At 38.5% G+C, this 144179-nt stretch overlaps 2 protein-coding genes across 16 annotated transcripts; both read right to left on the reverse strand.

Annotated features, from left to right (window-relative positions):
• Positions 1-24058: 24058 nt before the first annotated feature.
• Positions 24059-50189, reverse strand: FMR1NB (FMR1 neighbor). 6 transcript variants are annotated; one of them, XM_051968472.1, is made up of 5 exons: positions 49480-50189; positions 33122-33232; positions 31087-31230; positions 28428-28540; positions 24059-24228 (listed from the first exon to the last, which is right to left on the reverse strand). In XM_051968472.1, exons 1-5 carry the CDS (start codon positions 49544-49546, stop codon positions 24169-24171), a joined length of 495 nt encoding a protein of 164 aa, XP_051824432.1. In that variant the 5' UTR covers positions 49547-50189; the 3' UTR covers positions 24059-24168. The 6 variants fall into 6 exon arrangements, with proteins under 6 accessions (XP_051824432.1, XP_051824431.1, XP_051824436.1 ...); XM_051968471.1 differs by lacking the exon at positions 49480-50189 and adding an exon at positions 46841-47077; XM_051968476.1 differs by lacking the exon at positions 49480-50189 and adding an exon at positions 44329-44660.
• Positions 50190-59502: 9313 nt separating this feature from the next.
• FMR1 (fragile X messenger ribonucleoprotein 1) lies at positions 59503-119496 on the reverse strand. 10 transcript variants are annotated; one of them, XM_051969283.1, is made up of 17 exons: positions 119015-119496; positions 98790-98842; positions 94101-94194; positions 90635-90706; positions 90184-90332; positions 86769-86862; positions 86566-86682; positions 84613-84783; positions 84441-84519; positions 80315-80424; positions 79555-79689; positions 78919-78981; positions 71747-71833; positions 67590-67785; positions 65238-65417; positions 63334-63416; positions 59503-61476 (listed from the first exon to the last, which is right to left on the reverse strand). In XM_051969283.1, exons 1-17 carry the CDS (start codon positions 119063-119065, stop codon positions 61315-61317), a joined length of 1896 nt encoding a protein of 631 aa, XP_051825243.1. In that variant the 5' UTR covers positions 119066-119496; the 3' UTR covers positions 59503-61314. The 10 variants fall into 10 exon arrangements, with proteins under 10 accessions (XP_051825243.1, XP_051825242.1, XP_051825235.1 ...); XM_051969282.1 differs by having other exon boundaries at positions 59503-61425; positions 65238-65381; positions 119015-119487; XM_051969275.1 differs by having other exon boundaries at positions 59503-61425; positions 119015-119486.
• Positions 119497-144179: the final 24683 nt, after the last annotated feature.

The following is a 144179-nucleotide window of genomic DNA, read 5'->3' on the forward strand; positions in this document are numbered from 1 at the left end:
TAGGCGGGGATGACCTCTGTGGCTAGAGATGACTCTCCCATAAGCTAAATGCTCTGGCTTAATTATAAAGCAGTAAACCGGCAGAGAAATTAAAACCAAAGACAGAGGGTACTCTCTAAACAACACCAGAACCTAACAAGATCTGGTTATAACCACCCAAAACCAGAAGTGACTCAGCACAGATTGTAACAAAGCCGTGCAGCCACATCCTGCGGTTCAGGACTTTTGTGGGGGACAGGTACAAATCTGCATGGCAGGGGGGCACAGCCTGGGGCAGCCTCTAATCTGCACAGTGGGGGCTTGGCCTGGGGCAATAGAACTTTTGCAGCACCATCCTTCCCTAGGCAGGGACACTTCCAGTCTGCTCAGGACTATTCACTCCTCAGCATCTAATACCCAGAGCCCCAGGGCAGGCTTTGGCTTGGGGTAGTGACACTCTCACTTCCCAGCTGGTAACCTCCGGGCCCTGAAGGCAGACCTTACAGGCTTTAACAAAATGAGTAAAAAAAATCAAAAGGAAAATTGATAGCTTCTATACAGAAAGGGAGCAGGTTTTCAACCCCAAAAAGACTAATAGCAGACAGTCTCCAGATGATTGTTGGGCCCCAACACAAAAGGCTCTCCTAGAAGAGACTATTAAAAACCTCAAAAGAGAACTAGAAGAAAAATGGGGAAAGGAAAGAGAAGCTATGCAAGAGAGCAACAACTGAAATGTGAATTGGAAAAGGTAAAAAACTCCCAAGAAGTGCAGGGACACAGAATTTATGAATTGGAAAAGGTAAAGAATTCCCAAGAAAGTAGGATTTGTGAATTGGAAAAATTTGTTTGTTTGCTTTTTCTTCTTTCTTGTTGTTTTTCCCTTTTGATCTGATTTTTCTTGGGAAGCATGACAAATATGGAAATATGTTTAGAAGAATTACACATATTTAACCTATATTGGATTGCTTGTTGTCTTAAAGATGGAGAGGAAGGGAGAGAAGGAGAAAAATTCGGAATACAAGGTTTTGCAAAGGTCAGTGTTGAAGACTATCTTTGAATGTACTGGAAAAATAAAATACTATTAAAAATAAATAAACATGATCACATAATAACTGGTAGCTTCCACTAAAAATGAGAGGAGACCTTAGAATAGGATTCCAATCAGAGCTTATAAATTAGAATAACTTACCTTTCAAAACTGAATATACTCCTGCAAGGGAAAAAAATATCTTCAATGGAGTAGAGGACTTTCAAGCATTTCTGATGAAAAGTTCAGAGACTAGTATGGACTTTAAAAAATGAACAGAAGAGTCTAGAAATACCTAGGAAATTAAATGTATTTGTTCAATTGGAAGAAGCTGTAGGATAAGGGAGAAAACAAGGATCCCTTCAGAATATTAATGTCTTCAAAAGGTATTTAGGAGCAGCTAGGTGGTGCAGTGTTTAGAGCACCAGCCTTTAAGTCAGGAAGGTCTGAGTTCAAATCTGGTCTCAGACACTTAACACTTCTATCTGTGTGATTTTGGGTGAGTCACTTAACCCCAATTGCCTTTGCAAAAAAAAAAATGATATTTAGAGTTAAATAGAAAGACAGAGAATCTGAGAGTAGATTGGTTCCATTCTTTGAAAAAAAATGCTGGAAAAAGAGAATGGAGAAAGTAAAGGAAGGAATACATTAGTGTAGAAAGAAGAGGTGAAATTTGCTATTTTTCATAATTGGCTTACATGATAACATAAAAACATGGAAAAAGGCATGCAGATAGGGGACATCAATTGAACTTCTTATCTGAAATTTACAAAGGGAAATAGAATATGGATGTAATCTGGAAAAAGCAGTGATAGACAGTTAAGAGGGAGAATAATATCAAGAAGGGAAGTCTCAAACAAAATAAACCTCCTGATCCTGAAGAGAAATTGTAAAGTTCTTGGTTCGGTTTTCTTGGGGTCTCTGGGCAGCCTTCTTTTCAGTTCAGTAATCACCACAAGAGTAGCCAGGGGTTAAAGTCCAAATCCATTATTATCTCTTTCAAAGTCTTGTCTCTTTTCCTGGGGCCTGGTTAGCTTTCTTAAAGGCCTTCCAGGGTTTTGGTTTCAGTGGAGAAAATGCAGGAGGACGGGCCTGCCACCACAGGGTGTGAGATGGGATGAATGAATCTGCATCCAAGGGCTTGTGCTTCAGCCTCCAGCCTTCTGTCCGCTTGTCTTCCCTAGCTCTGAATCTAGCTGAGGCTCCCAGCTTATATGCTCTACACTGAGTATAAACCAGTCATTATATCACTAGGAAACCAGTATTTGTTGTCAGATTAAATGAGTCATACTGAACTTAGAGAACTATTAATCACTATGCTAAACTAGATAATCATTGTCTCATCAATTCCACTGAGTTAGCACCTTGTAAGAATCCTTGTTTCAAGTTCAGAGTTCTGGCCCATAACAGGAAATTAAATATGGAAGTGCAGAACAGAACTATAAATATATGGGAATGCCTCAAATTGCCTCATAGACAACTGGGGAATGAGTGAATAATCTGTTGTATATGAATGCGCGCTGTAACAAAAAACAAAAAACCAAAAGAATTATTTTGGAGAATTCTGAGTGGTATGTCTTGATGCAGAGTGAAGTGAGCAAAACCAGAGCAACTTACATAAGAGAAGTAACGTTGCAAAGAAAAGCAATGTTTAAAAAAAATAAAAAACAAAAAAACTTAGGCACATACAACTACTAAGTCTGCATCCCAAAGAGATCAAAGAAAAAGGGTTGCTAGGCACAAAAATATTTAGATGCAGCTCTTTTGTGGTGGCAAAGAATTGAAAACTATGAGGATGCTTACCAATTGGGGAATGGCTGAACAAGTTATCCCATGTGACTGATAGAATACTTTTGTGCTATAAGAAATGAAGAACAGAATGGTTTCAGAAGTAACTAGGAATACTTATCAAGTATTGCAAAGTGAAGTGAGCAGAAACAGAAGAACATTGTACCCAATAACAGCAACATTTTATGATGATCAAATGTGATTGACTTGGCTATTCTGAGCAATACAGTAAACCACAATTCTAAAGGAACTGTAATGAAAATCATTATCTCTAGAGAAAGTACTGATGGTGTCTGAATGCCAAGCAAGGCATATTGTCTGTCTGTCTGTAAGTTTCTCTCTCTCTCTGTGCGTATGTCTTTCCTTTATATTTCCGTGAATGTTTTACAACATGGTTAATATAAAAATGCATGTTGCATGACCATATATACAATGTACATAAGATTTTTTGCCTTCTCAACTGGGAGTTGGGGCAAAGAAGAGAGGAGAATAATTTGGAACTCTAAAATTTTAAAAAGGTATTTTTTCATGAAATTGAAAAAATAAAATTTAAAACATTTTAAAGAAAAACCTAAGTCACTCTGATCAATTCAATGACTGACAATTTCTCCAGAGGACCAATGATGAAACATGTTACTCAATTTCTGATAGAGATGATGAACACAAGGTGTAGAAAGAGACATGCATTTTTGAATATATCTCCTGTGTGTGGATTCATTTTACGTGACTATACCTATTTGTTAAAAAGATGGAAAGAGAAAAAAAGAGTACAGACAACAGTATATTTTCTTTTTCTTTATTTTTTTCTCCTTCTTTTACAAGGCTAATAGAGACATGTTTTCCTTCACTACACATTTGTAACAGGATTCTTTTCTTGCCTTTTCAATGGGTGAAAGAACAGGAACTGGGAGGGAGACAATTTAGAATTGAAAATAAAATTTAATTTTTTTTTAGAAAAACAAAGTATATATAAGTGGAGTGATCCTTATATGTGTGTTTAATGAGCTCTCCCAATACATCTGATCTTCCCGTGAAGGTTTGTAAACATGTGGCCCCAGTATCTGTCTGAGGCTCCATAAAGAACTTCTTTGGTTGGTCATCTGTGACTGCTTCTGGACCAAAAGTCTCTAAGACTTACAAAGGAAATCTTTTTCCTTTTTTTCTTCCTAAAGAGTAGAAAGTGGCAGAAAAAAGGAAAAGCACCTGACTAATTCTTTGCATTTGCCCAGGTGGCTCCAAATTATTGGAACTTAGGTTCTCAAATGTCTTTTCTGAGTTTGTGGTTCCTTCTGAGCACCTTTCAAAGTTCCCAAAATGTACTTCCCGTGAAAGCTTGGGGATTCTCAAATCGTAGGAGCAGATCGAAGATTAAAGGAGAGTACCGTTCAGTAGTTGTAAGGTTTTTTTTTTTTTTTTTACCTTCTGGGAAGGGGGAGGAGAGCATGGTGTGATGAGCTGTTTAATGCTTAATATTTCTGGATTTGATCATGGATTTCCATAAGTACTTCACATCTTATGCATTTTCTGTATTTTTTGTGGAAGGTACAAAAACAGCTGTTCTATACCTGAAAAAAAAGCAAATGGTATTAATTGGATATTCATGTTTTCATATAGAATGCTATTTTTGTATTCTCTTAAGCATATAGACATGCTTTTTTGGGGGTGTTTTAAGTTCAGAATAATTTTTTAAATATAAAGAATGTAAGATCCTTAAGGTCAGAGACTGTCTTGCTTTTTATATTTAAATTTGTATCCCCAATGGTTAGCAGAGTGCCTAGAATATAGTAAGCATTTAATAAATGCTTTTTCATTCATTCAAATTGAATGTACAATCAATATTCATAGCCCTATCATATGCACAGTTAAACTTGGATTATTTGGCTCATGATCTCCTGGGAGCAAAATGCATCAAACAGTGTAAGTAACATGAATGTCCTTCAGGAGCTATTACAATTATTGTACATTTCAGGTGGCCTTTCAAAGTAATTACAAAAGGGCCCTAAGTCTGCAGCCCTCTACTCTGTCTGTGATGACAATAACAGAAGAAAAAGTAGTAGGGGGTCCTACGAAGCATTATTTTTAGAGCATGTGGCAAAATGAATTTAACTACTGATACTCTAAATATGAGATTCTTATCCAGTGACCAATGAATGGACACATTGCTGGATGGCATAAATCATGAATGTTGACATTCTCACTAAAAAATGGAACCAGAGGAAAAATGAAGTTTCAGCTAAATAGGATAACTCACATGTTCTCCTTGGAGAGGAAAATAAAGGAGTTAGTGTTTTATTGTGAAGCCAAAGGCAAAGAGAAACATCATTTCATGTAGCAATTGGTCATCACCTATTGCAATCCCCAAGATCAACATTGGCAAAAAGATTATCATTAAAATAATTGCAGCTTATGAACTAACATCTCCTGCAGAAGATAAGGAGGTAGAAAAAAATCTATGGAGAATTCATTAAGATTCTAAACTGTTAGTACAAAGTGATTTCAAATACGGGCACACAGAGGAATTCAGCAAAAAAATATTGTACAAGATAAGGTCAAGATTAAGAAACACAATAGGTCCCAAATCTGTAGACTACACAAAAGTCTTACACATTTATATCCCAAATACCTCCTTCCAAGAAGACTACTGAAAAATGCTAAACATGATGAGCACTGAATAACATCCAAAAAATAAAGCTGACTCTCTGAATAGATAGGAAGTCCAACACGATCTTTTTAAACAAGCTGTTAATACAGGAAAATTGGAAATAAATAAAATAACAAGTGACATTGACTATTTCCTCAGATATTTTATTGGGTCACCACAATGGAGAGGCCAAAAGAACCTAGAAATTGCCTCTGCCAACAAATACTTGATCTCCTTGCCGAGTGGAGATATGGGGCAGCCAAGAGAAACAACAGTTTAGAATTCAAATTCATTTGTAAAATTGTATGAAAGAGGATGGTGGACAGTAAGAAGCAAGATTGAGTCATAAAACATTAAGAAGTGGTAGAGGACAAAACATGTTTCAAAAAGTTAAATATAAATTCACTATAGCCATATTCCCTCATGAACATTAAAGATGGAAGTACAGTTACAAGAAATTAAAACAATGAAAAGATCTGTCAAAATTTCTAAAATATATTTCCTCCTTTACTAGTTGTGGATTTGCCACATTTAGATTAATATAATAGTACCCCAGAAGCAGAAATGCTCTTAAACAAAGAGAGAAAGAACAGCTGTACCAGGATAATTATGTACAGATAACTTATGCTGAGGGCAACATCATTTTGAGACCTTTGAAGGAACAATTCGATAATTCAATTTACATACACACACACGTAAAATTAAGCATCTACTTTGTGTCAGGTACTGAAAATAAAAAGAAAAAAAGTGAGATCATCTCTCAAGGAGCCTATATTTTAATGGATCAATTCCCAATAAATCTGAAAGGAAAATATTAAACACTTAAGAAAAAATTATGAACATCAATTCTCCCAAAACTACAATTGAGACCACATTAGTAATTGCTGATCCATATGCCTACTTACCCCTCCTTTTAAAATCTTTATAAGAAAAATCTACATAAATATCAAAGGCATTATTAGTTAAATATGGGAGAAAGAACAGACTTTTGAAAATTACCTCTTACAGTAGATTATCTCTTTAGTCATACAATTGAAAGAAAGAATATAAGATCTCACTGTGTTTACTGTTTGTTGATAATAAAAAGAAATTGATGGAGTTTAGAAAACCTCACTTGTAAGGATTGTACTCGAGTAAGAAGTTTCCAATGCCTGCTACAAATAATATACAAAATTCTTTAAAAGATGAAGAACTATGGTACAGTAGAAAGAGAACTGGAATCAGAAAACCTGAATTCAAATTCTACCCGAGATGCTAACTACCTGTTTGACCCTCTGCAAGTCATTTAGCCTCCACGATCTTCAATTTCTTCTTCAGTTTTAAAAAATATGAAATTGGACTAAATGGCCTCTAGATCTATGATCCTGCATAAACAAGAGAAATAACTTTTGGGAATAATCCTTTGATCTTTAACATCGAGAGCCATAAAAGACAACTTAGCTTCTTAAACTGTAGTTCTCTCAATCCCATATGGTCCTGCATAACTGAAAGTGTGTGTGTGGGGGTGTGAAATTGTTATTTATCATCAATAAATGTTTGATTTGGATACCGATTTTTATATACCTATATATCCAGAATCATGTAAACATTTTTAGATGAAAAATTGTCTCTAGTGGGAAAAGTTTAAGAAGCCCTGAAATAGAAGATGATTGCTGACCAAGGGTGTCTGCCATCATCCTATAGGATGTCTAGTATCGATTCCAAATGGAAGAAGTGAGACGCTCCTGTTTGCAAGGTGACTCAAGTCAATGAAGAATATCCAGCTTCTTCAGTGAGATCCATGATTATACCATGATTACATTAAGATTAGCTTGGTTATCCACAAGAAAAAAAAATAAAACTGATGGTGGAAAGGGATAGCATTTGAAAAAGCACAGGATACAGAGCTATAGCAATTGAGTTCAAATCCTCATTTTGCCACTTACTACTTATGTGAACCTTCACCCAAATTATCGTCCTCATCACCTGCAAAGTGAAGGTTGGATCAGGTGCAAATTCCAGCCACAAATATACGATTCTAAGGCTAAAATGGTTATTATATGGACTAGATCTAGTAATAACAATATTGTATGATGACCAACTGTGAATGACTTAACTATTCTCAGCAAGATAATGATCCAAGACAATTTTGAGGCTTATGATGAAAAATGCTATCCACTTTCAGAGAAAGAACTGATTGCATCTGAATGCAAATTGAAACAGACTTTTTAAGGTTACTATTTTTGAGTATTTGGGGTTCATATCTTCTTTTGCAACATGGCTAATGTGGAAATGTTTTGTGGGACTACATATATACATACTATATCAATTTACTTGCTTTCTCAATGAGGGGGGAAGGGAAAGAGGGAAGGGAAAAGTTAGAGTTCAACATTTTTAAAAGCATGGACACTAACATTTTTGTTTACGTGTAATGGAGAAAAACAAAAATAAACAACATATGTTTATATGTATATACCATTTTCAAAAAGTACCAAATATATAAAATGGCATGTGCTTGAAGCAGCATTGTATTTCAGGATCCAGAAATCAAACAAAGAAATCCAGAAAGCAGAAGGGAAAGGATCAAGGGAGAGAGGAACATGAATCATATTAGTGTAGGAGTATACTACAAACAACTTGGACAGAATGCAGCATGGAAGAAAGAAGGGAAGGCACCCGGACAAGCAAAAGAAATGAGACTTGGGGGATGGAGTGAATAAGGTGGAGTAAATGGATACATAGAGACTTGTGTTATCCTTAGGTATCTTTACAATGAGGGAGACTGTCCAGAGACTGGTATTGTTCTGTGATGTCCCGGGGAGGGGTAGGGTTTGAAAATGAATAAGAAAAGAAGCTATGGCAAGGGGACTCACTACTACCTATCCCTTATCCTGCCAATTTGGATGTGGGAGCTAGCTCAACTTGTTTAACTTTTGCCAGCCCTGAAAACAAGCCTTGTATCCATGAAGAAACCTTGCCACAATCAACAGAAAACCATGAAAAAATCTGAGCTCTAACCATGGAAGACAATGGACAACCAACAAAAAACCATGACAAATCTGGGCTCAAATCATGGAAGACAATGAATAATAGCCTAGATTACATATGAGCTGCAAACATGGGAGAAGGAGGCTATGACATCAGAAAAAAAGGGGGATGTGATAAGAAGCCAAGCTATGAACATGAGAAAAGCAAGGCTTCAGGTGCAGAAGAATCCATTTTGTGAGCATGGAATGGATTACTTTCAGGGAATGGAGAAATGTCAGAGCTGCAGCCACAAAATAAATTGAGCTTCAGGCATGGAAGACGCTAGATTTTAGGAAGAGGTTAGCCTGTGGACACCTGAATTTGAATAAAGAGAAAATCTAAGAATTTCTATCACTGGCATTGACCTCCTTGGGAGTTGCTTTCAAAGGCAGAGAGAAGTGATCCTGAGATAGGAAGAAACAGGGAGGGCTGTAAAATAATGCTCCCTTTTCTTTAAGGGAAGGGAGAAGAAGATTGAGCTATCTTTGTGCTAGTGTAAATATGGAATTTTAACATTAGATCATGATTATAAAGCCCTAACATATTTACCTTCAGCCCTCAATTCTTCCTGCTTCTCCTGAAAACATGGGGAATATTAAAAAGCAATAATAATGTTTTCATCTCTGTAGAACTTTAAAATTTGCAAAGTGATTTCTTCACAACCACTTTGGACTTTTATTTTATTTCCCATTTTAAAGGAGAGAAAACTGAACCAAATAGGAGTAAAGTTACTTGCCTGTTCTCATAAAATTATGTCTTCAAGGTAAGATTCATTCCCGGCTATTCATGATTCCACATAGGTCTAGAATGCTTTTCACTACGCCATGATGCCTGTAAATGAAAAGTCCTAAATCTATGTCCAAAAAAATTCTCAGTGGCACAAATAAGAAATGGAGAATACATGAGTTGATAAAAGTTTTTGTGAGATGGATGTGGGAGCAATAACAAAAACCAGGAGCAAATCAAAGAAAGCAATCCCACTTAAAGCAACTGCAAAATGGATGAGGTCAACCTATCAAGACACATTCATGACATATAAGCACAATTACAAAGCATTCTAGAAAAATAAAGGAAGATTTAAGTAACTGAATGGATATTCATTGCTCATGATTGGTACCAATAAAATATACATAATGATACTTCCTAAATTAAAATTTTAATATATCCCTACCAAATTCCCAAGGACTATTTAGGATTAAAAACAAATAACAAAATGCATTTTGTAGAAACAAAAGGTCAAGAATCTCAAGGGAAATAATGAAAAACATAAGAAGCAAGATAAAGTAGTTCTTTTAGACTTCCAACTACATTATGAAGCAATATTCATCAAAACTAATACTAGTTTTAAAAAAATACGAACTTGGAATCTTAGTGGATTGAGTGCTGAACACGGAGCAAATAAGACCTGAATTCAAATTCCGTTTCTGACAGCTATCTGCTTCTGGCAAGGTACCTAACTCTCCTAGACCTCAGTTTGCATATATGAAAAATGAAGAAGTTGAGCCTCAATTTCCTTATCTGTAGAAGTGGGTACAATAATACCTATAGTATCTACCTCACAAGGTTATCATCAGGCTTAATATAAAGAAATTTGCCAAATTTCAAGCACTAGGTAACTGTCGAATAAAATGATTATTCCTAATGTATCATGTTGCTCTTTTAATAAATTTCGCCATCTATAAAATGAGAGTATTGGCTAAGACAGATAAAAACAAAAAGAAAAGTTTCTCACTTTTCTGTATCATTCTAAGCATAGTGAAGTACCTCAGATTCATGATCTCTGCCTTATCTCACAACAAGCCTGGAGACTATGGACTCTTTTTACAGCTGAGGAAACTGAATCTTGAATAGAAGTGACTTGTTTATGATCGCAAATGTCAAGGTGGGATTTTGGAATGCAACTGGGTCTTCTGGATTCCAGGTACAGGCCTCATCCGTGTTCCCTGGCTCCTAAGATCCCTTCTAGCCCTGATATTGATATGATTTAATTCTATGATTTTAAGAGCATGAGCTATCAGAATCATTGGGCTAGAAGGGACCTTATGGTTCATCTAATCCTCCTCCTTCACTTTTGATATGAGCAAACCGAGGCAGAGATGTTTGATGGAAACAACAGATTTGGTACTTGAACCCAGGAGTCCTCTGCCACTGAAATCTCGCATTCTCTCAACTAGACTACCACAATGCTTCTATGACTAATTAGGCCTGCTTTCTGAAGATTCCTTAAAGTACTCATGTTAAACTTTTAACAGGTAGACTTGAGCCAAGAGGCCAGTGTTTGGTGCGGCAGTACTTTAAAAGTAGATGGTCAAGGGGCCAGCCTAGCAGGAAATGAGACAGAAAAGTGGTTGAAAATAAGCAGGCCCCATCTGCCTGGGTCCCTGAGAGGTACCCCAGTTGGCCCTTTGACTTTGGAAGGAAGTTCCTCCCACCCTCTCCTTCCTTGCCCATGTGAGGCAAGCATATAAAATGGAGAATTTCCAAAGTCTTCCCCCCGCTGCTATTTGGCTGCTGCATTCCTGCAGTGCCAGCAGATGAAGTTGAGAGGCTCTCTCTCTTTCCCAGCAGTTAATCATGGTTTTTTCAGGGGGTAGTGAGGAAGGGCACAAGGCAGCAAATGTTGAGTATCAGTGGATGTCGAGGTTGTCTGGCATCACAAACATGGGTGAAGCCATCACATGGGCTAAAGCCATTTGAGCAAATTGCCTCTACCCTGGTAACATCTGAAACTAGGAGCAAGTTGTTTTTGAGGAGAACAGGGATAGATCGTTTGGAACTTCCAGCTGTTTAATCAGTGTAGATGACTCTGTGTATATGTATGTGTGCATTTGTGGGGGAGAATGGGGGTTCAAGTGAGCAATCTAACTTCCATGATTAATATTGGTAGATGAACCCGATGCATGTAAAGTAGAAAATTATCTAGTCTATGGCTGGAGGGAGGAAGGAGAGGCCTGAAAAGCACAGAATCCTCCTCTCTGATGCTTATCTGGAGCGATGGCCAAGGAACCATGCTGGATTTGGGAGGGAAGAAGCTGGATTGCACTCTGAGTACCGACTGCAAAATATTCCAAAACGAGGAAGGGCTGGACAAAGACAAAATAACCCTGAAAAGCAGGCTATTGGCAAATTGTGGTGTTTTTTTTCCCCTCCCTTCCTCAGCTGGATTGACTCCAAATGCAGCCATTCCTCCACGTGTGACCTGCAAATAGCTTCCCTTTCCTGGGATTCAATTTTCTTCTCTGTAAAAGGAAAGAGGTCTAAATATCCTTAATGAGAGGCAAGATTCCCTCCATCTCTAAGGCCTGAAGTTCATTAGGAAGACAGGGGGTTTGGAGTTCAAGGATCGGGGCCCCCAGCCCTTCCCACCTCCTAGTTGAATGATCATAGGCAAGCCCTTCCCCTCCTTGGATCCCAGTTTCTTCTTCTGTAGAACGAAGGGCTAAATGACCCCTAAGTCTAGGACTCTCTGAGTCCTCCAGCTGCCCAGACCATTGCTGGGAAACAGTGGCTGTCTTTGTATTCAGCCGGGAGAATAGAAATGTCCTTTTTATTTTAATCCTTTTTTCCAGAAAGCTAAGTTAAAACTTGGTTAATTCCCCTTCCACTCTGCCAAGTGAATGTGGCCTGCACTTTGAGTTCATCAAGGCTGTGAGGTTGTAAGCGCAGGGGAGAAATCGAGTCAGGCAAGACCTTATTTCAGGAAAGGAAAAAAAAATCCTTTTCTAGCTAGGCCCTTTCCTTCATTCTACTTTGCCTAGAGCCCCCTCTTGTGATGAGACATGACAATTGCACCCACATTGACAAGTGGGATCATCAAACTTATCTGCAGCAGATAGGATAGGATGAAATAGTCCTGACACAGTTGGGTTTATTGTTCCAAGTCAGTCAGCACTGATTAAGCTCCTATTATGTGCTAGGCATTGGCCTAAGCTGCAAGGTCCCAGACCTGCTGTCTTGGTTTACTTTTTCGAACGCCAGCTCCCAATGATAACCAGATATATGTTGTACCTCCATTCATCACTCAGTTTAATGCAACAAGCATCTATTGTGTGCCTTCTATGAATAAGGCCCAATACTAGGTATTAAGTACGCACTGACAAAAATTAATCCATACTTGCCCTAAAGGGATTTATCTTTCATTGTGATAAAAAGTAGACAAATAAATACAAAATACAGACAAAATGTGAAATATATAGGGGGATAGGCTAGAGAGCAATAACAGTGGAGAAAATCAGGGAAGGACTCTTGTAGGAGGTGGCATGGGAAGTGCGCCATATAAGGGAGCAAAAGACAGAGGGCAGAAAAGGAAGCCAAGGAAACACCGGCTAGGATACACCTAAGCATAGGAGAGGACACACAGATGAGGATCTAGCAAAGGAAGCTGAGAAGTACTGGTCAGGCAGGTAGGAGGGGAACCAAGAGGTTAGACTAAATGGTCTCGAAGGTCCCCTCCAATTCTAGATCTACGATATTAAGATTTCAACTGTCTCGTGGGCTGATTAAATTAGGTAGGCAGAATCAGAACAACAATATAAATGGTGACTACAACAATTTAACCCAAAATAACAAGACAAAGTTGAACCCTCAGTAATCATAACAACCAAGCTTGGCCCCCAAAGAGATGAATAAATGCAGTTGTCCTACAAGGCAATGGTGGGAAATGATGGGCACGGATTTTTGCTCGTATTGATGAGATCAATGATAAATCCACCAGTAAGCATTTATTAAACACCTACTATGTGCCAGGCATTGTGCTGAGGATTGGATATATTGGTTAGGTAGTTTGGCGAAACTTTTTTCCTTTTGTAGTATAGACTTTGTTTCAACTGATAGCTTACTGAGTAGGGAAAGGGAAGAGACATTTGAAATGATGTGATATAAAAACAAAAGGCAGAAATAAAAATATGATTTTCCTAAAAAGAAAAGTCCTATACTTCACACACACCCAACTTGGTTGCAATGTCTTGTTGATTCTAAATCTACAACATTGCTTTATTTGACCCCTTCTCTTTACTCACACTGCCCCATCCCAGTTCAAGGCCTCATCATCACTCATCAGGATTACTAAAATGCTCTCTTAATTTGTCTTTCTGCCTCATCTCTTTCTCTCTCTAATCCATTCTTACAATACGCGTCAGACCTTATTGTTCTCATGCTCGGGATGTGTCACTATCTCCCTACTGCCTCTAGTATAAAACAGAAATTCTGCTGTTTGACATTTTAAATCCTTCATAATCTGGTTCCCATTTATCTTTCTAAACTGACTTCATCTTACTCATATACTCTATATTCCCGACAAAGGGGCCTATTTGTTATTTCCCACACATGATAGTTCATCTCCCACCCATGTGCCTTTGTATTTGCTGTCCTCCTGGTGCCTGGATTGTACCTCCTCACCTCCATTTCTTTGAATCCCTAGTTAGCCTTAAAACTCAGCTCAACTGCTACCTCCTTCCTCCAGGATTTTTCCAGATTCTCCTGGTTAGTGCTTGTTTCCAGCCCCCATCTCCATAGTGCCTCCTGAAAAAATACTTGGATAGACAGACAGACAGATATAGATATGAACATCGATATAATATTTACTTATGTGTAGATGTAGAATAAAAATCCTCACAGGGAGATGATTCGGGCCAGTTCCAATGGTCTTGTGATGGAGAGAGCCATCTACATGCAGAGAGAGAACTGTGGAAACTGGGTGTGGACCACAATATAGCATTTTCACTCTTTTAGTTGTTTGCTTGCATTTTGTTTTCTTTCTCATTTTTTTCCTTTTGATTTGATTTTTCTGGAGCAACATGATAATTGTAAAAATACAGAGAGAGGAATTGCACATGTTCAACATATATTGGATCACTTGCCGACTGGGGGAGCAGGCAGGGGAAGGAAGGGAAAAATTAAAACAGGGTTTTGTAAAGGTGAATGTCAAAAATTATCCACGTATATATTTTGAAAATAAAAAGCTTTAATTAAAAAAATAAAAATAAACAAAAGGTACTTAATGTTGTTTGAAAAAGAAAAGAAAAAGTTTTAATTTAAAAAAAAAGTTTTCACGGGAAGAAAGAAGCTCCTCTTTTTTTGCTTGAATTATGGTGAACTCATGACTGAATTTTCAAGTCATGTGCAGGAGCTGAATCATTTCAAAAGCACAGGGCAAGTAATGGGTTTCTTCAAGAAACAGGTATGTAACTGCCATATATCAATCATTTTAAGGTTTGGAAAATTCTTCACATTCATTATTTCCTTTGAACCTCTAAATAATCTTATGAGGTTGGTACTTCAGGTAGTATATATTCACTTTTTTACAGCTGAGGAAATTGAGACATAGTCCAAGGTCACAGGGTGCCTTAGTGTTAGTCACAGGATTCAAACTCATGTCTATCCTGATTTTTATGGGAAGCAACATGGTACACTGTTCAAAATACTTTGATTTGAATTCCAGCTCCATTATTTAGAGGATATATAGTGGATAGAGCACCAGGCCTGGAGTCAGGAAGACCTGAGTTCAAATCAGGTCTCAAACACTTGGAGACAAATCACTTCACCTCTGTTTTCCTCAGTTTCCCCAACTGTAAAATAGAGATAATAGCAGCACCTACTCTCCAGGGCTGTTGTGATGATCAAATGAGTCGATATTTGTAACAAGCGCTTAGCTCAGTGCCTGGCATACAGCAGGGATTTCAAATTGTTTATTTCCTGCAACATTCAGTTACTATTTCTCTGGCCATGTTTACAAATACAGGTGACTGGACTTAGGAGATTCCTTTAGCAATTCTAGACCTAGGATCTTATGTATCAACCTCTCTATCAACCAACAAGCATTTATTAAGTGATCACAATGTGCCATAGACTATGCTAGGTGTTGAGATAAGAATCCAGATGCAAAAAAATGAACTAGTCCCTGCCCTCATAAGGGAGTTTACATTCTGATAGAAGATAACATATATATAACTATATATAACTATATATATATATATATATATATATATATATATATATATATATATATATATATAACACTATATATATATATATGTATATGTGACTATATAACTATATATATATGACTATATAACTATATATATGTATATAAAACTTCTCTTCCGATAGAAGAGGAGGTAACATGTTCATACAGAAGTATAAATACAGAATAAATAAGGTATTTAAATGCAAGACAGGGAGAGAAGAGAAAGAGAAGGTGGAGAGGAAGGAAGGAAGTCATTCCAGGCATAAGGGACAGCCAATAAAAAGGCAAGAAGACAGAAGATGGAGTTCCATGAGTGAAGAACAGAGAAAAAGTTAGTTTGGTTGACTTGCAGAAATCCTGAAGGGGATTAATATACAATGAGGCAGAGAGATAAGACTGGGGACTGGTAGTGAAGGTCTTCACAAGTCAAGCAGCTGATTTTATATTTGATCCTAGAGTCACCGAGGTTATTGAGTAGGGCATGACACGGCCAGATGTGTACTTAAAGAAAATCACTCTGGCACCTGTGTGGAGAGATTAGAGGGGGGAGAGATTAGAAGATTAGTGTGAGATCATCACTAAAGTGATGAAGAGAAAAGGTTGGATGAGAGACCTTGACAATGAGCCTGACACACACGTTACCAGAGCTAGCTCAGTGTTTGGGAGGCTGCCAGAGGGGAGGTATTAGATTACTTAGCAAACTGAAGATCCACAGAGCTGTTGTGCTGACCTCATTGTTGTATGCTTGGACGGTGTATCAGCACCATGCTGGGAAATGCAATCACTTCCATTTGAATTGTCTTGGGAAGATTCTGAAGATCACCTGGCAGGATAAGGCACCAGACACTGAGATGCCTTCTTGAGCTGAAGTGCTAAGCATTCAAATCTTTCTTCAGGGAGTGCAGCTCCGTTGGGCTGGCCACACTGTTCAGATGCCAAATGTATGCTTGCCAAAAACATCATTTCATGGAGAACTCACACAGAGCAAGCGCTCACAAGGCTATCAGAAAGAGTGATACAAGGACTCTCTCAAGGTCTCTCTTAAGCACTTTAGAATCAATTGTATGACATGGGAAATGCCAGCACAGGACCGCCCAGCATGGCATGCCCTCATCAGAGAAGGTGCTGTGCTCTATGAGTAAAGCAGAATTGAAGTAGCACATGAGATATGCAAAGTTAGAGAATCCACCCTGAATGTTCACAGGCACTATTTGTGTCTGACCCGTGCAGAGTGACCTCGGCTCGAATTGGTCTGATCAGCCACAGACACACTTACTCAACTCTAAATCAGCCATGTCATGTAGATCTTCTGGAGACCTCCTCAAAGAAGTATCAAAGAGAAAAGGTCAGCTGAGAGACCTTTAACAGAGGTAGAAATGCTGAGATTTGGCAATTGACTGCTTATATGAGTGAAGTAAAGCTGAGGATATCAACGTTATGAACGTTATTGTCCTTAACATTGGAAGAGGACCAAAATGGCATCACTACATCGGATGGACGTATGTATGGACCAGTACATCACGTTAGGTGGGGTTCTTCCTAGCTTAGGAGCTGATTCCCTCACCCACCCCCTTGCCAGCCTGTGTTGCCTGTAACATACGGGATGGAAGTAAGAGATAAACATGTCACAAACCATTTCCCTACAGTGCCACCTTGTGGCTTTCCCTTAGAAGACATATAAAGTATTCTGGAATGGAAGATTTTGACAGACCCATAAATGAATCAGGAGGCTGCTGGTTCGAAGGAGTGTTTTTCAGTTTAAATTACCACCGAAGGTCGGGTAATGAAGAAAAAGAACCTTTGAAAATATGTTGTACATTCCTGTCATCTCCCACTGCGGGGACAATTCTGAGTGGACTTTGCCGGTTTAGTGATGTCTGTGCAAATATTCTCAGATCTCAGATCTCTGATGTCTCTCCTGAGCTAGTCTCCTCTCATCAAATGACTTTTGGACACCTCAAATTCAAGGTCTAAAACAGAGTTCGTTAAAATATTTCCCCCAAACCCTTTTTTCTCCCCTCCCAGTTGCCCACATGTGTCACGTTGGGGTTATTCTTGACTTCTCATTCTCATTCACCCCATACATGCAATCCATTGGCAAATACTGTCATTGCCATATTTACAACACTCAGATATGTCCTACTGCCTTACCTTATACAGTCATGACACTCCATCAGGCCTTCGGTACCTCTAGCCTAGGCTGTTGCCTTTCACATGGTGGTCCTGTCTCAAGTCTCTCTCTACTCTAATTTATCCTCCACATAGATGCAAAAGTGATTTTTCTATTTTTTGAATACTTATATTAGACATCTCTGCTCACTAAGTCCCAGTGGTTCCTTATTTTCTCCAGAATCAAGTCCAAACTCCTCTGGCATTTGGAACCTTTAGAAACTAGCCCCTTCCTTCTTTTCCAGTCTTTCTCACAGGTGCTTGATGATCCAATCCCACTGGCCTACTTGCTGCACTTCAGCTCCCGTCTCCATGCTGTCTTCCATACCTGTGATAGTCTGTCTCATCGCCTCTGGCAACATCTGGCAACATAGATGTAGTTTGAATCTCAGAGGCCTGTTCTGATCTTTTCCCCTATCCCTCCCTACCACTGTGTTCGCCACTGAGATTACTTTCCATCTATTTTGCATATATTTCCTATGTACCTTTACTGATGGACATCTTGTTTTCTCTATTAAAAGTGTAAGTTTTTTGAAGGAATTATTTTTATTTTCTTTGTTTGTTTGTTTGTTTTTGCCACCCTTTGTATCCCTAATGCTTAGCACAGTGCCTGGTCCATAGTAACCGTTTGGTTGTTGATTGAATGGCCTACTTAACAGCAAACAGAAGTGATAGCTGCAATAATTCTTTCAGAGCTCTATTCTAAGGCAGTAATTGTTTTACAATGTGTGGGAAGCCACAAGTGCTTATAATGTCCTAAAATAGGTACTCCATGACCCATTTCAAAAGAAGATGTACGGATGAGTACCAAAAATACATAGGTAACATGGAGACAACATTCACATTCAACTGGGCCGTGAAAAATGCATCCACAAAGATGGCTTAGGAGCCAAAGAGAATGAGAAGAGAAAGCCCCCTACAGCTCCCAACCAAATGAACTGAAGGCCTGTTGTAGGAGGAGGAACACTGCTAGCAAAGCCCTGTCTTGCATTTGGGATCTTGCTTCACATGAAACTGGAGGGTGTCACTGCCATGGTTTTGGCCATGGCTGAAGCTAAGGGACAGCCTGTCCCCACAACCTAAGGAGAAATGAGGAGGCTACATTCAGCTTGTCATAGCTACCCATTTGTTTGAATTCTACTTTGTTTATCACAGAGAGCTGAGAAACTGAAATCTGCAATGAATTTCTGGAGGATTTTTCTCTGCCCCAAAGAAGAGCACATTTTTGTCATCTTGAAATGATGACTTCCTAATGGACATGAGAAAAGGAGGCATCAAGATAATGGCTCAAGGGCTAACCTGGAAAACTGCGAAAGGAAATTAGGAAAAAGAATTGGTTATGTACTGGCAGGCTAGCTTTGACAAATGTATTGTGGGAGATTATTTACAGGGTGCTGGTCCACAGTAAGGCTTTGGAGAAAAATAACGAGAGTGTTAGTGCTGGAAGGGAACTTAGACAAAGCACAGCTACTGAAAAGCATGCTGGACTGGATTCTAACCTTACTTCTGCTATTTGGCCCTGCTTAAGTCCCTTCAATTCCCAGAACCTTTGTTTCCTTATTTGAAAAACGGGCCTACTAAACACAGATGATTCACAAAAGGACTTGCCAAACTTAAAGAGATCTGCGCACATGAGCTGTTATTAGATAGGAAAGAACACGCAATCTGGAGTCAAATGCAAGTGGGGAGGGGAGATTTAGGACCTGTCTTTACCACTGTGGTTTCTTAGCTGAATTAAATCTCTTTTTTGGGTCTAAGTTTCCTTCTCTAGCTTAGATGACCACTAAGATCCCTTTCTTTTCAAGATCTGTATCTTTGAGAAATCTAGCTCTCACTCCCTTGTTTTAGAAATGGGGAACATGAGGTCCAAAAAGATAGCTATTGAGTAGTGGAACTAAAACAAGAATCTCAGGTGATAGTCGATCTTCTGATTTCTAGTCCAGTGTCCATCAAAATTAGGACAAAATTTATCTTCCAGTCAGGAAACCTGAGCCTGAGGTCCTTTCGGGTCTCTTGAGTTTGGACAAGGCCGGTCCTAGGAGAAAGGCAACTTAAAAACAAGTATTTAATAAATTGGGCTCCAGGAGCTTTAAACTTCCGTTGGGAAAGGGAACAGAGTGGGAGAAGAGAGAGAGAACATGAGACTCAGGAGAAATGCCCACTTAAGAAAACATGCAACAAAGATTTGTCTCTTGAGGGCATTTTCCTTGAGGTATGTTATGGAAAGTTTCCACCACCTCCACGCCCTCAGTAAGCCTTGCTCCCTCCCTATTCACAATGCTCTGGACAAAGATTATACAATAGGAGCTTCAAATGTAGCTACTTCCAACTCACATCTATTGTTCCAAGACTTTCCAAATGACTCCCCTGAACCACTTAGAACACAGGGATTCCTGTTCCCCACAGGACTGATGGAAAACCATGACTCTGAGTGAACAGAAGCCCTGATCCCAGGGGTAGTTCTGAAATAAAAGGTTCAACACAAAGCAGGACCTACTCACCTGCGTTGTTTTCGAGTAGATGTGAAGGCAGCCGCGGGTGGCCACCATTACTGTCACCACTGCAGTTGTAAAAATGGAGCAATCAATGGGCTGGGGCTTTCTTCCTAGATATCTGTCTTCAGTTAAGTTGTGCTGTCACCAGGGAACAGAAAGTTCACCTTGGAATGACTGTTGATTCTGGACAGCCTGACTGCAGCCATAGGTGAATGGAACATCTATGGAGTACTGGCCTCTGATCTCACTGTAGGTTTGAGGCAATGGATTGGACAGGAGACAAGGGAGAACTTGGGGGATGGGGAAAGAGGTTCAAGTCTTCCTTCTGCTTACAGGCAAGATATGTAAGCTCTCAATATCCCAGGAGGGAGAGAAAGAAAATGAGAGAAAGTGAGAGGAAAGAAGGAAGGAAGGAAGGAAGGAAGGAAGGAAGGAAGGAAGGAAGGAAGGAAGGAAGGAAGGAAGAAGGAAGGAAGGAAGGAAGGAAGGAAGGGAGGGAGGAGGGAGGGAGAGAGGAAGGAGGGAAGGAAGGAAAGAAGGAAGAAAGAGGAGGGAGGGAAGGAAGGAAGGAAGGATGGATGGAAGGAAGGAAGAAAGGGAAGGAGGGAGGGAAGGAAGGAAGGAAGAAGGAAGAAAAAGGAAGGAAAGAATATAAGGGAAGAAGGCAGGGAAGGAGGAAAGAAGGAAAAAAGGAAAGGATACAAGGGAAGGAGGGAGGAAAAGAGGAAAGGAAGGAAGGAAGGATAAACAGGGAAGGAAAAATTTTAAAATGGAAAGAAAAATTGACAAGATTCATTGATTTCTTGTCTGCATAGTCTGGTGAAAGCACTTCTCACATTAATTAAAAATGAACAGAGAGAACCTCCAAGTCATTTTCACCCACAGATTTCTCAGTGGACCCCCTGGTGAATAGGAAAGATGGCCTCCTGATGAGTATCAAAGGTGGCCCTGGGTTAAAATGGGGGAAAGTCCCATTATTCCAAAAATGGGATAAATGGGATAGAGACTAATATCTGCACAGTATAATACAATGATCCTGACTTCTCTCTTTATATATATATAATATATATATATATATATATATATATTATATATATATATATATTACTATTATTGCCATTTTAATATATCAGAAAAAAGGAAGCATAAATTAAGTGGTCTTATCAAGGTGACACAGCTAGGAAATGTCTTAAGACTGGATCTAAACTAATGCCTTCCCAACTTCAAGCCCAACATGCTAACTATTGCACCACTTAGTTGTGAAAGGATTAGAAAGGAAACCAAAGTTATCACAATATAAAAACAAAAAAAAATGACCAAGAGCCCATGTTAAGTAGCTCTGCTCTAGAAGGGGGAGAGTGCTTGGAAGCACTGAGCATCTGCATCAAAGGAAGAGAGAGGGGGAAGAAAAGGGGAAGGTCATCCCTAAAGATGTGTTTCTGAGAAATTGCATGTGAAATGCTTGCAAATTATACCTGGAGAATCTGATGGTGAATTGTTTTGTACAGGTAATACTTGCCTCTTAACCTGCCTTGCACAATCTCCTGCCCAATTCCCCACCAGTTCCTGCCAAGCAATGGGGTTGCTGCCAATGATAAATCACAACATCAAAGACGCAGAGCTGAAAATGACCTTAAAAGTCATTTAGTTCTAGTTTCTCACTTTACAGAGAAGTCAACCAAGTTCCAGAGAGGCCATGTAATTTGCCCCACATAGATATAAAGTGGCACCGTCAGAATCTGAACTCAGCTCCCGTGGATCCTAGTTCAGTTCTATCTGCTGCAATATGAAGCATTCCAGGTGAACTCACTACTTCACAAGGCAATCCATTTCCTTCCTGCACCACTAGGTTATTCAGACTTGCTCCTTCTTTTTGGTCTGAAACCTGCCTTCTGAGAATGAGCTAGAATTTCTTTTTGCAAGAGCACAGGTTAGCTATGATAGGTATCAGGCACAACCTGGACAATTTAACGTTGACTGGAAAGTTGAAGGCTAGCGTTTTTCCAACTGGATTTGTGTACGTGGAAACACAGCAGAACTTTCCATTTACTTTTCATGCCATCCCCATATAACAATGTACAACACGATATCCTGTTTAAAACTTAGTTCTCCCAGACAAGTAAGCTAATCTATAAAACAACTGTGAATACTAAGAAAACAGATTTATCACACACACAATGAAGGAACGATGAATCCAATAAAACCCTCATTTTTCTAGTTACTGGTTGCCCTCCAGGGCCAAAAAACCAATTCACTCTGTAGCTTTCAATTCTCAAAAAGCAAATATATTGGATGCAACACTCCAAAATAAACCAATCTAGTCTCATAGTCTCCTTGAGAGCTGACCGGCAAGTAATGGTTCACAAAGTACATTTAGAGCTAAAAGGTATCTTAGAGGTCACTGACTCTAATAGTCTTTAACAGACAAGAAAATCAAAAAACATGGAGCCCAAGTATCTGAGGCAGGATTTGACACCAAACCTATCTACCACACCATGCTTTTCTTATTTAAGAGTCAAGCCACAATTTCTAGCAAAACGCCTCTAAAAATAGTATTCAACGCAAGATTTTGCAAAGGTGAATACTCTCTTTGCATGTATTTTGGGAAAAAAAGCTATTACTAAAAAAAATAAACTACAAAAAATAAAGTATGAAAAAATAAAATGTTCAATTCCAAAGCAATATTGCCCTGGATCACAGATTGAGGGCCTAGTGATATCAGGTTTCTCTGATCTCTGTGGTCTGTGGTTAGGGCCCATGCTGTCCTCAAGGTCTTATACTCCCATCTAAGACTGGAACAGCATCTCTAGGCATTTCAATGAATTATCAATGGTAATAGCTGATTGCCCGAATCCCTGTCCAATGATTTGTGGCCAGTGTGGCAAACCCCGTGTAAAAGATGTAGGAAATGTGACCAAAGATGAACTAGAGACCATTACTGATCACAAAATAGAAAATTTTGATTACATCAAATTAAAGATATAGGAAAAATACTGAGTGGGAAAAACTGTCAACTAATCTCCATTCTCCTTTGGGGAAACAATAGATTGTTTTCTCTAGCAAGCTCTCTTCTCCCTTTTGCTCCTAGAGTTCCTAAGACACTTTCTAATCAACCCAATCAGAGGATGTGTCTTGTAAGGGCAATTTAAAACAAAAAAAGAAGCTACCAGAAAAGATAGAATTTCCTACATAGGTTTAGAAAAAGATTACAATGAAATGTGGTTGCTCATTTGGAGAGGAGGAGCCACAGCAAGGATTCTATTTCCTCTAGCCCTAAGTAGGGAAAAGGGTCACGTTCATAAAATCGAGATTAATCATTTGTTCTTGGACCCTTATTCTGTTCCAATCAGAATTAATCAACTGGAGAAAATTTGATCAAAGTTCGGTATCTGAGGCCCCAGACTTGGAAACTGTAGATTCCAAGTTCATTTGCTCAACTATAGGATGTTAGGTCTTCCACCTTTGTTTTGCCTTGTGATGGTAAACAAGCCCAGCATGACAGAGATCACAGCTACATGGAAAGTCCTCCAAAATATGTTTGTACCTCTGGACCAATGCTTTCTCAAAGAGAAAAACGTGACCATTTTATGACTACTGAACAGCTGATGAGCACTTATTTAGGTTACTGATTATGATAGTCTCATCCAACTTGTGCTGGGATTCTTATTTTAGCCTATGTATTATATATTAGCCGATGAAATTGCCATTCTATGTTTAAGTTGAGTGTAACCCTATGAAAATATAGCGCTAAAGGCAACTCAGATCATTTGGAAGATCTGAGGTTCACTTCCTTAGAAGGGACTATGGACCATTTAAGAAAGTACCATTGGCTTAGAGCTCTACCTTGGTCTCTTTTATTGTAGGTGGGATCCTTTTCATTCCCACCTAACCCAAACAAAACGTAGTCCCAATTTGCCTACCACATTGTCTTCTTGAAATGGAGCTGTATGTTTTAGATTCATTCAGCTAGACAATGAAGGAATGACAAATTATTTATATGAAGCAAAAGCCACATAGTTTTATTGAACATGCAATCATGGATGTGGTAAAGGAAAGAACAAAGTTTTTTCTTCTACGATGTTCGACCACATTTAAGTGATTATGGCGTGATCCTCTTGTCTGGGTAGGTCAAATACCAGAAGCCTCTTATAGTATGTGCCTGCCTATAAAAAAAAAAAGAAAGGACGCGTTTCAAATGTCAGTTTAGCAAAAGGGCCGCACTAAGACTAGAAATAAACAGGTGCTGTTGATGAAAACTCTGGACCAGCTCAGTCTCAGGAATTACTAAAACAAACCCATCCCATTCCCATTAATCATATCATCGGGTCAGTTCTCCCAGACTATTCCGTTCCCACAGAATGATATATGTGAAGCTGGAGTCAATGGCTAATCCATCCAAACTGTCTCCAACCACTGAGACAACCTTGATGGAAATTTGGTTTTCTTAGTCTCATTACACATCTTGTCACTCCCTAGTTCCTGCTCCTCCTCCCCTGAGAACTTAAAAGTTGTGTAACCCCGAAAGCAAGTTGTTCATTCGGTATTTACTCAACAAAATGCCATTCCTCCAAATCAAAATGACCTCCAAGGCCATCTCATTCAACCCTCTCTCTTTCCAAAGAAAGAAACTGAGGTGCAGAGAGCTAACAGGCCTTGCTGGAGATCATGCAGCTCATAAGGGGCAGGACTGGGCTGATAAGCAGGCTCCCTGATCTCCAATTCAGGGTTGCGCTTTGCCAAGGGATCACTCATTTTCTCTCCAAACGCCATTACTGAGATGGCATGGACAAAGGAGGAGTGCCAAGAAACAGAACTTGGGGCAAAAATGTCATGGGAGCATATCTGGAACAAAATGTGGGGAAGGCCTGGTCAAACAAAATGGTTTTTACCTCTGGACTCTTTATGTTGCAGGGCAATTAAATGCACTTTACAAGGACGTGTCCGGATGCTTTTTCAATGCTGGGATTTGGAAGGTGGCACGCTGGTCGCTGCTAGCGTTCCCGTGCTTCCTGTATTACCCAAAGGGCTGCGGTCGTGCACATGGATGAAGAGCTCTCTGCACGCCAATATTCGGGGACAGAACTCTTATGTCAGTGTGTGAGGGCAGTGATAAATGGAGCTGGATTCCTTCGTTAGCAGTTTCACTGGAGGCTGACGAGATTTTTCTAGTGCCTCACACAACACTTCCTATTTATCATTTCATCTGATCCTCACAACTGTGCAAGGTACTTACCACAGTGATGAATATTCCCATTTGAGGAAAATGAAACTCAGATGAACAAAGTGACATATCCAGAGTGATACAGCTAGTATTAGAATCGGGATTTGAACTCAGCTCTTCGTGCCTCTCAGTCCCGGCCTCATCGCCTAGGCCATGCTGCTGCCTCTTTATGTGACTGGCCTTGCCATTAATTTAGTTCCAAAGTTTATAGAAAAGACAATAGAGGACGTGTCATTTTTACACATTTTTTTATACAGTATATTCAGTGGAGAGATGCCTAATGGAGGTGCTTTACTATAAGAATAAGAATCCTAGTGAGTAACTGCCAAGTGTTTTAACTTACAAAGTGCTCTGATGAAAGGTCAAAGTGATTTGACTATTCAGGCCCAGTGCCCAGTGACAGAGAAGCAGTCGAGGCAGAGTTGGGGATGCCTTGCCCTTGGAAAATGGCTGGGCCGAGCATGTACCCTGCGGGGCTAGGCTAACGTTTTGGTCCAACTCTCTGCCGATCGAGGCATTCCAGCTGGGCCTCCTCCAAGAGGAGGATGGTGAATTACTTTCTAAGAAGGCACAATCCCCCCAGTCTCTGGCATTCAGAATCCCTCATCAATTGCCCTGTTGTCAGGGCTCTATAGTCAGCTGCGAGAGCAGGAATGACTGCGCAGGGCGCAGAGGCAGCAAGGACCAGGTTCCCACTCATCATATGTAAATATTGCAGACAACGCTATAGGCTTTAAGCCAGGCAGCTGGAAGAAGACATTGGATCAAGAAACAAGTGGCCCTATCAACACACGCCAGCCCCACCGAGCTCACACCAGCAGAGGGCAATGAGATCACCACCTGCAGATTCACAGAAAGAGCCAGATCATTGAAACCATGGGAGAGGAGAAGTCTGCTAAAGGAGAAAGCTGGAGAGAAAAGGCTGGGCTGAGGCCAGAGCCTGAAGGGACACCCACACTTTGGGAACAGGTGAAGGAAGAAAAGCGGGCAAAAGAACCAGAAAAGGAGCAGCCACAAGAGTGCACTATCATGGAAGCCAAGGTATTGAGAGAGGATAAATAAGGGATTGAAAAGCCAAACAACATGGTGACCATTAGACTCAATAATTAGGGGGTCCTAAGGGAGCCTAAAAAAGAACCTATTTAGCATGAAGAGGGTGAGGGAAACCAGAATAGGAGAGGTCGAGGAGGACACACAGAAGAGTAATAACAACAAAAACAACAGTGATGATAATTATCATGTATACAGTGCTTTAAGGTTTGCAAAGCACTTTATAAATATGATCTCTTCAGAGACTCACAACAGTCTTTGGGAGGTAGGTGCTGTTATCATCTCCGTTTTACAGTTGAGGAAACTGAGGCAGGCAGAGGTGAAATGACTTGTTCAGAGTCATACAGATACTGGATTTCTGAGGTAATAGTCAAGCTCAGTTCCTCCTGACTCCAAATCACTTTTTTTCTGGCCATATTTTAGTACTTTAACTATTTGATCCTTAGAACAAAGTTGTGAAGCTTAAACATGATTTTTCTGTCTAGAGATGAACTGAGGTTCAGACCATGAAGTATTTTGTCCAAAGTCACAGAGCTAACGAGTATTAAAAGAAGATTTGAAGCCAGATCCTCGCCAGTGCTAGAACCTGGATTTGGACCCAGGACTTCTGACTGTGGACTTGGGGTTCTCTCTAATCAGAGCTAATTGTATACGCTCTACCACGCTCAAACAGCCTCATGATGGAACCATCTCACAGGGGAAACTGACCTTTACTTCAGTAATTGAAGTGCCTCAGATGGGGCGAGAATTCCCACTCTAACAAGTGTAGTGTTAGCGCAGGCTCCAGTGTACTCAGATTGTGATCAAAACGTTCTTTTACAATATTTCTCTAAAACTAGCACTGTGTTGAGAATTGGGAGGATTTTCTTTTCTTTTCCTGAAAGCTAGATTTAGAAAAACAGAGAGGCCTGGAAACTGGAAACCTTTCAGCAGGTAGCTAATGACCAGATCCAGGATTTCCAAAGAACATCTCCGGTCAGATTATAGAGTTCAGCAAAACACGCAAACCCGAAGAACATCGCGTCCTATCCCCAAATACAAAGGATGATGATTTTGAAGGCCATTTTCAGGATTCCTACCAGTGTTGTTTAAACACCCTCTCGGCATTCCCAGAAGACAGGCCCTCTGCGAGCAAGGCAATCTATGGGCTAGAATCTCCAAATCCCTCATGCTGTGTTATCCAACTTTCCTAAGTTATCACTAGGCAAGTACCATTACTGTCCAGCTTTGGTGGGGCAGTCCTGCTCTGTCTGCTAATTTCTTCCAAGTCTGACAAATCATGTGCAAACTGGACTCATACTGCTTAAAAGGAAAATGACACATTTGTCATCTCTAGACTGTTAGTACCGATCTGTCTATTTAGTAGGAATTTAGTCATTTGATCTCCGAGGAAGAAGGCAAAATTCTGGAAAGGCATTTAAGTATATCCAGCCCAAAATCTGACCATTTCCATTTAATAAGCACCTCACTCAAGTAGCCACAAGTAGTATTTTATCAGTGTAAACATGCCGGAGCCCCTTTGGTGAGGAGTTGACCCCCAACATAATCAATGGGGCCACTTCCTCCTCCTCCCCATGATCTTTCTCTACTTTCAGACTGCTGGGAGTTAGAGAGCTGGGCTGCACTGGGCTAGCTAGCTTTGCGAATACTTCTGACCCCAATTAGTGACCAAAGAAGAGACTCGGGCTCAATTTGAAAATGTGTTATTAAGCCAGATATATGATTAAGATAATGGCATTAAATTTACACAAGCTCCATTTGTTTACATTTGCAAATAGTCCATACTGGCACAATTTCCCCGAGAAAAGAGTACAGAGTATGACCACAAGGCAGAGGTGAAATAACAGATTCCCTTCTGCAGCGTAGCTACAAACAAGGCAATATAGTAGAATAGCTTTTAAAAATGAGCACACTTATGCAAGCGTCACAGAAATACTCACGAGGATTTCAAAAATGCCTCCGAATTGCCTTCCCCATCGACAGAAAAGGATCTGAGACACAATCCCCATGCTTTGGAACCCACAAGTGACTGTCTGACAGAAAGCAAACCTCCAGTAGTAGAAAAAGAAGAAATAAATGGAAGATACTTGCATGTTCGCGTACCTATGCTGACAAAGGATGCAGCAACAAATGGGAAGACATCCGAGCAGAATCAAGCATACAATTCCGATGACAAAAAAGCGAAGGGTCAGTTGGACATCTGTTGGGCAAAGGACAGGATTTATTAACCCTTGGTGACTCGAGTGAGCCAAAGACGAGCAATCTTTCACCAAATCTTTGGTGAAGATTATTAATTAAGCTCATCCAGCTAGAGGAAAGATCCTTGGTTCATGACAAGAGATAATTTATGTGCGGCAAATGGTGCAAAGGGGCTTCTGATATGCAGCTCGAGGCTGCCTGTAAAAACGTGGCTCACTAAAAAATAAGGCTATTTTTTGTCAACAGATTGTGATCCATCATAGGCATTCCCTCCTAGGGCTACACGTCTGCTTGCTTTGTGGACATATGCTATACATCACAGGGAACTCGAACAGCTAATTCATCTCCAGTTAACTTGGTAAAGTAATGGCCTCTTAAATGTTGAGTTCAAACTACACCCCATTAAATTAATTGCAGAACAAGTAGCTGCAGCAGAATATTTCAACTTTCATTTTTTTAGAAGCACATCCTAAAAGAGCTGGGGAGTTGTCATTTTCAGCACAACTCTTTTTTCTTTTCATGTAAACTATAAGAAACCATATTGACAAATAAATGGCAAATAAGATGTGATGGTGTTAAACTCGCAGGACTACATGTTCAGTCAGGAATTGGGACTTGTGGAGTAATCGAGTTAACTTTTTAAAGAAATGATGTCTCACAGGACTTTGTAGCATTAAATCCCCAAGCACTGGGAAATGGCCATGTATTCTCAGAAGCTTGGCCAACACTCGCATGGTGTGATGGAGAGAACAGTGGCCTGGATCAAAGAGAACCTGGGTTTGAGTCACATATTGGTTGTGTGACCCCTGGTAAATTGCTTCCCCTCTCAGAGGTGAGTCTCCTCATCTATAAAATGTGGACAATGACATCTCACGGGGTGACTATGGGATTTATCAAGAAATGTATTTTGCAAACCTTAAAGCACTACATAAAAGTTATTGCTATGATTGAAAAATATGCAATTTTAAATTGCTTTTTTAAAGACTTCTCCTCATTTTATGGGTGGGGGCGCCCCACTCCCCACTGCCAGAACAGCTCTCTCTAATTAAGAAGACGGCCTTTGAGAAGTGCCGTGCTAACAAATTCATCACCCAAGATGACTCTGGCATTGAGCTTCTTTGCACCCAGTCAGCCGTGAGCTGCAGTCTGATACTAGGCTCAAGATAATAACAACAAGAACAACCAATATTTAGATAGTGCTTTCAGGTTGGCAAAGTGCACAATGGGAGGAGCACTCAGTTTAGCCTCACAACAACTTTGGGAGAGAGATACTTTTATTATCTTCCTTTTACAAAGAGGAAGTAAGGATCAGAGAATAGTCCAGAGTAGACTAGTAGATCAGAGAGTAGATTAAGTGAGTAGACCAGCATCACCCAGTTACCAAGTGTGCCAGGCAGGATCGGCATCCAGATCTCTCCTGACTCCAAATCCAACACTATCCACGATAGTGGAAATTTTCTCAGAACAGAGCTAATGACGGATGTTCTTGAAGCTGCTCTCTCTGGATTGTCAGGGTCTTGCTCCCCTGGCCTCTCAGAGAACTTTAGTGGGAAAAAATTATATAACCAAAAAACAACTCCTTTCTCTCCTCCAAAAAACCCACAAGAACCCCTATGGAAATATCTAAGTCAACTCTTCCAGATAATGGTGATACTCAGAGATACAAAACAAAGCAATGTTAATGTATGCAAAAAATGGTAACTCCTATAAGGCAAAAATGGTTCTATTCCTAAAAGCCTAAAATTCTGACACAAAATTATGGGAAAATCCAAAGCAAGAAAAAGGGACTGCTATTAGTATCCATCAGCCACAGAGTCAAGAATGGTGTCTTTCTAGTCTGGAAAAAGCATCCGCTTACTCTCAGATATGTGCTGAGGACATTTTAGGGGACAAAACATATAAAACTAGAAGAAGCCTTGGATTGTACCAAGTCCAACCTCCCTAATTTTATAGAGGAACTAAGGCTCTAAGAAGAAAAGTGGCTTGGCCATCGTCACTTGGGCAGTAAAGATTTCGATCCAATGTGTCCTGACTCATTTAAACATCATTCTTGACCTTCTGCCATATCCTGCTTCAGAGGATCCAATGGAGAAGAGACATCTAGCACAAGAACAAATTGTCTCAAGCTAGGAGACTGCACGCACTCCTTACTCAGGTTTCCTCACAAGATAAAGTATCATCCCAAGTGTCAGGGAGACGAGAGTGAGAGAAGGAAGAAAGGGATGGAGATTGAGAATGAGAGCCAGAGAGCCAGAGAGATTTGTGATTTCTTTCCAAATCAGAGGAACTTGTTTTATGAACTCATTGCATTAGAAAAATCTCACACACTATTCCTATTGTTGCCATTTAATTGACCCAAAATACTGCTTTTGGAGCAATTCCCAGTTTGCATATTAAGAAGGGATTAATAAAAATGGAATGTGCCTGGGACTTGAGGGGAGACTGCAAAATTCTGCATGGGGCCCCAGAATTTAAACTTTTGCCATGTAAATGGTCTCTGCATTTTTTCCCACTAGATCCATACCAACCATTAGAAGATAAGCTTACTATCTACTACGGGAGTATAGCATGATGTTGTTTCGTCGTTGTCTTTTGAAGAAAAGCAGCAGTTAGATTTCAAACACATGGTCTTATTAAGGTCTTGATTTCCTTGACATGGTTCCACTTGTTCTCCCTCGTTGACTCTACAGGCTTTTAGAGGCAGAAATTCAAGAGAGATTTTTAGCAATGGTTCCATCAATTCCCCATTAATCCCTCATCCCATTCCTTTACCCCATTAGAGCAACTACTATGACCCAAATATCTCCCAGAGCCACAAACAAAGGAAAGTTCACCTCGTCCACTGAAAGAAAACAGAAAAATGATTGCTGAAATGATAGACTAAAAATCAAAAGCAGGCCATCTCAGGTCAGGTTTCTGCTACTAGATGAACTTACAGAAGATGCATGAGTTGTCAACAGATTAAGAAAAAACATCTCCCAAAGAATGTCCTGAAAGGTATCTCAGTTTGCAGATTCTGATTTGGCTTCACCAGTAGGAAGAACACCCAGACTCAGAGCAGGCAATTTACAAACACAGCATGTCAAATGGGAGCTAAAGACAGACCATAAGACCACAGCCCTTCCAAACTGAAGAGATCGATGTCTGCCCAAAGGGAAGAAGGTGGTTTTTCCCAGACTGTCTTTTGGGTCAAGGATGCAATACCTCAACTCTATCATGTTTTAACTCACAAGAGATTGTGCAGCAGCAGAATGACAGACTATTAAAAGGAAAGCAGCAGCAGTAGCAGCAGCAGCTGGCAGAAAAGTGTGCATGGTTTATTCTAACTCCACACTTTGACACCACTTAAAGCTTTGTAAAATGTCTTTACGCATATTGTCAATTGTGGAGGGAGGGATAATAATACATTTATATAGAGCTTTAAAATATGAATGGCATCATATGTGCGTTTTCTCATTTAATCCTTAAGACACACTTGATCGACTTAGGACAAAGGTATTTTAACCTGTCCGATCGTCAAAATTTTCTTAAGATTTGACTTGTACCAGACTCTCTGCTTTCCTTGAGATGGAACAGCTAGATTTTATTCTGTCAATGTTGGGCCAGAGAACCAAGTTTAGGGTTCTGGTTGACAGTGGCTGTTTCTGCACACTTCAGAAACAAATATCTTGCGAAAATACCATGATCAGAGCTATTTTCGATGTAGACAGGGCAGAGCCATGTTTCATCCAGAGGACAATTTACCTGGCCCAGGTGATAGCCACGGAAATATAAAATAGCTGCTTCTAAGAACCCATAAGACTAAATCATTGTATGACCCCAGTTATTACTATCTCTAGCATTGGTGTTACTACAGGAAAAAAAATGAGTTTGCTTTTGGCATATGCTGCAACCGTCCTCCAACTAGGTAACTATTGTAGATATTTTATACACTAAGAAACAAGGACACAGATAACATGAAATCTATTAGGCCAAGGTCACAGATTGGGGCAGCGTTTAAATCTGGAGTAGAAACAAAGCAATTGATGGAATGCTCTGTTAACATACTAATAGCTTCCAATTATTTCTGGCATATCTTTGCATAATTTTAAATAACTGATTTATCTTTGTAATTCTTGTGGCAGCATGTATGGCGCTTCTCCTTGAAGGGACACCAAATGTGTTCCGATAGGGGAAACGTCTCATTGTGGTTAATCATTCTCACGGGGCAACTACAGGTCTGAGAAACACATTAAGTACAGTATTACAGAGTGATGCTGGGAGATGGAATCTGACCTTAAAAAAAAAAATCAGCAAGACAGATGGAAAAAACATCTGGTCTAGTCCATAACATGAGGGCTTCCCAACACCTGGCTAAATGCCACAGAAGGCTCATATTTTGCAAAACCTGGGACAATTGACTGAATTTCAGGCTTTGCTCCAAAGGTTAATCATTGGGGAATGACTTAAAGATACTGCCAGACAGCTACAGAAGGGCAAATTTAATTCACTTCAATTCAACAATCTAATAAACATTTTTAACTGCCTGCTATGTGCTAGGCAAAGGCGGGATAAGAGAGTCCAAATGTTTAAGGACACTTACTTTTCGGATAGAAGAAATGACCTGTATCATCTTGTGGTCCTAATATTGTTTCCGTATCGTGAATAGACTTCGTTTCCCTTTCCAAAATATTATCGAATTGTACTGCCACACCTGAAAGTACTTATGAATGAGGTTATTTGGATCCAAAATAGTCAAGAATTTATTACTAATTACTTTATGAAAGCGTAGAAAGGAATATTATGGGGACAGCTAGATGGTGCAGTGGATAGAGCACCAGCCCTGTAGTCAGGAGGAACTGAGTTTGAGTCACTTAACCCTAATACCTTCACACACACACACACAAAAAAAAACCATAAATGGAAAAGATAAGAGATTTCAAATGGGTTTGAGTATACTTTTTCTAATCAGTACGCAGCTATTGTATAAAATTAAATAACATATTTCCAAATATATAGGACAGAAGGTGAAATTTACTATTGCTCTTCCATTTAAATAATTTTAAGAATACATTTTTAAAAGGGAAGGCTGATTCCACAATGATACCAAAAAAATGGCTATACGTACAACACACTTAGGTGTGCAAAGTGCTTTATAGCCATTTTCTTATTTGGGTTTCAAAGTTATCTTTTGAGGAACACTATTTTTAATTTACAGTGCAAGAAATGAGGGCCAGAAAAATCAGGTGATTTGCACACAATCAGACAACTACTAAGTGACAAGACTAAAAAACTAAATTAAAGTCACAAGTTACAAATAATACTTTCAGACAACTACTAAGTGACAAGGCTAAAAAACTAAAGTCGCAAGTTACAAACAATACTTTTCTTAATCATTTATCAAAATTATTGAAAACTTGGAGACATGAGGATCAGAGGATTTTGAACTATGTGTTTGAGCTGGTGGCATTATCAAGTCCAAGTGGGCCTTCAAATTTTCAGAGAAGGAAACTTCGGCCTAGAGAGGTAATGGGATCAGCTCAAAGCCACACAGCTATAAAGCTGGAGAAGAGAAATCTAAATCCAAGTCCCTTGCACCCAAATCCAGAGGCTTCCCCACTCTCCCATGTTGTTGGCCATCTATGAGCTACAGGAAATCCATATCAGAAATACTCTTGGCAGAAAGATCTGCCTCCTGCTTGAGTGAGAAAAAACCAGACCATCCAATTGGAACACACTTCTCTTCCCTCCTCCCCATCAAAAAGCATGTTTCCACATCCATTCTAGTCTCAAAGACATGCTCTTCCTCCTTTACAACCCTAATCCCCTTGCTCTGTGCTCTCAACCTCTGCATCCTCCATGCTTGCTCACTTTTCTAGCTTCTTTCATTTTTCTCCACTGTTTATCTCCTGTGTCTTCACACATAAGTTCCACTGAAGGTAGGGAAGGTCAAAATTCACAGGTAAACAGTAAGGGAGGGACCAGAATAACAAAGGATAGACTGATCTTAAAATTTACAAAGCACAGGAGTCTGGAATCACCTAGTGACTAGCCCATGGTCAGACAGCTAATAAGTGTCTGAGACCAGATAGGAACTCAGTAGATGAGTCTTCCTGACTCCAGGCCTCGTACTCTATCTGCTGAAGTGCCATCTAGCTGCCAGTATGAATCAGTAAAAATCTATTACGGACTGGGGATGGTCTGATGTAGATAGTCCAATACTCATTTTACTGGAAGATTAAGAAAACCAAGACCAAGAAAAGTGGAGGTCACACTAGTTGGCAGCAGAGCCCAGTATTAGTTCATTTGATATTTTGAAAGTTTCCGAAAATGGCATTTATTCTACCAAAACTAATCTTCCCCATTTTTACTGTGTAATTCTCATCCCAGCTTTCCATAATTAACCTACACAAGCTCTTCCCTACCATGCTCCATGCTCTTTGTTCTTTTAGTGTCCCAGGCAGAGGGTGCCAATGTGCCACTCAAGTTGACAACCTGCTTGTTGCCTGTCTCAGGATGAAGCGAGTTCACCTCTTTTTTCAGTTGCTCTCTTTTTAAACTACTTATTGTAAGCAATTTGTTGTTGGCAGCATGCCGTAGGCCACTTACATCTTTCTATTGCTCTGTGGATCATTTGTCATTTTCACAATTTTCTGCCTTTGAAGGCCATATAAAATAGTTTAAATCAAATACCTCAAAGAGATTGACAATTATAGCAGCAATCATATTGGGATCACGGAAAAAAAATACTCTCTACTCTTCCTCCCTACTCCACTGTAGGCCCAGCTCATTTAAATGCAGCAAATTTCTGCCCCAAATATAGAGATTGGGCGCTATTCAGAGTAGCTGCTTGTCCATCACACAGTGGGATAGTCTCCTTATTAAACAGTGGCCCACTGAAGTATGTAGAATTGTTTTCTCCTACACTGGGTGGTCCCAGACTTTTGTGCTTTGTAAATTCTAAGATCAATCCACCTTTTGTTTTTGTTCTGCTCCCTCTCTCAATGCTCAGCTGTCAGTTTTTACTTGGGGTAAAAATATGCATTTTCATTGGTGTGGGTTTTCCAGCATGAATGGCTATCCTGGCCTCTTTCACATTTAAGGAGGATCTCTAGGGTTCTGGACCTATGTTCTGCCAATGGCATTTGGGAAACTTCGCCGTCAACAAGGGGAATCCTTTTAAGGGAAACATCTTTGTGTGATTTTGGAAAACACCTTAGGTAAATTTCTCCCTGTTTAGTAGTGGAGGCTAGCCCCTCACTTTAAGGTTTGCAAAGCATTTGACATATATATATTATCTCCTTTTAATCGCACACTTTGTACTGGGTGCTATCTTTATTCCCTCTAGTCATCCTCTACATTTTGCCCCTGTATTAGTTCATTTGATATTTTGAAAGTTTCTGAAAATGGTATTCATTCTACCAAAATTCCGATGGTTCTGGAAGAGTGAGGCAGGTGACCTTGCACAGCCCTCCCTCACTTAAATCCAATTCATTTACATGTCCTCCCTAATGTCATGGTCCTCTTCGAGAACAAAGGACAGACCGATTTTAGGAGTACAGATTTAAAGATGGAGGGGAATCACTTAGTCCAACTCTGATTTTATGGGTAAAGGACATGTGCAGAGAGATTAAGTGTCTTGTCACACAGTAATGTATGTCTGAGGCAGGACTAGAGCCTGGCTCTTATTGACTTCAAGTCCAGAATTCTTTCTACTGCGAGTCACTTGATGCCATAGGATCAGAGATTTAGACCTAGAAGGGGTTTCAGGTCATATCACCCAACCCCCTTATTTTGTGAAAGTACCACGCATGGATAAGGGATTCATGTAAAGAATTATTTTTACAATGGAAGGATGGGGTGAGGAGAGTGGGCAGCACTGGAACCTCAACTGGGCGCAAAAATTCATCTTACCCAACAGAGTAGGATAGATAGGGGTTAAGAGAAGGTGGGGAAGAGGGAGGAGCAATGTGAGGGAGGATAGATGGATAGCAGTAGTCAAAAGTAAAATAGATTTTTGAGGAGATGAGGTGAGAAAGAAGACTAAGTATAAGATAATTTAAAGGAGGGAAATGTATGTTTAGGGGTCATAGCTCTAAATACAAATAGAATGAATTTATCCATAAAGTGGAAGAGGATAGTATAACAGATTAGAAATCCGAGATTAAGAGATGGTGGCAGAGGAGTTCAACACTACTAATTCTTCCTGCCAGGCCAAAACTTACTCAAGTGGTAAGGGTGCTAAGAGAATGAGAAAAGCGGTGAGTAAGCACTCAAGTGGGGCAAAGAATGATAACTGCTCAATTTCAGATGACACTAAGGTTTGCTGAGAGCTTTATAGTCATTCTCCCATTTCTCTTTTTTGAGGTAGTGTCAAAGTGAACAGAAGGCTGATCTTGGAGTCAGGAAGATCCCAATTCCAGGCTTCCTTGGGACATTTAATAGCTATGTGATCCTATGTGTTGCCTCTTCTGAAAAATGGAGCTAATAAATAAATCTACTTTATAGGGGGTTTTGAAGATCAAATGAGTTGAGATTCTATATGATAAGTATAAAGCCTGAAAATGCTCAAAGCTAAAAGTGGAGATTATTCTGCTTCCCATTTCATAGAAAAGTAAGGTTCAGGATAAGTCACAAATATGGTGAGGATCTAAAGCAGAATTCAAACTCAGATGACAAATGTCATTCCAGAGGATGGACAAAAACAAGCAGTGGACCCAAAGTGCAAAATGACACTATATTGTCGGGCATCACCAATGTGTAGGCTGGTTTACCTAACTGTGTTTTTGTTACAAGGGAGGCTTCTACTAGTATTGGGAGGGGACAGTATTAAGGTGGAAAAGCAATGATCATTTTGTAAAAGTATGAGATGGGTCTTGGATAAGGAGATATCCTTAAGAAAAGGAGATTTCCAGAAGGAAAGGTAGGAGAGGAGATAAAAGTCAGCCATGAACAGGGAAAGTTGGGAAGAGACAGGGAAAAATTCAGGGAGGGCTCAGGAAAAGGAATTTTTCTGCAGTGACTGAATTCAGTTCAGTAAAATATTTAAGTTGCCTATTTGTGAGAAATAGGACACACTAAAGAAACCAAGGCCAAAAAAAAAATGAATTAGGGGGACAGGAAGTAGGTTTTAGCTCCTAGAAAAGGTACTCGTTGTTTAGAGCAAGGGAAGGCCATAGCCACTAGAAAGGTCCTATGGTGAAGATAGGTAAGGTAAGGGATTTGAGCCTGGGGCAGTCATTTTATTTCTCATGAGAATCCTTTTGGTGCTGGGGCCAGGTGGTTTGATAGTCATGGTGCTCTGAGGAGCTTGTGGTAAGATAAGGTCAGGGATTTGAGGCTGGGGCCATCATTTTATTCTTCCATCCTCATGAGAATCCTTTTGGTGCTGGGGCCAGGTTGATAGTCATGGTGCTTTAAGGGGCCCATGAAGCAGGCCTCTAATCCCTGGGAGCAATATCTTTAATCTTCTATTGCTCTTGAGGACTAGGTCAAGCCAAGCTGGTGGTGACAGGTCATGGGAGAGAAGAGACTTCCTCTCTCCTGGGCATTGGCCTGGTCTAAACCATGGAGGCAGAACAGGAGCCCTCTTGCTGGGTCATAAGGAGGCTTCTTATCTTAATGAATGAAGTGGCAAGTTTCTGTAAACCCTCCAAGTACTTAAGAAATAAATCAGATTTGGGGAGGGAAGTGACCTTAAAAGTTATCTAGACTAACCCCTTCATTTGGGGAACAAGGCAACTGGGAGAGGGGTTAAATGTTTTGCCCAGGGTCACACCCAAGTCCTTCAATAACAAATTCTGTTCTCTTCAGACTGCCTTTATGGTCGCTCACTAAGGTTTCCCTACATCACGCTAATGTATTTACTGCTACCTAGTCAGTCAGGGATGAAATTCTTAATCTAGAGGGATAGACTTGAAGTTAGGAAGATTATCTCAGACGTTCCCCAGCTGTGTGGCTGGCCACCTTACATTATCTCATTTGATCCATTTCCTCATCTGTAACGTGTGAGGGGTGTCAAAATAAGCACCTACCTTCCAGGGTTGTCCAAAGGACAAGATGAAATGATATGTAAAATGCTTTCCAAATCTTAAAGAACTCTATAAATGTTAGCTATCATTAGCTATCTACATGCAAATGAAGAGCCTATTTTTCCTTGGTTGAAATCTTATGGTGACATCTTGACAATTCCTAAGTACCAATTGTGGTACCTTCAGCAAGTTTCCTTCAAGAGTGTTCTGTCAGGTCCAGAGTCTTTCCCTAGAAACACTATGAAAGCAGACCACTGAAGACAAACTGCCATTTTTGACCCATTGAATGAGATATAAGAGTCCAAATTTGGTAGTTTCACTGTCAACTAGATGAGTGATGGTAAAAATCAAATAGAAGTGGAGGGCATTAAACCATATACATGACGTTATCACCAAATGGCATACTGACTTTAAAACTACATATTCACATAATTTCTATTGTATATTTATTTGTTCAATGTTTCTTAAATCACTTAAAATCTAATTTAGCCTCCAATAGCCACATGTCTGTCTCTGATCTAGATCCTCTTGCATGTATTTTGAAAATAAAAAGGTATTAACATTTTTAAAGAAATCTAAAAATAAAAAAATCACCTAATAAAAAAAGGTAAAGTTCTGTTCTATCTCATTTCCATTTGTTATCCTTCTAGCTTTATCTATAATAAATGTTTTTGAATTAAAATATAGCTGAGCCCAAATGTTCTATAGGATTACTTTCTCTTCCATCCTTGTTTGTTCTTATGAAAGGATAAATGTGCCAATATATAATGCAAATGAACTTGTACTCTTAACTGGTGTTGTCTTAGCTGACATAATTCGCCTTGACAAGTGCTTTCTTGCTGAGGTAGTGCCTAATATTACCTGATATGTCACTATGGTAACCACTTAAAGTCTTTGACTGCAGAAGGCATGTTTTAGCAGGTTCTGCCAAGATGGCATGATTTTAAATAATAGCCAGCTCTTATATAGTGCTTAAAGGTTTGCAAAGTCCTTTACATATGTATTATTCCATTTGTTCCAGTCAAATAAAACCTCAGGAAAAAATCATCTACAGTATAAATACAAAAGATGCTCCTTTTTTTCTTTAAAAAATTTTAAGATCTGCAATACACCTAAACCTAAGCCTAAAAGCAACGATCCATCTATAATCCAAAGGACTTGGGGGCAACAGAAACAACATTTGCTGCTCTGAGAAATTGAGAGTTTCAGCTGTTAGGGTCATGTTTTTAATGCCCACTGATTTTTTTCTGGCCAAGTTCAGCTTGGATTTCTTTGGGGTCTGAGCTTAGACAAGGGGGCCAGGGGAATTCTGATATTCCTTGTAAAACTGCTAGGGGAAGGAAAAACAAAAAATATCTTGGGGTCTATAGTTGTCCTCCCTAATTGTGCAGAGGGTAGAGGAAGCAGATACTTTTGGCCAGGAACCTCATTGCCTGTACACCCCTGCGTTCCCAGCTGTACCAGCTGTTCTGCCACCCTACTCCTCCTCCTTCCCTTCTCCCTGCTTCCTGATCTTACGGCTGTTTTGTTTTTAATTGTTACCATTTTTAACCATTTACCATTTTTGGACCCATAGACTAAACACCCCTAGAACCTTCCAACTCTGGAACCCACCTGACGCACGAGCCGACCCTAACTGCCTCAGCAATGACAACGAACTCTGCTGCCATGGACGCTGGAGAATTCCCCAAGCAGCAGAAGTTCCATTCCGCTACATGCCAGCACATAGAATTCTTTCACCCTCTACTACTCCCTCAGCCACCCGCCCTCCCCGCCCCCCAACCTCCACCCCCAGGGACAGGCTAGGTTCTTTTTTTACTTTAGCTTTTTACCATTTTTAACCAGATTTGTTTCTTGGACCTCGTTTTCCACCCTCTTAAATAAGCAGAACTAGATAATCGGTAGAACTTTCTAGCTCTAAAGTGCTACATGATGCGGAAGGCTTGGCAATCAGTCAGAAAAATTGTGACCCATTGATATGTGTAAACTGAACTATTTCACACTCACTCTTCTCTGGGAAAACTGCGTAGACTGAAGTGGGGAGGGCGATCAGGAAACAGGGGTCAGTACCACTTATAAGAACTACAAGCCCATATTCCTTAGGGTAAGAAGCTCGATCCCTCTCTACTAGTTTAGTTATGAACCACCTGAGCTTACTTGCCAGCAAGGCAGTGTGGGGAATCTAAAGCCACCAGAAAGTTGGCGATTGGGCAATGAGTCTTTCTTTGCCTGGGCCCAGGGTGTTCACCAAGATCATCACAGGCACACAGCATCCATGTGCTACAGAGGCCAACAACATAGAAGAGCCGCCTCTGGCCGGATGATAGGCTGGGATGGCCCAGGAAGCTCAATGTCCCCAAAGGGGACACGCGCCTGCCCTCCACCCTCACGAAGCTAACCACGAGGTTGATCTCAACCTTCAGGCCCGCCAACAGGAGTGAGACTCCCAAGCCCACCCACTGAGAGAAGCGGAGAGGGGGGAGGGGCGGGGAGACCCGGCTCCACGCCCCGCGCCAGCAGACCCTCTCTCCTCAGCACTGACAACGCCGTGGCCATGGAAGCCCGAGAACTCCTGAGGAGCCAGAAGTTCCACCCCTCTGTTAGCCTGGCCATAGTATTCCTTCTCAAATAATGAACTGAACTCCTCCCCCACCCTCTCCCTCAGGGGCTGGCTAGGTTCTTTTTTACTTTAGTTTGTTGCCATATTTAACAAGTTACCCTTCTCTGACCTGGGTTTTCCCCCTCCTAAATAAGGAGATTGAACTCGATAATCTCTAGAAACCTTCCAGCTCTGAAATGCTATAATGAGCTGAAAGCCAGAAGGCTTGGCAATCAGAATCAGAGAAATTACCACCCCTAGATAAATGGAAACGGAACTATTTCATACCCATTCTTCTCTGGAAAAGCTGGGTAAACTGAAGGGGGGAGGGCGATCAGAAACAGGAGCCAGTACCACTTAAGAACTTTTACAATTCGTGGACCCTGGGGCAAGCAGTTGATCCCTCTCTACTACTTTCGGTATCACCTTCAGAACTACTTTCCAGCAGTGGGGGGAGGGGGTGGAGGAGGGAAAGGGGCGGTCTTAAAACTATCAGAAAGTTGGCAATTGGGCAGGGAGTCTTTTCTTTGCCTGGGCCCAGGGCGCTCACCTGGATCGTCGCAGGCACACAGCATCCATATGGCACAAAGGCCAACAACACAGAAGAGGAGCCGCATGTGGACAAGGTAAGGGGACGTGGGCCTTCCCTTCTCCCTCACAAAGGCAACCACCAGATTGATCTCAACTTTCAGGGCCACCCACTAAGCAGAGTGAGACCTTCGGACCCACCCACCAATCAGAGTGAGACCCTCGGGCCCGCCCACTAAGAGGAGTAAAACCCTTGGGCCCACCCACTAAGAGGACCGGGACCCGGGCCCACCCCGTGCTTCAGACAGTCTCTCTTCAGTACTGACAAGCACTGACAACAAACTCCGTTGCCATGGAAGCCCAGGAACTCCCGAGGAGTCAGACGTTCCACCCCACTATGAGGCTGGTCATAGCATTCCTTCTCCCCCTACTAACTCCTCGACCGCCCCCCTCCCCCAGGGGCTGGCTAGGTTCTTTTTTACTTTAGTTTGTTGCCATATTTAACAAGTTACCCTTCTCCAACCTCGGTTTTCTTCCTCCTAAATAAGGAGATTGAACTCGATAATCTCTAGAACCTTCCAGCTCTGAAGGGTTAAAATGACGACAAGCCAGAAGGCTTGGCAATCAGAATCAAAGAAATGATCACCCCTTGATAAATACAAAGCTAACTAAGTCATTCTTAGGGAAAAGTGCTTAGACTTAAGGGGAGGAGGATGATACCACTTAAGAACTACCAGCCCGTGGATCCTGGGGCAAGCAACTTGGTCCCTCTCTCCTACTTTCCACATCACCTCTGGACTACTCTACAACACTGGGGAGGGACATGGAGGGGATCTCCTAAAGCCACCAGAAAGTTGGCATTTGGGGCAGTGATTCCTTTCTTTGCCTGGGCCTAGGGTGCTCATCTGAATCATCGGGGGCACACAGTATCCACATGGCACAGAGACCAACAACATAGAAGAGATGACACATCTGACCAGATGACAGGCTGGGAAGGCCTACGAAGCTCAATGTCCCTAAGAGGACACGCTCCTGCCCTTCACCCTCACAAAGAGGAGACCAACCCTCAGACCCACAAACTGAGAGGAACGGGACCCGGGTCCACCCGGTGCGCCAGCGGACCCTCTCTCCTCAGCACTGACAACAAACTCCATTGCCATGGAAGCCCGAGAACTCCCGGGATGGCAGAAGTTCCACCCCACTAGGAGCCTGGCCAGAGAATTCCGTGTCCCCCCACTAACTCCTCAACCGCCCCCTCCCCCATGGGCTGCCTAGGTTCTTGTTTTACTTTAGTTTGTTACCCTTTTTAACTAGTTGCACTTCCCGGATCTTGGTTTTCCCCCGATTAAATAAGTTGACTGAACTAGATGATCGCTAGAACCTTCCAGTTCTGAAGTATTACATGAGACTGAAGGCTTGGCAATCAGAGTCAGAGAAACTATGACCCGTTGTTAAATGTAAACTGAACTATTTCACATTCATTCTCTGGGAAATTCTGTAGATTAAAAAGCAGGAGGGTGATCAGGAAACAGTTGTCAGTATCACTTAAGAACTACAGCCCATGGACCCTGATTTAAGAAGTCTGATTCCTCTCTACTACTTCCGGTATCACCCTCTGGACTACTTTTCAGCAGTGGGGGGAGGAGGAGAAGAGGGGAAGGGGCGGTCCTAAAGCCAGCAGAAAGTTAGCAATTGGGCAGGGAATCCTTTCTTTGCCTGGGCCCAGGGCACTCACCTGGATCTTCACAGGTACACAGCATCCATATGGCACCAAGGCCAACAACACAGAAGAGGAGACGCATCTAGCCGGATGACAGGCTGGGATGGCCCAGGAAGCTCAATGTCCCCAAAAGGACACTCGCCTGCCCCCTCCCCCCTCACAAAGAGGAGACAGACCCTCGGGCCCACCCACTAAGAGGAATGAGACCCTCGGGCCCACCCACTAAGAGGAATGAGACCCTCGGGCCCACCCACTAAGAGGAATGAGACCCTCGGGTCCACCCACTAAGAGGAGTGAGACCCTCGGGCCCATCCACTAAGAGGAGCGGGACCCAGGTGTATCCTGTGCGCCAGCAGACCCTCTCCTCTCAGCACGGACAACAAACGCCGTTGCCCTGGAAGCCGAGAATTCTCTTAGCTCCAGAAGTTCCACTCCTCTATGAGCCTGGCCACAGAATTCCATCTCCCTCTACTAACTCAACCGCTCCCCCGGCACCAGGGGCTGACTAGATTCTTTTGTACTTTACCATATTTAACAAGTTACCCTTCTCGACCTTAGCTTTCCCCCTGTTAAAGGAGACTGAACTCGATATTCTGTAGAACCTTCCAGTCTTCAAGTGCTAATATGACCCGAACAGCCCAAAGTCTTGGCAATCAGAATCAGGAAAAATTACGATCCCTTGATAAATGCAAACTTAACTGTTTCACATTCATTCTCAGGAAAATTGTGTAGATCGAAGAGGGGGAGGGAGTAAGTACCACTTAAGAACTACAATCCCATGGACCCTGGGTTAAGTAGCTTGTTCCCTCCCCTACTACTTTCGGTATCACCCCCTGGACTTCTTGGGAGCGAGGGGAGGGGGGAGGGGGAAGGCCCGGGAAACTGGAAATTGGGCAGGGAGTCCTTTCTTTGCCTGGGCCCAGGACGCTGACCTGTATCATCGATCCGTATGGCACAAAGGCCAACAACATAGAAGAGGAGACGCATGTGGACGAGAGGCAGGGAAGCGGACGCACGCCTTCCCTTCTCCCTCACGAAGTCAACTACCAGGTTGATCTCAACCTTCAGGCCCACCCACTAAGAGAAGTGAGACCCTCAGCCCCAACTACTGAGAGGAGTGAGACCCTTGGGGCCACCCACTAAGAGGAGCGGGTCCACCCGGTGCGCCAGCGGACCCTCTCTCCTCAGCACTGACAACAAACTCCATTGCCATGGAAGCCCGAGAACTCCCGGGATGGCAGAAGTTCCACCCCACTATGAGCCCGGCCAGAGAATTCCGTGTCCCCCCACTAACTCCTCAACCGCCCCCCTCCCCCATGGGCTGCTTAGGTTCTTGTTTTACTTTAGTTTGTTACCCTTTTTAACTAGTTACACTTCCCGGATCTTGGTTTTCCCCATTAAATAAAGAGACTGAACTAGATGATCGCTAGAACCTTCCAGCTCTGAAGCAAAGGCTTGGCAATCAGAATCAGAGAAATTACCACCCCTAGAAATATGTAAATCGAACTATTTCACACTCATTATTGTCTGGGAAAACTCTGCAGACTGAAAGGGGGCAGGGCGATCAGGAAATAGGAGTCGGGACCAGTTAAGAACTTTTACAAGCCCATGGCCCTGGGTTAAGAAGTTTGATCCCTCCACAACTACTTTTGGGATCATCCGCGGGACTACTTACTGGCCAGCAGTATGGAGGGGCGGGGAAAGGAGGGGCGGGAAGGGGAGGTCCTAAAGCCACCAGAAAGTTGGCGATTGGGCAGGGAGTCTTTTCTTTGCCTGGGCCCCCAGGTTCTTACCTACATCATCGCAGGCACCCAGCATCCGTATGGCACAAAGGCCAACAAAATAGAAGAGGAGCCGCATATAGACGAGATGCAGGGAAGGGGGCACGCTCCTGCCCTTCTCACGCACTCTCATGATGTCAGCCAACAGGTTGGCCTCAACTTTCAGGCCCACCCAGTAAGAAGAGACCCTCAGGCCCACCCACTAAGAGAATTGGGACCTGGGCCCACCAGATACACCAGCGGACCCTCTCTCCTTGGTATGCCAGTGGACTCTCTCTCGTCGTCTCTGACAACACCGTTGCCATGAAAGCCTAAGAACTCCCAAGGCGTCAAAAGTTCTATCCTGCTATGAGCCTGGCTGTTGAATTCCATCTCCCTTTATGAATTCCTCACCACCCTCCTGCCTCAGGGGCTTGCTAGGTTCCTTTTGCGTTTTAGTTTACCATATTTAACAAGTTACACTTCTCCTACTTTAGTTTTCCCCGTTAAAGGAGACTGAACGTGATAATCTCTAGAACCTTCCAGCTTTCAAGTGCTATTATGACCCGAACAGCCCAAAGTCTTGGCAATCAGAATCAGAAAAATTTCAAAACGTTGATAAATGTAAACGAACTATTTCACATTCATTCTCAGGACAACTATGTAGACCGAAGGGGAGAGGGCAATCAGGAAACAACTACAAGCCCGTGGACTCTGGGTTAAGAAACTTGTTACCTCCCCTACTACTTTCAGTACCACCCCCTGAACTTTTTGCCAGCATTGGAGGGAGGGGGGATTGGAGGGACATTGAGGGGAAGACCTAAGGCACCTGGAAGCTAAAATCGGACAGTGATTCCTTTTTTTGCCTGAGCCCAGGGCGCTCACCTGTATCATCGAATGCACACAGCATCTGTATGGCACAAAGGCACACAACATAAAAGAGGAGACACATGTGGACGAGAGGCAGGGAAGCAGATGCACGCCTTCCTTTCTCCCTCACGAAGTCAACCACCAGGTTGATCTCAAACTTCAGGCCCACCCACCAAGAGGAGTGAGACAGGGCCCTATCCAGTGCACCAACCGACTCTCCTCGGCACTGACAAATTCCATTGCGATGGAAGCCCAATAAGTCCTGAGGTGACAGATCTTCCACCCGGCTATGAGCCCAGCCAGAGAATTCCTCCTCTACTAACCACCATCCCTCCTCTCCCAGGGGCTGCAGGTCCTTTAACTTTGTTACCCTTTTTTAACTAATTACCCTTCCCGGAGCTCGGTTTTCCCCCGGGGTTAAATGAGGAAATTGAACTAGATGATCGCTAGAATCTTTCAGTTCTGAAGTACTACATGAAGCCAATGCTTGGCAATCAGACTCATAGATATTATGACCCGTTGATAAATGTAAACAGAACTATTTCACACTCTTTATTCTCTGGGAAATTCTATAGACTGAAAGGGAAGAGGGTGATCAGGAAACAGTTGTATCATCTAACAACTAAACCCTGTGAACCCTGAGTTAAGAAGTCTGATCCCTCTCTGCTACTTCCGGTATCACCCTCTGGACTACTTTCTAGCAGTGGGAGAGGAGGAGAGGAGGGGAAGAGGTGGGGAGGGGCGGTCCTAAAGCTAGCAGAAAGTTAGCAATTGGGCAGGGAATCCTTTCTTTGCCTGGGCCCAAGGCACTCACCTGGATCTTCGCAGGTACACAGCATCCATATGGCACAAAGGCCAACAACACAGAAGAGGAGACGCATCTAGCCGGATGACAGGCTGGGATGGTGCAGGAAGCTCAAAGTCCCCAAGAGGACACACGCCTGCCCCCTCCCCCCTCACAAAGAGAAATGAGACCCTCGGGCCCACCCACTAAGAGGAGTGAGACCCTCGGGCCCACCCACCAAGAGGAGTGAGACCCTCGGGCCCATCCACTAAGAGGAGCGGGACCCGGGTGTACCCTGTGCGCCAGCAGACCCTCTCCTCTCAGCACGGACAACAAACGCTGTTGTCCTGGAAGCCGAGAACTCCCTTAGCTCCAAAAGTTCCACTCCTCTATGAGCCTGGCCACAGAATTCCATCTCCCTCTACTAACTCAACCGCTCCCCCGGCACCAGGGGCTGACTAGGTTCTTTTGTACTTTACCATATTTAACAAGTTACCCTTCTCGACCTTAGTTTTCCGCCTGTTAAAGGAGACTGAACTCGATAATCTGTAGAGCTTTCCAGTCTTCAAGTGCTATTATGACCTGAAGAGCCCAAAGTCTTGGCAATCAGAATCAGGAAAAATTACGATCCCTTGATAAATGCAAACAACTGTTTCACATTCATTCTCAGGAAAACTGTGTAGATTGAATGGGGAGGTGGGGGGAGGCGATCAGAAAACAGGAGTCAGTACCACTTAAGAACTACAAGCCCATGGACCCTGGGTTAAGTAGCTTGTTCCCTCCCCTATTACTTTCGAATGGACTTCTTGGAAGCATGGGGGGAGGGAATTAGAGGGGTATTGAAAGGCGGTCCTAAGGAGGCAGAAAGCTGGAAATTGGGTAGAGAATCCTTTCTTTGCCTGGGCCTAGGGTGCTGACCTGTATCATCGCAGGCACACAGCATCCGTATGGCACAAAGACCAATAACATAGAAGAGGAGACGCATGTGATTGAGAGGCAGGAAAGTGGACACATGCCTTCCCTTCTCCCTCACAAAGTCAACCACCAGGTTGATCTCAACCTTCAGGCCCACCCACTAAGAGGAGTGAGACTCTTGGGCCCACCTACTAAGAGGACCTGGTCCTGGGTCTACCCGGTGCACCAGTGGACCCTTTCTCCTCAGCACTGACAACAAACTCCATCACTATGGAAGCCTTAGAACTCCTGAGGTGGCAGGAGTTCCACCCCTCTATGAGCCTGGCCATAAAATTCCTCCTCTACTAACTCCTTAACTGCCCCTCTCTCCCAAGGGTTCTTTTGTAGTTTACCATATTTAACAAGTTACCCTTCTCAACCTTAGTTTTTACCCTTTTTAACTAATCCTTCCTGAGCCTCGGTTTTCCCTCTGTTAAATAAGGACACTGAACTAGATAATCACTAGAACCTTCCAGTTCTGAAGTACTACATGAAGCCAAGGCTTGGCAATTAGAATTAGAGAAATTATGATCCATTGATAAATGCAAACTGAACTATTTCACATTCATTATTCTCTAGGAAAACTCTGTAGACTGAAAGGGAGGAGGGTGATCAGAAAACAGGAGTCAGCATCACTTAAGAACTACAAGCCCGTGTACCCTGGATTAAGTAGTTTGATTCTTCCCCTACTACTTTCCGGCGTACTGGACTTCTTTCGCTGGCCTTCTTGCCAGCGTTAGGGTGGGAGGTGTTGGAGGGGTGTTGAGGGGAGGTCCTAAGGACCCCGGAAGCTGGAAATTGGGCAGGGAGGATTTTCTTTGATTGGGCCCAGGAAGCTCAACTGTATCATCGCAGGCACACAGCATCTGTATGGCACAAAGGCCAACAACAAAGAAGAGGAGAAGCATATGGAGGAGAGTCAGGGAAGGGGACATGTGTGTGCCCTTCTTCCTCACCCTCATGAAGTCAACCACCAGGTTGATCTCAAACTTCAGGCCCACCCACTAAAAAGATACACTCAGGCCCACTCACTACTAGGAATGAGACCCTAGGGCGGGCCCACCCCACCCACTAGGAGTGAGACAGGCCCACTCAGTGCGCCAGCCGACATCGTTCTCGGCACTGACAACAAATGCCGCTACCATGGGAGCTCAAGAATTCCCAAGGTCACAGATGTTCCGCCCAGCTATGAGGCTGGCTATACCATTCCTCCTGTACTAACTCCTCAACCATTCCTCCTCTCCCAGGGGCTGCCTAGGTTCTTCTTTTACTTTATCAGCCTTTTTAAACTAATCGCCCTTCCTGGAGCTCGCTTTTCCCCCGGGTTAAATGAGGAGATTGAACTAGATGATCACTAGAACCTTCCAGTTCTGAAGTATTACATGAGACTGAAGGCTTGGCAATCAGAGTCAGAGAAACTATGACCCGTTGTTAAATGTAAACTGAACTATTTCACATTCATTCTCTGGGAAATTCTGTAGATTAAAAAGCAGGAGGGTGATCAGGAAACAGTTGTCAGTATCACTTAAGAACTACAGCCCATGGACCCTGATTTAAGAAGTCTGATTCCTCTCTACTACTTCCGGTATCACCCTCTGGACTACTTTTCAGCAGTGGGGGGAGGAGGAGAAGAGGGGAAGGGGCGGTCCTAAAGCCAGCAGAAAGTTAGCAATTGGGCAGGGAATCCTTTCTTTGCCTGGGCCCAGGGCACTCACCTGGATCTTCACAGGTACACAGCATCCATATGGCACCAAGGCCAACAACACAGAAGAGGAGACGCATCTAGCCGGATGACAGGCTGGGATGGCCCAGGAAGCTCAATGTCCCCAAAAGGACACTCGCCTGCCCCCTCCCCCCTCACAAAGAGGAGACAGACCCTCGGGCCCACCCACTAAGAGGAATGAGACCCTCGGGCCCACCCACTAAGAGGAATGAGACCCTCGGGCCCACCCACTAAGAGGAATGAGACCCTCGGGTCCACCCACTAAGAGGAGTGAGACCCTCGGGCCCATCCACTAAGAGGAGCGGGACCCAGGTGTATCCTGTGCGCCAGCAGACCCTCTCCTCTCAGCACGGACAACAAACGCCGTTGCCCTGGAAGCCGAGAATTCTCTTAGCTCCAGAAGTTCCACTCCTCTATGAGCCTGGCCACAGAATTCCATCTCCCTCTACTAACTCAACCGCTCCCCCGGCACCAGGGGCTGACTAGATTCTTTTGTACTTTACCATATTTAACAAGTTACCCTTCTCGACCTTAGCTTTCCCCCTGTTAAAGGAGACTGAACTCGATATTCTGTAGAACCTTCCAGTCTTCAAGTGCTAATATGACCCGAACAGCCCAAAGTCTTGGCAATCAGAATCAGGAAAAATTACGATCCCTTGATAAATGCAAACTTAACTGTTTCACATTCATTCTCAGGAAAATTGTGTAGATCGAAGAGGGGGAGGGAGTAAGTACCACTTAAGAACTACAATCCCATGGACCCTGGGTTAAGTAGCTTGTTCCCTCCCCTACTACTTTCGGTATCACCCCCTGGACTTCTTGGGAGCGAGGGGAGGGGAGAGGGGGAGGGCCCGGGAAACTGGAAATTGGGCAGGGAGTCCTTTCTTTGCCTGGGCCCAGGACGCTGACCTGTATCATCGATCCGTATGGCACAAAGGCCAACAACATAGAAGAGGAGACGCATGTGGACGAGAGGCAGGGACTCACGAAGTCAACTACCAGGTTGATCTCAACCTTCAGGCCCACCCACTAAGAGAAGTGAGACCCTCAGCCCCAACTACTGAGAGGAGTGAGACCCTTGGGGCCACCCACTAAGAGGAGCGGGTCCACCCGGTGCGCCAGCGGACCCTCTCTCCTCAGCACTGACAACAAACTCCATTGCCATGGAAGCCCGAGAACTCCCGGGATGGCAGAAGTTCCACCCCACTATGAGCCCGGCCAGAGAATTCCGTGTCCCCCCACTAACTCCTCAACTGCCCCCCTCCCCCATGGGCTGCCTAGGTTCTTGTTTTACTTTAGTTTGTTACCCTTTTTAACTAGTTACACTTCCCGGATCTTGGTTTTCCCCATTAAATAAAGAGACTGAACTAGATGATCGCTAGAACCTTCCAGCTCTGAAGCAAAGGCTTGGCAATCAGAATCAGAGAAATTACCACCCCTAGAAATATGTAAATCGAACTATTTCACACTCATTATTGTCTGGGAAAACTCTGCAGACTGAAAGGGGGCAGGGCGATCAGGAAATAGGAGTCGGGACCAGTTAAGAACTTTTACAAGCCCATGGCCCTGGGTTAAGAAGTTTGATCCCTCCACAACTACTTTTGGGATCATCCGCGGGACTACTTACTGGCCAGCAGTATGGAGGGGCGGGGAAAGGAGGGGCGGGAAGGGGAGGTCCTAAAGCCACCAGAAAGTTGGCGATTTGGCAGGGAGTCCTTTCTTTGCCTGGGCCCCCAGGTTCTTACCTACATCATCGCAGGCACACAGCATCCGTATGGCACAAAGGCCAACAAAATAGAAGAGGAGCCGCATATAGACAAGATGCAGGGAAGGGGGCACGCTCCTGCCCTTCTCACCCACTCTCATGATGTCAGCCAACAGGTTGGCCTCAACCTTCAGGCCCACCCAGTAAGAGGAGACCCTCGGGCCCACCCACTAAGAGAATTGGGACCTGGGCCCACCAGATACACCAGCGGACCCTCTCTCTTGGTATGCCAGTGGACTCTCTTACAACAAACTTTGTTTCCATCGAAGCCTGAGAACTTCCCAGGAGCCAGACTTTCTACTCCATATGTACCTGGCCATAGAATTCCTTCTCCCTCTTCTAACTCCTCAACACTGGGCATCCCTCAGGGGCTGGTTAGGTTCTTTTGTACTTAGTTTGTTATCATATTAACAAATTATCACTCTCTGACCGGTTTTCTCCCTCCTAAATAAGGAGATTGAACTACATAATCTCATGAACCTTCCAGCTCTGAAGTGCTATAATGAGCTGAAAGCCAGAAGGCTTGGCAATCATAATTGGAGAAATTATGACCAGCTGATAAATGCAAACCGAACTATTTCATACCCATTCTTCTCAGAGAAAACTGTGTAGACTTAAGAGGGTATTGTGATCATGACGGGGGTGAAAAATCGTGTTCCCTTTTGATCTCTAAAATTAACACTGAAATTCTGTCCCCTTTGATTCTTAGCCTCCAGACTCCAGAGAGTATGAGAGTGTTTCTCAGGCTGGGTCATTTCTAAAGCAAATCACCTCCATTGATAGCCGATCTCCATTCAAATTCAGGCTGAAAACGCCTTCCAAGTTATTTCAATTGAGAGACCTTTGTCTGATCAGTTCAAACTGCCTCCAATCCCCTGCCAAGATCTGCCCATAAAATAGGTTTCTGCTCTCTCATTTCTTTGCAGAATGTCCAAAGATTGCCAGGACTTCTGTCCACAGTGGAGAGACCCTCTCCTCAGCAAAAAAAACTTGTTATTTCTCTGCCAGGACTTTGCCACTGAAGAAGTCAATCTTTCCAGCAAAGCAGACTTCTCATCCAACAATAAACTTCCATTTTTGCCACCTAAAACTCTGCAGGTTCCTGAATTCTTTCACAAAGGACCTGTGCTGACCAAAAGGAGATTCCCATAACTCTCTGACTGCCACTAGAACCCCAATCATTCAGGAAACAGGAGTCAGTACCACATAAGAACTACTAGCCCATGGAACCTGGGACAAGCAGTTTGATCCCTCTCTACTAATTTTTGTATCATGCCCTGGACTACTTGTCAGCAGTGGTGAGCGGAGTTCCTAAAGCCACCCGAAAGTTGGCAACTGGGCAGGGATTCTTTTCTTTGCCTGGGCACTCACCTGGATCGTCACAGGCACACAACATCCATATGGCACAAAGGCCAACAACACAGGAAAGGAGCCGAATCTGGCCAGATGAACGCCCAGGAAGCTCAATGTCCCCAAAGGGACATTTGCCTGCCCTTCAAAGTCAACACTCAGGTTGGTCTCAGCCTTCAGGCCCATCCACTGAGAAGAACAGGACCTTGGCCCTCCTGGTGGGGACCCTCTCCTAAGCACTGACAAACAAATGCCATTGGTCCATGGAAGCAGAGAACTCCCCAGGTGGTAGATGTCCTCCTCCCCCAGCCTGGCCATAGCATTCCTTCTCCCCCTACTAACTCAACCACTCCCCTCCCCCAGGGGCTGGCTAGGTTCTTTTTGTACTTAGTTTGTTATCATATTAACAAATTATCACTCTCTGACCGGTTTTCTCCCTCCTAAATAAGGAGATTGAACTACATAATCTCATGAACCTTCCAGCTCTGAAGTGCTATAATGAGCTGAAAGCCAGAAGGCTTGGCAATCATAATTGGAGAAATTATGACCAGCTGATAAATGCAAACCGAACTATTTCATACCCATTCTTCTCAGAGAAAACTGTGTAGACTTAAGAGGGTATTGTGATCATGACGGGGGTGAAAAATCGTGTTCCCTTTTGATCTCTAAAATTAACACTGAAATTCTGTCCCCTTTGATTCTTAGCCTCCAGACTCCAGAGAGTATGAGAGTGTTTCTCAGGCTGGGTCATTTCTAAAGCAAATCACCTCCATTGATAGCCGATCTCCATTCAAATTCAGGCTGAAAACGCCTTCCAAGTTATTTCAATTGAGAGACCTTTGTCTGATCAGTTCAAACTGCCTCCAATCCCCTGCCAAGATCTGCCCATAAAATAGGTTTCTGCTCTCTCATTTCTTTGCAGAATGTCCAAAGATTGCCAGGACTTCTGTCCACAGTGGAGAGACCCTCTCCTCAGCAAAAAAAACTTGTTATTTCTCTGCCAGGACTTTGCCACTGAAGAAGTCAATCTTTCCAGCAAAGCAGACTTCTCATCCAACAATAAACTTCCATTTTTGCCACCTAAAACTCTGCAGGTTCCTGAATTCTTTCACAAAGGACCTGTGCTGACCAAAAGGAGATTCCCATAACTCTCTGACTGCCACTAGAACCCCAATCATTCAGGAAACAGGAGTCAGTACCACATAAGAACTACTAGCCCATGGAACCTGGGACAAGCAGTTTGATCCCTCTCTACTAATTTTTGTATCATGCCCTGGACTACTTGTCAGCAGTGGTGAGCGGAGTTCCTAAAGCCACCCGAAAGTTGGCAACTGGGCAGGGATTCTTTTCTTTGCCTGGGCACTCACCTGGATCGTCACAGGCACACAACATCCATATGGCACAAAGGCCAACAACACAGGAAAGGAGCCGAATCTGGCCAGATGAACGCCCAGGAAGCTCAATGTCCCCAAAGGGACATTTGCCTGCCCTTCAAAGTCAACACTCAGGTTGGTCTCAGCCTTCAGGCCCATCCACTGAGAAGAACAGGACCTTGGCCCTCCTGGTGGGGACCCTCTCCTAAGCACTGACAAACAAATGCCATTGGTCCATGGAAGCAGAGAACTCCCCAGGTGGTAGATGTCCTCCTCCCCCAGCCTGGCCATAGCATTCCTTCTCCCCCTACTAACTCAACCACTCCCCTCCCCCAGGGGCTGGCTAGGTTCTTTTTGTACTTTAGTTTGTTGCCATATTTAACAGTTACCCTTTTCAAACTTCAACTTTCCCTCTCCTAAATAAGGAGACTGAACTCGATAATCTCTAGAGGAGCTCTAAAGTACTATAATGAGGTTAAAAGCCCAAAGGCTTTGCATTCAGAATAATTTGTGTATTTAACTCTCCTCTCAGGTAAAACTGTGTAGACTGAAGGGGGAGGGACGATCAGGATACAGGAGTTAGTACCACTTACAAACCATAAGCCCATGAACCCTAAGTCAAGAAGGTTGATACTTCTGTACTAGTTTCAATAAGGGCCTCCAGGGTTACTTGCCTGCAAGGGGGTGTGGGGATCCTAAAGCCATCACAAAGCTGGCAATTGGGGCAGTGATTCTTTTCTTTGCCTGGGCCCAGGGCACTCACCTGAATCATCGCAGGCACACATTATCCACATGGCACAGAGGCCAACAACGTAGAAGAGGAGCCACACGTGGAGGAGAGGCAGGGAAGGGGACATGCACCTGCCCCTACCTTTACAAAGTTGAATACCAGGTTGATCTCAATCTTTCAGGCCCACCCACTGAAAGGTATGAGACCCTCCCTATCTACTTGTTTCAGCATCAATCCGGAGCTACTTGCCAGCAGAGCAGAAGGGGAAGAAGAGATCCTAAAGCTAAGGGAGGCTGGGAACTGGGCAGCGAGCCCTTAGTTTGCCTGGGCCTAAGGTGCTCACCTGAACTGCAGTAGGAGCAGAGCATCCAAATGGCACAAAGGCCAACAACATAGAAGTGGAGATGCATCTGGAGGAAAGAGAGGCAGGGAGGGCCCACGATGATCAATTCGTCAATCACCAAGTGGATCTCAAAGGTCAGGACCACCCGATGTCTGGGCCGACTCTATCTGCCTCAGCACTGACTACAAAGTCCTTTGCCTAGGAAGTTGAACTCCCGAGGCCTCACAATTTTCAACCCTTTTATGCGCCTAGCTGTAGAATTCCCCTGCAAGCAACCCCCTTTCTACTTCTTACCCCTCCTGCAGCAGCAAAGCACTCTAATGCGCAGAACTTATAGAGGCTTGATTTAATTTATGTGCGCCTGCGCCTTAAAGGGTCAAATAAAACTGGATTCCTCCGCACAAGAGGCTTAGGCCATGTTAGGAGTGGGCCAATCCCTTTACGGGAAATAAATGTATTTACTTAAACTGCCAATGGTTACTTGATGTGTGATGAAAAAGTCCCACCCCTATATGGATGATCTAGTCCAGACTTCCATGCAGGCCCAACACTGGACCTAAAGAATTCTCATTCTGCGCATATTCAAGGCGCTTAATCTGGAGTACACAAATTTAAAATGAGAATACCCACACATTAGTGTACCGATGTGTTATCTTTGTGTTTTATTTTTAGACATTTAAAAATATTTTTCTGAGAAGGGGTCTACCAGTATCACCAGAGACTGACCAGAACCCATGACTGCTTAGGAATCTCTGGCTTGTAAACAGAGCACTGATGTGAAGGCGGGTTCAAATTCTGGCTCACGCACTTAGTGGTTGTGTGATGCTGAAGCATATTTTCTTCCTTTTTAACAACTGTTATAATTGGGTGGTTTGAAGGACTAGATTAGGTAATGTAGGACAAACAAGCCACATCTGTTTGAATGTAAGCTCCTTGAGAGTATCCTTTGTATTTATACACTCATTACCTGGCCATGCCTGGCATATGGCTGACACTGTTTGCTAACTAATGACTGGAACTGACTTTAGCCCCAGACAAACAGGATTAGATAGGCAGATCTATTCTGCATACATAAGAAATGCATTTCAAAGATACATGTAGATGCACATTTTAATCAACTGGAATGTGTTCAAGAGAAAGAACACTGGCATTGAAATCTGAAGCAATAACTTTGAATTCAACTCTGCTAACTGTGCAGTTTCTTTTCTCCAAGATACCTTTCATCATTAAATCCTACAAATCCATGATCTTACCAGTGCTTAAAAAGCACATTAGAAATAAACCTACCTTTTAAAAAAAATATCTAGAATGCCATTGCCCCTAAGAGAAAGGGAAATACTTGTAGCACCTGAGGGAATGATCTCAAAATCCAAATTTTTAGAGTTTAAAGCAACAATCTTTTGTCACCCAAGCTTTACTAATTGAAGAGTAGTTAACGTGAATGTTCTTTTAGAGAGAAGTAGATCACTAAAAAGTTTATACTGGTAGGGACTATTTCCCCTGCTCCTAGCTGGCACTGGGCAGAAAACATAGAGATGTTTCAGTTTGATATGTTGACAGTTCAATATGTAACTCAAAAACAGGTTTAAGTGTGGTAGGTTTAATCCTCAAGTTCACCTTTCATTACCTTTGTTATTTCAAATAGTTCCTCTTGGCCTTTGTTTCCCTCGACTGTAAATAAGAGGGTTGAACTAGATCAATCATGAGTGCCCCAAATCAAGAAGTGATTTTGAGAGATAAACAAAAAATATAAGGGATAAAGAGAGGAGAAAAACTTTAGCTTCCCATTGATGATCAAAGTGGGCTACATTCAAAGGCAGATTCAATTCTGAAGGACAGCACAAGTTACAAGTCTGTTTAGATGAAATCAATTTTATGATTGGTTCAGAAGACAGATGAACAAGTATTCTGTGGAAATCAGTATTTATGGTGCACAACAATAAAATGGAAAGAAATTACAATTACTAAACCTACGGCTTGAATGTATTGTAAGGGGTCAGTCTCTGATCATCTAAGATCATAATAAGGCCATACAGGACACCAGACCACTTGGTACAGTGCCCAGCACAAAAAGGTACAAAAACATTTGTCTTGATTTGATCTTTTTGGCTGTTTTAAAACTTTAATAATAGGACTCTTCCCTTTGTACCATTATAGATAACAGAGCTAAAGGGAACTTTAGAATCCAATCTCTTTGTTTCACAGATGAAGAAACAAAAGAGCAACATGGGTGAAACCTATATGAGGATGAGGTCTGAGAGTGACAGTCAAGTTCTTGTGGCTGCCAGAGCAATGGCCTTCAAAAGTCATCAGGAAATCTTTGGAGAACATTTTAAACCCCATTCAGATTGTGAACTACTCAAGTGCTAAACCACTCTCTTACTTGTGGAAATGCAATATGCTGACCCCAGGAGGCACTCAGTATCATTAATAGCTAAGTAGGGGAAATCTGATTTGTTTTTTAAAGAATAAATGAAAGCTATGAAAGACAGTACTCTCTTGGCTCATCACTTAAAGGGGGAATTATAAAATTGAGAGTGAAGATCCTGTAATAAATAGTGGCATTTAAGACTCTGATTCTAATCTAATGAAAAAAATGAACATGCTAGTTCTTATTAAAGTAAATAAAAATTCCTGCCTTTCTGTTTTGTGGTACAGGCCTATTCTTTTAAATATTAAAAGTGACATAAGATCTCTGATTAACATGCAGTGACAAAAAACATTGTCAGGATCTGTCCTGGTTTTTCTGTACATATATTTTCTTCCCTCCTCCTATTCTAAGAGTAAATAAAAGTTGAGATCCTTAATAAAACTATACAGTATGCTATTTAGTAGCTTCCAGTTATTGAAGCTTAATATTTTTAACCACTCAAGTAATAAAAAAAAAATTGAATGCTCAGAATTTTTCACAAAAGTTGTACTGGAGATGTGACTGTAGGTACCTGAGTTATATTAAAGATACTTAGCTCCTAAAAGGACATTTAGACTTTCCCTCCCAGTAAGCTGTCAGGTTATTTCCATGACATCCACTCTTTCACTAAAGCAATTTTGGTCTCCAATGACACAGTTCTTGAAAGTTCTGGTTATTGGAGTGAAAAAGATGTGTAGGTTATGACCATGAGACAGAAACCAATCTGAGGTTAAAATCTAATAAATATTATTATGTCAAATTGTACTGAATTGACCCAGATCCATCATTAAATGAGAAAATGAAATTGTAGTGAACATAGTATGTCTGTACTGATTACATATTTTAAAGGCAAATCATCCTAATCATCGTAGAGTGTTTGGATTATACAAGTTGGATGCATACAAGTCTGTTTAATTATAAGCTAAATAAAGCATTTCTGAAGGAAAACTGAAAATGTTGCTCGTCAATTATGTGGGATGACACCCAGCTAAGCAATTTTAAACAGATGGGATTCATGCCAAATTGCAATAGTACCAACCTATCTTTTTGGCTATTGAGCATACCTAACTCCTCTTTAAAGCATTTTAATGCTTTTTAAGAGTTAACAGCTCAAGAGGGAGACAGATCCTATGATAAACCTGAACAAGTTCCAAACAAGTAAATACAAGAATGCAAAATACATAAAAAGAATGGTGTTTCTTGGTCCAATGTCTAGGCAAACTGGATTTCCTTGGAATTCTTAGTTCCTTTTAGGTTTAAACAATGAGCTGCAGGACCAGATGTTCTGCCCATCATCTTTACACAAAGACTTCACTTTTCAGGACCAAGGTGTATATAGGACAGAAATGATCTGCGATTCTTGCCAACAGACCAAGATAAGGACACAAAGATTTGTGAAATATATACACTATCCCACATACAAAAAAATTTCTAATCATTCTCCCACCAAAACTGTGAATTTGAACATATGCTTAAAATTAAGATTTAAAACCAAGAATCAATCATCTGTCAGACTTGTTTTTGCTTTGTTCTAAACAAGATTTTTTTAATAAAACTTTAAAGATTTACAATTCCCATATTTTTGAAATTATTAAATAAGCCTTTAAAAATCAGGATTTTGAACTAAAACACAAACATTTAATTTTTGCACACAAATATTGTAAAAATTAGTCTTGGCCCCAACTCCATCTGAAAACAATGATGTGGGATAAACCAAATTACATTTTAGTAATTATTCACATTTAAGCTAATTAGTGCCTTGCTAAGCTCTCAGGATCTGAATATAAATAAAAAAAAATACACATAGTGAATGTTATAACATCACCATGTGTTTTGTACCATTTTGTCACTGATTTCTCATGTTCTTGAACACAATGCCAAATTCCCAGAAACTGGTAGATTAAGTGATGACTTCCTATGAGCTGTGAAATAAGCAATAGTTAAGAGTTAAGTGTGGTGACAGAATATACTTTTTAATAGCTTTGTTTTCCTTTTGTTGAAGTTGTTTTAAAGCAATCATTTGTAAGGATTGCATCAACATCAGTTAGCAGAGGAAGACCAAACTTTATTGAAACTGCTTGCATACAAAATATATTGCACTATAATCAAACAAATGTCAACATAAAATCCAATCTGTTGCAGCTAATATGTACAGAGAATATTGCCCAAGAGCAGTTACATTACAAGGTCAGTCTACCTTGGTTAATTATCTACAGTATTTTAACCAAACAGCTTACAGATGATGTGTGCAAGGTACCAGTTTTTGTTTTCTCAAAAGCTATACATTCCCAAAATAAATAACTAAAATCAACAATAATGTTTGGCAAGATTTTAAAGACATTTTAATATTTGTTAAACCATGTGCAGTTTCTTGTGATTTTTATATGCTTACTTGTATGCAAGGAAAAGTAACAGTGAAAAGAAAAGCAAAGATAAATGAAACTCACAAAATACATCAGAGGCAGGTTTCGTTTGTATAGTTCAGTACATAAATCGGTGGCACCCCTACTGGAGTAATTTTTAAAGAAAAATAGAAAAATTTAAAATGAAAGTCCTTAACAGTTTTTCCCCAGTAAACATCGTTCATAATCTTAAAGGGGCGGGGGAGGGGGGAGGGGGGAGGGGGGAGGGGGGAGGGGAGAGCAAAAATTCCCCATCCCCACCCCATTCCCTAATTGTCTATTACTTGTTATCAAATTGCAGAATGCCTTCTGATTATTCTTTCAAATCAGGTTGTGAACTTCAAATTTAACAATTTAACCTGCCTCCAATGTTACAGTTGGATACCTGTGCTTCACATAGCAATCACAAAGGACATCACCTTCCATACCTCCCCTGAGATAAGTTTGAAATTAAAATCATGAAAAACAAGTCTATATTTTGTGGGAAGATGAAATTATGACTATTTACTCAACATTTTTATCTGGCCAAATAAGCATGTTATACTAGCTTGCAACTAGAAAGATTTGTTCCCAAAGAAATTTTTCTCTTTCAAAATGGAAAGAATGATTTCTTGTCCCACGTGTAAAGAAAAATTACACTTTTCAACACTGTCAATCTTCAGTGCAAAAAAACAAAACAAAAAACCCCTATTCTTTATATTGCCTAACCTGATGTTTAAGTAAGGAAAAAAAGTATGGAAAGCATGCATTCTTCTATAAAGTACTAAATGTCTGAACAGGGTTTGCTACATATATTTTACATTTAGTGTTTCCAACTTCTCTTCCCTGATTTCTGCTTCCAAATAAAATATTCCTACCTGCCAAGATATAAAAAAGGCACAGATCATACAACTTTTTTTTTTTGCTAATGAAAATGATAATTGTTACATCACACATTTTGAGGTCCACTAAGATACTGGAAAAAGTGGACCAAAACGTGAACTGACACAGGACATGAAACGACAGAGCATTTCATAAGGACTTTGAAGTTTGATTGAAAACAGAAGCCTAATTTGATTATCACAAACACCATTTATTCAGAAAAAAAGAATAAATTTAGCAGTGATTGACCCAATGCAGTAGAAGTCCAAATGAACAGAAAGTATACTAGTGCACAACTTGATATTTTTAGAAAACAAAACAAAAATTTTTTTGAAGTACACAATATGTACTTGAAAGAATATTTTAGAAATCCAAGATATTCTTAAGTAAATGTTTGTATAAGTTCTTATCCTGAAAACAGTTGCTTACAGCCAATAATAAAACAAACAAAAAAGGCTAACAGAACTTTTGTCTTCATTTCATGCCCTGCGCCATCTTGCCTACTAATTTGTCTTTGGCCTAACAAAGTTTCTCTAATGTGGAATAAGAATTACTGAAACAGTATAGGAAATATGACTCAAGAACTATGCAGTTTAGGGTACTCCATTCACCAGCGGTTGCTGCCCATCCACGCTGTCTGATTTTTCCTTCTTCTGATTACGCTCTTTACCCGTGCGCAGCCGACTACCTTCGTTTGACGTATTCTGTAATGTTTTAGTGTGGACACTTCTTTCATTATTGTAGTCAATTCTGATCTAAAACGAGTCACATTTGTTATGTAATGCATATCCCAACATAATTCCCAATTTGCCTGCCAAGGAGTCTAAGCCTGAAACATAAATACTATGTATTAAAGCAAAGTGGTGAGGGAGACAAAAGAATTAGATTGTAATTGGGACTCTGGTTCCTAAAGTGTGGACACTTTAGACTTTGAGTAGCATTAAACCCCAAGAGGTTTGTTTGACCAACCGTGGGCAAATTTTTCCATTTGTAAAGGACCAGATTCTGGTGACCCCACTATGGCACTCTACCCTCTAATCATGAGATCCAAATTAAACATCCATCTGATTTTACCCTCGTATTACAAGACAAATTCTACTAGATTTTCAACACTCAAACTTTTCATATCATTTACTTGTGGAGGTTTAAGTTGTTAACCAAAATCCCTCTTCCAGCTATTTTCTTTTCATATGTGAACAGTAGCCAGTGCCCAAGTGAAACACGCTGGTAGAACTAATTCTGACAAGGTTGAATGAATGCTGTGGAAGAATAGCAGAGTGAAGAACATCAGTGGTTAAGAACATTAGTTCTTAGAGAGAGAAAAGAAGAGGAAACAAGAAATGGTAGTCCCACTCTTGGGCTACAGAATGCCTTTTCAGGCCTGGAACTAAAGAGGTCTCTAAAGACAGACAAGATGCTAGCACCCAGCTCAGTAATAGCCTACATAACGAGAAATCACGGGAGGCTGAGAAATATAAAATAATGTCCTTTCTGTCATGGTGAAAATGGCTACTGGTAGAACACAGTCTTTCTTTCTGCTCTTCATTCCCTAAGTTTTTTTTTCCCCTTTCATTTTTCTGATCAGTGAGCACCCACAACTTTGCCCTCCACTTACTTAACTAAGTACTGTTAAAACCTGTTAGAGCTCCCCTGAGCTAGAGCCTGTCACATCCCAGAGAGGCATATACCACAAAAACATCAAACACACTCCAGAAAAGCATGATTCTGGAGCATAGTAATTCTCGATGGATATGGTAAATTATGCCAGTGGAAGCTCCAGGCTGTTGCATTTTTAGTTCACATCTTTTTTCCTAGTTGTGCAAAAATATATAAAACTTTTGTAGGGTGAGACAAGCTTTAGACTACATTAAGTATTACAGGGGATTATGCAATAACAAATCATTTCAGTCAGAGGCAAAGCGCCAGTGATGAAACCACGTGGTCCCTTATAACTGATAAGCCTGCTGTTTTAATTCTTGCTGCCCTTTTTCCCCCCAAAAGGAATTAACATAAACATTATTACTATTTCTAAACATAAACATTTTGGCTTCCATGTCTTTGATCTGTAAAATATTAACAATGATCAACAGAAGCACAGATTGATATGACTCTTGGAAAGGATGGAAAATATATTTCAGTGAAGTAAACCTAATTTATCTTCTCTTTTTGCCATATCAGTAAAAAAAAATAGATTTATAGGTGATGCCAAAAACATTTACTTCAGCCCATTTGGGAATTTGAGTGTCTGAAGAACAAGGAGTTGAATCCAATAATGAAGATTTGTAAAGGACTGAGTGTTATATATTCTGGTCCTCAAAAGTCTATTTTTTAATTACTGAGCTACAGAAGGATCATAGGCTGTCAAATATTTATATAAGCACCTAGAAATTTCTCTGGAAAAATCCTCAAATTTTTCTATTCTTGTCAAGAAGGAATAAAAATGCCAATATAGAGTTTAAAAAGAATCATACTAGTTCATATATGAAGTAAAATTTATACTCTTATACTCTGGATGTATTTATCATATAATGTGAGTTAGGTGCATTTTTATAAAATCTCTTGTGACTTAATTCAAGAATTAAATATAAATAAAAATAAGACACATAATTTACCTGAAGTGATCCATCTGGTGTTCTTCCTTTAGCATCTCTTACATTCCGCTGCCGATTATCTGTTCTAGACTGATCATCATTTCCTACAAAGAATTTTTTTATAGTTTCAGCATTGAATCTGGTTAAGAAATGATTAAGGGTTTTTTTTTTTTTTAAGAAATCATTTGCACTCTGTAATTTAAAGTTCAATTAATATTTACACAGCCCATTCCATCATAATTGCTAAAAAACAAAAATAACAACAACAAAAAAAAACCCCCAAAACCACCTCCCCCAATTTAAAGTAAAATACTTATCAGGCTAGGAAGAAATTGTGCCAGATATAAGAGGCAGGTTTAAGAGATTAACTACAAAATATTGGCAATGGGAAGGTCAAATAACTTTTTGGCTCACCTTAAGCTAAATATGAGAGTAGAGACATGACTATCTCACAGCTTCCTCCCAACCCTTCAAAATGCAGAAAAAATTTACCCACTTTTAAAGGTTCCCCAAAATTGTAAATCACTCCTCATAGATTTCCTTTATATCTAAATCAAAATGAGTGCTCATCCTTAAGCACTGTTTATGACCGTACCCTAGAGCAAAAGGGATGAAAAAACCATGGGCAATAAGTAAAAGAACAAAACCACCCTCCAAACTGGTTAAAACAAAATGCATCTCATTCTGTTTTTTTTGTTTTTGTTTTTGTTTTTTTTTTTTTTGCTAAAATGTAGATAGCACTTACTATGTGCCAGGTACGGTGCTATATGCTTCATACAGGTTATCTCATTTGATACTCACAACACTAGGAGGAGGCAGGCGCTATTATTATCCCCATTTTATAGATGAGGAAACTGAAGCAAACAGAGGTGACGTTACTTGCCCATGGTCACAAAGCTAGTAAGTGTCTGAAGCGGACTTGAACTCAGTTCTTCCTTACTCCAGGCCTGGCGCCACCTAGCTCTCTCATTTCAACTTAATTACACTTAGTACCTTGGAAAAGAGTAAAAATAACCTCAAAAGAAAAAGCATTATCAATTCCTGCCATAATTCTATAGGAGTCAATACAAAAAGCTAATATAACTACAAGATAACTGATACGAATGAATGGCTATTTTTTTCTGTATTTGACAGTAGACAACAACTAGAATAAATGGCATTTTAGACAATATCTTACATTTCATTAAGTTTTTCTCTCTAGCAGCAATATTTTCTTCTTTCAAAAGAAAAATCATTATCTTTAGAACCCCCCAAGACCCCAGAGTAAAATCATTACCTTTAGATCCGCCACGGCATCGTAGTAAAATCATTACCTTCAGAACCCCCAGGACCCCAGAGTAAAATCATTACCTTTAGACCCCCCCAGGAGCCCAGAGTAAAATCATTACCTTTAGAACCGCCACGACCTCGTAGACCCCCAGGACCCCAGAGTAAAATCATTACCTTTAGAACACCCAAGACCCCAAAGTAAAATCATTACCTTTAGACCCCCCAGGACCCCAAAGTAAAATCATTACCTTTAGACCTCCCTCCCCCGGACCCCAAAGTAAAATCATTACCTTTAGAAACGCCACGACCTCGTAGTAAAATCGTTACTTTTAGAACTGCCAGGACCCCAGAGTAAAATCCTTACCTTTAGAATCCCCAGGGCCCCAGAGTAAAATCATTACCTTTAGAACTGCCATGACCTCATTGTAAAATCATTAACTTTAGGACCCCCAGGGCCCCGGAGTAAAATCATTATGTTTAGAACCCCCACAATCCCAGAGTCAAATAATTACCTTTAACCCCCCACAACCCCTGAGTAAAATCATGACCTTAAGAACCACCATGACCCTGTAGTAAGACCATTACCTTTGGAACCGCCACGACCCCGGAGCAAAACCATTACCTTTAGAATCGCCATCTCATAGTAAAATCATTACCTTTAAAACCGCCACGACCTCTTCCTCCTTGTCCTCGGCCGCCACCTCCGCGTCTTCGTCCATCTCCTCTACGTAAGTAGCTGTCCCTTTCTTCCTCTGCTGGGGCCAAAGACCAATCACTGAGTTCATCTCGGTGGTCAGATTCTGTTTCAGAAGCATTTGATGCTTCAGAATTAGTTCCTATCAAGAGTTAAAAGCCATATACAATTGTTCATTTTTAAAAAACACTACCAAATTAACAACCTTGGAGAAAAATTCCAGCTATCAATTGAATGCCTTTCTCCTCTTGATAAGTCAATTACAGAGTAGACAGAATTTATTTTCTGTTTACTTTGTACTAAAATTTTTTTTTCCAATTGAATATGACTCAGGGGGCTTCATGAAACATAATGGTTTGAGTTTATGGACAGTTTAAGTTCTTAGTTTTATAAAAAAACAATTGTTCAATAACCTTCAACTCTTTCCTTTGCAATGCAAAGCACAGTAACATTTTTAAATCTGAGTGATTCTACACTCAAACATCTGAGCTCATATTGTAAGAAAAAATGGTCTTTAACAGCTAAATAAATAAAAACTTGAATAATAAATTCTTTGGGAACAAAACTCCCTTTAACAAAAGAGGAATAGGTGAAATACTGCTCACCTTAGCAGTAGGTCAGGGAATTAAGAGGAAGTAATGGTCCCATCTCAAGGCTTTTGGTGGTGATACCAGGTCCCAATCCCATTTAAGGTGAAGATTGTTTACCTGTCTTTCATTCAGCTATGTCATACTCTGTGAGCATATCTTAAGCATATATTTTTTCTACTCACCTTTTACACAATTTTTTTCATTCCTTTTTACTCTGAAGCATAGTCATAGGCAATACCTTGGAATAATCAAGGAGTGGGCAAGTTCACAAGAGACCTTTTCTTTGCTGAGCAGAAGCCTTGTCTTGAAAGAGGTGAGAACGTACTGTAGAAGTGAAAGGGCCTGGAAGCCACAACCTTCCTCAGCTGAAGACCATTTGGTAATGTATGGTAAGAGGAAATTTAAGTTCTAGAATTGCTATCTACATTCCTTCTATCTTAGTTGCACTTTTTAACAACAACAAAAAAAGTATGCCATGAAAAGCCATCTTTTCTATTAATATTGTCAATAACTAATCGAACCTGTCTGGATCAAGTTTGGAGGAGAAGAGGAAAGAAGGAACCAACCATAGTGAACAAGCTATGTTGAAACACAGTATAAGCTGCCAGCTGAGTCCATTTGCTAGCAGCAATGCCTAATAATACTCTTAGGCCCCCAAAAGAAGGAGTCAGTCAGTCAAGAAGGGGAAAGGATCCCTTCCCTCCCACCACCAGCATATTTCCAACCTGTCTAAAGCTCCAACTACCATACCCAGTGCCAACCTTCAAATTCATTGTCTACTATTCCACCATTACAGTTTCAATCCTTTGGGTCTTAAAGGTTTTCCCATCTTCAAGAGTGCAATTATTATTACAATGTAAAGAAGTAAATATGAAGGGTTAAACTTTAAGCAGTTATCACCTAACACCAAAGCTATTACTTAATACTTTCACAGGCACTACTTTGCAAACAAAAGAGAATGATAACTGGGGCACGGAATAGGCATGGCTGGGGTGGGGGGAGCCAAGAAAAAATGAAAGGGCTAAATTAGGAGAATAAAAAAGACATAAAAGTAAAATATGACCTCCTTAATTTGGCTTAGGGACAACCTAAGTACCTTGCTAGAACATGCAGCACATGAATTCTAGCTTGCTGACTCATTAAAGGAATCACTATGTTTGGATCCATGATACATGCTCTGACCATATACTACCAGCACATATCTGACAAAACAACATCCCTGGTAACCAAAGTACAAATTCTATTTAGATGAAACTTTAAAAAAGAGGCAGTTTTACAAAAGACATATAACTGGCCTAGGGATCAAGAAAACCAGAAGTCAAAACCAACCCCAGACACATACTAACTAGCATCACAATGACAGAATCACTGGCCCAGGCAACTCTCTAAAAGCAGGCAGTTACAGGCAAGACCATTCATATGTATTGCTAGAGGGATTCTTTATACCAATGAAATAACAGGTCAAGATGAAAACAAAAATTTCCAAAATAAGATAATCAGTTACAAGTTCACAAGACATCTGGGAGCTTTAAAATACACATTCTTTATACTCACTCTATGGACTAAATGTGTTCCCTCAGACTTTTAATGTAAATAGTTATGTTTTGTGGCAAAATCATGGAACCATGGGGGGTAAGAAAGAGAATATCCAATGCATGTTAATAATTAGAAGCTGTAAGATCATGAAGAGAAACAATAACTCAGCAATATTCTTCTTCTTATACCTGAAGCATATCCAGGACCACGTCTACCATGTCCTCTATTTCTGTAAGGCCTACTACCTCGGCCAAGTCCCGGGCCGTCATCAGTCATGTAGCCTTTATCCTTATCTGCACGATTTGGTGGTGGTCTAGAACTTGCGCCAATCTGTCGCAACTGCTCATCAATCTGCAGCCTCTCCAAACGCAGTTGGTCTACTTCCTGTATAAAATACAGGAAATAACAGTTAAAAAATAACCCTTATAATCAACTATATCACTAACCAAGCTAACAGAAACCATACAATTATGTCAATAAATGCAGAAAAAGCATGACAAAATCCAACACCCATTCCTATTAAAAAACACTAGAATGCATAGGAATAAATGAAGTTTTCCTTAAAATTATCAGTAGCATCTATTTAAAACAACCAGCAAGCACTATATGTAATGGGGATAAAATAAAAGCATTCCCAGTAAGATGAGGGGTGAAACAAGGGTGTCCACTATCACCATTACTATTCAATATTGTATTAGAAATGCTATCTTTGGCAATAAGAGAAGAAAAAAATTAAAAGAATTAGAGAAGGTAAGAAGGAAACCAAATTATCACTCTTTGCAGACGATATGATGTATATACTTAGAGAATCCTAGAGAATCAATTAAAGAACTACTAGGAACAATTCACAACTTTAGCAAAGTTGTAGGATATAAAATTAACCCACATAAATCATCAGCATTTCTATGTTGCCAACAAAGTTCAGATAGAAAGAGAAATTCCATTTAAGATAACTGTAAATGATAAAAAATATTTGGGAATCTACTTGCCAAGAAAAAGCCAGGACTATGAGAGCACAATTACAAAACATTTTACACACAAATATAGTTAGATCTAAACAACTGGAAGAATATCAAGTGCTCATGGGTAGCCCGAGGTAATATAATAAAAATGACAATCCTACCTAAATTAATCTACTTATTTAGTGCCATACCAAACTCCCAAGAAATTATTTTCCAGAGTTAAAAATTATAATAACAAAGTACATCTGGAAGAACAAAAGGTCAAGAATTTGAAGAGAATTAATGGAAAAAATGCAAATGAAAGTGGCCTACCTGTACTAGACCTAAAACGATATTATAAAGCAGCGGTCATCAAAATCATTTGGTACTGGCTAAGAAAGAGTGTGGTCAATCAGTGGAATAGGTTAGGCTTACGGGACAAAATAGTCAATGACTATGGCAATCTAAGGTCTAATAAACCTGAAGACCCCAGCTTTTGGGATAAGAACTCACTATGTGACAGAAAATGTTGGGAAAATTGGAAACTAGTATGGCAGAACCTAGGCAATGACCAATACATAACACCCTATACCAAGGTAAGGTCGAAATGGATTCATAATTTAGACATAAAGGATGATCCTATAAACGAATTAGGAAAACAAAGAGATATTCTATCTTTCAGATTCGTGCAGAGGGAAGGAATTGGTGGCCAAAGAAGAAATGGAGAATATTACGAAAAACAAAAAGGATAAGTTTGATTATATTAAAAAGTTTTGGTACAAAACCAATATAGACAAGATTAGAAGGGAAGCAGAAAACTGGAAAATGTTTATGTCCAAGGGTTCTGATGAAGGCCTCATTTCTAAAATGTTTAGAAAACGGACTCAAATTTGTAAGAATTCAAGCCATTCTCCAATTAGTAAACAGTCAAAGGATATGAACAATTTTCAGATGAAGAGATTAAAAGTACTTATAGTTATGTGAAAAAAATGCTCTAAATCACTATTGATCAGAAACGCAAATTAAAGACAACTCTGAGGTACCACTACACCTCTCAGGTTGGCTAAGATGACAGGAAAAGATAATGATGAATGGTTGGAGGGAATGTTGGAAAACTGGGTCACTAATCTACTGTTAGAACTGTGAATGGATCCAACCATTCTGGAGAGAAATTTGGAACTATGCCCAAAGGGCTATCAAACTATGTGCATACCCTTTGATCCAGCAGTATTCTCTACTGAATCTGTATCCCAAAGAGATAATAAAAAAAGGAAAAGGACCCATGTGTGCAAAAGTGTATGTAGCAGCCCTTTTTGTAATGGCAAGGAACTTAAAACTGTATGGATGCCAATCAGTTGGGGAATGGCTGAATAAGTTATAGTATATGAATGATATGGAATATTATTGTTTTACAAGAAACAATCAGCAGGATGATTTCAGAGAAGCCTGGAGAGACTTACAGGAACTGATGCTGAGTGAAATGAGCAGAACCAGGAGATCACTGTACAGAGTGACAACAAATTATGTGATGTTCAATGGTGATGGACTTGGCTCTTTTCAACAATGAAGTGATTCAAGCAAATCCAATTGACTTGTGATGGAGAGAGCCATCTCCATCCAGAAAGAAGATTAAATGTGGATTACAATGTAGTATTTGCATCTTTTTATTGTAGTTTGCTTGGTCTTTTTTTCCTTTCTTTTTCATTTTTCCCTTTTTGATCTGATTTTTTTATGCAGCATGATAAATGTGGAAATATGTAAAGAAGAATTGCAAATGTTTAACATACTGGACCGCTTGTTGTCAAGGGTGGTGAGGAAAGGGAGGGAGAAAAAGATACAATAGAAAAGCTCTCATTTTAGTTTCAAATTTATTATCATAAAGTAGAGGCAGGGTAAAGAATATTCTGATTAACAAACAACTTTACCTGCACCAAGATTATCAATTTTTTTTTTTTGCAGAATCAGAATACAAGAAAATCAATTTTGACATCAGAATGCTACAGGTTTTTTCTGATCCTTTAGATTTTTTATGATTCCCAATTAGCTTAGGATCATCATTATATTTACAAAATTATTATATTGGTTAGACAAGTATATTGGTCAGTCAAGACACAGCACAATTTTAACTCATTTTTAACCTTTGCTCTTCCAATTTCAATATCTCACTTATCAAAAAACAGCAGGGCCATATCCATAGTCATAAATAGTTGGAAAGATGGTATGTCTCTATCATCTGAGGACTATGTTCAGAGAAAGTTCATCAACCAAGGGAATCCCTCACATGAAGGGATCATGTCACACTCACATACACACACACACACACACACACACACACACACACGCACACAACCTCATCAAAACACCTAGGAAGGAAAAAAAATTGTATTACTATCAATAAAGGGTATAATGCATACACATGAAGTCCATGAAGTATACTGAAGTTTGCAGAATGTTTAAAAATTCATCTCTAAGTGGCAATTTGTTAAAATGGCACAATTTCACAGAACAAATATTTAGGGCTATAAAGGATGTCACAAGATCAGCTGACCAATCTTTCATTAGAAAGAGAAGAGGCCCCAAAATAACTTCTCTAGTCAAACAGCAAGATCTGGGAGAAGAACCTACAATTCCAGACATCCAGTATTCCAATATCAAGTCACCTCATAATCCCTGCAGTCTAGGTTACAATTCTGAATAGTCAACACTGATACAAATTAGCCATCAATAGAGCAAAGATTTATCAATTGTCTCTGTGAAATTCCCTCTATTAAGGCAGACTGAACTTTATCTATAATTTAAAGTTTTAGATAATAATGTAAATTGAATTAACAATAAAAATACTAAAAACCATCAAAATATTTATTTATGTAAAGTACAAGTGTCTTATATCTTGTGTAAGAGAAAGGATAGAGAATACAAAAGACATACATGCTTTAAAAACAAGGGCTTTACTGCTCACCTATCAGTAAAGAGGTAGAATATTGTAAATGTGGAAGAGTGCATAGTCAACTGTGATGATTTTGCTTTAATGTTTTACTTTTTAATAAATAAGGAAACATTTGGTGGTTGGGAGAGTTATATCTGGGAGTGTGATATAAAAACAAAATGCACCAAAAAACTTTTAAAAGGTTAATGTTAAATGAAATTATGTTGAAGTTGCTTTGAACAAGAGAAAGTGATTTTGGAGACCAAGGTATTATAAGGCCGTAATATTTAGCCTTGAAAAACCACCAAAGAAAGAAAAGAACCTTTCTCCCTACCCCTCAAAAAATTGAGTATTGTCTACATCAAGCAGAGGAGGCTACCAAGATAGTAAGCAAGTTGTCAGGAGAATTATGATGGAATACAGGTGGACATTTTTAAGCAAGACAAGTTCTAAATGTTAAAACTCTTTCTCTGCTTACCTTTAAGTAATTAAGATGATAATCCAGAAGAACTGTTGCATTGGTGATGCTGTCCTTGGTTCCAACAAAGACAAATGGTACCATTCCCTGAAAAACAAATTGCAGTAACAAAAGCATTTGTAAAACTCTTTTAAGTTTCAAACCCGATTGGTCCATTTCACACAAATAATGACTATATATTCATATTCATGTAGTATTCCTTCTATTTGATAAACTTGAGGTGAATTACGATAAATCAACATAAGTACCCTGCACTCATGAAGCCACAAGCCAGTACTTTTGAAAAACTACCAAAATGATTAAGGTTTGTATATTGGTTTAAACCATACACACACATACTACGAAAGATATAAATGCTATAAAATTAAAATTATGTAAGCACATTAAGTTGAGTTTCATTAATGAACATTTTAAAAGGATTATTGAAAACTACAATTTCTCTCCTAGATAATTTTCACTTTTGATATTAACAACAAAATTTAGTTCAAATTTAGATTGCTTGTACATTAAAAAAGTAAAACACAATCAAAGAAACAAGCAAAAGATTCCCAGGCTTCTTTATGAGACCTAGCTTGATCAACCCCTCCCCCAGCTCCTAGTCACTCATGCACCCCATGATTACTTTGCATCTATTTAGTATTTACCTGGATGTGCACATATTAGGCACCTTGTAGGCAGAGGCTATTTCGTTTTTGCCCTTGTCTTTGTGTCCCAATTTCCTACCACAGTGCCTGGCACATAGTTGGTGCTTAATAAATGAAATCCTTAATAATGGGACAGCCATTATAACAGAGATTATAAAACACAGTAACTCACAAAGATTGTATTTCTGTTTTTAAGGTATAAAAGGATGAAATATCAAAGAAAAATATAACGTCAGAGCCTTCACACAAAGATAGATCCAAAAAAATCATAGCTCTTTAAAAAATATTTCCAGTCAGTAGAAATTGGTAAAAATAAAATTAAAAAAACACAAAACATTTCATTTTATCATTGACATCTTTTTTCTTAAACTTGAAGTTTAAAAAGATCTAACTGATAGAGACAGAATGGCATTTATGCAAACTAACTGACAAAGGTGAAGCGCCATGCAAGTTATGTAATTCTTTAATGCAGAAATCCAAGACTACTGAAAGTGACAAGGAATGGAAAAGACGGGAGGATATTATTAACACTGGTGTCAATAATGTCAGACAACAGGAAAATATAAGGCACTGTGAAAACTCCCTTAGCTGTTGTACACCTCAGGTTCCATCCTGGTGATGGTGACAGCAAAAGTCACATGCCTGCAACTAATCTCACTTGTTGCATTCAAGATTACTGGAAAGATTGACACAAGGAAGACTTTTAAATGTCTGCTGCCCATAACAGGTAACTACAGAGCAGGAAATTAAGAAGCCATTTGTGCCTCACTATCTGATATTCATGGCTGAAACTATTACTGGAAAACCCAGGGGTGGGGCAACTATAGGGACAGGAGCTACACAATAAATTGTTCAAGAAAAGCAATTAGAAAAAGCAACATTTTTCAGTTCTGCAGAACTAATAATCTTCTTTATCAGCATCATTTCTGTTCCATATTCAAAACCAAATACACAAAAATAGACTTCTACATTATTTCCAAAATGCCCTCTAAATATCTAGTAACATCCTCTGGGCCAAGAGATAACAAATGTAACTAAAACCTTAGTCTACAAATATGGTATATACCCTTGAATCAAAGAATTGAAAAGCACTAAGCAAGAGTGTATAAAGGCTGAAATTAAGGTTCCCCAAGTGGGGCACAGTAAAGGCAGCAAACATCATCCTGTCAAAATCAAATACTTTCACCTTCTCTCTGATCACAGAAGCATCTAGACTCCTCAAATTAACCCCACGTCTTCTCACATGCTCCACATGTTGGGTACACGTCTTGTTGGACTAGATAATTTGAAGTCCCTTTCGGCTTTAAATGTATGACCCCTTATTAATGAAATTTTCTAATTTTGAAGTGATTTTCAGTTTACAAAGCACTTCCCCCCCTCAGTAACTTGGCAGAAGTGAATTATATCAGTGTTCTGAAATAATTGCTTAATCACTATCTATGACGTGAGGAATTAGAGATAATGGGTGAAGTGTCACTGAATTACGAACAAGCAAATGTTGGTCCGATTTTCCAAAAAGGAAAGAAGTTGGATATTTCAAACAACAGGCTAATGAGTTTTATATCAAGCTCTGGTAAAAACTAACCTATTAAAAAAGAAATGGCTCATGAACCCTTGAAAGGGTCATTAAAAGCCACATGGGGCATTAATAAAAATGTCAAACGAAGTTCATTTCCTTTAGGAAAAGGTAGAATACCATGAATCTAGAAGAAAAAAATGTCAAAATATGTCATAACATCTTCATGAATAGGATGGAGAGATTTGAAATGGACGACAATATAGTTAGGTTGATTCAGAAGTAAATGACAGATGTCAACCTGAAGTAATGTCTCTGAAGCTGTACCATAGATCTCTGTTCTGCATCCTGAAATGATCAACATTTTTATCAGTGACTTGGATAAAATCCTATTTTTAATTGACACAAAACTGAGACAGCTATCAAAAAGAAATCAATACAAAAAGTCTGAAAGGTCTATAAAATGAAAATCTAAAAAAAAAATTTGAGTTTAAAAATGACAAGTCTTTGTTTTGAAGCAATAAATTCAAATTACACAAGTGTAAAATATAGGAGACATGCTAAGGAAGATTGTCTGAAAAAAGACCAAGGAACTCAGAGTGCTGATATACTCCTGTATTCCTTGTTGTCAGAAAAGCAAGTTGGTTGGTGGGGTTCAGGAGTTCTGAGCTGCATAAAGATAAAACTAGTCAGTTGTCTGCCCACGTCCACACCAGCATGTTGAGGCCCTGAGAGCAGAAGTCAGCGAGAATGCATATGAAAAACAGAGGAGGTTTAAGCTTCTGTAACAACTAATATTAGATGCAGGCTCAGGAATAGCTGCTGCAAAACTTCCAGCCCGGGTGAGACAGGACATCTGTCCACCCACAAAACAAAACAAAACAAAAACCCCCAAACCAACCTCTAGGGGTTATAGCTGACCTCAAGCTCAATGTAAATGAGAAGTGTAATAACACAGATAAAAGAGCTGAGGAGATTTGGAATTATTCAATAGAGCCCAGAAAAGAGTAAAAGTGCCAGTCCCACTGTGCTATGACCTGGTCAGACCTGTGGGTGCCACAGAAGCTGGAATGTATGAAGAGGATGACCACAATTGGTGATTGGTTGAAAGAATGGAGAATGTTTAACTTCAAGAAATGATGACTGTGGGAAGGGAGAAGAGTCTTCAAATATTTACAAGGCTATCAATTAGACTTCTTGTGCTCAACATTGAAAAGACCAGAGAAGACCAATAGTAGTAATGACAAAGACAAAATTTCAAATGCAGAAAAACTTCCCCAATAATTATTTGTCCCAAAATGTTATATGTGCCTCAAAGAGTAGATTGTTTCCCCAAAAGAGAAGGCTTTTCAAGTAGAAGCTAGATGATCACTTCTAAGAAAAAATATAGAAAGAACTTAAGATTTGATAAGAGAAGAAACTCTGAGGTCCTTTCAAATCTAAATATGCTGATTCTTAAAAAAACAAAACAAAAAGGGAACATTTTTCTAGAAAATACCCATTCTGTAAGGATGTCATTTAGATTTAATTTAAGATTTATGAAGTACTTTACTTATCTTATCCTCACGACAGCCCTAAGAAAACAATATATCATATATTATCTCTATTTCACAGATAAGGAAACTGAGGTTTCATGAACTTAAAATGACCTGCATCATTAAAATCTCATATTTCAGCTGTAACATTACCTCCTATATGAAGTCTTTCTTCTTTATCAGCAGCCTCCACCCCCCACAACTATCAGTGCCCTCCTTAGCCACCTTGTATTTATTTTGTTATATTTATATTATATATCTATATTATATTATATTTATTTGCAGCTAAGTTAATCATCCATGGTCACACAGGTGTCAGAAGCAAGATTCAAGTCCAAACAGCTCTTGCCTCCAGGTTCATTCCATCACACCTCAATGGTTAACTTAACTAAGGAACATTAAGTGACCTCCCAATACATTACCAAGAATTAAAAAGCAAAATATTTAAATTTAAAAAAAACTATCATAGAAATTTGGTAACTGGGCCATCTTATAGAAAGCATAATTAAAGGAAGGTTAATAATATGATGACAAATCAACATAAAATGATGGTGGATTTTTTTCAAGTCCAGAAAAGAGAAGTAACATAGGATGGTAAAGAGAGCACTGAACTTGAGTTAAGTAAGATCTAGGTATGAATCCTGCCTGTGACACACATTATGTGTGCGGCCCTGTAGTCATCCAATTCTTCTAAGCGCATTTCCTCATCTTTATAATGGGAATAATAATAGCACCACATCTCACAAGGTTGAAAATGGGTAAAATGCTCTGCAAACACTAGAGTTAGTTATTATTTTTATTATTCCTTGAATGATAAAAAACGAGCATTAAAACATCCATGGTAGCTATATTTCTCACTCTAGATGAATAAAGCAGCATTCCAGTTTGTATATCAATCATTTGTAAGCTCTAATTAGTGTAAATCAATTCTATGGGTCTAATCAGTCCTAGATGAAAAGGCTAAACTTCAGAGAATTCTAGACCTGAGATGATCACCTGATTCAATCTCCTTACTTGAAAAAACGACGAAAATGAATTGCAGAGAGGCTAAATGTCATGTCTAAGAGAGTAAATAAATATTAGCGACTCTTTCCAATACAATACTAGTTTTCATCCACATGCCCAACAAAAGCCTTTCAAATTAAAGTCTAGAGATACTTCTCCCAAGTTACAAATGATCAAAGTGCTTATCTCTCAATAAGGATAATTCTTCCTCTTTGATATAGTAAAAATTGCTATATCTCACTACCACTATTATTCCAGTCCTAAGAATATGAGAGACTAAAATAAGCCTTTCTCGAATCTGCAATTGGAATCTTTTTCCTTCCCCTAAAGACCTTTGATCTTTCCAAAACAATAAACAGCAAATGTCAGAGAAAGGAATCTCTATTTTTATCAATCAGTTTCTTAAGGAATGGTATTGTTGGGGTATATACTTTGGGTACCTTTCCCCTCAAGGCTCACCAAATAATTGAACAAATAAATAATGAAACTCCTCAAAACATTTCTAGCTCTATACAATTTCAGGCCAAAATACATTCTCCTCTTGAGCACACCCAAATTTATTTACTATCCTCTTTCTTGGGAGCTACAAAGAATGATACAATAAACTTATACCTTATAAATTGTGTCGGTGGATATGTTGTTTATACAGCATATTATACCTATTATTTCACTTGAGACTAAGGTAGACAACAGAAGTTGTATTATCTATATTTTACAAGTAGAAAATAAGCAAGCCAAAAGTCTTCTTTATACCGCTTTTTGACAATCTTCCCCTCTCTCCCAGAGTACAGTCATTTGTTTTCAACCACACAGTCAAACACACTAGTTATATTCCTTTTCCAAATACACTCAATTTTTAATTTATTTTAAAATTAATTTTATTTATTTCATTTAACCAGAAAAAAAAATCTTTTTTCTGTCCTCTTCCTCCTACCTTTTTTCCCTACCGAAAAATAAAAACAGAAAACAAAGTCCTGGCAACAAATATGTGCAGAATTAAGCAAAACAATTTGGTTATTTTCCAACAACTATGCCTCCATCTGCACCCTGAATTTATTCTGTCTCTTTCAGGTAGTAGAAGTGACTTAGCAGGTTTTGTCAAGAGTCTTTTGGAACTGTTATTAATCAGTTCAAACCAGAATTCTTAAGTCTTTCAAAGTTGTCTTTAAAATATTGTTATTTATAGATTATTCCCTATTTTTTTAAAAGACAATTTTTCTGGAATTTCCCTCTTTGTAGTTACCTAATCCTTTAGAGAACTATCACCATTACTGGCACTGTTGACTCAAGCTTGCCCTACAATATCACACTTTTTTACAATCAATGAGAATCAACCCCTTCACTGAAGGATTCCCTCCTGTGACACACAGACACACAGACACACACAGACACACACACACACACACACACACACACACACACAGAGAGAGAGACAACAATTCAAGGGATTTCTTTAAATATTATCATTGCTGGTATGTCTCAACAAATGCACTTCTTCCCACTCTCATTCTCCACTGCACCCCAATTCTAATCACCATCAGTACTAAGGAGGTTTGTGCTCTTAACCATCACTCATTCCTCCCTTTAGGGCCCAGAACAGGTGACCAAGAAGGCAAGAAAAACACTTTTTCTAATGGAACTGTTTCCTTCCTCAGTTCTCACAATGAAATTCATTACTTGTTCCTGCTGGTTTACGCGTTAATTATTGATCTAATTCATTATTATGCTGAGCTTTTTAAAATTGAGTTTTTACATAATAAAGATAAAACCACAGAATAGACAAAAAGTAGGTTTTAAGAAAGAAGGGAAATAGGGAAAAAAGATATGTTTTTAAAAATAACCTGGCTTCTATATCCAAGTCATTCAAATTTAAGGCTGTACAGCAAAGCTTTATTAAGTGAAGTTAACAACAGAAATAAATAAAAAGATTCCTAATATATTGGAGGAGAGATCAGGAATAGATCTAGAATCAAGCAAATTCTCCTAGATGATCCCAACAAACCATTTAACAGTCTTCAAAAGATAAATAATCATATGATTTACCCCAAAAGGTAGGTGCCTAAAGAATTAAAGCATTACAAGTCTAAATTCCAAGAAATAAATACATTCCTAATGCTAGTTTCTACTGGAATATTTCCAAAAAAGAAAATGGTACATTTTTCACAGTAAGTACCCTAAGAGAATAAAAGTTACAGCTTCAACTGTTTTAATTCTTCAAAAGAATAACCAAAAAATAAAGTAGGAGCCATATCTATTGTGAGAATTACAATATAATATGTCCTCCCCAGATTGTGGTTGTCCTTTATATATCCTTATGGTGCAGTGCATACACAACATACACATATGGTATATGCACACACACACATTTGCATTTGGACCAAAAAAGGGAAAAAACACACACACACACACACACACACACACACACACACACAGAGTTAAATGTAGTTTCAACAAGGGTGATTGATTTCCTACCTGCCAAGACTTGATTTCAGGTTTCTGCGATTCCCCTGCTACAATTGATGAAACCACTAACACCTAAAGCAGTGTAAGGAATGCAAGTGTTAGTGATATCATTAACTATAACAAAAGATACACAGAATCCTGAACTCAAGACTTTTTTTTTTTTTCATTTCGTTTTTTTTTTTTTTTGAATACACACGGTTTAATTTTTTTTTTAAAAGACAGCCCACGTATTTATAAAACTAAATGAGTTCATAAACTGGTGATAAGGTACTTACTGGCACACCTAAAATTCACAGCTTCTTTGGAGATCAATAAAATGTTTAATCTTACTATGGGTACAAAATATTAAACGGGCATTATGACAATTTATTCTCAAAAGAAAAACTTGCCCATTAAGCTCAACCCAGCAGCTTATTATTCGTAGCATTAAGATTTGTCACTGTGAATCAACTGTGAAGTAGCTATTATTTTCTAGTTTGTGAAACTTCATAAGCTGGTGATCAGATGAGAAACATGACATGAAGAGTATGAGGGCCCACCAGAGAGGACTGTAAGCCTCTTTTCATTAAAGTTCATCTAACTGAAATGGAAGGGATTTGTTCTTCCTTTTTTAAAGTTTAATTCAAAGTGACAAATATTTCTTACCCTTTGGACTTTTGTACTGCTGGACTGAGAAAAATGAGTGTAGTTTTCCTTTAAATCTAAGTATTTCTTTTCTTCTGAGGAATTAGATCCAACCCTTGAATTATTGGAAGGTAGGGGATTTTGTGGTATAATTTCCTTGGCAAAGAAAATAAAAAAATAAGAGAGAGAAAAAGCACCAACATTTAAGATCTTATTGAAATCTAACATCAAAATAATGGTTTAGTTTTTAAAAATGAACAACAGTTTTTAGCATGCATCATTATACATGAATGTGAAAGCAGAAAATGATTTAGTTATATAAATTATAAATATCATTTAACAAGCAAGATGAAATATTATAATTAATTTTATCTTGAAATATTTTTTTCACAGTAAAAGAATTTCAATACTTAAGAAGTTAGGGTTTTTAGGTCCTTAAGTAAAAACATTGTTATACATATAATGAAAAGAAAAACAATATGCTTTTTGAGTAAGAAAATATGTTTGCAAAATGTTAGCAAAAATGAAATTAAGGGCTATAAAATATAACTTAAAGAGCTAAAGAGAAGAGAAATTAATATGCAAAATATAAATCTAAAGTACAAGATACTATTAAAAATATTAAGCAAAAGTCAGAAAAAGCAATAAATTTCACATCTTAATTTTTTTTTGCAGTTAAAAAAATAATTTTAACCTGGAACACAAAATGCACATTAGATCCATACAACCTCACAGTGTATAAAATTATTATAATAACTAAAATATGTAAGCAAAACATTACCTCTTCTTGTGGAATATTTTTATCATTTTCAGCCTCAATTCTCACTCTTACAACACCTGACTTGTCCACAATCTCTTGAATCAGTTTTCCATTTTTTCCTATTACTTTGCCTATGGGTGAAATAAAGAATGAATCATGTTGTGTTAAGAAATATTTTGCATTTAATTATTTAGTTATGTCTACGGTTTATTTGTTATATTAACTGTAAAAGAATCCTGACTCAATAAAGTAATTTTACAAGAAAAAGAGTAAACCTTATTCATTCCCCTGTCCTGAATCAGTTGTTCAGCTCAATCCACACTTGCTGAACACTCTATTAGGATTCATAAGATGGGAAAATTGTTTTCAGACTGAGTGTTGTTGTGTAGCATATCTTTCGCATAAGTACAAAAAGGGGCTATCTCAGAAATAAATTCACAATTTGGATTTCCAAATATTGTCTGCTATCTAAATTTAAATTATTTGCCTGTGATCACTTTTTAAAATTATATAAAAAATTATGAAACTAAAAGTTAAATGTTACATTTAAATAATGGCTTGAAGACTTTGCCACAGACGCAGACCTTTAAGGTCTATTTTTTTATTCATTGACCCCTTTTTGCCCAAAAGAATTTTATGTGATCCCAAGTATACAGGTATATATAGTAGGTATATCAATCAACCATAATTTCACTGATAACAAATCATAATTTTACCACTCCCACATTTAGTTATAAGACCCCATATGCGGATGCAGTCCAAGTTTAAAAAGCTTTGCTGTAAGGGAGCCAAGGAGCTACCTGGCCCAGCCCATACTTGACCAAGAACTTGTTCTTTAACATCTCCAACAAGTAGCCATCCTGCCTTGACTTTAGTAGTTCAGTTGAAGGGAATCCCCCTTCTTCAAGCCCATTCAAGTTTCCTACTCTAGTTGGTAAAAAGTTTTCTCTTATACCAAGCATTTGAAAGTTGACCCATTATATCTACTTCTGCATACAGAGTTAATTCTACATTAAATAGGTACCACTATAAGTATGTGGTTTCAAAAGGTATGGAAACTCCCTCCACTATTTTTAGAAAGCAAGTTGGCATGGAGCATTTATGTGAGCTGACCTGTGTTACATGCTCATGTGACACTGGTGATGTGACAACGCAGGTCTTTCTGACTCTAAATGAACCACTCAATGCGTTACAGCAATCTGTCCTTTTATGGTTACTTCTAAGTTATCATGTCAACATATTAAAAATAACACAGTAGTTTACAGATACAGTTACTGTGTTTTCACTGAAAATGACAATGATGATGATGGTAACAATAAGAGACATTTTTATAAAGCATCTATTAATGTACTAAGCACTTTACAAATATTCTCTTAGATCTTCACAACAACCTTGAGTGGTGTTGGGAGGTGGTGCTGTTATTATTCCCATTTTACAGATGAGGAAACTGAGGCTAAGAGAGGTTAGTGACTTGCCAGGATCACACAGCCAATGTAAATCAGACCACAAAGCGATCTCTTTGCTCTATCACTACACCAGAGTAGTATTAAACATATGGTTCCCGACACACCTCAGTTTGGTCCAAACCACGTTAAAATGTTATTGGAAAGTATTTAGCAAAATAAATATAAATGCAATAAAACAGAGATAATAATACATCTTGAATCTAAACCAACCTATAGCTCACAGGGATCCTTCTGTATGAATAAGAGGCCCCTGTTTCTATTTGAACCCAATTGACTACACTAATTTACACTACCCTCTTGGCAGAACTGTGCTGCAGAATGAACACTGAATTTGGAATCAGAAGACTCAGATTCAAATCCTGATTATGCCAATTTAAGATCTCTGTCATCTAGGGGAAAGAGTTTACAAACAAGCAGAGATTTATTGTGAAAAACCCTCAAACAAGCATCTAGGCTATTGAAATGGTATTGAAATGTAATGTTCACTAATCTTTGTTTAAATTACAAAACCATATTTGAGCAATTATTGTATTACAGATTAAAATTTGATTCTTCCCCCCTTGCGTCCCCCTATGTGTGTCATATATTTTACCTGAGAAATTAAGACTTTCAATGCTGCTACTGTAGATTACTTTCATAGTGTTTAATGAAGGCACTATTCTTTTTTAAAAAAATTGTTACCAATGTTATACAGCTTAAAAGTTTTCAAAGATCACTTATAGAAAACATCACAATCCTGAATGCATTCAAGTACTTCCCTCAAGTCCTATATGGTTCCTAAAGAATAAGAATTATGAAAACCTCTAACCAAGAGGCTAAATGTGGTCACAGGTTTGATATTATTCACCCTACAGGGTGAAAATAATTTCTAGCCTGAGGATATATTCTGTTTCTCCCATTCTAATTAGAATCTCTAAAAGTAGACAATCACCTCTTGCTCTGTCAACTAGCCCCAGGATATATACCACATCCCACACTGCCACTATTCCTCAGCAAAATTTCAACTCTCCTCTTCAAATATCCATTTCCTCCCTTGACTTAACAGAAGTGTGAGTTTTCTTCACCAACAAACATTAACTTTTTCTTACAGTTTGCTCTCTATCCATGTCACGTATAGCTTCTTAGGTTATACAAATTTACAATTAAATTTTAAAGTGAAGTAATGTAGTAAAAAGAAGAAAAGAGCAACTCTGGCAATGTTTTCCATTAAATTCTTGGGTAATTTGTGAACACCAAGCAGCATGTGATATTAACCAAAGCTAATGAAAGAAATCAATTGTTCGAGAATAAATGGGAAACCCTCCCCCAAACAAGAATGAGTCAAATTTCAAGAAATATGTAAGATAATTATTAAAATTTCCATAAAATATTTGATCACTTAATCATAAATCATCCTGTCAGACTTAGAAAGAGAAGTGGCCACATCACAACTCCCTCCCACACCGATTTGTCTGCCAATTGTAACATAAAGAATACTTTATGTTGACTGCTAACATTCACAAGGCAAACCAAAGCTTTTAACAAAGAACTATTGTACTTGAAAACTAAAAGCTATCAAGTTGATTTTACTCAGCAGGTGTCTCCAGAAAAACTATTCATCTGAGCTTCTCTATTCTCCTTATAAGAAAAAAGGGAAATTTCTAGTTAATAAAGATCATGGGTACCAATTTTAGGTGTGAGATTATTTCTACACTCAGCTAACTGCGTACAATGACACTACTTTGCTGATGTGGACACAAGCCTTTAGAATATGAATCATATATAAAGGAAGCATACAAAACTTCTTAAAAACGCTACACTCAAAAGTTCCATTTTTAGATTTTTCTTCTTCCTTTCACTTTTTCTCTTAAAGTACAATGTGATCATAACTATTGCTGCTCAGAATAGTGAGAACTATACAATCTCAGGACCCTAGTCAACTCAGGATGAAGAATAACTCTGAGTTGAAAGAGGTTCCTTTGTGTAACTATTCAAAGGCCTGAGGATGATTGTTTTACTTTATCTTTTAGGTCTGATACTGAATCTAGCCCTTTTAAAGCTTCAAAGCTAAATGACAATTTTTATTCTATAAAAGATAAAATAAAGCCTCATGACAACAACACATTTTATCTTATAAAACTCTGTAAGTTGCCAAGAAGGTATCCATTGGCCTTAAAGAGGGAGTTTCCTTACCTAGGAGTTCACTCTGCCAATGAGATTTCAGGGCCAGCCTCCTCCTAGTCCTCCTTTTACTCAGACTACACACTGGTATGAAAGAGAGCTCTGGCAGAGAGGCTAAGTAGTGTTTGCTCTTGGGTACTACTTCTTTAGAATTATCAAGAAATCTTGTGCAAATCACTTTCCCAATTTGTATTTGCTTGTAAATACACCTAATATATGCCTGATATACATATTGTAAACATATAAAATTTCTTGGCACAAATATTATAAAACTTAGACACTTTCTACGCTGTAAAATTAGTTTAGTAATTTAACAAGTCATAGAAAACCAATTCTGATGATATTTTAAGTTCATTAAAACACAACTCCATTCATATAATTCAGTTTTCAAACAGATCTTAGATATCCATTCCACCATATAGATTCTAACTCATCCATACTTACCAATGGCTTATTTGCATAAATCTTGCATGGTGCTTAGTAGTCTAATACTTCACAATGGTCATACTACCAGGACATACCTACTAGGTTCCTTGGAACTTGGATTACATCTTCTGCAAACTCAAGATAACCTCTGGCTTTTTTCACTGCATCCTGATCCTAAGATATAGCAGACACAAAGTTTGAACACATCAAGTAGATACAATGCAGATTTTTATTTTAAAAACAAAAAGTAGACTACTTGTTATCTACCTCTCCGTAAATATGAAATGTACAAGTATCTTCATCTAAATCAATAGCAGTGACTCCAGGTACTTTTCTAGCTTGCTGAATATTAGCACCATGAGTGCCAATTGCTAGACCCATCAAATCCTCACGGACAATAAACTGTTCATGAAATCTTGAAGCAAGCTGTCTTGAACTCTGTAAAGAAATGCAAGGGGCAGTTAATCTGGCTTCAAAATTTAAAAATTTGTATTTAGACCACCTCTAATTTAAACAGGTATGCAAAATCTAAAACACCATTTTGTATGAAATGGGAATCCAAACTATGATGAAAAATTTTTATCAAAATGAACAATATTACTCATAGCACTAATATGCACTTAGGTTACTAAATGATCTTTTCTATTAGATGCATTATTACAAGCATGGGGGGTTGGGGGAGAAGGGAAATGACAAATTCCAAGGTAGGCTTTTTGTAACTTCATCTCACAATTCTGTCATAATTAATAAAATTAAGATTAAATTCTTTCAATGGTCAATAAGAAAATTAAGTCAAGTTGGAAAGCCAATTGCAGGCAATAGTGGACCTCTTTAACCACAATTAATTACAAAACTTATTGCAATTCTAGCATATTCTTAAAGGAAAATTAAGCATATCTGGTGCACATTTTTTAAAATGTGAACTATCTGAAAGCTTATAGTCTTTTACAGAAGAGAAGGGAAACAGACACATGTGCACTTTTATATGCTGGACACAAAAGATAACAAGCAGAAAATGAAATAATCACTTGAGTACAAATTAACAATTCAAGTATCCATTTTTCATTAGATCAGAAGATATTTATACAGGTATCAAAGAAGCTCAAATCACACCAAAAATTTTAATATCCTACAACTTCTTGAAGTGGGAAGAGCCTCAAAAAAAGAAACAAGTAAAAAATGAATAAGAAACTTGCTGAAGATCAGTAATGGAGCCCAGACAACACCCCAGGGTTCTTACTCCCAGTTCAGTGTTCTTTCTGCCAACAAAGGGTAGAATTGGAAACATGTCATTTCAGAAGATGTTTACATTTTTAAAACTCACAGAAACATGGTATAGATTTCCTCTATCACTCAAACGACAACTACTCTGACCTACATGTTATGTGGTAACATTTTTCAAAATCCATAAAATTAGTCAAACAAGGAAATCAATTGAAACAATATCAAAATCAACTAGGTGGAAGTTTCCACAAAATTCTATGTACATGTTGACAGAGAAAGACAACCATTGTTTGATTTATTTTTCTGCAATTCTCAACAAGGACATAAAAATTTTAAGAAAAAGTCATGGAAGAAGTCAGGCCTCTCATTCAATGTGGTCTCACCTCACAATGCCTCACCTGTCTTTTTCACTGGTTTTTCATTTGCATGGGATTCGCCCATCCACCATCAAGTGAAATGATTAATAATCAGAAATCCGAAAATTCAATACTCATTGATTTCACCTGACATAAAAGCCTCTACAAATTCACTCAGAATCTATAAAAATGTAGATGGCAGTACTATCATTGAAAACATATTAATGGATGTCAATATAAATTACTAAAGGAATAATTAAGTAAAATCTACTTTTAACAAATAAGATAGCAAATTAGGAAAATATTCTAAGACAGAAGTCTAAAGGCAGATGTTAAAAAGTGATGACTAAATGCAGATTTAAATAGAAATAAAAAACAGACAAAGGAATATCTTAGATATAAAGCTCACTCAAGTTATGAAAAGCCTAATCTGATACCTCAAAAGACATGCAAACTCAAACCTACTTATCTATTTAACAATGCTTTAACTTTCCTAGGCAAAAATCCTTGGTAGAAATAAATCAAATAAATCTCTCTACCTCTTTACACACACACACACACACACACACACACACACACACACACACACAGAGCATTTCTAGGACTAATCATTCAAGTGACAGAGGGAAAAGCAATTTACCTCCAGTTGTTTACTAGCTTCTTCGTTTCTCAGTATCAGAGACAACTTAGTTCGAAGACTTCGAAAGTGCATATCAATCAGCATATTTGCCCTCTTTGTTGTTACATCACTGATAGACTAGAATTAAAATCCATAAAATAATTATTAAAATAAATACAATGAATTTAAATGAGTTAAAAATGGGAAAAGGTAAACTCACTTACCAAGATGATAAGCTGATAATTTTCAGGATCATATGTTACAGAAAAAGCCCCAACTGCTTTTTTGAAGTCCTTATGTGATGATTCTTTGGCACACCTAGTAATAAAAATACCATCTATTATACTTTTAAGTTGATTTCTAGAGCTAGCAATCATTGGTATACATTTAAACATATTAATGTATGGATTCCTAATACTTGCCTTGAATTACATATCAAGACTGAAGGCTGCAATTATATTTCTATTTAAAACTCAATGTACTTGTTATTCACAGAAGCCCAGAATCCTGAGCTAGAAGTGAATTCATGCACCAATCAGACCAATGCATCCCTGAATAGTGACCCCCTCCATAACATCACCAAGCCTTAACTTTAAGGCTTCTAAATGTGTTTTCCCCTCTAAGATTATTTAGATCTCTAAAAGCAATATTTTCTATATATCAATTTTTAAACATGTCTCCTATATTAGAATATACCCCTTCAAGGTAAGGGCTATTTCTATTTTTCTTTTGTTTCCTCAGCAATATGCACAGTGCCTTGCACAAAGTGAATAAAAATGCCTACTGAACTACCTCCCAGTTCAGGATATTCCACTTCTGGAAAGTTTTGTCAATGAATTCTCTTACATTCAACCAAAAATCTGCTTTTACATCCCCAGACACTGCTTCTAGTTGGGAGGCTAAGCACAAATCTTCTTTATATGACAGCCCTTTAAACACTTGAAATGGATAACAAATCCAAAACCATTTTCTCTCTTGTCCAGGCCAAACATTCCTGGTTCCTTGAGCTAACCTTGATTTGGCATGATTTTGAGGCCTTTCGTAAGACTCTCTGGCTTATCAATGACCTGAAAATATAACACTCAGATCCTCCACATAATCATCTGAGTAAGGCAAAGTATGATAAGAAGAAAATTTAACCCTTGAAAGGAGTTTTCACTTGCCCAGGTAGTTTCTATGGGTGGGAGAAGGAAGAGAAAACAACCATACCTAATAAGAGCTGCCTATTTGGCTTCATTGCAACCAATTTGTTCATCTAAGTCAATGGTTCTCAAAGTATGGTCTAGACTCTAGAGAATCCTGGGGAATCTCTGAAACCCTTTTAGAGGGTCTACAAATTCAAAAATAATTTTTATTTCCAATATGGTAAATGTCTATAAATATAATCCAGATAAACAAAAACTGTTTGGAGAGATCCTCAATAATTTTTAATAGGATAAAAATACTGAAAACAAAAGTTTGAGAACCACTGATCTAAGTGGATGTAATGTGGCTACATTTAACATGCAGTTCCATGACCAGAATAACTGGCTTTGTTATAACTTTTGCTGTTTCATTACTATTGACAAGTCATTTTTTGCATTAATGAGACCAAAATCAGGATGAAGTAAGCATGAAAGGAAAAAAAAAATGCTCCTTATTTCAAATCATACAGGCAAAAAACTTGGTTGAATTTTCCCATCAGTTAACTTTTTTTAAGACAGAATTCAGATTCCTCAGCAAGATTCCCTTAGGTGAAATTTTGAGTTGTAACATTTGGATGCTCATCTCTCTGTTTTAAATCAGTTCAGAAATTCTTAATTTGAAGATATTTGCTTGGCCTTAAGGTGTTTCTATGCCAATAAACAGGCAGAATGAAGTTTTATTCATCTGTGAAAGCTCTTAAGATTAAGCAATAGATACTGAACCATAGAATGTACAATTGTTGTGCCTTAAGCTACTTTATAAACCCATCAGAATTAGGGAGTACCTTCTTCTATTTTCCTCAATTATATTTCTTGATCCCAAGAAACATAATTCTGCGACTGCCTTCCTTTGAAAATCTTAGTCTTTTTATTTAAATGCATGAAAAAATGAAAAATTCACAATCTGACTTCTTGAGTGGGGAGGAGAAGGAAAATATGAAGAAAATAAGTGCATAAAACATTACTTTCATGCACAAAGGCTATATTTATAGCTTTTCATACTGTAACTTGAACAGAGCAGGTACTCAAATATATTTAATTAATCTGAATTCAGAACTTACACATGAAAATTTTCTTCAACAGTAATTTGCTTTTATGTTTTCAATTTCCCAATATGCTAGCTGAGATATTCTCTAGCCAATATAATGATTCAACCTTATCTGGTGAATGTTTCTCTATTCTGCTGCTTCTGAATACTAATTCTGAAATATGACAATTTTTCAAAGACACAAACTCTAGTTCACTGGGGAAAATGAATGCATTTTCAGTCCCTATAACTGGCCACACAGTCTGTGATTAAGTTTTTAATAATTCCTAGTTTCATACTGACAAATCATTTTCCCATCCATTAAAATATTTCAAGGTTTACTTTTTATAAGAACATCAAAGTACTGTAGAAAATAACTATTTTACAAGAGAACATTGTACACAGCAACAACAAGATTATATGAGCATCAACAGTGATGGATGTGGCTCTTTTCAACAATAAGGTGATTCAAGGCAATTCCAATAGACTTATGATGGAGAGAGTCATCTGCATCCAGAGAGAGAACTGTAGGGACTGAATGTAGATCAAAGCATAGGATTTTCACCTTTTTTGTTGTTGTTTGCATACTTATTTTTTCCTTTCTCATTTTTTCCCTTTTGATTTGATTTTTTCTTGAGCAGCATGATATATGTGGAAATATGTTTAGAAGAACTGTACATGTGTAATCTATATTGGATTACTTGATATCTAGGGGAGGGAGGAGGAAGGGAGGGAGAAAAATGTGGAAGACAGGGTTTTTGCAAGGACGGATACTGAAAACTATCTTTCCATGTATTTTGAAAAATCAAAAGTTATTATTAAAAAAGAAAATAACTGATTTACTATTCAGATAGGATAAAAGGTTTGACTTTCCCGAAGATCAGAGAATTAATAGCTGGAATGCACCTTAGAGATGTCAAGATCAATCCTCCCATAGAACCGGCAAAGCAAGAAGCTAGGCCACTTGCACTTTATTTCCCCTTCTACAATGTTCTTTAATTTTATAATGCTTCAGACTGGTGTTAATATTGCTAACAATTTACTCAAAAAACAAGATTATGATGTTATATTTCACATTTCAAATTCAGTAGTTTCAGATATTTGTGTGATAGAAGCAAGTATTATATGGAAGAAAAACAATTCTTTTTAAATGTCATCATAATCAAATTTGAAGGCAAACCATTCAATTCTTTCCCCAACTTTCTGACAATATTCCTAGTTAATATCAAATAAGTTCATGAACTATATTTATGATCTTTTTTGCAAAGAAGCAGAAAACATTTGCTGTCACATCAAATTAATAAACTGTTTCAAGTAATTTTATGTACTTTTGAACCAAACATACACACACATATAAAATATGCATCACATGTATGTATGTATGCATGTATGTATGGCACTTTCTGCACTTGATAGCCTCACACTTACATTTGCCGTAAATCCTCTGGCACTTCCAGTTTGATCTTGTGGAAAGTGTCTTTTGTTGCAGGCTTGTTTGGATTCACAGATCTTAAACGCTCAATTGTGACAATTTCATTGTAAGTGGCATCACAGGCTGCATATTCTATTACATAAAACTAAGAGGGGGGAGAAAAAGTTACAACAATCATCCTTAGTCATCAGTTTAAAAAATAAGAGACATTTATTCTGCCTATGGAAATCAAGACAAAAGCAGTGAAAAGAAAGCCTTTGAGTGGGAAAAGAATCAGATCAAGCTTAAAAGCTTTAAAACAAATAAATCAAACACTGAAAATTCTAAAAGCATCTAAATCAAAAATACTTTGCAATCAGTTAGGTCTGTGAGAGGTAAGAAACAAATATTCACCAAAGCTGACATCAAAGAACAATGGAAGAATGCATCTGACAAGGGCCTTCCTACCTCGCCCTTGATCATGCGTACTTTAGCCAACCACCAGCAACATGGCTCTTTTTCATTGGCCCTGGAGTAAACCTATTTGTAAAGATGAACAGAAGGCTGATTAATCTGATGAAGAAGAGCACTTTAAAATCTACATAAAGACTTCAAAAATAAAAAAAAAAAATGACCACTCAATGTTTCAAATTTCTTAAATTTAACAGCCAAAATCCTAGTACGCACAGTAAAAATCTTCAAAATGTTCTTTTGATTAAATGAAAGCTCTCGTGAGGGAGAAACTGTCTCTTTTCATTCTTCTGTATCCTTCTAAGGTGCTCAGTAATATACTAAGAACTTCCTAAATGCTCAATAAATATTGATAAGCCATGTAAAAATCTGTATATAATTGAAAATGGTTTCCTTCACATGATAACACAAAGTGTCTTAAAAACATCAACAACTCACGGTGTCTTATAATATTAATCTATACGGAAAGGACAATGAGGCTGGTGCCCTTGCCCAGCCTCCCTCACTCAAATCCAAGTCACTCGCAAGTCATGGCATCACCTGCCTGATGTCCCGAGCCTCTTCGAGAATGAAGGAGAAACCACACCATCTATAAAGAGCTGAAACTCAAATATTAGCATACACCTCCACTTGGGCTACTGGCTAGAAGCACAGATATCCGAAGAAAAGCATGATTTAGCTGCAAATTACACATCCGCACATATATAATGCCATGGTTGTTCTTACAGACCAATCCAATATTGTGAAATATTTTGTTTTGTGAACCAGCTGCTCAGCAGGCCCTCATGATATCAACTAGGGCTAATGGCTCATGAGAAAGTCAAGCCTACTGGCTTTGTAAAGAGAAAAATATATTCCATCTTGTAGATATATAGTTGGTCAAAATTGGAATTAGGCTAAGATGTGTCTCAGCTACAGACTGACAAGCACTGGCAATAAAAAATTCATTACTTTTTGTTAGAACACAAATTTAGGGGCTACTGAGAATAAGTCAGCAACAGCATTTTCCTATGGGAGAGGAAGCAGACTGTCACATACACTAAAAAGGAGAATCAGCAAATTCCAGAGGTGCTAGCTATCCACTTCGAACTCCCCTCTTCTTCAAAATTCAGACACCGAGATGAAGTGACTTGCCCATGGTCACACAGTGAATGAGTGACAGAAAAAGGACTGTTACCCAAGTCTGCCAGTTTAGTTCTTTTTCCATCACAATACAATGACTTAAAAGTTGTTGAAGTGTAACCTGAGGCACTGGTGATGTCTACATCGTGACATATTTTAAGTTCTATGAAGAATATACAGGAAATGGGAACATTTTCAAGACTGAACGAAAGCATTCTCACAAATATGCTCCAGTTGAGGGTTTTAAATCCTTTGTGAATATACATTAGGTCACACATAATTAGAATCATCTCATACATCTACAGCCCCAGGCACCCACCCACCTACCCATTCATTTAACTTCTCCCCAAATGACAAGGATTTAGGAGGTGTCAGGGCAGGTAGAACTACATCAGTAACATCTCTCACCGCTCCAAGCAGAGGCCAAAAAGATACTTACTTGAAAAAGAGAATAATACCTAATGCCGAATGTCTCAAATGTACAGATGCCGCCTTCCACCTATAGTCACTATTTAGACATGTATTGAAAATGAGTTACTATGGTTCAGGACCATGTGCTGGGCAGTTATAAAGGTGACAAAAATGAATGAGAAAGGATTCTTTCCCCCAAAGGACTTCAAGAATCTCAGAATGCCAAGTTGGAAGATGAGCCCACATCTGAAACACAAACCCTTCGCCAGCATTCCTGGCAAGTGACTATTTAGTCTTTGTGCTTGGACCCACCTCTGGTGAAGAACCAACCCACCATTTCCCAAGGTAGCCACTTCCCTTTCAGATAGTTCTAAATAAGGGAAAGAGTTGTTTTTTCCCCTGATACCAAGCTAAATTTGCCTCTTTACAATTTCCATCCAAAAACTTGGGAGGACACTACCATATCCTCACGTGGCATAATCTTGAAACTGTTCACCATCCTGATAGGCCTCCTCTGGAGGCGATCTATGTTGTGGCTGTTCAGCTTAAAATGTGGCACTCATAACTAAAGTACTTCTATTCTTTGTGGTGTCCTACTGAGCATTTAGAAAGCAAAAGTATTTTCAAAATGTAACAAAGCAAATGCCTCATGGAATTTCATTTAGACTTTTCTCTTGACCCTGAAAAAAAAATCTGTCTTGCATTATACCTTCCTTCAGACAGGATGTGACCGGAGCAGACTACAGCAGCAGCACGATCACTCCCACTGTTCTATATGCTGCGCTTCTCTTAAAGCAGACCATAATTATATTACCATATCTTACTGAAGTCACAGCCAGTGTGAGGGAAATGACAAATATACTCTAATCTGTAATATAATCTAGAATTTAAAGGCCAAGAAGAAAGTACCAAATGTGATAGGCATTTCAAGAGGGAGATTAACCAATCAACAAGTATTTATTAAATACCTACTCTGTGTTGGATACTATAAATACAATTATACAATCACAAATACAACTAGCTTAGTGATTTATTATATCTGATTTTATCCCAAGACTTCAATGACTAGAAATGATTATTTCAGAGCACAAGTTGTACCTTAGAAATAGCAGGGCTCTCTCAACATTGTGTACATCACATTTTTGTAAACTGAATAATTTCAAATGCACTACGGGGACTTACTATTTAAAGGAATCCTACAATAATTTACATGTAGTCCAGAATCTTTGTGTAAAATTAACATCATTGGAAAACTGGGATTCATATACCGAACTTGCTTAACACAGTGGTAAGAGAAAAGTAAAATAAGTTATCATTTTAACAAAGTCATTATTTTCACTACATACAAGAAACCACACTGAATCAAGGGAAGGTTACAAGGTAAGGCTACCAGTTTTGCCTTGGGAAGGTTTCAAAGCCTAATGGTGTTTTGTAGCTTCAGAACTAACTCCATGACATAGGTGTTCTAACCCACAGCTTCTTAAACTGTGGATCATGCCCCCATATGGGATCTAATTGTGAGGGTCACAAAATTATGATTTATTATTGGTAAATAGTTGATTTGCACACCTATTCTATATATCTATATACCCAGAGTCCCATAAAAAGTTTCTTGGGCAAAAAGGAGTCACAAGTACAAGATGTTTAACTCACATACTCCTAGAAATGGAGGAAAGGAAAAAACAGAGCTGCTGTGGCAGGACCAGGGTAAGAGAAAAATAACAGAAGGATTAGGCATTCTAGGCACTGTTCTCACACACACACAAATTTTAAAGATTGAAACTTTTCATAAAATGTCACTGCGAACTGGGGGAAAAATACATAATGTTTAAAGAGAATTTAAAGAAAAGACATAAAAATCTAAGAAGCCAGAGATCTTATAGTTAGCATCATTAACTCCCTCATACTTAAATGTGAGCAAGGAACTTACCTCAACCTCATCACTTTCATTGATATCTTTATTATAACCTGTAGGAGGTGGGAATCTCACATCATGGAATGGAATTTGTCTCTCTGGCTGCCAGCTGCAAAAAAGAAAAAAACATCTATTCATTCAAATGTTCTTTTCACTTAAATCAAATAGTGACCATTTCCCACTGTGCACGTAATTTTCTAATAAAAATAAGCAATAATTGGTTAAGTGTAACCCTTCAATCTTTTTCTAGTATGAAAGAAAGCAAGTGTTTTTTAAAATTATCAATTTTATGCTAAAAGGGCAGTGGAAAGACACTCCAATGAAGAAGGCATGCAGCACAATAGCCTTTTAGTTCCAACTAGAGTATTTTTCCTAACCACAACAAAGCAGCATGACAATTTTTAAAAATAATTTTTTCCAATGATTTCATCCCCTCAAGTTCTAAACCAAGGACAAAGCACAAATTTCCTCCAAAATTTGAATTAAAGAAGTTAGTAAATATCAGTACGAGTGTTAGTAAAAGCAGGCACACTTCTGACCTTCCAAAGAACCTTAACCACATTCCAACAAAGATAGCAACAAGTGCTAAATGCCCTAACCAAGCAAATCGGGGCAGTTGGCACATTAGGAACTTAAAACTCACTTTTCCCCCTTAATTTTTAGGTCCCACGAGGTCAAGCCTTGCCATGGATTCCTAGCTGATGTTCAGTACATCGTTTTAGCATGCACTGTGCTGGTGAGGTCGTATCAGCCACAGAAATCCGATGAAGAGAGAGCCTATAGAAGTTAGGTAAGTGGCGTGTTTTTGGTTTCTTTTTTAAAACAATGAATGAGTGGTTTTGCAAAGTTTATATATTTTTTAATCTCAAAAAGTATGAAGCATTGAAAAATAAACTTTGCAAAAACAACATACGGATTCCAGTGGGAAAGTTGCCAAATCTAAGTTTGGGTGCTGCTGGTAAGCAATGCTAGTATTTTTCCCTTCAAGTAGAGACACTATAAAGAATTAGGAATCAGTGAGCCAAGAGATAACTTGCAATAAAATCCCATCAATTCAGAACTTATTGTAACTTGATCATAGCCATAGCTAAAGAAAAGTTTATCTTGAGACTATGAAGAAGTAACTACATGTGTTCTGAAGGCTAACCCACTAATTTCTGCAATTAAGATTAGCATTTAGTCTAAAATAATGAAGTTTTATTGCAAATTAACATGCTAATACTTTCAATCTCTTAAAATTGTGTTGCTTCCAAATGGATAAAATACTGATTTTTCAAATAGATCAGCTTATGTGGATAGAATTGATATAAAGTTTGCTAGGACAGAAGGTAACACAAAAAACTATATCTAAAGAAAACATTACTAGACATCTAAAACACTAGTTATCAGGATATTTCTTCAAGCTAGAGGTAAAAATAGAACATAATAGAGTCTAAAAATCAAATGTATTTATGTTAAACTAGTTTTTATAGAAAAAGTATATTAAAAACAAGGAAGAGAACACTTCATCAGGAACTACTCAATGACAACAGTATAGTGAAGTACCACGCGCGCGTACCCACCCACACACACACAATCACAAACATGTCATGGACACCAATTTAAAATATAAAGAATTGGCTGTCATTTCAAGTTATTAAGATGATTCAGACACAAATACTACTTTCTGCAGATGTAGTTGCTGCAGAAGATAATGAGCCTGATGACTCGAGGTAAAACAGATAATTTTAACATCATGTAGTAGTGATTGGGGAAAAAAAAAGAAATGACACAACCATAGCAACAAATACATTCACTAGATAGAATTATGAATTCATAATAACATGTGAGTTTTTGGTCAGTATTTAATAATGAATATTTTAGATTGAGTGACCTAGAATAAGAGAAGAAAATTCAAAAGTAGTCAGGAAAAAAAAAGCCCCATGTATGGCAAATACAGACACGGTTTTGTTTAGTGGTAGGAAACAAGTAAGGTGAATCTTTAAAAAATTACTTACCGAGGGACCTAAGACTCCTTGGAGTAGGGACAAATTGGAATATGCAGAAGTTTTCTGATATACTACCAATATTACTAGAAAGAGAATTGAGTTTCAAAGATTTTCATACAATCCATAGTAAGCAGGCTTGATGGAGACACATTAGGCTAACAAAGGACTAGGCAACTTCTGATTTGTATATCACTGAAGAGCAATCCAACTGCCCAATTGCCATCCATCCCTTTCTCTTTTTGTTCAAGTTCTCCCTAGATACTGCCACAGATCTGTCCAAAGCACCTAAGGATGATGCTTATCCCTGCTTATGGCATAAAGATGTATCAATTCCTGGTCTTGTATTGTTGGTTTTCTAAAAAACAATCAACAAGCTACAGATCTTACAGTTAACATCTTTCATTCCCTCTCATACTTAAGAGCAGGGAACTTACCCCAATCCTCATCACTTTCATTGATATCTTTATTATAACCTGTAGGAGGTGGGAATCTCACATCATAGAATGGAATTTGTCTAGCTTTCAATGTGGTATTTTGTACCCCATTTATATAAACTATAACATATCCTCACTGTTTAAAGATTCAATAGGCAACATAATTCATGCTGAAATATTTTTCCTGATGTTTTCCCCTCCTTACTTCCCAATTTCAATACTAAAATCTTGAAACAACCACAGCTCATGAGACTACAAGATGGAAGTATTTCCCTGTCTAATAGCAGAAAGTAGACATTAACATTTACTATGATATAATTATCAATCCAAGAATAAAAGCACATTTTAGATAATCTAAACCTGTGAATTAACTAGATCCCCCAATACTCTGCAACTTAGGGTCTTTTGAGAGTTTTCAGGCTCAGAGGGACATTAAATGACTTGTCAAGGATAATAAAAATAGTTTGTCACAGGTCAAACTTGAACCTGGATATTCTTCACTCCAAGGCAAACTCTTTTAGAGTTTGATTAAGATATGCTTCCATTCAAGGATTTATAAGACAACCAAACACTTGGTTTGAGGGTTAACCTGCCAAACTTTACACATATTTGACTTTCTTCTCATGCTTTATTCTTTTCTTAACAATTACTCTAAAAGTTCTCTTCTAGACACCCAACAGAACATAATATTAACTTAATATGCTAATAACATATTTGTATGTATATTAATGACAGCATACAATAAGAACAAATAACACATTATTAAATATATGCCAAATTGAGAGAAAAGGTATCAACAAAGGAGTAGCTCAGGAAAGGTCTAATGCAGAAGGAGATGCTTGAGAAGCATCTTAAAGGATTCTCTGAGGCAGAATTGAGCATGGAGTGGAATGCAGGCATGAAGAACAACCAATAAAAGGCACAGAGAATGGGGAATGGAAAGTGAGACAACTGAGATCTAGACAAGTGAAATGATGTATTCAAGATCATATAGGCAGTCAAAAATAGGACTGGAACTTGAGATATCCAAAAAGTGGGAGTCCTTTTCTCTACGTAGCCTGTCAGAGATCTCTGGCTCCCTATGTTACACTAAAAACTACAAATCCTAAACTAAGGTATAGAAAAAGAAGCATGCTTACTTTCTTGTATAGAAAGCAACACTGAAATATATGTAGCAATCAATCAATAATCATTAATAAATGCCTCCTTTGTACTAGGTACTGAGCTAGATGATAGGGATATAAAGACAAAAGCAAAATGTGCCTATCTTCAAAGGGCTTACATTCTACTAGGGGAGACAACACACATATATACATACATATTTATAAAGTGACGAAGGATGTGGGGGAAAGTGGGTGACTGGAAGATAACTAACAATTAGAAATCTAAGTAATTAAAGGAAGTGAGGTAGAATATTCTACACCCGGGAAACAGTTTGCAAAGGTATGATTAAAGGGCACATATTGATTTTATGTGAAAAATGAAGGTATTAAGGAGTCAAATCATTCCAAGGGGCTGAATACTTAAATGTGCTCCTGAAACCTTTGGGCCAACATCATAGATGGATATATATATATATATATTTATATTTATTTATTTTGCTTTTTTGCTGCGGCAATTGGGATTAAGTGACTTGCTCAGAGTCACACAGCCAGGAAGTGTTATGTGTCTGAAGCCACATTTGAACACAGGTCCTCCTGACTTCAGGGCTGGTGCTCTATCTACTGCACCAACTAGCTGCCCCATGAATATTCTTTAAAAAGCATACAAATTGAAGGGGGGAGTATTTGTACAATTGTAATAGATAGAAAATCAGGACATTAAAAAAAAACTGTTAAGACAACACATTTAAATCTCAAAGTTCCTGGATTGTGCAAAATTTAGTTCAGGAAAGTGCTATTAAACCTGATTCCAATTATAATACTCTTAAAACTTAAAAATATCTAAGAACCTTTGGAAATGTACTAAAACTATAATTATATGAATTCAAAACTTCAGCACTGAAATATCATTCTTGCAACATCCCATCATGATAAGCTTGTATGTAAGAACTTTTCTTTATGAAATTAAAAAAACAATCATTTTTAACGTAAGCAACAGTTTTTAAAAGGTAGTCAAAAGTGCTGTATGACCATTTATAGAAAAGCTATCATACAACCACGGTCTTATGTTAAAGTTACACAAACTTTTAAAATATATAAAATTTTTATGAGTGATATTTCAAGTACAATCGAGATTTGACTCTTTAAAAACTTCACTATATCACACCTCCAAGGACTTACTTGTTTTCAAATGCAACCGTTATTGAATCTTCATGTACATCTTTTACAAATGCCTGTTTAAAAAAGAAAAAGAAAAACACAATAATTAACTCAAAGTCCAATTAAGTTCTACTCCTATGTTTCCTCATGACATGAAAATAACATTGGATTGTAATGCAGTGAGATAAAGGCAGAACTCAAACAGCTTAAATTATGGATTTATATAAAGTAATTTTAAATTCATTCCTATAATTATATAGATCATTTAGCAATTTTATATTCTTTGAAATTATGTCAAAGAATATTTAATACATTTGGGCTTCATACTAAAATTTGTCATTCTGAAAGCTGAAAACTTTTAAACTAGAAATAATGAAAAGCAAGTCTATTTCCTCTAGGCTCATATGAATTTATATTAACAGTTCAGATCTCCTACAGCTGATTTCATGTTCCTTCTCTGTCAAACAAGTAAGAAGTTGATCAAATACATTTTTAAATTCTAAATACTGAAATGCATAATGTGATTTTAATAAAGTATTGGCCTTAGTGATCACACAGTAAATTATATTCTAATATAAGAAACTAGGTTTAATTTGTTAATTTTACCAGCCCTTTGGAGTTAAAAAAGTACATTGTGATGGCTTTGGTTCAATATATCTAAATCTAAAGAAGTAATTCCTCAAATTTCCAAAAACAATAATATAAACAAAAAGCATTTAACAAATTATCAACACCATAAGCATGTTAATCACTATACTGTCTATAATGTTGGTAACGTGGAAAATGTAATTTCACTTCATTGGTTACTTAAAAGAATTTACAAAGATGCTAGGAGGGGACATAATAGTCCCCAAATGTGTTTGGATCCAGACTTTACTCCCTATCACCACAATACACTCTTAAATGGATGAACTATTTTTTTTAAAGCAAGTTATACAAGAAAAAATAATTAGATGGAAACAAGAATATATTTGCCTTAACTATGGAGAGGGATTTTTTTTTATCACTCAAATAAAAAGAAATCATTTGACAATTCACTTAGTAATAGAGATAAAATGATCTTTTACAACAAAAGGCATTGTTTTTTAAATGAAAAGAAAGCAGATTAAAAAGAATTTCAATTAAAAATCTGAAATACACAGAATGTTAAATATGAATAAATTATAAAGTTCACTGATCATCAAGATTCACTTCTGATCAACAATGATCAAATCTAAGCAGGAGTTTTTCATCACCCTTTTCCTGTCCTGGATTCCTTTGGCAGTTGGGGTGAAGTCTATGGACCAGTGTTATTAAACATATATATAAAATGAGATATACAAGATTACAAAGGAAGCCAACTATACTGAAATTCATTCATGAAAATATGGTCAAAACAAGTTCACAAACAACCCCCAGGTTAAGAATGCCTGGTTATGGACAACTTGAGAAGAAAAATGTTCTTCAGCAATCTTAACAGCAAGCTAAAAAGATGTCTGAACTTTGTAACAATCAGAAAAATGAAATTAAGTCAACTTTCAGACACTACTTTTTATCTACCCAAATAAAAATTTAATTTAACAAGCACTTATTATTTACCTACTAAGAACAAATGCATTTAAGTCCTGAGGACCTACAGAAGAGAAGAATGTGAGAATTGTAGGAACCTTGATAGTAAACCCTATGTATACAAAAAGGATTCCCATTGTAATATACACTAACAAATGCTCAACTCAGACTCTACTTCTTAAAATGAGGTTTCAAATTCCAACCGTGTCATACACAACCCTCAATAAACTCCAGGGGCTTCCCAAGACCTCCCAAATTAAATGTAAATTCCTTTGGCATTCAAAGTTCTTCATAACCTAGTCCCACCCATCCAGGGAGTTTGGCTTTCAGGCACTGTACCCTTAAGCTCCTAAACTTGTCTAGGGCTGCCTCTCATGCCTGGAATACTTTCCCTTCCTCCTCTCCAACTAGTGACCTCCCTGGCTACCCAACTAAAATCCTACTTTCTATATACTTCCCACGTTTCCCTAAGTTTCTTAATTCTAGAGTCTTCCCTCTATTGTTTCCTATTTATCTGGATTATAGTTTGTGTCTACATATCTGTTTATTATCTCTCCCATTAGATTTGTGAGCTCTTTAAAGGCAGGGGCTGTCTTCTGTTTCTCTTTGTATCTCTTAGAGCACAGTGTCTGGCCCATAGTAGATGCTTAATAAATGCTTATAAAACTGATTGCTATAAAACCAACAATATGCTCCAGACTCAGCTCATTCTACTTATGAACAGCAATAATTATTAGGAAGTTTTTCCTAACATCAAAGTAAATGTGCCTTTCTAACCTCTACCCATTATTCCTAGTTCTGAGGCCAAATAGAATCTCTCCTCCACAAAACAGCCCTTCAAGTACCTGAAGCTTTCTATCAGGTTACCTCTGACTCTTCTCTTGTCCAAGATAAACAATTCAAATAAAATAGTTTCCACACTCAAGGAGTTTGTATTTTGAAGAGATACAACACGTGCACAAGTAAGAAGTATTTAAAAAAATGTACAACATATAGTTTTGGGGGAGAAGCTTCAACACTGGTGGGGAATTGCTTCAATGTAGGTAGCAACACTTGAACTAATCCCTTTAGAGCTATGAATTCCAAGAAATGGAAGTACATAAAGAGCACATTCTAGGCATGAAGGGCAGTCTGTGCACTGGTCCTGACATAGGCAAGGGATGGAATACCATTTATAGAGAATAACAAGTAGGCCAGTTTGGCTGAAAGAAAATGTATATTCTGGGAGTAACTGTAAAATTAAGTCTGGAAAGATAGACGGGAGCCAGATTGAGATGTGCTTTTAAAAACCAAACAGGATTCTGCATTTGATCCTAAAAAAAATAGGGGGACACTGAAGCGTTTCTTGAGCAGCAAAACGAAGGGGCCAGACCCGTGCTCTGGCCAAGTGTTTGGGTGCCACCATCTACACTGAAGCCATTCCTCAACACTGTTTAAGCTACTTCTACCACAAACTACATAACAAACATTTTTATATTTCTTACCTGTGTGCATGCAGTATGCTCTTGACCTTCAGAATATCATTTGTGTGCTATGTGAAAAACCAACTAGAAAGAAGAAAGTTTGAAAGTAGGGAGACTAGAAAATTACAGCAATGTAGAAGAGGACTGAGATCAGAGTGGTGGTCACCCTGGTAGGTTACCCTGATGACCAGGGTAAAAAGAGAGATGTTACAGGGTCGAATGAATTAGGCTAGGTAATGGATGGATTGGAGGCAGAGGAAAGGGGAGATATGACTCTAAGGGTGCAAACTGAGGCAACTAGAAAGATGATAATTAAGAACGAGCAAGAATAAGCCTAGATTAATTTCCCTGCAAATACATTAAGATTATAAAAGCAAAAATAGCTCTTTAAAAAAGAATAACTGTAAAAAGAATTCATAAAATATTTTTAAAGTTTGATTATAATAAAACTCTTAAAGTAGTGGTGAAAAATGTGTCACAAATTACTGAAAACTAAAAAAGGGGCAGAAGAAATTAGTCATACAAAAAGATCTTTATACAGTTGAAAACATAACCAAACCAAATATAAAGGAATGAATAAAACCTTAAAATGATCTGGTAAGCCACTAAATTATTAATTAAGATCATACTATTTACTTGCATGTTTTTAGTTGTTTTGTTGTTTGTTTTTTTTTAGCCTTCAAAGAAAAATGTGATGTTTAACATATATCGGTTTATATGTCATCTAGGGGAAGAAGTAGGGAGAAGGGGGGAAAAATTGGAACACAAGGTTTTTCAAGGATCAATGTTGAAAAAATTATCCTTGTATATGTTTTGAAAATCAAAAACTTCAATAAAAAAGAAAAATATGAGAAAAAGGCAATCCATGGATAAGAAAAACTGAATACCCAGAAATTATTCACTTGACAATTCAACTTCAATAAGCAAAACTCACCTTGACCCTTTTACTGTATCTCTCCCCAAAACATTAAATTTTCATTCAAATAAGGAGATACTTGTGTGTCAAATAAAGAGAACTTGATATTTCTAAAATATCAGTGATGAGTGCTGATAATAGATAATGGGCATTTACAGGTATGACAGACTTTCACTGGGAAGTTCAATACTAGTTCAATGACCTACAATGAACTATTAATCACTTCTGAGCTGAGGTCAATTGAGAAGTGAAAAACGGCATTGCTCTGGCTAAAATCCTCACAGGCTCCTTCACAACAATGCTAGAGCCATTAGGGTAAATAATTTTAAAGAGAAGAATTCCTGGAAAGAAGCCTCCTCTCCAATATTTTATAATATAGATAAAGGCACACTTTACTTAAAACAATCTCATAGCAGAGTTCATTGCAGATGACTTCTGAGCTCACATTTCTCTCATTTGAATGAAGAGTCTTTAAACCCATGTAAAAGTTTAGCATGTACAAAAAAAGCACCTCTTTGCTTTCTGTGCAGAAGTGGAGCACTATGATATGATACACTGAAAATGTCTGACTTTTTTTGATGTGTAGGTTAGTTCTCCCATACTGTGTTTTCCCTTCTGTTCTATTCTTTTTTTTTTTTTTTTTTTTAAGGGAGAGGAAGGGAGGGGAAGGCATTAGGAAATATAACATGTAAAAACAACAAAAAGCATCAATAAATGTATTTTATAAAAGAAACCATTTGTAACATATAGTCCAATATAATAGTAAGATAAGTCTTTTCTATGACCCTCTTGGGGACATGTACAACGTTTACCTCAGTTCAAGATTGAGTGATGTAAACTTAGCACTGACAAGGACAAATTCAACCCTGTACAGCTTAATTTTAACTCCGCCTCCATGGATAGTCATGGGGAATTTAAAATTGCTTTAGCTAAAGAGAACAGATGGAAGATACCATGCACTTCTATTCACTCATCACTCCCTTGCAGTATAACTTCATTTGCTTCAACAGCAAAAGCTTGCAATGGCTTCGGAGACCAATTGAATAGCTACTAGAAAAGAGCATGTTGGTTTTCCATTTGCTAGGCATTCGTATTACTCCTCATCATTAAGAGGAAGACAACAGTAAAAAAAACAAGTTTTGAAAGTGGTGGGACACTTACAAACAGATCTTTCCCCAAACTAATTTTTATACAGGTGGGTTGAAGAAAGGACTTGAAATTAAAACTTGATTTTAAATATTGCCTCACACACTGTGATCCGTGGGCAAGTCAGTGTCCTAAAATCCTCCAGGATTAAAAGGTCACAGAGGATTTGTCAATCTACATTAGTGGAGGGAATTTCCACACCATAAAAATCCCAAATGGATGGTATAATGGTTTGGGAAAATAACAACAACATAAGGGAGATAAGAGAGTAGCTTTAACAATGCAGGGAAAGTGCACTGTGTAGATTTAGCATAAATATGAAATGATGAGTTTCATCACTCACTCGTTTAACTTCTGACAAGTACTTCTGAGATGATATTCCTCCACCATAATACAGGAGCAGGTAGCTCATTTACTGAACTAGTTAGTGACTTTTTATACTTGGTATAAAGCTTTTTAGTTGAAATATCATTCAATATTTAAAAACCTATCCAAGTAAACCTAGCATTTCTAAAGGCAGTATCAAGTCAACCAAGAAGAAAAAGGAGAATTCAAAAGGCACATAGGATCTAATTAAAAGAGCAGGAAAATAAAATAAAACTTTAGGTTAGCTTTGAACATTTTTAATCCCCATTACAAACGAGTTTCAACAATTAAGTCAGTTTATAAATCTTAACATGAACTTTTTTTTAAATCAACAGTTCAACAATGTCAAAACTATTATCACTAGCAGCAGTACAAAACAATGGCAATCTTACTATGGAAAAAATTCTGTCACGAATCAGTGTGGTTTACTATCAGAGATGATCCATCTACATAAGGAAGCATTATTTTTAAAATGAATTTAAAATGGAGACTTGAAAATGACATCCTCAACGATGAGTAGGTCAAAGTAAAAATTAGAGACAATAACTTTGTGAAAGGCGATGTAATGACGAGATCAAAATTTCTGGGACACAGTTAAAACAGTCCTCATAAATGAGTGAAATAGAAAAAGATTAATTAATTAAATATTGCAATAAAAAATCAGAAAACCAACAAACTCAAAATAAGCACACAAGAGGAAATATCAAAAATTAGAGAAAAGTATACACTAGAAAACAAAGAAAACAGAACTGATAAAACTAAAAGCTGATTTCCTGAAGATTAACAAAATTATTAAATCTTTGGGCAAACTGATTAAAAACAGGTAGGAAAGTCAAAGAAAATGAAAAATGAAAAAAGTGAAGCTTAAAAAAATTAAAAGAATGATAAGCACCTACAATACAGTTGTAGGTCAGCAGAATCAAAAACCTGAAAGAAAAACAGGGATACCTACAAGAATTTAAAATGTTCAAGAGAACTTAATCTTATTTCAAAAAAGGAAACTGAATTATTCAAGAATGCTTGAGAGGGGAACCTTATCCAAATAGATTTATAGAATACTATTTTTTCAAAACTGAGAAAGTAATTCCACGAAATTCTTTTCCTAAGACAGACAGCATTAATAACTAAACCAGGGAAAGATAAGGCCAAGAAAAAGAACTACAGACCAATAGCAATTACAAGCATCAATTCAAAAATTTCTAACAAAACGCCAACTAAGACGATACAGGAATATATTCAAAAAATTATTCCCTATGATCAGATGGGATTAATATCGAGTATGCAAGAGTAAACAATAAGAAAGCAACAAAATGAAATCATGTTAAGACATTTTTAAAATCCTTATTTGTTTCCAAGATGACCTTTTATGAATATTTAATCTATGCTCAAAGAAATTCAGAAAACTATTATGTAATTCATAAATCTAAATGCAACTCTCCAGAGCAAAAAAAAAAATGTTAGAAGCATCATAGGATCTGCAACTAAGATTTAAAAAAAAAACATACTAGATTGAGACATTCAATCAAGTTTTTGTTTTTTATTTTCTTGTTCATGGCCAATATAGGAGATTATATGCCCTATACAGCAAATAGCACTCTGAGAGCTGATTATTCTACCTCAGAATTGTTAAAGGAAATCATTTCACCAATCTTAAAGTACTTTAGAAATATAAATTATTCCATACAAGTAATCTTTGAAATCAAGGAAGATGGCTACTTAAAAAAAAGCTAGTTTAAATACACACACACAAAAAAAGGAAACAGAGGTAACACACCAGCCAGCCTCAGAATCAGAAGGACCAGACAGCATCCTCTATCTCTTGACATATACTATGTGACATTGAGCAACTAGTTTCACCTCTCAGGGTCCCCAAGTAACTAACTTCCTAAGATGGTGAGGTACGCAAAGATGTTTAAGATGCGCGGTATAGAAGGATGTTCATCCTAAAACCACTGAAATATAGGTAAATTTTTTAAAAAATGAAATATGAACCTAAGGAATTATAGCATAGAAAGAAGGGAGGAGCAGATAAAAGCAGAAAATTTTGAGGGCTGGTCTGGTTAAATGTAAGGATATTAGCACTAGGAATAAAGGTTTGTTTCTAAGGAATAGCACTTACAGAAAGATGATCTGAAATGAAGACAGTACTGTTCAGAGTTCAGCACCTAGCACAGTGACTGGCATATTAGCAGGTATTTAATGTTTATTGGTTGCCTCTATTGGATAAATATACAGTGGCCATAATATGACAGGAAGGGGCTATGCTTTATTAAAGCCCCAAAGTCAAGTGCAGTCATAATCATATTTCCAATACGTTTGTTCACTCAAAGAGCAGTAATAATATTCACTGTAATATATAAATCAGCTTCAGAAATTTATAGTGTATTATAGGTTACTACTCATTATCAAGAAATACTAGCCACTGTGCCAAGCACATAGTAGGTACTTAAAAATGTTTATTGATAGTGGAAAGACAAGGGTAAAAATGAAAACTCTAGATAAGCAATAGTTTATACCTCAGAATTTATGTGGTAAATGCTCTTAAAGAACAGAACATGGTTCCAGTACATTATGGCCAGTATGAAAATATGCAACAACTAACATGTAAGATACATAACTATCCTAACAAATAAAAGTGAAAAGAAAATATAAAAAGGAAAGGACTGCTTGGATTTTATACTGCCAAGCATTTATAAGTTTCAGATAATCAAATGGTGATAGCATTTCCTCCTATATATCCGTAGTGGCAGAAGCAAAAATAGAAATCCTAAATAAGCTTTTAAAATGATGTCAAATTAAATTTAGCTTATTGAAAAAGCCATCAAGATCAAAAAGTTAATTGAATTTTTTGTTAAAACTCTAAAATGTAGCCTTTAAAAGGCTTTCCATCACCAAGATGTTTCTCAATAATGTTAAGATCATACAAAATTCTCCAATAATGTTTTTATACAATTATTACCTCTAATTATTAACTTCAAACTAAATATAAAACATGTATATGCATGCTTACAAAAAGTGCTCATCAACTTCATAAAAAAAATACCTTACCAAGGTCAAATCAAAAGAGGGATTCTTTATCAAGAGTGAAGCTCAGGGGGGGCAGCTAGTTGGTGCAGTAGATAGAGCATTACCCATAGCAGTGTGATAAAACTAGGGACCATTTCTCTAAATATTTTATAATTCACAAAATAAACTACAAAAACTACAAAGGAAGCTAATTACATTAAATTACAATTAGCAAAAAACATTTTCCCCAGATTAAGAACCCCCAAAGAAGACAGTTATATTAAAGAGTAGTTCTCATGTGGAGAAACAGGGACAAAAAGACTTCAATGGGTGGTGGTGATCTGTACTAACTGAGAAAGAAAAAAGTCCATTAAAGTATGGAACGCAAGCAACTGAAGCTAAAGTCTTTTTATCTTATATAATGGAGCTATTCCAGTAGAGCTGAATATCTAAAGAACATTAGAAATCTCATGCAGTTTTTAAGTAAACATCTCTTTAGCAAGTTCATTTATATGTATTTAAGTTTGAGTGTAATTATGCTTTGGGAGGGGATCTCATTTTCCTCCCCAGGGAAAGGCATCTCTACAATTAATTGTTAATAGACTTGGATCACTATACAAAAAATAACCTAATAAATAGTACACGCCAATAGATAGCCTTCAAAAAAGTTAGTATTAGAGATATTTTAACAATGCAATGCCAGTAAGATTTCACTTTTTTTTATTTATTTACAAGGCTACATTAATACTACCAATATTAGAAAGAAAAAGCTAAGGAATCAAATACTTGTAGCTAGAGAAAACATCAAAGGCTCATTCAGAATGAAAAACAGAAGAAGGTTAGTAGCATCGGATGAGTTCAGAATATGTTTTAAAAATTAATATGCCATCCAGAGAAAGAACGATGGAAACTTGACTTTGACTGTTTTCATCCTTTTTTGTGGGGGGAGGGTTGCTTTTTATTTCTCATGGTTTTTCTCTTTTCTGCTTTTTCTTTTACAATAGCACTAATGCAAAAATATGTTTAAAATAACTGTGCTTTATAAAATTTCAGATTGTTTGCTCTTTTGAGGAAAGGTAGAAGGGAGAAAAATATATGGAACTCAAAATCTTACAAAAATGCATGGTGAAACTCTACATATAACTGGAAACATAAAACACTATTGAAATTTAGGAAAAAAAAGTTAATATGAAAAATAAAAGCACTAAATTGTGTCACCAAATCCTAAATTGTACTTCAACAGTAAGCCCACTAGAGATCAGTGGTCATCAATTAAGTACAATTAAGAGAATGGGACTTTTTTATTTTAGGTGGAGAACTTCACCATCTTTTTTCCCCTTTGTATAACCAGTCAACTAGGCCCTTATGAGCAATGAAATGACCAAAAGTACCAAGATTCCCAAATACCAAATCCACTAAAAATCATGTGCTACAAGATCATCAGACATACAGTTTTACAGCCCACAAACCTGTAACAAAAAGCCAATTTGAGATTTGACATCAAGTTAGGTTTCCTCATTCAGAGCTCTAGCTCCTTCCCTGAAGAACTCACAGCATTAACACTCTGCTTTGCTCTTTCCCCGTGTATTTTCCCTGCTTCCTAAGATATCAGACTTCAAAGTGAACAAAGTGCTATTACTTGTAATAATTACTGCTACACATATATATTGGCTTCAGAAATCACCCATTGTCCTGGTTCTCCACCCCACTCCCCTCAACTCTTAAATTATCTTTCTTTCTAACTGTCCAAGTTACCTGTGCTCTCTTCCCTCTCTGAACTTTCTAACAATACTTTGATCTTGACATTTACATTCTGTTTGCCCGCGAGCGTGATGTGTGTGTGTGTGTGTGTGTGTGTATATATATATATATATATATATATAATATCAAGTTGCATTTTGTTGAATTGTTATCTACCTAATCTTTCCCTCTTAATCTTTCCCATTTTGAGATGGCTCAAAGTTATGATTTGAATCATTTACCATTTAAACCACATTTGGATAAAAAAGGAAAATTCAAGAATTTCCCCAAAAACGTTTGGCTTTGAAAGTACCTACAACAGTCTCTAGATCCAGTCCATTTCAACAACTCATCAGCAATGTCCACACCTTTAATTTTATCAGCACTCAGAACTATTCTATCTCTTAAAAATCTCTAGAAAATTTCCCCTTTTAGATCAGAAATGTATGCTCTTTCACCTATCAACCTCATCGACTTTGCAAACAAAGGCACTAATTAAAAGCCTACTGAGAGATTACTTGCTACAAATAAAGGCAATAAGTCAGAAGTTTATTTTGTCACTAAGCTGACTGGCTGGAGAAAGCCTCTAATCCTACATAACAAAATTCTAGAGATGCCTTTGAAGAATGGGAATGAGAAGAAGCCTTCCCCAATAAACTACTTTCAGTGGGTAGAAAATTAGTCTTTGAGTCAGGAAGATTTGGTTGTTCAAACCCCACCTCAGACACATACCAGTTGTATGACCCCCCCACAATTCACTTCACCTCTCAGTGCCCTAGGCAACTAAGACCTGAAGTTACAGAGAGAACCAAGCCAAATTACTAAGAGCTTTCTCACCAATGAGTGCCCTATACAGTCACTATCCTTATCCCCCAACTGAATATGAAGATAGATATCTTCCTGTCCTTGTCCAAAGGTTCTCTCCACAATAACTCCACCGGACCTCACCCACTTACTGGATAAAAAAGTTAGTGCTTCCAAGAGACCCTAATAAGTAAATAGCAGCGAAAAATGGAGAGGAAGTAATAGGTTAAGAATTCTGGGGAAATTTCAAAAGGAGGGAACTTGATCTGAACATTAAAAGAGAAGCATGGTACCATTATCAACCCAGATGAATAGTAAATGTTTCAATTGAATTGAATTGAATCCTGAGGTGCAAAGATAAGGACAAAGTGTGTTCCAAGTATAGGAGATGGCTTGTATTAATGTATAGTCAGATTTAAGGAACAGCAAATAGATCAGTTTTAAGAGTACATGCAGCAATGTTAAAAGAGCTGATAAAGGTAGCTGAGGTTAGCACAAGATTGCAGAGGGGCTTATATGTCAGACTAACAAGTTTGTGTTTTGCCATAGGCTTTTAAGTAGAAGATGGTAACAGGGTCAGATGTACACTTGAAGATTACTTCAATTGCTATGTGAAGGATGTACTGTAATGGGGAGAGACTCCGGACAGAAAAACCAATTAAGAAACCATTAAGGCAGGGTAGGCATTAACTAGTAGCCAAGGATGACATTATTAGAGCTTAATTTTGAAAATAGCAAATTTATTTAAAGGCAATTTTTGTTAAAGAACAGCCTCTTAAATGATGCTAGCTTTCATCTTGGTTGCTTTGGGTGATGAGGGACTACTCTATTTGGGAGACAACCTTTTTCCCAGTGAAAGCAAATATTGCATGATAACAGGAAATGAGGAATTACCTCTTAGTGCACTAAAAACAACTCATTATTTTAGCTAGGGAAAGTAGAAAAAACTAGAATCTGGCAGAACCTGGGATTTTTAGTCTAGTATATACATAAGGAGGGACATGATAACTGTCTTGTGTGTGTGTGTGTGTGTGTGTGTGTGTGTATGTGTGTATACATATATATATGTGTGTGTATATATATATGTGTGTGTATATATATATATGTGTGTGTGTGTGTATATATATTAAAGAGGTGCCAGGTTTGTTCTTTTGGGAATTTAGAAGACAATTAAATCAGGAATTGAAGTTGGGAGAAAGATGGATCACGACTTAATGAAAGGGAAAGAATTCTTAAAATTTAGGGCTATCCAAAAGTCAACTAGGCTATTCTACGAAGTACAAGTTTCCCATCACTAGGTCCTTCAAACAAAGACTGGATGCCACCTTCTTAGGTGAGTTACAGACAGAACTGTTGTTCAAGTTTGGGCTAAACTAGAGAAATAGCATCTGAGTTTCCTACCATAAAAAAATCCTCTCTGTAACTTGGTCTTCATGTGTCTCCTTCCTCTAAATTCACCATTTTTCCACTTAGCTTGTTTTTAGAGGTACTCAGATAAGGATTTACAAGTTATCTCAGAGTAAGGAATTGAGGGAAAGAAAAATCAACAAAGGTATTAATATATTTTTTAAAAAGCAACCAAAAGGTGATCAATAGTAACCAACCCATGTATTACTTTCTAATTTGTATAAAATCCACCGGCATATGCAGAAAATGTTATTTAACGATCTTAAATAAGGCATAAAACAGGGAAACAGAGGAACAAAACACAAGTACATACACTTGTGGAAAGTGTTCCCCACTGTCAGAATATGTGCTGTTCAAATTCCAGATAGAACAGAAATTCCCTATAGATAATGAGGTGATTGAGATGTTTATTTGGAGATGACATTGTGCTGATTGCATCAAACCCTGAAATACTGCAGAGCCTCCTCAATGAGATCTGCAGCCACTTGATTGAGATCAGCCTGGCAACCCCCACAGGAAAAGCCAAGTGGATGGAAATTTTATATAGCTCAGATTATGGCATGTAGTTAGATGGCCAATTGAGTCAGTAAATGTATCTTCAACAGGCACTACATATGGACAATGAGCAGCACTCATAACTGAAAATGAAGAAGAGAAATAGCTGGATCTCATTTTTAGTGAAGCTAGATAGCTCTAAATCATGAAACACTTCAATCTCTGAAAAATCAAAACCACAGGTAAACGAACAAAAGAAATAAACATAGCAGGAAAACATATGCTATAGCAAATTATCTATGATGACTTGTATGTAAAAGTGTAAAAGTTGTGTTATTTTTGAAATGTTACATCCCGAAAAAGAATTTGATAAAGTAGCAAAGGGCAGTAGAATGCTGCACTCGGACAAGTGCTCAAAGAGCTGACAATTTTTTTTACACCTCAGATATAGGTAAATACTACAAGCCAATTATTGTTTTGGTGATGGTCTAGACTTAAAGTGATGGAGAAAATGTTAAATAATATAGATTAAACTTAAAACTGTGCTGTGTGTTCATTCCCCCCCCCCCCAAACTGGTTGTTAAAACATTTACCAGCACACTACTGGTTACATTGGTGTCCATAAAATATTCAAAGATCCCGAGAAAGGACTCTAGCATGTTGGAAGATTCATGGAAGAATATGGATAAAAATCACTGAAGATAAGGAAGCACAGATGGACTACATTCTGTACTGGATAAGGGAAAACCCTTATCAATGAGATCATAGATTCATTAAAGTGTGGCAAGTTTTGCAAAAAGTAGTAAAGAATCAATATTCCTTGCATGTGCAAACACTGATATCGACCCCTCCCCCCAAACATATGAGGGCATAAAGTCCACATCATTATTAAAAGATTATAGGTTATACTGCAAGGTGATGAATGATAAAAGGACCCCATATACACCAAAATATAAGTAGAACTTTTTTTGTAGGCACAAAAACCTGGGGGGTGGTGAGAGGTGAAGCAGATGCTGATCAAGTAGGGAGCAGGTAAATAAACTGTGGAATAGTAATGTAATAGTATATTATTATACTGTATAAAATAATGAACACAGAAGCATGAAACATATCAAGTGAAGAAAATCGAAATAAAGAAAACTAGGAAAACAATATACATAACCAACACAACAAATCAAATCGAATGCTTTGAAATTATAAATGACCATGGTTGGCCCCAAAAAACAGCTATAAAAAGGTATCTCCTTTTCTTCATTTCAAAGGTAGGGAACCCTGCAAATATGTCGGACTTGATCAATGCATTGGCTAATTTTGTTAAACTGCCTTTTTCATTCTTTATTGTAAGGGAAAGATCTCTGAGGGAAAAAAAATCTATTTGGAAATAATGGTAATATCAAAAGATCTCAATAAAATATTTAAAAGCATAAAAAAGTTATAGGCATTAAAATACTAATAAAAAAGAGGATTGCTTCTGTACAAGAAATTGAATCTTCAGATTCAGAATTCTAATGAATTTGGACTAAGATGTAAAGAGTGAAATTTGAGAAAGAATAATGATAAGTTTCTATTACATGACAAATAGAATATGAAATCAAGAAAGAATTCATATTCCCACTGAAAAGAAAATATATCCAAGTGTATATGCTATGTGCCTCCTAGATAGACTTAATCCTTTTGGATTTGAAAAAAAGCTGCAAAGAAGAAAAAAGGCTGAAAATAAAAATGGATATAATACTGAAGCTGGTCAGTTTAAGGAATTGAAGTACAATGTTAAGGAAGCAAATGGGCCAAGTGTGAACTGCCTCCACCCCAGGCTTCTTTCATGGGTATACTACATTAATCTTTTTCAAATGAACTGTCTCAAACAGAGGAGGGTGGCTAGATCTAAGGGAAACTTCAATCACCTTAATGCAAAACGAGAGTCATGTAAGGAAAAAAAAATCAAAGAGCACAATATTATTCCACCATTATCATTTCGGTGTCTTCATTTACTAAGAACAATATGTTTAATGCTATAATTTTGTATTCTACAAAGCAGTATCATGTAATAACCTTCATTAGAGACTAATGGGATGGAACTGGAATGGCATTTCTATGTCAGAAAAACTGAGCAGCATTGAAAAGAATGACTTTATTTTGGTAACTATTTCAATATAATTGGTTTTATTTGTAAAGCTCTTTTACTTTGTATATTTAAAAATATCATTCTAAGGAAAGGTAAATAGTTTTCACCAAATAATCAAAAGAAATCCATGATACCAAAAAAAATTTAAGAACTCTTAGGGTAAGAGAATAAGAATAGAGAACAATAGTTCATACTTCAATAGCACTCCTAAAGAACATAAACTTTGGCTTTCTTCACAGTAACTCTCTGAGACAGGATAATAGGAACATTTTTATTAACCTATTTTAACAGATAAGGAAGGAAAAGAGGAAAAGTAACCTGTTGCATTCACACAGCTAATAGCAGAAACAGGTCTTGCACCCACATCTCTGGACTACAAATTGGGTATTCTCTCTTAGATGAAATCACTATAAAGCAAAGGGGATTCCACAAGACACATAAAAACAAGTCTCACCATTCTATATAATCACACCTTTAGCGTGTATTAAAACATTTTTCAAGAGGATGAACAACTGATAAGGGGAGAATGCAATAAACACAAGGGAATTTCTGACCACAGTTCATTCTCTGGCACAGTCTTACTTAGTGTTTTGTTTTGAAACGAACTCAGTTTTCCATTGCATATTCCAAGGCACACAAAGCAAACCCAAGTTGTCCCTGGACTACCCTCACCCATACAGCCTTCTATGGAAAAATTATTATGAAAGATTTTTAAACTATTTAGTACCACCATCATTATTTCTAATTTAACAACTGCATGCTACAGCAAATTTTGGCAGCAGTGGTACAGTGAAGATGGCCAGATATGCTTATCCTTCTTTCAAGAGCCTAAAAAGAGTACCACAACAAGCCTTCAGATGAAAAATTAAAGGAATGTCAGTATGGTGTGAGTAGTGAGATAAGCAATGGATTGGAAGTCAGGAAACATAGTCTTTTTTCTTACCTCTATGTGGACCAAATTGGATGACAGTACAGAATTTATTTTTACAAATCTAACAGTCTGTGGTTCTAAAAGAAAATGTCCAGGATAAAGTTCATACAGTTCATATCTATCTCCTAGCTAAGAAGTAGAAAAGTGGTTCTAAACAACCAAGTGCTTCATCAATACTTCCAAAGTGCTACAAAGCAAAAGATGCCCTAAACTAAATGCAGTTTATTTACTCCGATGAGCAAAGTAGGGTATATGTGCTGGAATTTAATCAGTTGATACACTATTAAGTCTGGGACAGTGATTGTAGTTGAATTGATACCAAGGTAGTAGGCTCTTATTTTTAGGGCAATTACCTTCACAAAAAGAAATGCTAGTTGAGAGATGCAATTTATATCGAAAACCCTGGTCTTACACACAGGCTATGAGGACACAAGGAAAGCTGTAGGAGTAGGCTTGATTTGGTGCAATTCATTGGCACTACTGTAAAAAAACAATTCAAAATGCATGCCTTGGTTGGTCAATATATTATCTTCATCATATGAAGGGCAGCATGTTAATGAAGTTAAACATGATGTCCTAAATTTTGCTAGAATTAGATATTGTATTTTTTTCTACTTAATGAAGAAAAGACCACCCTGTTAAGATTTTTAATAGAAAACATTAATAGTATGTTAACTGGCTCTCATTACAATTCATCAGTAGTTTCTAATGTGACACAGAATTTTTAAAATCCTATAAATGTCTTAATAAAAGTTTATTTTCTTTTGAAAGTCTAAGTAACTTAGTAAATTTTCACTTATATGTACCAAATGAAAACTCTCTTTCAATAATCTAAAAAAAGTCTTCATTATCAAATACACAGTCCAGTAGCAATGAACTTAATTATAATAGTCAACCAATTATCAGACAGTGGCTTTTTAAACAGAGTTCAAAAAATTCTGCTCTTTATCCAAAAAAAAAAAAATACTCACCATTTCAGCATGGTGTGGGACAGAGTACTATTCAGGGTCAGAAGAAACCTGGTCCAAAATTTCTGTTATGTTACCAGTAAGGTGCAGCTGGGCAAGTCACTTAATCTCTGACCCTAAAGAAATGCTTATCAAATTGCACTACTTACCCCACAGAGGTGTGCTGAGCAAATTTGTAAGCCCTAAAATGCTTTCTATTTCTGAGTTGCTAAAATTAAACTAGACTAAAAACAGGAAAACTTAAAATGGAAAAAAGTTGTAGATATGTAGTAGAGTTTTAATCTATTCATGCCCTTTTTAACACTCTTTAAAAAAGAGGGTTTCTTAATTTGGGTCTGTGAACTTGTTTCTATTCATTTAAATAATTATTTCAATCTAATTGCTTTCCTTTGTAATCCTATGCTTTATTTAATGCATTTTAAAACATTCTGAAAATAATTTACAGGTTTCACCAGATTGCCAAAAGGATCCAAAACACTCAAAAAAGTTAAGGACTCTCGTGATTTGGGTAGAAAACACTGGGGTGAAAAATGCTAATTGAAAATTGTGCATCTTGGTAGCTCACTTCAGGGATTTTCTCAAATAAAGGCAAAAATTTTTTTATACTGTAAGTTAAGATTAAATGGCATCAAACCAATGGGTAATTTTTTTTTTCCTAGCGTAAAGAATACTCAAGTATAAAAAAAGCTCTCATCACTACAAATTTAGAAGAAAGGCCAGAGAAAAGCAATATGTACTTCTTATAGATTATAGCAAGGGCTAGTCATTGAGACTCTCCCTAGCAAGTACTACAGAAAGAATAAACTTGACTTTTATCTGCAAAAACTACATTTAGTTTTGAACTATAATCATTATTCAACAGATTTCAGAATTTTCCTTAGAAATATGGGGTAGTTTTGATTATTAAAATTTGAATTCAAACATCACACTGAAATATTCTGGCATTTGGTATTTTTCAAAGGATCTTTTCTTTCACATTTTCTCAAAATAAGGAATCCCTATATAAATACAATATATTTCCCAGGACTAGTAAATTTTAAATTAGTTTTTTAAACTTCCTTCCCAATCCTCTGCTTTTTTTCTTTTTCCCATCTCCCCCCAAAAAGTGGGGAAAAGTTCATCGGTTTTTTTTTTCTTAATGAAACATAGCAATATTATGATTAATAGAGAAATATCAATTGTTCACCATCATTTACCTATTTTTTCTCTATTAACACCAATCGTTTGGAGTTTAAAGTAAAACTCAAAAAAGGAACACAGAAAGTTTCCTATTGTACATTGAAGTTCTTTCTCCCTCTGGAACTAGACAAGGCTTTCTTTCCTCCCTCAAAACTAATGTTGGTTTAAAAAAAAATTCCTAACTAGATATTGTCCAATACTTTTATGTTTCAACTGTAAATATCAAAAGCAGGTAACACATTTAGTCTCCTTTTTGATCGGGACTGTGTATATTTGCGGTAGATGCTACCCCTGGCAAAATGATGTTCCCTACTACACGGTGGTGAGAAGTAAAGGGCATGCACACTTCTCACAAACTAAAATCCTACTACACAAAATTCTTCTGTACAGAGGAGGAAAGTTATAGAATACAATACTTACTACAATTTGTCTTAATAAAAACATATATGAAATCGCCACCAAGAGGAACTGTTTAAGAAAGTAAATGGCAAACTGCTGTTTCCCAACATTTTGTCTCATCGGGATTATTCAATACATTATTAGAGTTTATTCTCAAGATCTCTATAAGATCCAAATTTAAAACGTATAACTTGTCGAATTTTTAATGCAATTATATCACTTTTGAATAACCAAACATATATCTTCATCCTGTACAGTTCTGAAGCTTGTTTGAAAATCAAATCAAAAGGATTATTTTTTTCCCTGCGTTTGAACGCTTACTCTCATATTGTAAAATCAAAAAGTATGACGACCTGAACTAAAGATAGGATTTAAACTTTTCAAAAATTACTTCCAAAAAGTGAGGGAGCATTAAACTGGCAATGAGAATTCATTGCCACAGAATACCAGATCAAGTGGCAATAATTTACAGTGACTTTGTTGAAATGAATTACTGAAAAAAAAAATCTAAAGATTATTTTTCAACTTGTGTTTTGCTTTCAAAATTTAAGTCAGTCAACCTATAATTTTTTTAGATAAAAAATATAAAGACAATAATGCCTATTTTAGAATCCCTGGGGATAATTCTTCCTCTCTTCATAAACAGGAATAGATTTCTACTTAGCCATATATTTTGCAATACATCGAGTATTTTGAAACATTTATGATCCAAGAAATTACTTAAGCTTACGTTCCAAAAATTTAGGTCTTGGGGCAAAACAAAGAAGTTGAGTTGTTTAATGTCTTCTGAAGGTGGGTGAATCATTATTTTTCCGAACATCCCAATACTTCAGAGAACTTATGATCTTTTCTGACCAAACCAATGATTTTCAAAGAAGGGACCAATCCAACGCAATCCGAGAAGCGTTTATTAAGTATCTGATAAGCACATGGCACCGAGGCTACGAAGAATACAAAATTAACCACTTTTTAAAAAAATATTCTGCCTAGATCTCTTTGTGGAACCTCACTGAGAATGTGAGGTTCTGCAAAACACAAAGAGAGAAGGAGAAATAGCAATAATCAACGATTTCCTACTAACAAGAGCGCTCACTCCAACTCTTTGCTCTCCTCAGCCCGTACCAAGGACCAAAGAAGCTACCTCCGCTTCTCTGCCAGCGGGGCAAAGAGCAGTCCCGCAAAGTGGCCACTAGTCCCCTTCGCACCGAGGCCCAGGCCCGGCTGACTAGAGCCCCCTCCCTCGGCGCCCGCCCGCTCCACCAAAACCACTCACAGCGAGCGCGGCTGCCCAGCCGCCCCGAACCCTTTGGAACTGGGGGGTGGGGGGCTTCAGCATTTCAAGGAAACAGGTCGGACGGACCAACGGACCGGCAGAGGGACGAAAAAAGAGGAAAGGGGAGGAAAGGAAGAGGAAAGAACGGAGCTCTCGCCTCACCCCGCGGTTCCCGGGTCCCAGATTCCCGCTCGCCCTCGCTTTGGGCTCCCTCTGTAGCAGCGGTGAATGAATCGGCACGAGGGACAAAAATCCTCCGGGCCGTTCCCACGGGCGTCCGGGGCCTCCGGGAGGCGCGGGGACCGCGCGGCGGCCAGGCCCCGGGCCCCTCCTCCCGCCCTCCCTCAGCCCGTCGGTCCCTCCCCAAAGCATCGGGCAGCCCGCGCCGGGGCCCCAGGAGCCCAGGACACCCAGGGCAGGAACCCTGTGGTTCCGGAGGGAGCAGAGATTGGAGAGTGGGGCCTTTCGCCTCATCATTACCTTGTAGAAAGCTCCATTGGAGCCTCGGACTTCCACCACCAGTTCCTCCATCTTCCCGTCGCCCCTTCTAGGATTGGAGCCCGCCACCGGGAGCCGGAGGGGGAGGGGAGGGGACAAGAGGAGGCGGGGGGGCGAGAAGGAAGGCCCCGCTGCCACTGGAGATTGCCGCTGATGCCGCTGCCGCCTCACGGCCGGCCCAGCAGAACCCGCGCGCGCCGGGCAGCCGAGCAGCCAGGCCGGGAGGCAGCAAGCGGGCGGACGGGCAGGCGGCGCCGTCACTGTGGGCGCCTCCTGGGCTTCGCAGAGGCTCCCCCTCCCCCCTTGCGCTCGCGCTCGCTCGCTCCCTCGCTCGCACGTTCGCTCGCTCTCCGTCTCCCTCTCGCGCTCTCCCTTCCACTGCTCTCCGCTCTTCACCGGAAATGAAATGAAACCGAAAGGGACCCGAGTTGGCGGACAGAGCCGTGGGCTTGTCCCGCTCCGAATGTAAACACTGAAATCCCGTCACGTGACCCAGGCCGCGCCTTCGCCACCCTCCCTCCGCCCCCGCCCCCGCCCCCTTCTCCCGGCGGGGCCTCTCATTCGAGCTTTTCACACCCTTCGCTCCCTCGCTCTCTCTTTCCCTCCCTCCCTCTCGCTCTTTTTTCCTTTTTCTCCCCCTCTTCTCCCTTGCTCTTGCTTTCTTCCTACACTGATCGGGAGGCTGAGCTCAGACTAAAAAGCAACAGCAAACACGCAGCAGCCCTGGGGAAGGGAGGGAAAAATGGAAAGAAGGGGCGTGCGCACCGGCAGCCGAGGGGCAACTGGGGGATTGAGGCAGCCTAGACAGTCGCACGGAAGGGGGCGCCTGGGGGTTCGGAGGGCGATAGGCTAGCCTGTGGCGGGGAGGGAGGGGAGGAGAGCCGAGCTGAGCCAATCAGTGGGGACCTTGGGCCTGCGACGTGGGCCTCCGGCTCACTCTCAGGGCTGTGTGTGTGTGTGTGTGTGTGTGTGTGTGTGTGTGTGTGTGTGTGTGTGTGTGTGTGTGTGTGTGTGTGTGTGTGTCTGTGTGTCTGTGTGTCTGTGTGTCTGTGTGTCTGTGTCTGTGTGTTTGGAGGGACTCCCAGTTGGGTTAAGGGAGTGGGCTGCCGGAATTTGAAAGAGGGAAAAGAAAAAGAAAAAAAAAAAAAAAAGCTTACACGGGTCCCTCTCCATTGGAGGAATCTTTGACCGTTAGAGCTGTCTGGAGTAACGGACTTCCCCGGGGCCCGCTCCTTATCCTAGGTGGTGGCGGGGCGGGGCTGAGGCTCCAGGCCGGCTTCCTAGAGCCACACTCAATCTTGGCTGCTCTTCCCGCGGGAGGAATTGCACATTTGTCTCTAGCTCCGTTTTCCTTCCTCCCAAGTCCTGGTGTGTGTGCGTGCGTGTGTGTGTGTGTGTGTGTGTCTGCGTGCGCGCGTGTGTTTTTCCACCCAGTGCTGAGTTAAGCACACTAACATGTGACCTACTGAATAAATTACAGTTTCGGATAATAAAAATGTTTGGTGATTTCTCATCAAGTCGACTAGTATTTATTGAACCCCCTTTCACCTAGTGCTGAGTTAGACACACTAAGGGCCAGCTTCTATCGAATAAATTACAGTTTAGGATGCTTTAAAATTTTACTTATTTCTCATCTATGCGAGTCAACCCCTATTTATTGAACACCTTTTCACCCAGTGCTGAGTTAAGCACACTAACTTATGTGACTAACTGAATAAATTACAATTTTATCATGTTTAAAATATTTAGTAATTTCTCGTCGAGTCTACCAGTATTTATTAACTGCCTTTTCACCCAGTGCTGAGTTAGGCAAACTAACTTACATATTCTACTGAATAACTCACAGTTCAGGATGCTTAAAATATTTGGCAATTTCTCATCCATTCAACTCAACCAGTATTTATTGAGTGTCTACTGAGTGCCTGGCCCTGTACTGACTACTGGAGGGATGTAAGAACTGTAACACAGGACCCCTGTTCTTGAGTTTTCCATCCAGCGGAGGCAGCAAAGCTAACACAAGAAACAATGAATACATTATTCACTTGAACAAACATTTATCAAGTGCTTACTATGTGCAAGGCCCATATGCGTAGTGCAGAGCACCAAGTACTATAGAAATTCAGGGTAGAGGGAGAACAACATGGGCTGCTGTGGTTGGGAAACACTACATAGAGGTCAGACGCCTGAATTTCAACTTGAACGGAATTGAAAATACCGCATTCCCTCAGCCCGTCCAAGTCTTTGCTTCTTGTGCAATTTTTGTCCATATCTTTCCGCAAATAGTCCCTGAGAGCTCTACCCCCCAAACAATAGAAATCTTTCCCTGGTTTTTCTATACTTCCTGGATGCCGGTCCTATATTCAGGCGGAATATCTGTTTTTCTTCACTCTCGCTACAGAATTGGCCCTCGTCTTTTTCTGATCCTGTTTGTCCTTGATCATGTCTTGTACGCTGCTTTTTATACACAAATTTTCATTGGAAATATGCTGCAGCCTACGTATACCCACCCACTGTGTGGTTTTCCTCATCTGTAAAGTGAGGCAATTGAAAGAGACAGCCTCTAGAGTCCTCTCCAGTTCTAAATCTATGAGTTTGTAGCTTTGGCCAAATAGCGTTGCCAGAAGAATGCTTCTGCAATATTTCAACAAACTGTGATTTCACAGATCACAACCTCTCTGTGACTAAAGAGATGATCCGCAAGTTTTGCCGGAGCTGAAAACCTCATTACAGGAAAGCCAAATCTATTCTGAGCCTCCTACCTGGTCTAGAGGAAATAGTATGGAGTCCCTCACCCGCCCATATTCAAAGCCTTTGGGGCTTGCTAGGACCAGAGTAACCTGACCTGGCTTGACGTAGCCTTCTAGAACCCAAGGTAACCTTCACAGTATAGTGAGGCATGTGAGGATGTTGTATGCTGGGCTTTCAGAGACGGATCTTTTCAGAAGCAAGCAATCAAGAATCCTTCAAAGTGCTACCTTAACTAATTGCAGATAGCAAATTCGGCAAAATGCAGTTTTAACCAATGTTGAAAAGACAGCGTCCACTTACTAGTTGGATAACCATAGACAAAACAGCTTAACCTCTCGCTCAGTGTCCCACGCAACTCTCTTAAAACTAGAGGTTTCCCAGGAGCTCCAAATCTCCCTCGGTTGAGGGAGTTCTGAAAATTGCCCTCCCTCCTTCTCTTTCAAATTAAAACCATGTCTGAAAGAGATATTGATGTAAAACAGCCCCCAGTCCTCTGAAATGGAGTCAACATAAAATACCATATAATAAATAATATAAAATAAATTAGGTTTATTCACTAAACTCACCAATAAGTTTATTTATTGTGTAAGTAAACTACACCCTATGAGATGATATAGGAATATGTAAATGGGATCGCTCAAGGGATCATCTTAAAGAGTGGAGAACCATTTTCAGGAAAAGAAGCTATGATCTATTGAACCACTTCACTTATAACAATGAATAAAATGTGGGTAACAAACCATTAATAATTCAATTCATTCAAATTCAAGCAAACATTTATTAAGCACCAATTGAGTGCCTACAAAGCATAGAGAAAAAGTAAGAGCCTTCATGGATCAGACAGTGCCATTCAGGCATGCAACACATACACAGCTGACTAAGAAAATTGATTTCAGGTTTCCCCCACCACATCAGGGGTTTTTCAGCAGAAGCTAGACAACCACTTTGCAGTTATGTATTTTTATGAAGAACAGATAGATTTTTGTATAGATTTATAAAGTAATAGAGTATAATACATTAATTAAGTATTTTTATAAAGATTGATAAAATCCTCTGCTGGATGGAAAACTCAAGAGCAGGGGTCCTGTGTTACAGTTCTTACATCCCTCCAATAGTCAGTACAAGGCCAGGCACTCAGTAGACACTCAATAAATACTGGTTGAGTTGAATGGATGAGAAATTGCCAAATATTTTAAGCATCCTGAACTGTGAGTTATTCAGTAGAATATGTAAGTTACTTTGCCTAATTGATAAAGTAGAAAGGAATAGAGTATTTTTTTTTAAAAAAAAGGACCGGATGACTACAAAGCTACTAAAGTCCCTTCCTACTCTGATGTTATGTGAAAATAATTAAACTTAATGTAAATTAAAAATAATTAAGTGTGGAAAGTTGATGCTTTGGGAAAAAGACAACCTGAGTTTGGAACAAAAGGCCTATTATCTATCACTACTGTTTAATAGCTATATGGTGTTGGACACATAATTTACTGAGTCCCAAATTCCTTTCCTGTATAATGACCTATACATTTCCTTCCAGCTTTGGCACTCTGTTATTCTGTGAAGTGTATTAAAGAGATGCCAAGCAAGAGGTTTTATAAAATTAGAGGAAAAGATAACAAATAAGGAATGAGAAATGGCTTCATTATGGAGCTGACAATAATAACAGATATTTCTATAATCCCTTCAAGTTTGTCAAGCTCTTTGCATACATATATTCTCTCACTTGAGCTTCACAATGACCCTACCCAGAAGGTGCTATTATTCTGCTCACTTCACCTTTGAGGAAATTGAAGCAGAGATAAAACGACTTGCCCATGGTTAGAAAGCTAGTAAATGTCTAAGGCAGGATCGGAGCCAACAAGGCCAGTGTTCTGTAGACCTCTGCCATGCTGCCTCTCTGTATTTCAATTAGTCTATAAAGGATGTGCCATTCCAACTTACATCCGGTGTCCTGGATGAAGGCAAAAATAGAATTCTTATGAAATTGGCAGGTGACTTCAAGCTGGGAGGGATGCCTAACTGTTGGCTGACAGCCAACACCCAATAAGGACTTAGAGTAAAAAAAAAAAACCAATCCATCAAAATTAATAAAATTCAACTGAACTAATTATAATAAGTAAAATAATTATGAGTCAAAAATTATAATGAGTAAAATACAGACAAATAAAAATGATAAATGATTAATTCTAATTCAAAACATTTATTAAGCACCCATTGAATGCAGAACATTAGGCATTAGGGGAGATTTAAATCTCCCTCTATTAGAGAGAAATGTAAAGCTTTCCATCAGACTATTTAAAATATCACCTCCATCTTAATGATTCACATTTAGGTAGAGATTTAAGGTTTGCAAAGTACCTTCCTAAAAATGACCCCTCTGAAGTAGTTAAACATAAATATTAATAAGATCATTTTATAAATGAGTAAATCGAGGTTTGTTAAGTTAACTGGCATGCCCATTGCCACGTAGCAACTAAATAATTCTACTGACTTCAAGCCCAGCATTCTTTAAACCATCCTACCTCTCCCAGTATAAGATGAGGTGAAGGGGGAGAGAGGGTGAGGCTAGACAACTGTTCATATGGAAAAGAGCTTGGGGGTTCAGTGGACTGAAATTTCATTATGAGTCAACAAGTAACATGGCAGCCAAAAAACTGATGCAATCTTCAGCTACGTTAAGAGACAGACATAATGTCCAGGAGGAGGAAGGGGATAGTCTTGCTGTACTCAGCCCTGGTCAGATCACATCTGGATTATTGTGTACATTCTAGGCATCATATTTTAAGAGGAACAATGATTGAGAAGGTGGAACATGTCCAGAGGAGGATGACTAGGGTGGAAAAGAGATTGGATACCTTAGAATATGAAGAGCTGGCTCAGAAAGTGAAAAAGTTACTCTACAAAAAAGTATTTGGAGGGCTGTTTGGGGGGAAATGGATTGTTTCAAAAGACTTATTCCTCTCTGACCACAAAGCAAACAAAATCAGCAGACCAATTTGTTTGTAAAAGTTGCAAAGATAGGTTTTTTGGCTCAATGGAAAGGCAAACTATCTGATAATTAAAAGTATCAAGAAGTGAAATGGATTCCCTCAGGGGCAGTACAATCTTCCCCTCACTATATGTTGTTGAAGGAACACTTTTTAAGGAATGTTGTTGAAGGGATACGTATATGTGTGTGTGTGTGTGTGTGTGTGTGTGTGTATAGACACATACATTCACACATTACTATTGTTAAATTGTTTTAGTTGTGTTCAACTCTTGGTAACCCCATTTGGGGTTTTCTTGCCAAAGATTGGAGTGCTTTGCCATTTTCTTCTCCAGCTCATTTTACAGATGAAGAAACTAAGACAGGGTGAAGTGACTTACCCAGGGTCACACAGCTAGTAAGTGGCTGAAGTCAGATTTGAACTCAGGAAAAGGAATTTTTTCACTCCAGGCCCAGTAGTAAATACACACACCCACACCCACACCTACACACACACACACATGTTTGTATCCTTATGGACCATAACTGTAATCTATATTCATATTTTATAGAAACCCTATCATAAACATATACATATATTTATAAAGAGGTCTATCTGTATAAATATATTTAAATATGTATATATTTCTATAAGTAGACATTTATATACATATGTGTTTACATATGTATAGAAATGCATCTTTATATGAATATCCATGCATATATTTATATTAATATATTTATATAAATATGTATATGTGTGTATATTGTATGTGCAAATATGGATCCCTTCAACAACAGCTTTAAATTTGAAATCATTTAGTGAAGGAAAGAATGACAATTTTAATTATTAGGAAGTTTGTCTTTAGACTGAGCCAAAAAGCTGTCTCTCTGCATTTTTTTGCAGATTAATTGGCCTAGTTGTGCCTTCTCCAGCCAAATAGAAAAAGTCTTTTAAAACAATTCCTTTTCCCCATAAATAGACCTTTGAAAATTCTTCTGTGGTCTAACCTTTTTATTTTCTCTCTCTCTGTGTATGTCTCTCTGCCTGCCTGCCTATCTGTTTACTGCTGCATGTTATGTGCATGTATTCTTTGTAATATATTTGTAATATGTTATATAGTAAATGTATTTATAATGTACAATATAATATATATTTGTTATATACATATGTATAAAATAATATTATAATATGATATATTGTGCACATTTTTAATACAATGAATTCTGCATATTTAAAATATATTATATATGCTTATATAAATAACATTTGGCTGAGGATGAAGCCCAGAAAACAGACTCCCACTCTGAGCTCCAGCTGGCCAGCATTCATCCTGGGGGCAGCCTCATCCCCAGAAAGGAGTCAGGCTTTTCTATTATGCTTCAGCTCATTGTGGTCACATTCCACAGTAAAAATCTAGGGAAACTCTCTAAGACAAAGCATGGTTAGGGCTCTTGTCTAGGATGTCCCCAAAAGCAATTAACAAGTCCCCTTAGAAAAATATTCATTGTACAAAGTCAGTATTGGAAATAAGGTAGCTATTTCTTCTATCATAAAAGAAATATTTAAAACACAAAAGATTTCTAAGTGCACAATAACAAATCCTTAAAACAGGAAACAATGCCCATAGCTCCTAGCTCCTATTATACTTTTCAAGGAGGTAAACACAACTTGATGTGAGTGTTAAAAAAATATTATTTCACCATCTCAGATCTGTACTGTCCAAGCAACAGACAAGGTCAAAATCTCTTCTCCATCTTGGACATGGGTTTGGCTTTCTTCATCCTTTCACCTATAGCATCCTTCAAGTTAATTTTTTTTTTTTTTGAGGAATGGTGTTGCAATCACATCCTGTGGCGCTGTGTAGACTGCATCACCTCAGGAATTCATAAACTCGTGAGCTAGAAACATCCCTCTCTCATTATCGTCATGGGCTTGACTGTCCAGGGAAAAACCAAAAACCAAAGCAAAAAAAAGGCTTCTGGGAACTTGAGGTCCAGTCTCAGGTTATTCTAGGCAAACACACATTCTTAGAGGTAGGTAAGTAGTACAACTCCAGTGGGACTTGGAGTAAAGAAAACCTAAGTTCAAATCCAACTTTATATTCTTAATAGCTTTGTGATCTTGAGCAGGTTACTTAATCACTTTTAGTCTCACTTTCCTCATCTGTAAAATGTGAAAGACTACAGGCCTTATATCATAGGGGTGTTGTGAGAAGGAAATGAGATAATATCTGAAAAGTGCTTTGTAAACTTTAAAAGTGCTTTGTACTACATCAGTGTTAATGAGACAGCTAGGCGCCTCTGCAGAAAGAGGGGATAGAGGGCTGAGCCTGAAATCAGGAAGACCTGAGTACAAATTCAGCCTGAGGAACTTATGAGTTGTGTGACTCTGGGCAAATCACTTATTATTATCACTCTGTTTGCCTTACCACTGGAGAAGGAAAGGGTAAAACTCCTCCAGTATCTTTGATGAGAAAACTCCTTGGACAGTATTGGTATGGTACTGTTCTTAGGGTTGCAGAGTCAGTCTTGACTGAAAGATGGAACAAAATCAGCATCACCATTATTATTATTATTATTATTACCTCAGGTGCTTGTCACTGCCATGGCCACTCCCAGCTCTCTAGAGATCTAAGACCTCTAGTCCCAAGTGACTCACTCAAAAGAAAGGAATAGTTTTTGTGTCTTCTCTCATAGACTGGTGAATAGGCAGCTCTTCGTGGCTCAGGAGTCAATCATCTTTGTTACAGTTCCACATTTACCAGGACCAAGCACCAGCCATTATTCTTGCATTGGTCCCTCTTTAACAAGGACTCAAGAGCTCATGCTGCAGTTCAATCCTTGCTATTAATAAATTGTATTTATCATATTGACTTAGAAAACACCAATAAATTTGTTCATTTCAACATACAAAGACAAACAGAAAGGAGAATTTTATATGAAACTCTGAACTTCTGTTATACAGTTTGTTTAAGAGTATATTAAGCATGGTAGTAACAAAATTACCCTTCTTGTCTGTGTTCCTTTCCAAACTTCTTTCTACTTTCTTCTGTGAATTTTTATTTTTCCATTAAGTGCCTGTTCTTTCTTTTCCTTTCCTTTATCTTTTTTTTATCACTGTCACTATCCCCAAAGTTTAAGCACCCCTAATAGAAGCCATGTTTTATAACAAATAAGCATTGTCAAGCAAAACCAATCCTTATATTGGCTATGTCAGAAAATATTTGCCTCATATCTAGTCCATCACATTTCTGCCGAGAGGGAAGAAATGTGATTCATCATCAGCCTTCTGAAGTCAGAGTTCTAAAGATTTTTGATGTTGTTTTCCTTTATGTCATTGTGGTCATTGTGTCAATTCTCCTGAATTTACTTCCTTATGTATCAGTTAATAAGAATCTGTTCAGATTTCTCTGAATCTGTCTCTTTTGTCATTTCTTATGATGTAATTATCTTCCATTTCATTAATATATTTTGTCAGCCATTCTCCATTTTAAGGGTACCAACTTTGTTTCCAACTCTTCCTTATTTAACACATGGTTCTTTCCCCTCTATCTTTGACCTTTTTGACATATATATGCCTAGGAGTGTTATATTTAGGTTAAAGAATATATACAATTTGTATTAATCTATATCTTGTCCTTGGATCCAGTTGAGAGGAGGAGGGAGTAAGGCTGGTATAAGGTTGGTGTAAGGCTGGTGTAAGGGAGTAAGCCTCCCTTAAATCTAATTCTCTTGCAAGTCACAGCATCACCTCCCTGATATCATTGCTCTTCTTTGAGAATAAAGGAAAAGCAACAACAAAATTCAGTGACTATGGTTATAGTTTCTAAAAGCTTTATGAAATAGTTGGACCAATTCACAGGTCCACCAGTGGTACCTTAATGTGCCTGTCCTCTAAGCTCTTCCAAAAGTTTCCATTATTCTCTCTTTTGAAATCTTTGCCAATTTAGAGGTATGAAGAAGAATTGCAGAGTTGTATAAATTTTCATTTCTCTAAGTATTATTGATTTAGAAGACTTTTTAAATGCTTATAAATATCATTCATTTCTTCTTTTGAAAGTTACTTTTTTACATCATTTAACCATTTTTCTCTTAGGAAATGGCATTTATTCATATATACATATATTGCATGTATATATTACATATGTATATATATACACATGCATGTGTGTGTGTGTGTATGTGTGTGTGTGTATGTATTCCCTATATATTGGTTAGTAGAAGCTTAGAGAAATAGTGGGCTATAGTAAATAGAACAAGTCTTAACACCTAAGTTCCACTCTGGCACACATTTGCGGTGTGTTCCCTTGGCAACTACCTTTATCCTTTCAGTTTCTAGAGCATTCTTTAAGGCTATAAGTTTCAGAGGAGGTACCAATCTATATTAATAGAAATTCTGTATAACAATGGAATTTCAGGTCTAGCCCTTTCAAAACTTACCAGAAAATTTAGCTATAAATGTTATTTTTGTTTTGATTTGGATTTGGGATTTTTATTATTTGGTTTTGTTTTTGGGTTATGGTTGTGGTGGTTGTTGAAGTTAGTTATGTTGAAAATATCCCTTTCCAGGGCCTGTATATGCAAGAATGTTTGTGGCAGCTCTCTTTGTAATGGCCAGAAACTGGAAACTGAGTGGATGCCCATCAATTGGAGAATGGCTGAATAAATTGTGGTATGTGAATATTATGAAATATTATTGTTCTGTAAGAAATGACCAGCAGGAGGATTTCAGAAAGGCCTGGAGAGACTTACATGAACTGATGCTGAGTGAAATGAGCAGGACCAGAATGTCATCATATACTTCAACAATAATATTATATGATGATCAATTCTGATAGATGTGGCTCTCTTCAACAATGAGATGAACCAAATCAGTTCCAATAGAGCGATAATGAACTGAACCAGCTACACCCACGGCAAGAACTCTGGGAAATGAGTGTGAACCACTATATAGAATTCCCCATCCTTCTCTTTTTGTCTGCCTTCATTTTTGATTTCCTTCACAGGCTAATTGTACACTATTTCAAAGTCCAATTCTTTTTGTACAGCAAAATAGCTGTATGGACATGTATACATATATTGTATTTAACTTGTGCTTTAGCATGTTTAACATGTATTGGTTACCTGCCATCTGAGGGAGGGGGTGGGGAGAAGGAAGGGAAAAATTGGAACTAAGGGTTTTGCAATTGTCAGTGCTGAAAAAGTACCCATGTATATATCTTGTAAATAAAAAGCTGTAATTAAAAAAAAAAGATTTTCCAAAGAAATTCCAAAATAAAAAAAAAGAAATTAAAACTATTTACAGCCATAAAAAAGAAAATATCCCTTTCCAGATTGGCCTTAATAGTAACAGTTATTTGAAAGACTGAACAAAGGAAGCATTGCTGTCTAGTATGGAATAGCACTGAGTTCATGTAAAGTTCATCCACTTTGATTTAAATACTATAAATGTGGGAAAACAGGCCACCTAAGTTAATGCTTGTCCTACAGCTATGGATGGAGAATGAGAACCACAAAAAAGAAAAGAAAAAGAAAGAAAATAATTGAAATGGAAGAAAAAAATTAAGACATAGAAGAAAGACCCTCCCCTTAAAAGCATAAGTAAAATCAAAATTGAAGACCAACAAAGATGGAAGACCAGAGCTAGAAAGTCCTTAATATCAGATGTCCCAAGATAACCAAGAATAAAGAAAAATACATATTTCATTGAGGAGAAAGGACCTGATTACTGAAACTAATTTATTATGTACATATCACCAAAGCAGAAAAATCTTATAGCCAGTTTAATTAGGCTTAGAAATGCCATAGGATCTTTGAATATAAAGACAATTTGATTCAGACATTTTACAACTCTGAAAATAGGACTACAAAGTTTGCTTTCATAGAAAACCAAAAAAAAAAAAAATTATAGTATCATGTTTCTCAATTTACTTTGAAAGAGTAATAAAAGTCCAAATTTCTACTAAAACCATTATCCCAATAACCCGTTGCATTTAGTAATAGGGTTATGAAAAACTAAATGGCTAAATATTGTCCTGTTGCTACTGCAGACACGCATGAAAGATGTAAACTCAGGAATCAGGAAGCTTCCAAAATATTAATATTTTGTTCATGTTTCACAGGTCAACATAAGCATTTCTGTAGTAATTTGGTCTTGAAACCAGTAGTTTCATAAACAATTGTAAGAACTGAATGACTCCATTGATTTAGAAATATACTTCACTAAAGTTTCCAAAATAATTTTTAAAGAAAAGAACAGCAGGATTTGGGTAAAAGGGATTTGCTTATGTATTCTTTCTTAAGAAATGCTCATTTAAAAAGTTAAAAAAAGGTTCCTACCTAAGCTCACCCCCAACAGTGAAGTTGCTATGACATTGTAGGTAAGTATTCAACACCTAAATTTAGCAATCCCTGAAGCAATCAACAAGCATTTATTAAGGAGTTGCTCTATGCCAAGGACTGTGCTAAATCCAGGGAACACAAATACAAAAAATGAAATATTGCTACTTACATTGTAATAGTGAAGAGAAAGCCAAACTTGAGTATCTACAAAATAAATATTAAGTTAATAAATACAAATATATGGAGAGCAAATAGTTCAATACAATACAATAGAGTTTGAGAAGAAGGATACTAGTAGAAGAGGAGATAAGAAAAGGCTTTATGTGGAAGGTCATGTTAAAGCTTCATCTTTTTGTTTTAAGCTTTTTATTTTCAAAACATATGCACAGATAATTTTTCAACATTGACCCTTGCATAGCTTGTGTTTCAGATTTTCCCCTTCTTCCCCCCATCCCCTCCCATGGATGGCAAGCAATACAATATATATTATACATGTTAAAATACATGTTAAATCCAATATGTGTAAACATATTTATACAATTCTCTTGCTGCACAAGAAGAATCAGATCAAAAAGGAAAGAAAATGAGTAAGAAAACAAAATGCAAGCAAATAATAACAAAAAGAATGAGAATGTTATGTTGTGATCCATACTCAGTTCCCACAGTCATCTCTCTGGGTGTAGATGGCCCTCTTCATCACCGAACAATTGGAAATGATTTGAATCATCTCAATGTTGAAGAGAGCCACGTCCATCAGATTAATCATTGTATAATCTTGTAGTTGTCCTAGAAAAATGATCTCCTGGTCCTGCTCATTTCACTCAGCATCAGTTCCTGTAAGTCTCTCCAGGGCTTTCTGAAATCCTCCTGTTGGTCATTTCTTACCGAACAATAATATTCCATAATATTCACATACCACAATTTATTCAGCCATTCTCCAATTGATGGGCATCCACTCAGTTTCCAGTTTCTGGCCACTACAAAGAGACCTGCCACAAAACACTTTTGCATGTGGGTCCTTTCTCTCATTTAAGATCTCTTTGGGATACAAGCTCCATAGAAACACTGCTGGGTCAAAAGGTATTCACAGTTTAATAACTCTTTGGACATAGGCCCAAATTGCTCTCCAGAATGGCTGCATCTGTTCACAGTTTCACCAACAATGTATTAGTGAAAGCTTCATCTTAAAGGGAGAGAGGAAGTCTGATAGGGTTAAATAAAGAGGGAATGGATCTCAGGCATGGAAGACAACAAAAGCAAATATATAGAGATAGGAGATGAAGTATTTATGTAGGAGGGGCATAGAGAAGTGATTTACTGAGGTAAAGCTGAGAATAGTAGAAATAAACCAATTCTTCCCCAAAAGAGCTCTTACCCATTTTACTGATATCCCTTTCTCACACACATACATAAATATGTGCACCTACACATATGTGTCATATAACTGTATAAGTAAGATATGTACATGTCTCCCTGTGTACTTAATATGATATTGTATATATGCTATAATGTACATATAATACTGTAGTATACAAGTATATAAGCTCAGGGAGAATAAGGACTATGTCATTTTTCTATTTACATCCCTAGCATCAAGCACAGTACCTAGCACATAGGAGATGCTAAATAAATGATTGACTGATAGGAGAAGAAAGGAGAACATTCCACACAAAGGCAACAGTAAGGAAAAAACACAGAGGTAGGAAAGCACTGGGTGTGTTTGGGAGAGTGTGGCCAAGTTTAGGGGGGCTCTATAGTACATAGAAAGGAGTGGTATAAGCTAGGAATAAAAAAGGTATAAAAAAGGCAAGAAATGGCACCCAACTCTGAAGAGTCTTTAATAGAAAGAGAAGGAATAAGAACTTCAGGCAATATGGACCTTCTGAAGATTTGTGAGCTGCCCTCTTTAAAGGACTTCCATAATCTGGTTTTGACATATGTCATGTGGAAAAATGGGAAAGGGGCCATTGGAGTAAGGAGATACTTGGATTTGACTCTCACTTCTGACACTTATTAACTATGCAACTTAACTTCTCATGAACTTGTTATTTAATCTGTCTGAACTTCACTTTTTTCATGTGTAAAATGAAAGAATACTATCTGTATCACTGACCTAATAGAGCCGTCATGAGGATGAGAGGAAATACCATTTTAAAAGTATTTTGCAACATTTAATGTGCTATACAAATGTTGGTGTATCCCTTTTGTAAGAGGGTCCCTTCTTAAACAAAGCTCCTAAGTACATTTTAGGAACCTTTTTCTTTGCTTCAACTGATCCTTCCAATGTGGGATCTATTAACTTCAGTATATTGTACACCCCTAAAGGATGGCCAACTTTCCCCCTTACAAGCATTTTGGCTTTCAGGGCATCAAACACAATATAGGTTTTATTCAACACAGTAAAGGAACTTTACTTTATGTTCCTTTAAAGAATGTATACCAAAGTTCATACACACTCAAGAAATCCTTTTTCCTTATGTGTTGGGATTTGCACATTCCCAAAGAAACACATCCAGTCCTTCAGACTTCAGATCCAGTCCATCCAGCCCTAAATGCTATGTATTTCCAACAAGGAAAAAGAACTCTTGTGTCACTAGGGAGGTAGGAGAACCTTTCTTTTCCATGGGTTATCCATTTCTAGGCATCTGGCAAGTCCAAATTACTAACAGTATTATCATGGATAGGGTCCTTCAGACAAGATCTCATTTTTCTCCTCCAGGCAGGAACCCCGTGATTTTTTTTTGCTTTTCAGCTGCCCTTTCCTTTTGTCCTTTCTCCATGACCCTGTAATTCAGGCTTCTTTTCTTCTCTAGTGGACCACACTGATGGTTCTGTTATCCATTTTTTGGCAGGTGCTCTCTGTCTCATTACTGTTTACTGCTCTTTCTGCAGATGCTCACCAGGGTGCCATGGCTCCTGGTTGCTTAGCCACCATAGCTTTTGCCCTTGCTCATAGGCTATTCCTGTTCTCCACTATTTATTCTCTTCCCTAATAGATGATAAGGGCTCTTGAGCTTCTGGACCTTGGAGGAATTACAGGGATCTATTTTATAGCTCATTCAGAATGAAATTGCCAGGACTAAAAAGCTTTAGGTCTACTTGAACCTCTGTTCTTTCAGGCATGACCCCAGGTCAGAAATGTTTCTGGAACATTCCAAACATTCTGCTGTTTCCTTGCTCTCCCCTCCTACAGTACAAAGGACCTCTTAAAGCAGCTATGGAAACCTTTTCATTCATCCTACTGAACCCAAAGTTCTGTTTTTCCACTTGAAATAGTTACGACAAATTGGTCCCACGCTTCTCCTCTCCCCACCCTAACAGGCGAGATGCTTCCTGCTTGGTCAGCATCTCTTGCTGAGTGAAGCTTAAAGCTCAGAGATGCTCTTTCTTTACTCCTTCTTCCCACTTATCTTCTCCTTTCCTATTTTCTTTGGTGGCAGATGAGCCAAGCCAACCATATTAACCTGGGACCTCCTTAGACCTTGAAGAAACCCTAAAACCTACCAGAGCTGGGGACCACTCTTAGCAGTAGGTGCCTAGGACAGATAAAGACATGGGGAGCAATCCTAGTTATCACATCAAAGATTTGTGTATCTGCTATGCCCACTAGTGTTGTTGTTATGGCTGTTTCTTTTCCTTAGTTCACATTGGGCAATCTGTGGCACAGTGGATAGAACACTGGGCTTGGAATCAGGAAGACTCATCTTCATGAGTCCACATCTGGTCTCAGATTCTTTCTAGCTATGAGATCCTGGGCAAGTCACTTAACCTTACTCACCTTGGTTTCTTCATCTATAAAATGAGCTGGAGAAGGAAATGTCAAGCCACTCCAGCATCTTTTTCAAGAAAATGCCAAAAGGGTCATGAAGAGTTGGATTTGACTGAAACGACTGAGATACAAGAACAGCTCACGTTATTCCCTTATGTCTACTCTCCATTCCAGTTAAATAGGACCACCATTTCTCCTCTGTGCATTTTCAACAATTCTTGCTTATACTTAGAAGGCTCATCCATTTCATTTCGTCCTGTTGGAATCCTTATCTTTCTTCCAGATTCAGCTCAGGTAACACCTCCATCAAACCTTCCCTGATCCCCCAAGCTGAAAGCTGTCCTCCACAAAATTGCTTTGCTCTTATCATTTTCTCTTATGTGATATTTATGAACAACTTGGATCCTCTGGGGGACTGTAAGCTCCCTGAGGACAGAGCTATGTCATCTTTCATTTCTGTATCCTCCATAAATAGTACTGTGAAATTAAGCACGAGGTAGTTGCTTTATAAATGTTTGTTGGACAGAATTAAGTTTCATTTCTAGCAATATGAAGAATGGATTGGAGGAATAGAGAATGGACGAGGGAATAGTTCTGGGGCAACTGCTCCAATAGTCCAGCAGATGGTAAGGAATACATGTATTAGGCTGATGTGAGGGACATAAAGTAGGTAGAAAGAGATAAGAGATGTGGCTGTGAAGAATGGAGAGGACTTGGAAACTAGCTGTGTAGTGAGGAGATAAGGAAGAAAATGAAAGTCAAAGGTAACAGCAAAGTTGTGGATATAGAGATTGGTCACATGACACAGATGGAAATGGTGAATTCTGAAACAATAAGCTTAGGGGAAAATAATAAAAGTAGTTGTGGATATATTAAATTTGAAATGCTAGTGAGATGTTTGAGTGGAGGGGTAGTCCAGGTAACTAGAAATGGGAGTTTGGAGCTCAAAAGAGAGGTTGGGGTGGAGATTTTGTATTAGGAGTCATCTGGATGGAGATAGTAATTAAAGCTGTGGAAGGAGATGAAATTGTAAAGGGAGAGTACTCTCCTTACAATGAAGATCATGGGTAGATTCTTGGTGAACACTCCCATGAAGTGATCAGAAAGAGAAGGAATTAATAAAGGAGTCAAGACACAGAAAGACAGAAGAGACAGAAGGAGAACAAGATGTCTTTGAAATCAAAGCTGTAGAGATTTTTTAAAAAGAGAGAAGAAGGTAGTTGAGGAGGCCATCTACTTTAAATGAGAGCTTGGGCTATGGAGAGAGAAAAGAAGAAAATGTTTCTGAGAAGTTGTGACTGAGACTGAGTGGAGTAAGAGGAAGACCCAGCAACACTAGAGCACAACAGATTAAGGGAGAGAGTTAGAAATTACTACTGAATGGAGAAGGGAAATTTACAAAGCCCTCCAAATTTGTTGGGAAACTCCCTTAAGAATACCCAACTCCTTTTGTTCGGATTCCGTGCATATCACTTTATGATTTGGGGTTCCCAACTAGACTTGTCAACCAAGAAGGAGAACTCTGATAGGGTAACCCAATAACTCATTACCAAGGCATATTTAGCCCTTGCTTTCAATCCATTGGCATTCTGATACCAGCCTCTTGGGAATCCAGCTGCTATAAATAGTTTTTTGTGCAATCTGATTACCCCTAGTGTGAACTGATAAAATTGAATTTCCGAATCTTCAAATTCAGGACCCGACCCTCTGTGATGTCACAAAAGCAACAAAAATTCCTTGAGACGCTACCTAAGTAGTCTGCTAGTTTCCACATTTCTCTATAACATCACTTTTAAGAAAAAGTTAAGTTTCAAAACCATTCTACAGGACAGATATACATTCATTTGTGTGATGGAAAGAAACAGCTGTTGCCCTGCTCTGTAGCCATATTATTCCGGTGTTTTGGATCTCACAGAATCTCAGTGTAACTGCTTTCCCAAAACAGGTGTTGGCAAAGATATTTATGTTTCTACCTTGTTGAACAACTGCATGGTGTGTTTAGTCCTGGCTCTGGGGTAGAACTCTGAGGCCCTGTTAGTGTGTGGGAAGAGAAATGCCTTGGAGCCAACTTAGTAGCAAGAACCCATTCAACTAGAAGGCTGGAGAGGAATCTTACTCAACAAGTAATCAACAAAAGTGATGTTCCCACACAATTGACTGCAAGGGCTTTTAACTTTTGTGTCTTCTTTGAAAGTCTGCTGAAATCTATAGACTCTTTTCAGAATAATATCTTAAAATTCATAAAATAAAATATATTGGATTGCAAAGGAAACCAATTGTATTGAATTAGTTATCCAAAAAAAAAAAAAAAGAAGAAGAAGAAGAAGCAAAATAAATGGAAATGGAGCAGCAACAATAACAATAATAATAATAGCCAGGACATACATTTCTGACACTATGGCAGAGGCCCTTTTCCCCCTTGCTCTAGTATGCCATAGTCATCTACTAAAAAAAAAGTCAGGCCCCAGGTTAAGAACCCATAGACCACTGGTCTAAAGGCAACCTGGTGAAACATGAATATGTTATGGTAGCTCTCAGCCTCCAACCTGCTTTTGTCCCACAGATCCAGGCTGCCTACCCTTCTCTTCTTCATACATGGACACTGTTTTCAGTCGTGGGGCAGTCCTCCCCACCTGCCAAAAATTAGCGGGCATGGTATAAAGTATTCCTTCTTTCTGTCTCTGCCAAGTAGTGCCCCAAACCACAGGCAGGTGTCCTCTTCAAGGCTACTGGAAACCTGAGGCACAACTCTGGCCTATTCTCTCATGGCAACACGAGAGGAGGCATCCCAAGTACAGTTACACTGGGAGTTCAGGAGTACACACCAGGGTTATTCCAGAGAGGTGTATTCAACAGAAGGGGAAGAGGTAAAACTGAGGTTGTGGGGTCATCGAATGGGGGGAAGTCTTCCTCAGCAACATTTAACCATCTAGCATCCATTTAATATGAGTTAGCTATGGGCTAGGTGCTGCACTGGATGTTTAGGTCACAAAGACAGAAATAAAACAGTTCCCATCTTCTGATGGCTTACATTTGGGGGGAGGGAGGGAGTGGAAAGACAGATACACACATAAGTAAACAAAAATACATTAAAAGTGTTTTTTGGTGATGTAGGGAGAATATTAGCAACTGGGAGAATTAAGAAAGGTCTCTTTTAGGCTGTGGTACTTGGGCTGATTCTCAAAGAGAAGTAGGGATTTCAAGAGGCAAGGTCATGAGGGAGGGGAGAGCATTCCAGCTATGGGGGGAAGGAGAGGGAGGGAGAGTGGAAGCCTGTATAAAGATACATGAGATCAGTGATCACATTAATATCACATTAAGGGTGTAGTCAGTAGGGCAGAAGCTAGACTATGAGAGGGGAAAGCATGTGCAATTAGCCAGCAATGATAAGTTGAAACCAGAATGTGATTAAATGTCAATCAGAAGAGTCTGTATTTGCTTCTTGAGCACAATAGCATGATTAAGGCCTTTGCTTTTTAAATATCATCTTGGCAATTGTGTGGAGAATGGATTGGAGAAGAGAGACACCATCTCAGGGGTTCTTAACCATTTGGGGGTCTCAGATTCCTTGAGCAGCCTGGCGAAACCAATGGATTTTTCTCAATTAAATGCATAAAAATGCATAAGCTGATGAAAGAAACTCAGGGACAATGAAAAGAAAGCTGCAATTTCTTCTTTTTTTAAGTTCATAGAGCCCTTCAAGAGCTAAAAGTCTATAGACTTCCAAGGTCAAAAGGTTAAGAAGCCCAGGCAGGGAGACCAATTAGGAAGCTACATAAATAGTCCAGATGGCAGATGATGAGGGTCTAAATTAGGATGGTGGCAGTTTTCAGGAAGAGATGTGATAGAGACATAATGTAGTGATTCAGTAACTGATTAAATAAGGAGGCTAAAGGAAAAGTGAAGGGTAAAGAATGACTGAGGGGTGGCAAAACATGGTGACTACAAGCAGGGCAGTGCACTCAGCAGAAATAAGAAATTTAGTGAAAAGGATGACAGGGATTGGAGGAGATAAGGAGTCCTGTTTTGGACACGGTGAGTTTGAAATGCTTATGGGACATTCTGATGGATATATCCAATAGACCCCTGGAGATACAAAACTGGACCTTTAATGGACAGAGACAAAGAGACAGACAGATGGAGACACAGAGAGAGACAGAGTGGGGGAAGGAGAGGAGAGGAGAGAGAGAGAAAGAGAGAGACAGGCAGACTAAGACAGAAAGAGAGCGAGCACATGAGAGCAAAAAGCTGGGTATGTTGATATGTAGATATCTGATCTGATGTCATCTGATGAATCCATGAAGAGAGTATGTAGGAAAAAAATTGGAGGGAGATTAAAAAAAAATCAATTGATAATTTTTGGTTTGATGTCTCTTAGATTCTTCCTCTAGTCTTCTTCCTGCCCCCTCCTGGAAAGCCGTCCCATTTAATAAAAAAAAATTTCTTACAAAAAGAAAGAGAAGATAAAACAATCATCAACAATAATACATTGAAAAAAATCTGAAAATGCAGTGATCAACCTCTGTGGCCCTCTCACCTCTGTATAGGAGTCTGGGGGAGGGAGAAGATGTTTTTTCAGGTCCTTTTCTTCTGTGAGATTTTTGTCAGGAAAACTAAGAGAGAAGACAGTTTCTAGCAGGAGAGGTGGGATAACAGCATCTAATGCTACTTACAGAGTAGGCCAGAAAGATGAAGCCAGAGAAGAGGCCATTGGATTTGGCAATTAAGAGATCATTGGAGACCTTGGAAAAAGCAGCTCAGGGATGAGGCCAGAAATAAGATCGCAAGGGGATTGAGGAGTGGGAAGAGAGGAAGTCCAGGAGACAAGTACAGGCAACTTTTTCTAGGAATTTGGCAGTGAATGAGAGGAAAGCTTTAAAGTAAGTCTGAGGGAATTGCATAGTCAAGTGAAGGATTTTTAAGGGTGGAGGAAATATGGGCGTGCTGTAAGCAGCAGAGAAGGGGCTGGCAGATAAAGAGAGTTTATAATAAGAGAGGGGATGAATGATAGGGCAATTTTCTAGAGTTGATTTAAAGAGATGAAGCCAAGATTACAAGTAGAAGGACTGGCCTTGGCAAGAAAATGAACCATTTCTTCCTCAAAGACAAGAGGAAGTTGGGGGAGATAACATCAAGGGATTTGAGGTATAGAATTGGGGAGGAGACTGGCTGGTGGCCTGCATTTTCTTAGGAAAGTACAAGGAAGAGTCCTCTGCCAAAAGGAAGGGGGTCGGGGATAATATAGATGGCTTGAGGAGAGAAATTTTGGAAGGTATATGGGAGTGGGGGATGAGAAAGGGAGCAAATCAGAGTAAAAAATGTTCTTTTTGGAACACAAGGTTTTGCAAGGGTGAATGGTGAAAACTATCTTTGCATGTATTTGGAAAAAACAAAACACTATTAAAAGTTGGGGTATAATCAGTGGGGACCCAACTGGGATTAGATAAGATGAATTTTCAGTGATCCAGTTTCAGAGTTATGTGACTTTCTCTGGTAGTATTCAGTAGTTCCTGGGTAGGAGAAGAGAAGGTGGATGGTAAGAATGGTCTTCAATTGGAATGGGTCAGGCGGCAATAGAATGAAGAAGCAGAATATTCAAAGGTAGAAAAATGCATTAAATTGACTCGGTAGAGTATAGTACTATGATTTCAAAGGGATGGAGTTATGATGAGTGCAAACAAATGTTAGAGTCAAATGTTACTGAAAGATGAAAGAAAAAGAAGAGTACTGTAAATTAAGAGATTATTATTGAATTGGGAGAAAGACAATGGAAATGGAATCCAGATCACAAGGAGTTGAGGAGTAAGGATACAGTGAAGAAGCGGAGGTACCAGTTATAAACAGCTTTCCCTAGAACTTTGATAAAGAAGGGACAGAGAGAAATGAACTAAAGCTAGATTGGATAGACGATTTTGGGGAAAGGCTTCTTTGTCTGGGGGGTGGAGGGTGAGGGGGTAAACTGGGAAAACCTAAGTATATTTGTGTAAGGGATACGCAATGCAATTGTGTGGGCTCAACATCAGACAGCATTATAAAGGCACTAAACTCACCTTCCTTGACCTTCCTCACCTTGACCTTCATGTCAAGAAATGAGAGGTAAGAGAAATGACACACACTGAGTTTTTCAACAAAGTATTCCAATGGGAAATGACAATAATTTTGAGATGTCGGTTACAGCTTAAAGAAAACAAAATGTTTAAAATGGAAAATACTTCAGTGGATCCTGCAATGACAAAAATAAATAATTTCAGATTTACCTAATACTCACCAAATGTTCTCAAACTAAATACATGTATGTATTTGTGTGTATATATATGTGTGTGTATAATATGAACATACATATTTGTGTAAATATACATTTACACAAAGATATTTATAGGTGCATTATATATAACATATATATGTATACACACACACACACACACACACACACAGCATTTGTTTTCCTCTTTTGTACCTCTGAACCCCTCTGGGATACCTTGTTGTTTACTGGCTAGATTTCTCTCAAGGACCAGAACTTAAACCAAAACCTATCTGCTTCTCATTGGCCAACAATAGGTCCTAGGTCAAGCTCCATTCTTTCATTGTTTGGGTCCTGGTTGACTCAGATTGAATGTCAGTATTAGTCATTTCTGCTGTGGCCAGAAACCCAGGGTCTTCCCCTCCCAGATTCCTTCATTCTTTTATTTATTTATTTAGATTTTTTGGATGAGGAGAGATTCTTTGACTCAATTACATCCAACCTCAATCATAGAATAGGTTCGGCCTCAGTCAAATCTATTGAAGACCTTAGCTTAAAAAGGCCAAAGTCTCCCATTGCATACAGAGCCATCTCTAGTCATCCTACTCTATATCTCGTCACTGGACTCAGATGGCTCTGGAAGGGAAGGTGAGGCAAGTGCCCCTGCACAGCCCTCCCTGCTTTAAATCCAACTCACTTACATATCATGGTATCACCTCCCTAATGTCATGAAGAATGAAGGACAAACAACAACATGTATGTGTATGCATAAGTATTTATATGTATGTATATAAATACTGTACACACATGCGTGTATATACATGATTAATATTTATAAATATATTATCTGTGTACATGTATAAATATATTAGCTATAGACACCCATATACAAATATATTTATACAGACATAATACAAATAAAATGTATTTTATATGCCCTGTGTGTATAGTGTGTGTACACAGAAAGAGATATGTGCATACACATATATATAAATATACAGATTGCATAGATATTTGCAATATAACATTATTATATAATAATTAATATCATGTAATATTATATAATTATTATATAATATGATACGTGTGCATATATATGCAAATGTACATATATATTTGTGAATTTGTATGTGTTCATGCATGTATGTATACAAACACAGGCATAGACTTACATGGACATACATCAATTTTGTTTCAGGTTTTTTGTGAGCTTGAGTATTGGGTCAACTTAAAATTATTTCCTTTCATCATTGCACTGAAGTGTTTTCCATTTGAAAAGTTTTTTTAAAAATATGTATGTATGTATGTGTGTGTGTGTGTGTGTGTGTGTGTGTGTGTGTGTGTGTGTCTCGGCGCGCGCGCAGTCCCTCCCTAAGAGAACTGCTTGCTCTGTTACTCTGAGTACTGGATTCTCTCTCTGGCTCATGTGTTCCTTAGCTCCCAGGTGAAAGCTCCTCCTCCTGTGGCTACCACAGCCACCCGACTTGTCAGTGGTCCTTTTTGAAAACAAAGGGTCAACAACAACAACAACAACAACAATAGCTGCTTGAGAAGAAATGAAGGCATTTATTAGTTTTTTATGAACCTCCTATCTCCCATATTGGTGGGATCAGGGGATATCCTGAGTCACACTCAACACATAGCTGGCTTCTAGAATAAACATTCCCCCTTGGGAGGGACTTCATGCATACAAACAGGAAGGAGCCAGTAGAGAGGGAAGGATTTAAGATGCTGGGAGTAGAGGCAGGGTTGACTGTTAGATCATAGTCCTAGAGGAGGCTGGAAAGAATGGGATCAAGAGTGCAACTACAGGGATTAATGTCTGTTAGGAGCATGGAGACCTCTTTTTATGATCCCAGGGAAGAAAGTAGGGGATGGAGGCTGAGAAGTTTGGAAAACTGTAAGAAGGGAACTTGTGTTGTGTCAGATGGCCTTGATCTCGGTGTAGAATGTGCACTTTGGAGTTCGAGGAGAGAGAAAAAAAAGTTGGAACAGTTGTTGCAGGAATGAGATCAGAACTAAAGAAGAGTAAGATTCTTGAACAGCAGTGGAGGCCCAGCTGCAATTATGCTCCATAAATTTGTTGCGGTTGAAATCCATTTGATTTTTGTGCTTCTCTCAAGCAGAGTGCAGAGGCCTGGGAAAAGGAATAGGGATGTCCAATGATGGGAGTCAACCAAGAGTAAAATGCAGTGGGTCAGGAATGCTGGAAGATTAGAGGGACAAGGGGATGGTCCAGGATCATGGGCTTCGGAAACACTCAGGTGGCAAATCCGTGGGCTGGGAAGGGGAGGAGGAGAGAGCAGATAAGCAAAGCCTGAGTGGAAAAAGAGAGATGGGTTGATAGACTGGACATCATCGTAATGGCAGAGTGAGAATAAAGCCATTGAGAGAGTAGAAGAGGGCAATATGATAAATCAATTGGGAAACATTGTATGTTTATATCTATAAACATTGTGTCACCTGTGTGCAGAGTTAAAGACACAAAAACAAAAGTGAGATATTCTATGTTCTCAAGGAGTTGCCATGCAGCTGAGGGATAAGACACATGTTCACAGGTAAATAAATATAGGATTTGTAATACTAGTGATTTTGAGCACAGAAAAAAGATGAAGGCCCTCAATACAATACAAATGAACAGTTTTAGTAGAATTATAAACTCTCACCAAGTACCTGAAAAAGATTCAAAAGCATTAAGTAGGGCAAGACAAATTAAAACAACCCTGAGCTATCCTATAACATCCATCAAATAAGTAAAGATGCTAAAAGATGGGAAAATGTGTTGCATTGGGGATGGAATCAGGGGTCCTGGATTCAAATGCTGGTGGTGCTACTCTAACCCTTGATTCGGTTCTCCTGAACAAATATATACTCTTTGTCTACTACATATGAGGCACTATGCTAGGTGTTGGGAGATAGTAAAAACAAAACTAAAACAGTTTTTCCCCTCAAGAAACTTACATCCTATTGTTTGGGAGGGAAGGCACTGGGGCAATGATTAAAACCTAATTTGAAGAAAGGGAGAACACTAACAATCCAGAAGTGAGGAAAGCCATCTTATAGGAAGTAGCAACTAACC

This window comes from Antechinus flavipes, chromosome X (assembly GCF_016432865.1).
Source record: "Antechinus flavipes isolate AdamAnt ecotype Samford, QLD, Australia chromosome X, AdamAnt_v2, whole genome shotgun sequence".
In the NCBI taxonomy this organism is placed as follows: Eukaryota; Metazoa; Chordata; class Mammalia; order Dasyuromorphia; family Dasyuridae; genus Antechinus; species Antechinus flavipes.

Coding starts and splice junctions, on each gene's coding strand:
- FMR1NB (XM_051968472.1), bottom strand. CDS start 49,546: ATGCGTCTCCTCTTCTGTGTTGTTGGCCTTGGTGCCATATGGATGCTG. Junction 33,233..49,479: donor GTGTACCTGTGAAGATCCAG/GTGAGTGCCCTG, acceptor AAGTACTTTCAG/GTGTGGCAGTACAATTCGAT. Junction 31,231..33,121: donor TCATTTCTTCTATCCGAAAA/GTAAGTGTCCTT, acceptor TGCCTCTAAAAG/CCTGTAGAGTCAACGAGGGA.
- FMR1 (XM_051969283.1), bottom strand. CDS start 119,065: ATGGAGGAACTGGTGGTGGAAGTCCGAGGCTCCAATGGAGCTTTCTAC. Junction 90,707..94,100: donor ATGAAAGTGATGAGGTTGAG/GTAAGTTCCTTG, acceptor CTTTACAAATAG/GTTTACTCCAGGGCCAATGA. Junction 84,520..84,612: donor CATTTCATATTTACGGAGAG/GTAGATAACAAG, acceptor GCTATATCTTAG/GATCAGGATGCAGTGAAAAA.